Genomic DNA, 121,896 nt, shown 5'->3' on the forward strand with positions numbered 1-121,896 from the left:
TAACGGTGAAGGTAAACATCGTGAGGAAACCTGCATGCCTGAAAGTTCTCTATAATGTTCTTAAAGGTGTGTGAAGTCTACCAATCCGCACCATTCTCATTCTGAGAGGAGACCCGTGTTCATTAGTGAGCCGGCGACAGGTTAATCATGGTAATACTAAGCTTAATACAATTATTTTCGTAATAACGCTATCAGACTCTCAATCGGAAGTGGTGAAATACCGCTAACCGATATCCGAGCTTAACCTGAAAACACACGTGTGGCAAATTTATTGAGCATGTATAAATTAATGTCTAATCGTAGTCACGTCGGATCACATTCAATCATCTCCATTAGCTTTGACAAGCGTTGATGTGGTTCATGCTTGCGAGCATAGAGCGTAGACCGAAGCGATCATTCTTTACAATGGGGCCATCAGCCGATTGTAATAGGCTTAATGATTTTTATAAACCTAGATACAAGTTAGCCCTTGACTGCAATCTCACCTGGTGGTAAGTGATGATGCAGTCTAAGATGGAAGCAGGCTAACCTGGAAGGGGTATGACAGTTTTTATTAAACCCATGCCCGTTTGGTTTCTACACGCCATCGCACCGGAACGCTAAATCACTTGGCAGCACGGCTTTTGCCGGTAGGGTGGTAACTAGCCACGGCCAAGGCCTCCCAGCAGAAATTGGGGTCGGGCCTCCTTGTAACTTATACGTAAGAATCAGAACTTTCTGCCGTTGATGGGCTTTAACGCCCATCTCAACATTAGGAGGAGTCAGTAATTAGATCGATGAATGTTTATGTTGAGTGTTGACTGATAGATGACTAGATACGCACACTGTTCTGCGTATTGCATCCTTGCGACACATAATTTTCCTCTTAGTGACTTAAATTTTGGTAGTTTTTGTAAGCCACAAGCGCACGATTGTGAGATCATCTTCAGGCTGGTTGAGTCGCTACATTGGTGCTTAAAGCTGCAAAGCATAGAAGCGTAACGATTCTCGATACGCTCGCTGATCGTACTGTCATGGAGCCAATAGGTACTTCTATAGTCTAAGAGTTGGTGGGAAATTGTGAAAAGATATTTACTTGATCCTCTAACATGCGGTGATGGCCTAGTGGTTAAGATTTCAGCCTCCAGATTTCGATTCCTAGGCGTCTAACTGGTCGAAGTTACATAATATGTGCATTTCAAGCAATTCAACTTACTTTAACGGTGAACAAATAATATATCTCGAGGAAACTTGCATGCCTGAGAGTTCTTCATAAGTTTGTAAAAGTCGGCCAATCGCCATCTGGTCAGTTTGGATTATGGCCTGAATTCTTCTTATTCTGAGAGGAGACGTACCTACTTACCTTCTTAGTCGTGGGCCGGCGATGAGTTGAGATGATGACTAATCGATTCCCTATATGCTCCATCTATGTATGAAGACATATTTTTCATATATGATAAAAGCGCTACGGGTATGTTGTTTGGTAGATGTAAGTGTAAAATTTTAGTATGTACCTACATGTACATAGCTAGGAAGATAGCAAACGTAGAACTGCTACCTCGAAATTTCTGATCAGCTCGCATTTATTTATACATACCTAATACATAGGTACTATAATAAGATACGTATGTAGATACTACCTATAAAACGAAAGTCGTCGTCGAAATGTTATGAGGAAAAGAGAATAGAAAAAAAAACAAAGCCATAACTCGTTCTATTATGGCGTACGTTCGTATGTCTATTCGTTCCTATAATGGCGTGATCTTAGCGCTTATTTCGCCGAACTGTCTAAGCAATCGGTTTTATTGTTGTCTAAAGTCTAAGCAATCGGTCAATGCCATTTATATACGAACGGGGTACCTATCTATCTTCTAGAAAAAATGCTTTTAAAATGGTCTGCTTTTCTGCAGAGAACGGTATGAAGACGAAATGAAAGAGATGATTCTACTTTGAACGACAAGACGTGCTATGACGAACGAGGATACATCTTATGAAGTACTAGATGATTCGTCCGCGTGGAGTTAGGTTTTTGAAATCCCGTGGGAACTCTTCAACTTTCCGGGATAAAAAGTAGCCTATGGCCTTCCCCGGGATATAAGCTAACTCTGTACCAAATTTCATCAAAATCGGTTGAAGGGTTGGGCCGTGAAAAGCTAGCAGACAGACAGACAGACAGACACACTTTCGCATTTATAATATTAGTATGGATGTGACCAGCTTAGATTTGTATGTCGAGAAGAAACGAGTGTTTCATGCAGAATGCATACCTAGTCTTTAATAATTTACTAATAATTATATTAGAATGGATTTTATAGCACAAGGGCTCAGAGCCGGATTTTACAGGAGTTGAAAGCAAGTGCCAAGGGCTACCAAGGACGGAAATCACGTCTTGGCCCAGCTTTTTTGAAAACACTAACGAGTCAAAAGCACGATACACAGAACTAGCAAGTGATATTTAATTGCTTACAACATGCTTACAACCAATGACTTCTAGGTATACTACACTGTAGTATATATGAAAAGTTAGAGGTGCGTGACTGGAAGCGAACCCCCGACCTCCCGAATTTGACGAAATCCGCTTAGTAGTTATTTATATACATAGATGCCTGTGGTAAGCTGTTACTAATAATTTTCTATCGCTGTCTCTTTATAGCTGTATCAAAGCCTTCAAAGCATTCAATTGATGCACTTTTTGCAGCAAAACAAACGTCTGCCGCTCGAACTTACTTCTCATTTCTATCTAGTCTGGTTCGATGCTGACTTTTATTCTACCAAAGCCAAGGTCACACACGACACGTGACGTCAGCGTCATGCGTTTGCAGCGGCTCAACTTTGCACTGATTCTGTGCGTTGCTAGTTGAAAGTTGGTGATCATCACGCATTGAGCTGCAGTCTCAGTTCTTGTGATTGTCTGAACTTATACTTAGCGTAGTCTTGCTACAACTATACATTTTCTCAAATAGCGGAAGAATGCAAGCAAATCAGTGGTACCTAATTGTGAGCGTCACACTGCTGCCATTAAACTAGGGCAATCGGTCCGCTGTAGTTGTAGTTCGGTGCGTCATAGATTCAGAATTATATTATTAAAGTGTCCTACAAATTTCCCGCTATGCATCGCTGGTATCTCAAGGGTGTCATACGTTATCTTGCGATTGACGTCACACGTTTTATCTGACCAAGGCCTAACTATTGCTCGTAGTTGTTGATTTTATTATTTTTTTAAAGATTTTTCTCTGATAAATTTATATAATTTGAAACGCTTTTTATTTCGTTTCTTTAGGTAGCTAAAGCTAAACTAACTACTTACGCCAAGTCGTTACGTTATCGCGTTAACTTGGCTTCGACCTTTTGATAAATTAATTACTTTATTTTATTAAAGTAGGTAGTACCTACTAACTACCATTTTAGATTCTTGGACGAGTTTTTATGACGTATTTCAATATAAATTGGCCTTGTTGTTGGTATGGATATGTGTATTGAACTATTGATATCAGAGAATTCTCAATCTTTATGCAATATATGAGTTCTTAAAAAATTAAAAAGATAAGTCCTGGTCCTGATCACTTAATGACTCATTAACGCTCAGCGCAAGCCCTTGGACCTAGATAGCTGAAATGTAGACCAGGAATAAGGCTAGATTTTTCGAAATCCTGAGAGGAACGAAGCCACGGCGGTTTGCCCATTTGAATTGTAAGTATACATAAAAGAATAAACTGACTGAATACCGATAGACCGTATAACATCGCACAGCTCAAACTGCTGGTTTCTAACATCCTTATCCTGGTTTCTGTGGTAAGTAACAATATAGGTAATCATATTGTTTTAATATTATGTAAAACTGTTTATACCTACCTGTTTATTTTGATATCGAGCGTGATTGTCCCATTGTAGTGTATAATTTGTATGCAACGTGTAAAGGAACACGCATTTCCCATTATTCTTGCTTAGTTCCATAACTTCCAAGAACAACACCGCTGTCTTAGACTAGAGGTAAAAGTTAGATTGTTATAATTTTATTTGGGACTAAAATAGAGAAGCCGATTTCAATAAAAGAAGCCAAAAATACTCCCTCTCTTATTTATACGCTATCGACACGCTTCTTTAGCAGAGTGAAAACACCCTAGGTCAACTTACCTATAGTGCGCGACAGGTTAAGATGGCAAACTAACTTCTAACTTCTAAACTGATTGTATGATGTTGGATATGGCGAAGCATCAAAGGCAACACACGTTCGGAAGTTCAGATTGTTGTTGACGACGGAACGCGGTTGGTCCTGAAAGACTTGATTATTATTACTATAGTTAGGCCATTATGAACGTGCGCACTGCATCATAAATCATTACGATCATAGGGGTTGTGAGAATGTCGCAAAAGTCGTTATCGATAAAGGGATGCCGTTCGGATACAGGTAGCTGGTAACAAATTTTGTACTGTTTCACCTCGCTCTTTTTGATCTGTTATCGACTATCGACAAATTATTTTTTTACTGTTACCCACAACACCAGAGCATCATGTTCCAGTTCTATAAGGCCTGTAAGTGCGAGCGAAAGGTCTGATACAAATGATTTATAACCAAGTCCGCACGTTCGTAATGGCCCAACTATATGTAGATTATTATGTTTGCTTATGAGGGTTCTCTCTATCTCTTTCATATACTCTATGACTGGTGCCAACGAACTGCAATAGATTTTAAAGATACGAAGTTTCCAAGCAAAGCAAAGCAATTCAATTCTATTATACTGTTACACAAACTGCTCGTAGCTAAACATATTGTCTGTTAATAATAATGACCTGTCCACGAATATTCCGCCATAAGTGTGCGCGAGCTTTCATGCGCTAACTTTGATAACTTCCCTACGACTTTACGCACTACACGTTCACCGGGTTGAAATGGCTTTTACGCGAAAAGAATTTACATAAGTATATTAAAGAATAAACTAACTAACTAGTATATCGACATAATATAGCTAAATGGCTGGGTCTAGACACTTGAACTTTTGCATGTAGATTTTTCTGTAAGTATTTTAGAAATTTTAAGCTAGCGAAGCCGGGGCAAGTCAGCTGTATTATAAAGAGCGACGAGCGGCAGTGGCGCGACGCCGCAAGCGATAGAGAGAACCACGTAATGATGAAAACCACACTGCTGCCGCCCTGTCGCTCTTAAATTCGTGGGCAGCCCATATTTAATTCCTACGCGCCGCGCCGCCTCGCATGCCGCTCCGTTTGTCGCACCGCTAAATGTCGTGGACACTGGATAGGCGGTAACAGTAAAGCCTTCAGTCTAGACCTCTAGGCTCTGTCTCGAAGTGTCGTAAGTCGTAACAGATTCGTGATCAATTAGACACGGCTGATCGCTTCAAAGACGCTAGTTGTTCCCCTTCCGTTTTTGTCTCCGAAGTCAACAAAAAAATAAATGACAAAAATTTAAATAAATATTCTCTTTACTCAGTACCGTACGTAAAATTACTTACCTTAAGATTTCTCCTGCTATTTTTGTGACTCTTAATAGTCGTGAGTGTAAACGCCCAACATGACCCAGCGTGTAAAGGAGCCAATGCGAAACGACACGGTCACGATTTAGAAAGATGTATACCTACCTAAGAAATTTACATCTGTTCTCTATAATCTCTAGGTAAAAACGTCTGTAAAACTGCAAAAGTTTGACCAATCAACTGCATTTTGATCAATATACCTACCCAACTTTACAATTAATACGGAATACCATACTGTTTGTATTTTACTTAGGTACTTAGGCATTTGTTGTTAGTGTTTCGAGTATTGTTGTAGATACATGAATATGCAATAGACTTAAATTTTAATCAGTATAATATGAAAGCAATGACCACTTGGTTATTTATTTGATTTCATAACATTTTGGATAAAATAGTTTCCGTATGATTTCCTTACCGATTGTACGAAAGCAAGACTAGCTCTTTAGGCAGCCCGTGAGGGCCAGACCTTCGTTATTTTATAAAAGCTGAAGGTCTCTACTTTCTATGCGCATAGTTCCCAACACAGGCAGGAATGATCAGCGTCTATGAAGTTTGAATAACAGGTATATTTACGTCAAAGTATAAAGTCTAATTTTTTATGTTTTCTTTGGAGTAGGTAGTACCTTCCTATTAGAAATCACGCCATGCATCGCTAGACACTTTAGTTTCGTTGCAACCTCAGCGATGCTCTCTTGGCGGTCAAAACAATGACGGATATTTACCTACTCGCTCATAGCCCAACAACAAAACTATCCCAACCACACATTCGCTTCTCGTTGCTCGCCAACATTTTTTCTAGTTTTTAACTCAACTCGTTTCTTGCTAATCGTCGGCGGTCGCACAACTGCCTATAGGTAGACCAGAATATCATGAAATGAAATTCCAAATTTAGCGACACTGTACTCCGCGAACACCCCATGTACATAGTACTCTGTGGTGAATATTAATAATCACCACAATATTCACCACAGTGCACTATGTACACAGGATACTCGCAGAGTACAGCGCTGCTAACTCCGGAATCCCACTTCAATATTTTTCATGAAACTCTGGTCCACCTGGATACCTAAAGTGAAATCTCGATGATGAATAGTGTGTATCGCCATTGACATTTATCGGTGTTAATAAGCCAGTAGCCAAGCCACCCATGGAGTGACGGAACAAAGCCTAATTTGTCACTATTTGTGGCAACTAGCAACACAATGCTCTCCGATTTATTTCAGTAATTCTTAACTTTAATTCCTTATCATTAAAGTTTAATTTCAATTGATTGTCACGTAACATGATCCGATGATTTCGGCTATCGTGAGAATCGTGTAGGTAAGTAGCTAATACACAAGTAGTAACGTCAAATTCGTGGCAGGAAACTTGATCTTTGACACTGAAAAGTTATTAAATACCAATGCATAATACATAGTTCCGAATTAATTCAATACAATCATATATTATACCTAGGGCGTCTAATAAGACGTATAGAGAAAGAAAGAAAAACTAATGTATTGGGTTTAAGCACCAAAATCAAAATAAGTATGAACTTATTTGGAAAAGTGTGGTCACATAAAAAGAACAAAGTTAAACAAAGAAAAGAAAAGTTTTGCCTGCATTTACCCAAACAATTAGCGATACATATCTATTACCTACATACTGGATTACTGTAACAACTTGCACTACTTCAGAGCTTATCACAAGGAAAAGTTTTTAGGGTAACCATTATTAGGTACTTAAACTTACACTAGCTTGCTGCTTCGTCGACATCCAAGTAATTGGAATTTTTTTAAATACTTTCTAAGTCGTTATAGAAACAACCGTGACGCGACGACGTGCAATATTATAGATCCTCCGGTTTTAGGCTATATATCTTGCTGATATCCACTGTGTGTCAGTCAGTCAGTCACGGTAATGTTTTACATGTATATGCACCTAGGTCACCGTACGCAACGGAGACCGTAGGTAGTAGGTAGGTATTCCACATTTTGCTTTTGAATTTTCTTATCTGCGGTGAAGGCACGCGGTCAATTACCCTAATTAAGTATGATTTTGTAAATGGACCTTTCTTTTGGCACTAAGTGACATTTAAAATAATGACCTTACATTGTATAACAGCCGTGATAAATCATTAAATGTACCTAGGTACTGTATAATATGTAAGATCATTGTATGGATAAAAGTATATATATATTTTTTTTTATTGATCACGTAAATTTCAATAATACATTTTAAAATAAACAGTTCGCCATCCTCCAGAAACTGTTAAAGTTTATGTGAGTATGAAACGATCGAAATCGAAACATTCACTTTTCTCGATTGACGCAACTCCACTCGTACTTACCTAAGACTTAACTTTACCTAATAAAATAAAGGTTACGGTTTTACTGAAAATTATTATTATTAACTTACACCTTTTTGTATTTAAAAGTGAGTAAACAAAATTTTTTAACTGTGCAGCAGTAAGTTTTCTTTTACAAACGCTTTTCACGTAAAATCACATTTATAAAATTGCAAAAAAGAACACACTTAAATATACTTAAAAGTTATTTCTACTGTGACGTATTAATAAAATATTAATATTCACTAATATAATCAAACGACACCGGAAAGCGCAGCGTTGTTAAACTTTCCACTAGGTGGGCAGATGACATCAAACAAGTCGCAGTCGCCCTTGGAGTGTACTGATGCGGTTCAAGACCACGTAGTGCAGAGGTCTCTACAAGAGAAACACCAATTGTCTAGCAGTGGACGTCTATCGGTTGGTGATAACGACGAATATTGATTGTAAGTTAAGTCAGAGAATATGTAAAACCTAAATGCTCTACCTCAAAATAAGCAGTGCTGTATTGCGTATACTCCATATAATTTTACTGCTAGAGCATGCTTTAGGATTTTGCTCCATTTCACGTGAGCAGTGCCCAATATGATAAATGTTGTGCCGAAGCCTGATTGATTTCACAACACAGTCGAAACATATTTACCTACTTAGTAGTAGTTCACTTTATAAGACCGAAGTCTGACAATTCAGTGATTATGAATTCATAATAAGTAGGTACAGTACGCGGCCAAAAGTGATGAACATCGATCTTTAGACGGAGATAGCACATTTGTAGAGTACTGTCTCGGTCGTCGAGACCGACAAAACGTCATATGGGTATGAGTGACAGAGACAACGCTCTACAAACCTGAAATGTCATTCTTAAGGCCGATGTTCATCACTTTCGGCCGCGTACTGTAAGTCATACTAATGCTATAAAGTACATACCCGTGATAGCCTAATGATCAAGAGTTAAGATGTCCGCCTCTTATTCGGATCGGGTTTCCTATCCCGGGCACGCACCTCTAACTTTTCAGAGTTATGTGCGTTTTATGCAATTAAATATTAGCCTAATAAAATTAGCTTAAGTTTGTTACTATAAATTTCTCATTAAGTGAAATTTGTATATCTGATTTCTTTTGAGAATAAATTCTTTAACCACAAAATCATCTTTAACGGTGAAGGAAATCGTGAGGAAACCTGCATGCCTGAAAGTTCTCCATAATGTTCTCAAAGGCGTGTGAAGTCTGCCAATCCGCACTTACGTACCTATACTAAGGGGCATGGGTTTATTAAAAACTGCCATACCCCTTCCAGGTTAGCCCGCATCCATCTTAGACTGCAGTTACCACCAGGTGAGATTGCAGTCAAGGGCTAACTTGTATCTGAATATATTTTTTTTAAAAACTCGGCCAGCGTAGACTATGGCCAAAACCTGGCCAAAACCTTCTTATTCTGAGAGGAGACTTGTGCGCAAGAGTGGGCCAGTGATGGGTTTATTATGATGACTTTATGGCTATATACAAAACCCAAAAAGCCTAACAAGTAAGTCCTCTTATTCTAAAAAAGCTTGCGGAAAAATATGTGCCATCAGGCATCAGCATCAAAATCAATTGAGCAAAGTTCCACGGCTATAGGTTAAACGCATGGTTAAACGGTAATAAACGATAAATTACTAAGTATACAAAATGTTTCAAATCTACATAAACTTACTCGTAAGGCTCTGTCAAATCTGTCTAAAGAAGTATAAGCCATAAAGGGCTGCAAAATCGTAATCATTCTCGTTAGCGGTGGATACCTGTCCACATAAAATTGCTACATATTACATAAATAGTTCTACATTTTCATAGGTTAGGTAGGTTTCTGCTTAGCACCGGTTCACCGGGACACCGGTTCTTGAACTATAATTTATCTAACAACATTTCTAATATAGTACCTACTTACCTAAAAAGAGTAGGTAAAAGAGAAATATTCTTCAGCGCAGTTTTTTAAAGTTAACTAATTGTAATACCATTATAATGTAAAATGTTGTTGCTTGTGTTAATCTAATATGGCTACCGAAAAAGAGTAAAAGAGAAAGATTTTTCATCGCAGTTTTTTAAAGTTATCTAATTGCTTATTTATTGTGATATCATTAGGTAGTTAAATACCATGATAATGTAAAATGTTGTTGCTTGTGTTAAAAACGATCAATGAGAAATTAAAGATTTTTTATTTAAACAAATACAAGTACTTTTTAATCGTCAAATGAACTTACCACTGGTTTGGAAGCCCTTCCTACTGAAAAGAAACACCAAGAAACTCGGCGATTGCTCTTTTCAAATGTTCATTGAAAATTTCAAAATAACAAGCAATTGTTTATGCTTGCAACAGCTATAAATGGCTTACGTATCTATAATAATATTAGCATTTTATGTGATTGATACCCGCTGTGAAATAAATGCTTTAAAGCGATATCAATTACCTGAATTTATCACAACGAAGTCCATGAACGAAACTTAAAAAAAATATTTTCAATCGGGTAATCAACTTCTGGTAGCAGATATCAACTACGTAATGTCACAGCCTTGATAGTATTTCGTTAAACAGTGGTAAAGTTATTCCAGCAGAACATTAAAAAAAAACATTTTTCTATTGATTGAAGCCAGCTTACTGTGATTAGTAGCGTGTCTAACAACGGTCTAGTGGAGTGGTAATAGACTAGTCATCGTCGTTTTGCTCAGTTATATAATTAGATGATATTTTGTTCTGTTGAACATTAAAATGTTTTTGCTCGATAGGTGCTTGGTAGCGATAGGCGATTTTTGCAAAAAAAACAATCTAACAAGCGAATGATTGGACAACCGATTGTCGATTTATTCGTGTTTATAAAAAGCAATGGAATAAAACCGGCCAAGTGCGAATCATTCTCGCGCGACGAGGGTTCCATACCTACATACATAATTCACGGTTTTCAGATTTTTCCGTGAATGTCTGCTATAAGACCTACCTACCTTCCAAATTTCATGATTCTAGGTCAACGGGCAGTACCCTGTAAGTTTCTTGACAGACCGTCAGACAGACAGACAGACAACAAAGTGATCCTATAAGGGTTCCGTTTTTCTTTTTGAGGTAAGGAACCCTAAAAAATCGACAATCGATTATTCAATTGTTCGATTGTAAGATTAATTAGATTGTTTTTAAACACTTTTCGTTACAATTTTGCAAAGCGCACGGCCTGGAACAAATATTAATCGAAATTCTAAATCAATCGCGCAATTGCATTCAACGTTCGATTCATTCGTCTCAGACCCATTTCATCCATAGTAATAATTGAACAATAAAAACATTCGATTATTTTTCGATTGTTCAGTTGTATGTGAAGTCGGTAGATGAGGAAGGTGGAGGACCGTGTGTGTTTGCGTTTTCTTGGGAAGGCTTAAGTCCAGCAGTGGTGGTAGTAAACAGGCTGATTTATCAGTTGTTATTCGATTGTTATCAAATAATAACAACAATAATTCATATAATTCGATTGTTTTTCGCAGTAATCGCCCATCGCTAGTGCTTTGTCACTGGCTCTCAAACTCGCGGCGTGTCTAGCGGCGGTCTAGTCGGCCGAGTCATTGGCAGCCCCACGGAACAGAAAAAACAGTTCTTTCTGTTCCGTGGGCAGCCCACTTTCTCAGTCTGAATAGCATCATGTAATGTTTTCGGCCAAATAACTGGACAGTTAAATTGTGATTGTAGGGTACAGCCACTTCAATTATTATTTACTTGTTGTAGATAGGTAATTTATCTTAGAATTAGTATACCGTGTAATGTACCGCTTGGTAGTTATATTTTATTTATTATGTAGTCCATGTTACAAATCAAAGCTAGGTTGTAATTTTCTATTAGACAATAGGTACAATTGGTACGAGCGAAAAGAAAGCTTTTGTTTTAATTAATTTTTAGCAACGATTCGCCAGTGGCGATTCGACTTGAAAAGTTTGTTAATTTTTCGCTAAACAATAAAATTTAACCTCTTTAATCAATTTTTATAAGCATTTACATTAAAAAATTTATAGTCAGACCTTTATAGTCAGACTAAAACTGTTAATCCTTAGTGCTAATGAGACTAGCGATGCCATAGCCAGCCTATTCTTACGTAACGAGAAACCTCGCCTTAAGAACTGGGTGTGTAGAAAAGAGGTCAAAAGTTTTTAGTGATCCGGCACTGAAACTGTTAAGTAGGCTTCCTTAGTTTTTGTAATTAGAGACTAAAGTGTGTAGAAACATGAAACCTAGATACTATTAAAGACCTGGACTCAATCGAAACCCCATTTGGGCTCTTCTAATTGCTAGGTGAACGGACTTCGATACCTGTTCGTATTTAGAAATCAAGAACATTAATTTACTATAATTAGCATGTTGTAGTAGGAATATGTGTGGCTATGTGAATATTTTGCGACTAATAGGTCAATAAATAAGTCGCTTAAATTAAAAAGTTAAGTGACTTCACCCCTTGGGGAAGAGGTGTTACGGCAAATTCTCGTCTGCCAAAGAGCCTGACCACACGGTCGAAAAGCTTATGTGTTGTCATCTAACGGCCTATATTAATGTCGAAGTTCCTTATCAAAAATTGTATGATGCGCATCCAAATTCTTTGACAAAGCGTTTGAGATAGGACTTGCCATATTTGCTCTATGTGTCAACCGTCATGTCAAAAGTAGAGTTTACCCGGAGCTCAGAATAAGGACTGTTAGAAGTAGCCCTATTGAGACACTTACTGTTAGAGCGAGATAGGCATTTAGCTCTTGTTAGAACGTGACAAAATGATTATGTTTTGTCCTTATCACCGTGGCCACTTTTTTTGTTTGTCAAAATGTATTTCTACGTGAGTATTTTATAAACAACGTGAAGTGTAGAAGGAATAATATTTCACAAGTAAGAAAATCTGCTTGAGCGAGAGGGACTGAGGGGGCCACGCTAGTTGCAAATCTGGACATATCTGTGACTCGGAGATTAAGGATTAAAATCGTACTTTTGACATAATAGTTGACACATTGAGTAAATATGCTTTCTCAAAAATTATGCACTATATTATGGTCTGTTTGACAAAATAGCTACATTGCTAATTGTCAGGTTTTGGGGTAGAGACATAGATTGCAACGTGGTACTGTTTCGGAAACTGAGTATACCGATGCCCCGATGCCACAGTTCCCGACAGTTGGAAAACTTCTAACAAAACGTCGAGGCGAGACATTACTGGCAGGTAGCCCTAATGAAGCTCTATTTTTGTATGATTTCACTCACAATAGCCTAATATTTGACATATTATTGATACATACTTACATAATATTGATTGAGGATTAAACCGAGTTCCCTCACTCTAGTTCACTCTACGGATACTGCGTGGCTGCCCCACGACAAATCATGATAAGGTCCTGTGTTACTTAATGGTTTAATATACGCAGGATACAGGTTAGAAATTGTTCTTGAGTTTTAAGTTGGTTTAACTTGATAACTGTAATTACAGTTCACGATCGCGCGGTAATTTCCTCTTCGCCCGCAGTGGTTGGGCGGTGCTGGATATCAGGTGATGGTACGTAGTCATTATGCAAATTTCTTGCTCGTACTCGTAAATGAGACGGTATTGATTTTGTTCACAATCACTCTAGTTGAAGTGAATGAAGACGGGTGCCGTTTGAATTTGATTCGTGATTTACGTGTATATTGGTTTTAAAAACTGCTGATTTTACTTGTATTACAAAACATTGCATACTTAACTAAGTATTTATTGTAAAAACCTTTGTATTGCAATGTATTGTAAAAGCCTTTGATTCAATCTATGTATAATAATTCTCGTCCTCCTGACCGAATAACGGCCACGTCGCGGCCATATAATCATAATCGCAATTCTACCGAAAAAATATGACTGCAAATAATTATAAATATAAATTATAACAAGTTTCGATATAATATCTGTAGATGTGGTAAAGACAGCGTCCGGTCATTACCAGATCCACAGTTTTTAAACATTTTATTCGATAGATAGATATTAGGTATCTTTTATATTAGGTAATTTAACTTTGTTGTTGTAATAGATATACCTAAGTACCTGTCTATTGTTTCTATTTCTCTAGCGCAATTATTGGTGGTTGGTTTCTATCCTGTAATTTATTTACAATATGTTACTGATAGTACAATTATTATTGCTCTTGCACTCGTTTTTATTCAACAACAGCATAATATCCTGTTCGTTGATAACGTAATTAATTAATATTAATTAGTAACAGAAATACGGTACCACACTATACTTTTATGACCACATTGTTTACGATACTTATATTTTTATAATAGGTAGTGATTTAGTTCATGCCTCAGTTCTAAAGTTTCACACACAGCACAGACATTAAACTTTTACACCTCTTTTTTGGGTCAGTCGGGGGTTAAAAAAACAGAATTAGGTACAAATACGAGCAAGAGCCGTTTATTTTGAGCGGTGTCTAGTGTAAGGATGCACTCAAGGACCTGTCTCGGCGGAACACTAATAATTGTGTCCTGACGGCAAGGTCGGTCTAACTGTATAATACGAAGATTGTGATGCGGGCAGGAGCGACTGGGGAAAAAGTGTGCCCACAACTTTTGCAAGCTTCATTTACCTAATAAAACTGTTTGCAGAAAAATATGACCTTCTTTGAGATGCTAAGAGTGAAATTGCTTTGTGCTTTCAGATCAGATTAAATTTCGCTGTGATTGCCTTAACGGTATGACGGTTGAGATTATATTAAAATGCGGGCGGTTGGAGGGTTTGGAGAAAAAGTACTTACCAGTGCAACGAATTTAAAAGAAGTTTTAAGGACCTTATAATATTTGTTAGCTTAGCAAAAATATTAAGGCTTTTTTTTCAATTTCTATACTTTCGCTTGGCTGCAAAAGACCAGCTGGCAAGTGATGATGCAGCTAAGACGGAGCGCGATTCCTAGAAGATGCTTATTTACTCTTGACTTGAAGGTAGTTTTTATCAAAAGTGGAAGGGGATGATGCCAGAAGGGCGTTCCATATCTAGTCTAAGATATGTAGTGTCCACCTAGAATGCTCAATGAAGCAATAATTGGTAATGTCAAAACCACAGACCAACAGAACGGCAAAATGTTAGGCAGGACTATGTCTCACCTTTTATGTCAACAGTACGTGTACAATGTATACAGAAAGGCCGGCCATATTTCGGTTCGCGAATGAAGATTGATTGAGGCTCGGATTATTTTGTCTGCATAACAAACAGACTCCCAGGTGACGATGCATTGTTGCCAGGACTTCCTTATTCTGATTACTTGCGGTGTCATTCATTCGGTTACCAAGGTCGTCGGTAGCTGGAAGTTGGAACGTAAAAAAACTGGCTGATTGTATTTTTTGTGTTTCTGGTATATATTTACTTAATAATATCAGCTATTGTATTACCTATGATATCATAATTTTATACCATAATTTTATACAATACTAACTTATGCTCGCGACTTCATCCGCGTGGACTACTCTAATTTTAAACCCCTATTTGACCCTCTTAGATGTTTGATTTTCAAAAATCCTTTCTTAGCGGATGTTTAAGTCATAATAGCTATCTGCATGCAAAATTTGAGGCCGATCCGCCCAGTAGTTTGATCTGTGCGTTGATAGATCAGTCAGTCAGTCAGCTTTTCCTTTCATAAATATTGATTCGAAGATTTATGCATTCAGAAATAGTGTAGATACATAGTTAAATGGCGGTTACGAACTCATCCGATCTGAGTCCGTGAAAATACGTTCCTTTTGTTATGTATGGGAGTTTATGACATAATTATGTCGTAGATAATCGCTGGTATTCTCACGGATGACGGAGAGAACTCGGAAGTGCAGTGCATAATCGCCGTAAGACTGCTCATTTTAATTTTATGATCCGAAAAAATAATTGCTCCGCCGTGTTTTGAGTGCAATCAAATAAATATTCACTGTTTTCTATTCATATTAGAAAAACTTTAGATGTGGTTTAAACGGACGCAGAACCTATCAAAACTACATATACAAAACAAACGAGTTTAACGTCAGTTTATATAAGCTACACCTTTAGTTTTTTGTAATAAGACACTATTTTTTTAAATAAAGGTAAGTCTAAGTACGTTATATGTACGGCTTAAATAAAGAAGGTCATTAGTGTCTACGGAAAAGTTTTAAAAAATATTCAAATCTTGACACAAAAAAGTAATTGCTTTGTTTAACAACAACATGGAAATGTTACGGCCTGAGATCCAGGTCCTAATCGTCTAGTCATTATTTAGACTCTGGTAATTGCACACGAGAGCGTTTTCGTGAGTCAGTGTCAAGCAAAAAAGACATTGAAATTATAATCCAGACTCGACAACGTATCTGATAAATTATGTAATTTTTTGAGGTTCCATAGTAAAACAAGGACCCCTTAGCTTCGTTCAGTTCATCTGTCGGTCTGCCTGTCTGTTCTTCTGTGGTGGTGTGATCCTATAGATAGTTGGTACCTACCGCTGACCGCACAGTTACATAAACGTACTTAAATTTTTTTTTAGAGTACATTCTTAACATGAAAAGTGGGAGACCTATTAATTATAAGGCAGGTTGCACAATATGGAGTCTCATCTTAACCGTAGTGCCAACTAAGACCAGCTTGCTGACTGGCTTCCCTAGATAGATCCCAAAAAGTGAGAGTAATTTTTTTTAGCTTAGGTAGGTACCTACTGTCTTGAGCGGTACCTCGTTGAAAAGGTATTTTAAAATCATAAAGAGATTTAAAAAAAATACAGTTTATTAAATAAGCAACCAAAGAAGCAGCATTAGAGTCCCAAGTAGTCTTACCACCACAGTCTTATCACCATACTGAAACTACCATAAAATCGGAAAAATTCTTCAATGTTAAAAAATAGTATGAAGTCACAAACAAAATAATTTATCACGACTACAATGAGACCAATAATAAGTAATTAACTGTAATAGCTATAGTTGACTGAGGTTATATTATGTAGATAGATAGATAGATAGAAATACTTTATTGCACACAAAAAATATTACATAACATGACAAAAACAAAGAAACTAAAACTAAAAAATAATTGTATGCAAAGGCGGCCTTATTGCTCACAGCAATCTTTACCAGACAACCTTAGAATGGAACTTGGACAGTAAGAAAAAAATTTAACCCAAAAAATATGTTTGTGACTAATTATTCTAGATTTTGGTTTACGGTAAAACATTTTTATAAGCATAACTATGGAACTCTACCTTATATGTGTTTGTGGCATATACTTGAACAATTATTTAACTATACTAAGTAGCCTGCGGGTCACTATAAACCCCAAATTATTCTAACTTGTGTACTACTTCGCAATCCTTAATAGGCACTCTAAACATAGACTGTGGTGAGCCAAAGGATTTTTTTTTCAACAGTAGGTACTTAATCGCGCTGTGAAAAAATGTTTTGATTCTAAAACAAGCAAGGACTAAGTCAAACAATGAAATATAGGAAAAATAAGATTAAAAAAACAAAGCAGACAGTAAGAAATCAAGTGAGTAAAAGTTTTAAAAATGACGTCTTATAATAAGCATATCCCCAAATCGTACAGCACATGCATTCATTCATTGAAAAGATTCATTGCTTCCCGGATTATAAGATGAATCAGTTCACCGAATGCTTATGTCCCAAATGGCTCCCAAGTATTATAAGGCAAATAAAATTTAAATAGGGTCGCTACTCTAGCTAACACTAATAAAGTTCATTATTTGTAATACCAGTGATTCTGTAGTATCTGTTAAAACTATAAACTACGTATTGTTTATTTTATAGACCTTATCGTATACAATAATGAAACAAGTTTAAATGCAATTTTCTTTTAAAGGTCATGGCAACCCATGCGCCCTTTGGCAAAGGCCTTCTCCAAACTCTTCCACTCTTCTCTTTTTGTTGCTTGTCTTGTCTAAGTTCTCCTGCTATGGCTGCAATTTCATGTGCTCACATATTGATCAGTCATCCTTTTTCCTCTTTTTTCCTTGGTGTATCACACACTGATTGTCTTGCTCCATTTATCCTCCTCCCATATGGTATAGTCAGCCCATTGCCATTTGAAAGGATTTAGTTTTAAAATTACATCTTGAGTTCGAGTGGCATTCCTAATATTAACATGAGTTGTTTTGTCCAATTTGCGCTTCCAAACTACACATAATATTATGATGATCCCGATGATCCAAATCTTGACGTTTACGACTGAATGTTGACGACCGAACGTCCGTATCTTCCCGCGGTCAAGGTTCACATTAACACTGGATAACCTTGGAGGTCAATGTGAATGGTCTAGATTGATATTAAACGTGTGAAAGTGTCATCGAGTTTTTTTTGTGGCGTGAGAATGCTAGAATTTGCATATTATGTAATTTATAGATTACAGATCTCAACCAATTTATGTTGTAACAAAACAGATATTCTATAGTCATAATTTTTTTGTTATCTTAATATTTGATATATTTTATACCTACGTTTGCTTTTGGCGATGTTTTTACTTGTAATTGTTGATGATAAAGTGGTTTGGCAGTTTATAAAATCTCTGGCCTCCCTCGTCAGCTCACGTGAAAGAACTAGAAACAAGAACTACTTACACGGGCTGATGCCTAGATCAGACCTTAGGAAATAAAAATACACAATAATGTATATTCTTAAGAAATATTTGATGCTACAGCCCGCAAAAATATCGAATTGTATCAACGATAGAAAAAACAGTACGCGGCAGAAAGTAATGTACATCGACCTTTAGTTAGCAAGTTTGTAAAGCGTTGTCTATGTCGTTGAGACCGACAAAACGTTATAAAATAACGATGGTCTGGTACGCGCTGGCTCTCTCACTTTTAGATGTACACGATCGGTGGGTTGAACCGCTATATTAATAATTTAAAAGTTTTGTGACAATAGAACGCGATTATCTAATTGAAGTTAAAACTTGTTGCTTCGAGCTATTACGTTTAACGAGAATGTACGTGCTTAATGATATAATTGAAACGGGGGGAAACAAAATGCTTTATTTACTATTGTTAATTTTCTTCTCATTGAGACAAATGACCGTGGAACGAAACCTTTTTAGAAAGATTAATCAAAATCTTTGTCGGTATAATATAAGTTGATATAATATCTACTCAGTTTGGTTTGTCTTCTGTTAGATCAATTACTTTGTTTTTATCATCATCTCTTAATATGATCATCAAGTTTTAGTTTAGTAAATATCCTACACAATCTCTATCAATCTCTATTCTATAGATAACTCTCTATTGTTATTGTTACTTGTTGTATCGTTGCAGAGGTTATGCAATTCGTGGATTGAAAACTTTAAGTACTGTTATATTTTTCATTAGGTATTGTCATTAATTTAGATAATTTCCATCCTATTCCTATCCTGTAATTAAATTCCCGAGTGCTAGATATCAAAGGATTTAAACCTAAAGTTAATCTAAATTACCCACTCTACTAATTAAATAAACCTTCGGCATGTTGTGCGGGTATAAGATTTTATAAGTATAAATACTGTAGTAAAAGACTAAGACTAAGGGTGAGATCTATAGAGCGCACTTTGACTTAGCTTAGACTGAGTTAAAACGAGACAGAGGTATATCTCTCACATAAATCTGTCTGGTTTCAACTCAATCTTAAGTCTGAACAAAGTCCAAGTGCGCTCTATAGATCTCAGCCTTAGTTCTTAGCTCTACTACGGTCGGACAATGGAGATTTACCGCGAGACACGATTCCCACGATTATTTAATCAAACAATTTGGTAAGGACTTCCCGCCAATTATTCAAATGGTCCTCGAAACAGTTTGAACAGTTCTAAACTCACTTTAGATGTATGTATTAAGCTTTTATACAGAGTGCTTTAGACTGATTTCAGATTGGCAAACAAAAGTTTGTCAAAGGTCAATTTAAGCTGCCGTTACACAATTAGGTACTGCGTTGTAGTGTGCCATGAATCGTGATGCGACAAAAAGTGACCGGACTCGTCATTTTCAAAATGAAAAACCGCCCGCTTGGTCTGTTTTTCATTTTGAAAATGAGTTTGCGAGTCAGACTTGCCGCACCGAGGGTTCCGTACTCATGTATTATTTTTCGACATTTTGCGCAATTAATCAAGTATTAGGTAATTAGGTATGCATAAAAATAAATAAAAATCTGTTTTAGAAAGTACAGATAAAGCCCTTTCATATGGTACCCCACTTATCTTGCTTTGAAAATACTAATTATTTGCTCATGAACTTCTTTTAAATTTTTTTAGTGACGTAACCACAAATTCACGGTTTTTAGATTTTACCTTTACTTGTGCTATAAAACCTACCTACTTAACTGCCAAATTTTATAATTCTAAGTCTACGGGAAGTACCCTATAGGTTTTCTTGACAGACACGACAGACAGATGGACAAACGGACAAAAAAGTGATCTTATAAGGGTTCCGTTTTTCTTTTTGAGGAACGGAACCCTAAAAAGTGTTCAAAAAGTTAGATGAGACACTAGATAGTCGTCGTCTAATCCTACCGATATTATAAACGTGAATGTTTGGATGTTTGTTACTCACTCACGCAAAAACGGCTGAACGGATTTGGATGAAATTTAGAATGGAGATATATTATATCCTGGATTAACACATGGCTACTTTTTATCCCGGAAAATCAAAGTGTTCCCGCGGTATTTTGAAAAATGTAAATCCACGCGGACGAAGTCGCGGGCATCAGCTAGTAATGTAATAAAATTAAGTAAGTATATTTATTTTGAAAGTAATATAATTACTTAAAAAACACAGCAACCAGCATTCACTATTGCGCCAGTGAGGTCATCAAACAATTTGGTGTTTAATTGTTGTTATTATAATATTATGTCTTACTTATATACCTTTAAGCTAATGATTGTATATTTGGTATTGAGTATAAAATCTATGCAATATGTATTACTTAGATATAGAATATTAAATTCCAGATATAACTCATCTTCTCAACTTTCTAATGCTTATTTCTAGTAAATGAATAATAGTGAAATCGAATACCGCCACCTAATATGGAAGGACAAATGTACCGCCCTCTCTCCGAGTCAGGTACAATCAATATCGTTGGTACCTACCTATACATAGGTACTCATAATATTACTTTATTGTTTTGTCTATCAAGTGAAATATTGCTTTTGCTGGCTTCTTATGTATAATCAATATTTAAAGTTAGAACTAATCCAGTGGACATACAACATACCTTGAATGGGAAGCTGGAAGAAATCTCTGTTTAGAGATAAGCATTTCCGATGTAACTTAATTTATTATTACTTTGTAACTACAATTTTTGGTACATGAATAATAAAAATAAATAAATAAATAGCTAACGAAAGATTGATACAGTTCTTGCAATTTACGATGGCGAGTGAACTTTACTTGTGGTAACGTCGTTAACATTGGCATTGCGTAAGTGTGCATGCATGCATAATCATGTGGTTACTGTTAAAGCAAGTGATAGGTATTTAATTGTTTAAAACGGACATAATTCAGAAAAATTTGAGGTGAAGAACCCTTGATCTCCTGAATAGGAGGCGGACGTCTTAAACTAGGCTATCACGGCTCAGATCGTCAGAAATAAAAAATAAATAAACCTAACCTATAAAACACAAAAATGTAATCCGTGAAGATTTCTTACGGTGCAGGCTTCCGTCTTAACTTCGTCGGGTAGGTAATACCCAATGCAATTAGAAATGCTGGAGGACACCCATAACGGGAAATCGTATAGGATACTGACTGGTAGTAAATCAACGGATGTCGGCAACAACAAATACTTTGTACCTCGTGAACGTGGGCGACTAGCATTTTAATAGGGCTGCCACATTTTAACAATTTTTTTTCAAGTCACTTTACAATACAGTCACCTCTATTGACAGCTAAGAAAATGGAGGCGCAAGCGGAGGCAACAAAATAAATAGATAAATAAGAATCTTATGCCCCTACATCCTCATAACAAAGTTTGACAGCTATAATTTACAATCGCTATCATTCTAATTGAATACTTACTTAATTTAGCTAATAGAACGATTGTGATAATCATCAATTTCATGCTAACCTAAGGATTTCGTGATGTCGAAAATCTAAGAAACTCTCTTCGTGCGGATAGCCATGGTTATTAGCAGGCATTATGTATTTATTGTATGGGATACTAAAAACATTTATTCAGGCTTAGCAGATATTTTTTCTCATTTTAAATGCTCTGATTCAAATATGTACAATTTATGCCAACTACCAAACGATTCAATAGGTAAACCTTATCGGTAAAAAAAATAATTCAATGTATTCTGTAGCTTTAATGCCACTATAATGTACCTACCTACATCATAAGAGTATAAATAATTGCATGTTTTTTTATATTAATCCTCATTTCCTTGTAAGTATTTACATTATTTTGGTTTTATTATAATTTTATTCGAATTGTTCATAAATATTGATGTGTTTGCATTGTTAATCTTGAGATTAAACAACTACGCCACTATTACAATGTATGTAGATATTATAATTTAAACTATGACGATAAATATGCAAAAAGTTTTATGTATTCGTTACAAGAAGTGTGCGCATCATTTACTTACTCAATAAATCGAAACACGTTTACCTACTTCATTTATTTTTTCTTGCCATTAACTCCGGTTCGATGTCTCACTATTGAAGCAGGTGGTTTTATTTATGGTCTGTAATCTCGAATGATGCAGTGGTACTATACGCAAGATAGATCGTGGGAAAAGGGAGGAGGGATTACTTATTTAGATTCTTTATCCTATTCTGCTTCTACACTTTTCTCCATAATATCAAAATGTCTTTGCAGGCCTTGGTAGTTTTAGCGCACTTCAACTAGACTACATTTCAAGTTTTTAGTCCGTATAGTAGGCAGTAACCTCTATATCATCTTACAAATCCAACGACTGACAATTAAAATGTGTACGATAATGCTTAGTTCGAATAAATGATTTGACTTTGAACCCCAATGGAGTTGGATATGTCCAAAACATTGATGTATTCATAAGGATTTTCCCCTCCCCAAGATCTAAACATCTTTGGTCACTCCTTTTTTCAACCTTGGCAGTTTTAGCCTTTTAGCACACTTCAACTGAGACTGCATTATTATTTACTTTTTATAAAAAGCATCGTCTCACTGATTTTGCTTGGGCTGTAGGGCTTGCAGGTTTGTCGTCAAGCGATATGTTTAAAGAAATCTAGAAACAGTCATATTATAACCCAATTTATTCTCATTCTCAATTTGAACTTAGGTCCTTGGTGTTCGTTGGTGGACAAGTATAAAATACTATTGGCATTCTTATTCTATTGGTATGACTATTGTAGGTAATAGCTATATCTCGATAAAATTGCGCTTCTCATATTGATTTACCCGTCTGATCATTAATTTATCACTTAGTTAATCTTACCGAACGTTTGCGATATTTGATCTGCAGTCACTTAACGCCTTGTCCTTGTCATAAATCAACCTTTTAATTTAAATCATTTGTCGAATGATTGATGGCGATGCAAGCAAATTAAGACAACCTACTGAGAATCAAGATATTTTTAAATGGTGTCCAATTTCAATTGAATGACAACTTTGCAGTTATTTATCAACTAATTTTATTATAATAAATAGAATTAGACGATGAACATCAGTACCCTTATTATAAATGCGAAAGTGTGTTTGTTTGTTGGTTTGTTGGTTTGTCCTTCAATCACGTCGCAACGGAGCAACGGATTGACGTGATTTTTTGCATGGGTATATTCAAAGACCTGGAGAGTGGCATAGGCTACTTTTTATCCCGGAAAATCAACGAGTTCCCACGGGATTTTTAAAAACCTAAATCCACGCGAACGAAGTCGTGGGCATCAGCTAGTAAACTATTATATGTACAATTTTCAGAAGTCTTTCCTACACACAAACTCATACATAATATTACGGCGTTTAGTCATTGAATATTTGCGACAGCCCTATTTTAACTTAATACTATGGTCTATGACAACTGAACCTCATGAACAATTCACGCACCAGAATCCTATAACTTGTTGTGTTGGTCGTAAATTATGCGAGCTCCTGTGGGCGGACTGGCGAACCAGACTACACAGCCTACAGTTAACAGTAGGCTAAATTCATAGACCAAGTGTCTTAATTCTTATGCTAATTTATACGACCGCAAGACACTCAAGAGTAAAACCCGCAAGCTCCGAATGAGGCAGAACAGCGGCAAGAGTAACTGAAAATGCGTGCTGAAAACTTTTCCATATTTGGCGATATTGGGTGTAATAAAGAAATAACCATGACGGCAGTAGGTAGAGGTAAGCAATAAGGCTGAAATCTTTAGAGCGAACTTTGACTTTGCTCAGAATTAAGACACTCCCAAAACGAGATACCTATCGTTATTACGCAAACATAAATCTGTCTCGTTTTTACTGAAACTTACGTCTGAGCAAAGTCAAAGTACACTGTATTATAGATTTCAGCCTAACTAGCCTCTATATTGCGGTAGACCTGTGGCCCTACCGCGGTTGTTTGACAGCTACAATGTCACGATCGCGATCATCTCTGATTGGTTAATGCTCGCTCACTATTGGCTACAATGCATTGTTGCAACAAGAATCGCACAAATTCAGCCAATCAGAACAATTGAGATTGTAATAATGATTGATGCAGGTTTTAGACAATCGCCCTACTTATGCTGCTAGCACCATACATTTGCGCCTCTGATCTCGCCAGTTGCATGACAAACGGCTAAGGTCTGTCTCGATTACCGTTAATCTTTGATCGCCATTAAAAAGCAGAGTGGATTGCACTAGAGTATCCATGATTAATTATCATCATCATCATCATCATCATCATCAACCAATAGACGTCCACTGCTTGACGTTGCCACTTCAGCTTCGCAACCCGTTGAGCTATGTCGGTTACTCTAGTTCTCCTACGGAATACGGATCTCCTGATTTCTGATTTGATCACGTAAAGAATCCATGATTAATAAAAAGGTAATTTTTTTATCCAAAGTTAATAACGCCTAACTTGGCAACCCATTTTCGTTTTTTTGATGACCAAAGTTTAACAGTAACAGCAATGCAACTTTAAACAATGCAATAAATGGCTAATGCTAAATAGCGAGCTGGAATTTCTGAATTTGACCTAGGCATTACATCAACAAAGACGTTCTAATATTAGGATTGTGTTTAAATTGTGTTAAAATTAATAATTTATGAAATTTGAATCGAGAACGAAATGATATTAGCGACAAGGAGAGATTATTCATGTTTTTAAATAATACTTTATTTATTTTTGTTTTAGTACACAAAATATACCTTACCTTCATCAACGAGCCTAAAAAATTAAGAAAATCAGAGGAAAATGCATGAATAATCGTAAAGCTAACTTTATTATTTGAAATCACTTTTCAGTAGGTATTTTTCACAACAGAGCATGACCCAACGCTTTTTGGTGGCTTCAACAAACGTCAGCTATGAAAAGTTCAATGCTTCATCTAATTAGTATTAGTAGATACGTATTGCAAACACTTACCTACATCTTATATTCCATTATTCTAGTGTGTGTACAGACTTATTACGCCTACCTAGGCACTAAGTGTACGCCAGCTGGTTTAAACCAATTAAGCAGATTTTGTTAATATTCTGCAGTATTATAATATGTCGCCGGTGGTGACACAATATATCGTTGTATAATCTAGTTAACTTTTTAATTTTATAATTGAGTTCAGCTGAGCGTATATAATAATTACCTATATACTACAGACTAATTTTTTAAGACTCCTAAGGTTCATTATCGTCATCATCATCATCATCAAACGATAGACGTCCACAGTTGGACATAGGTCTCTTAGGGACTTCCTCACGCCACGGTCTTGCGCTTCCTGAATCCAGCGGCTCCCTGCGACTCGTCAGATGTCGTCCGTCCACCTAGTGGGGGGGGTCTTCCAACACTACATCTTCCGGTGCGAGGTCGCCATTTCAGCACCTTGGGACCCCAACGTCTATCGGTTTTACGACTGCTACGGTTAACGAATGGTAAATGATGATGCAGTCTTCCTTTGCAGTAAGAAACACAAACGTTTCTCAACGAAATATCATTTTCCTAAAATTCTTTAACAGTTGGCGAAATATAGCCCCTGAAGTCGTAGTTTAGAATTGGACTATTAGGCTGGCCACATATTATAATCAGAAATTGTCTGCGAATAACAAAAACGTATGTACGTCCGATCCGGTAAAATTCTGACGCGAGATCTAGAGTATAAAATATGTACAAAATATGTTTAAGGCGGGTTATTTCAAGCAGAGGGGCTTCAGCAGGAGCCGTCCATCAGATTGTTTTTTGACAGACAATTTCCTTTTGACAGGCCTTAGCATCCTAACCTCTACTTGCTATGTAGGATAGGAAAATAAGCCATGTTCAAAATGGCTAAATATTTAAAAATATATATTGAAAAATGAATTTAGTCTGAAATAGAAATGTACAGCTTCCCTAAGACAATTCGCACTAGTAATATTTATTATCGTTGCCAAGAAATCAGTGCCCTTTGTGCCTTTCACTTACTTCTTCCAGTATAACCCGTTTGTGTTGCACATGTCTATCAATAATGCACATACGCTTGTAACCCTCGATAGTGAAAACTTGTTTCAGTACCTAGGCTTGCGTACGTAAAAGGGTGTGGAACTATTAGAAATGTCTACGAAAAAGTAAGTTCTTAATTTTTATCTGATATACGAGAACATGAAACTAAGTAACATATAATGTCTTGTTAGTAAATATAAGCGCTTTAATAACGTTAATCATCCGTAATCATCCGACTAAAAACGGATTGTTGATTCTCATATTTTTGTTTCTCATGTGATTGAATGAAATAAAATTTTACAGGAGTAGCAATCACTGGATGAAATCTTTACTACAAAACCATTTTGGACTCAACTTTAGCACATTTTAGGTTGCTCTGCTTGGAAATGAGTTCAAGTTTGTATACAGTGATCAAAACCATGAACTTAGGACTCTTGAAAATGAATTCAGATAATTGTGTTCACCATCCATGTATAAACATCCAGATTAAAGAAAAAGAACGTATTTTGATCATAAGTGTTACACTTCTGATCACAATACTTTTGATCAGAAATTGAGGAACTGGCGAACTAAAAGTTTTACCATTTAGTTTCTATTTTTTTATCAATATATTATATTTAATTACTATTATCATCGTGTTACAATTATAATAATAAGTCAAAAAGGTTGATTAAAATCTAATCGGCTTCAAGTTTGAACTTCAGTCGTTGGATTAATATCTTACTAATAGGCTAGTTGACACTTTTTTTAAGTAGGTCTTAAATGGTTAATATTTGTCCTATTAGATCAAAAAAATTAACACTATATTTTTTTGCGCCCTAAAAACCGTAAAACTTTAATTTAAAAATATATTTTTCTTAGACAGGTGAAAACACTGTCGGCCATGTTTGGCCGATAGATTATCTGTGCTCTGACGTCATGCATTTGTAAACAACAGCATAACCTCTCAAAGTTTAATAAACATGACTTCTATACTAGTTTACATGAAAAATATAGTAATTATCGTTATTGTATCATCCGAGAATGTAAAAACGCATCGATAAAGACCACAGGAAAGTTGTGGATTAGAATGCCCAGTGAAATAAATATGCGTAACACGCGAAGACTTGCTTAAAGGGATCCTATATGACTAACGACTGCAACCCAAATTTATTTTTGCAAAGATCACTTTGTTGTAAGTCTTACTTAATAACTTATTCAATCAAACGATAATTTTTTACGTTTACTAGGAGTTTTTAGAAATATATAAAAACTAGCTTATGCTCGTGACTTCGCCCGCGTGGACATCATAAATTTCAAACCCCCATTTAACCCACTCAGGGGTGGAATTTCAAAAAATCCTTTCCTAGTGGATACCTTTTCTTTACCTACAAAGAACACACCCACCAAATTTCATGTATCTAGGACTAGCTGTTTAGATGTTTAGGCTGTGCGTTGATATATAAGTTAGTCAGGACTTTAAATTTTATATATATGGATACTACGTTAGTCCACGCGTGACATAGGGATGACATTTCTTTGTTTACATATTTAATGACGTCACATCATGGCTGACAGCGTTTTCTGCGTTTCAAATAAAAATAAAAACTGTATTTTTTAAAATTGGATTTATATATCCATCCTGCGTTTTTAATAATTGTTATTGATATAGTTCGTTGTCTTAAACAAAATACTATAGTAAATTATCATTTATTGGACGAAATTAGATATGAGTCAAGTAGCCTATTAGCCCATTCGGATTTCGTCTGGCCAGTTTTTGTTTTCAACTCTTTGCCAATTTATTGACGTGCTATAATTGAATATCCTCGAATTCATTTTTTAGGTATTTGTTCGCTTTATTTAGTTTATATTACGTTGCAGCAAAAATCGATTAGGTAGGTAGTTGATTGTTTCACTTGATACCAAGCTCTATTTAAGTGTGTAAGTACGTACTTCGCCGAAAACCAGTTCTGTAATTGAAACTACTTGAACTAGGTTTGCATCTTGTGGTTGTATAGGTGTCTTGTACAGTTCGATACAGTCTTTGTGGCTAGATGTATAATATAGTCCGCGACAGGTTGAGATGGCAATCGGGGTTTGAGGCGAGGGATTCCCCGCACACGCAGACGTCACCTGCGCTCACTCGCACCGGGTAAGCGTGGGGGCTGTGCGGGTATGCAGGGCGTTCCCTCTCATATCGCCATCTCGATCTGTCGCGTACTATAGGTAACAGCCATTGGCTAGTGAAATTGTCTGGCTATTTTTTTTTACTTACTCAATAGGTATTTGGTATAGGTATTTGCAATATTTTTATAATTTAAGGAACAAGAGAACAAAATTTAATACAAGTTATTTGAAATATCTGATTCATGTAGTACATTACCCAACACCCCTATATTCCTTAATACAATTATAATCTGGACAAACACACATCACATCACGTCACGTAAAGTAGAATTCTACAACAGCTTTCTGCCATAAAATGATACTAAATGCAAAAGAGAAAAGATAAAATCATGAGACACGATTTCTTATTACTTAATGAGCTTCTAATATAGTCTACTCTTCTAACAGCGAGAGCGTTGTTTTATATTTCAACTTCTACACCTCGCCGGGTAATTGATACTAGGTTTGCCACTTACGGCTAACAACCGCTGTATATCTTGTCTGGTTGGGATACGGTTCATGCAATTTACATGCTTTGCGTCCAACTATAACGGAAGTGCGGTGTAATAAAATTGTTTTGCTGTTTTATCTTTAACCTATTCGTGTTTTGATTATTCGTATCTTAATAAAAAATATGTAAAAGGGAAAGGTGATTGACTGACCGACTGATCTATCAACGCACAGCTCAAACTACTGAACGAGCCGGGCTGAACTTTGGCACGCAGATAGCTATTATAACGTAGGCATCCACTAAGAAGGATTTTTGAAAATTTAACCTCTGAGGGGGTGAAATAGGGGTTAGAAATTTGTGTAGTCCACGCGGACGAAGTCGCGAGCATAAGGTAGTATCTTAATAAATTATTAGTACTTAATGGAAAGAATATTTCCCCTACCATCATTGGCTTTAATTACTTTACTTTTAATTTAATTATCCTTGAAATACGATTACTGCATTGCTGCGCGTGGGTCCACAGAAGGGTGAAATATACCGACGCACAATCTAATTAGTTTGGTTGAAGTGGCAATGGGCGGGACACATATTTCGAAGAACCGAATAGATGTTGGAGTCCTAAGGTACTGGATTGGCAACCTCGCACCGAAAACCGCACTGTTGGCAGAGTTAGCAGACCCCCCACTAGATGGACAGACGACGTCTTCGTTGAAATCAGAAGACAGCGGCCTGCGTGTGGAAGACTATCTATATCTAGTAGTGGACGTCTATCGGTTGATCAGGTGGTCCATCGATAACGAAATTTTTTAATAGTAGAATATTGCAATAAGTTGATATGTTTAAAATGCTCGATCCGATTAAGTACTTAATGCTTGACTTTCGATGTCCTAGAGATATTTAAAACAAAAAGAAATGTTGGATTATAAGCCGTTATTCTTCACAAAGACTCTCCGGAGTCCGGACCTTGAGTATATGATAGGTCAAGTATTCTCTCGTATAACTGAGTTAAGGGCACTCGATATCCGCGTCGGGTTTAATAAAAGAATGGTAGAATTTATAAAAGAATTTAAAGAGCTGTTAAATAAAGACATGAGACCACTTTTACTCATCTATGGTGGAGAATAAGTAAGTTTTAAGGGGAGGCAACTATTAGCGAATTGCGACTAGATGTCAGTGACAAAATTTTCACACAAATGCACGAAATCTGAACTGACCTACCAATAGAACTCAACCCCTTGAATATTTTGGACATAAGAGATCAGGAATTTGAGATAATCCTACGGGAAAGACAAATAATTGTTGCAGATATTAACGTTGATCCAATTATAACATAATCTATGCATATTCTATATCTATATTTCATACTAATGTTATAACTGCGAATGTGTGTCTGTCTGTGTGATACATTTTCACGGTCCATGCGCTTAACTGACTTTCTCGAAGTTTGGTATAAGTAGAGATAGATTGCAATCTGGAGGCAGAAATCATCACTTTAAATCCCAGAAAAACAAAGATTTCCCACGGAATACTACTCATATTTATAATAAGTCAATAACTGCTACATAGTACCAAATAATATAATATACCGATTATTAGAACCTAACCTAACCTAAATGTAATGCAAAATTAAGCCATTTTGCTCATAATCACTATCATTTTATGGTAATAAAATAAGGTAAAATCACGACGTAATTGTAAAGGCAATTTTTTTCTTAACATGGTGTTGACGTCAGAAATGATTATGACTCAGGACAGAAAAAACCCCAATTTATACAATTTTGTTTAGTAGAATAGAAAAAAAATCCATAGCAAGTAAGACCATATTGCTTTAAATTTTTCAAAGAGTTATTTATAAAGGTGATAAAGTACATAAAAATAGCATGTACCTACCAATATCATTGAAAATGCCGTCTTATGAGAAAATAAAGTATGTTATTAGTAATTAACTACCGCAAGGAGATTAAGTTGGTATATAAGTATTATTGAACGTGTCTATAACGGATTTTGGGTGGCAGATGCTAAGGACCAATTTGGGTCGATAAGCCATTAAATACAGTTACTAATTAAATCAGTATAGGTAACTCGGCAGATAACATTATCTGCTACCCATAGCAAAAGACAGATAATAATTATTTATTTACCGAGCCATAAGCGTTTAATTTTATTACGTTACGCGGAGAGATCAAAGCTATAAAGAGAATATTTATTTTATTAACGTGTTTACAGTCGAGTGAATGTTGTATTTGGGGCGAAAGAATGTATTATGTGCTTCTACTACTGTACAGGCTGCCAAATAAAAGTTATAGAACTTACTGTGCCTTACTTTACGGATGAAAATGCGTACAATAAATATGCCAAAAATTAGTAAGCTGATGCACACTGTACATTATTTGATTAAATGAATGGGGAAAATGACTTTGATGTACGAGTATATTTTTCTGAAAGTGTTGATTGTGTTAGTAGAATATTTTGTTTTGCCTGAAGCGTTTGACAGTCATACAAAATGCGAAAAAGTAAAGAAAATGTTTGAATAAACACGATTACTTTAAAGACACTAGTTTTATTTAAGACTCCAGCACGATGGACCGACGATATAAAAAGGCTAGCGGGAAGATGCTTGGTGAGGAAAGCTGAGGACCGGATGTGGTGGCGCTCTTTAGGGAAGGTCTAAAGAGGCTCTTTAGGGGGGACCAACAAATTCCTAAAAGGCCGGCAACGCATCGGCGCGGCGGTTCCTCTGGTGCTGCAAATGTTCATGGGCGGCGGTAATCACTTAACATCAGGTGACCCGCCTGCCCGTTTGCGCGCTATATTTATTAAAAAAAAGGCCTATGTCCAACAGTGGACATCCACAGGCTAATAAGGATGATGATGCTTGTAGACTCGAATACACTCACTTATCGTGCAAATTGTAATCTAAAACCGCACAATTGTCTCGACAAAGTTGTGTAACGGAAACGGCATCCTCTCGGAAGTCAGTGTAATTTTGACCGCGGTTGAAGGTCGAACATAACACACGTAACTGTAGCTCAAAGAGTAAGACACCAAAATCGTCCATTTCCCTTTACGGACTAAGAGCCAGCGCGTGCCAGACCTTCGTTATTTTATAAAAGCTGAAAGTTTATCTGTTTATTATCCCCAACATAGGGAGGAATAATCAGCGACTATGAAGTTCGGATAATGGTAACTTTGGAAGATAACAGTGCAACGTGGCAACCTATTTCCAGACACCTTTGAAAGGAGACTGCCCACCACTGGTATCGCTATAGATATAGCTGTACACCGAAATGGTGAAATTAGTAATTCCTGTTTTTAATTTTAAAAAACATTTAAAATGTTACGAAATAAAAAAACAGCCGTATAATTAGAAACTGACCGAAATAAAAGTAGTTGTTTTGTTCATTTTCCTGACATTAGCAAAACATGTAGTGACGCGAATCAAGGAATCGATAAGCTTAGGTCGATTATGATGACGTCTTGCTTCGACTTCCGATTATTACTTTCATGCATCAATCCTTATTACAATCGCAATAATTGTTGTGATTGGCTGAATTTTTGGTATTCTTGTTGCAACAATGCAAATGCATTATAGGCAACAGTAAGCACGCCTCAACCAATCAGAAGTGATTGAGATCGTTACATTGTAGCGGACATTAATTAACAAAATCGAGCCCCTGTCGTCATTACAATAGCAATAGAATTATTACAATAGTTCTGATTGGTTGAATTTATGGTATAGTCCGCGACAGGTTGAGATGGCAATCGGGGTATGAGGTGAGGGGACGCCCCGCACACCCACCCGCATTCGCACGCACCGATTAAACACGGGGGGGTGTTAGTGCGTTCCCTTCCCGATTGTCATTTCAACCTGTCGCGTAGGTACCTACTATATTCATATTGCAATGCATTGTAGCAAATAGTGAGCGTCAACAAATAGGTGATTGCGATCGCGACATTGTAGCTGTAATTTCACCGTAATCGAGAGGTTGTCGAATGTCAAATCTAAATGGTGAATCTTCAAAAAAAAGATCGATTTTTAGATCGATTCGAATCTAAATCTGAGGAACGGATTAAAAAAAATCGAGGTCTGGAATATTTATTTCGCAAAAATAAATCTTTGATTTTTTTCGATACCTATATTTTAATTAAAAATCAAATTAGTTAGTACCAGTTATGAAAAAATACCTGATAGGGTATACATATTATATTGATATTCTTCCCAACACTTCTCGGTATCTGAATTTGATCAACTATAGTCGAATTTTTAATTTTGGACGTTTTTATGAAAAATAAATAGTGCAGGGGGCAAAAAGATATCAATGGTATGAATGACCAACTAACTTGGTACAGTAGCTACGGGTAACTTTAAAACGTGTCAAACATTGTGAGTCAATAGTTCAATGGAATTAAATGTAGAACATGCTGTAAATTGTTTAATAACATCAAATAATTACTCAATAAAAAACATATTTATGTACATAAATCATATTCTAAAACCCTTTTTTAAAATAATATTATACCAATGTTACCCATATATATATGTACTTATTTTATTTTAGTAGTTATTTACTAGTTTTATATTGCTTCTTTTTTACTCTGTTTGCGTGAACTCAATCTAAAATAAAGAAGCAAAAATCGGAATGTAGATCGATTTTCTTGTCACAAAAATAGATTCTTTGAAAATCGATATCGGATCGATATGACATCCCTAGTGTCAAATAAATTGTTTGTTTTTAATTCGTTCTCTGTGGTTGTTCAGCTAAAGCACAGAACACTATTACTGCTGTTTAATTTTTTGTTTAATCACTATTTAATAATTAGACAAAGTGATCTAGGAATCTACAGACGCCTAGTTAGTTGTAGACATAGATAATACACATATTATGTTATGGAAAATCCATCATGTCGGTGTGGTAATTTGTTCCTTCCGGGACTCTCCACTGCGACTTCTGGAATCTGGATCTTGGAATTCACCTGCACCAGTAGGTAAGTAATAAATAAATAATTATTTGGTTTATAAGAGTGTTAGGGCAGAGTGAACTAAAGTGAGGAAACTCTCGGCTTGATTCTGAATCGACGATATGTCAAATAATAGGTTAAGGTTATTCTTTTTAAAAAAAGAAGAAAGAAAGAAAAGAAAGGTGACGTGAAAACGGTAAAATCATGGAAAATAGGGCTACATTAGAGCTATTTGCGTGATGTCGAAGCCTCGACGTTTTATTAGAAGTAACCTAACTGTCGTGAAATGTGGTTAGAACACCTTTTGAGAACATTACGGAGAACTCTCAAGCGTACAGGTTTCCTCACGATGTTTTCCTTCACCGTTAAAGAAATTGATATTTAATTGCTTAAAACGCACATAACTAACAGTTGAGTTGTGTCTTTTGTTTGTGTTGATTGTGTGAGTTGTTGTATCTTATCATTATTCACTTAATTAACTGATTAAAAACAATTAACTGATCAAAGAAGAATTGCAAATGCTTTTGAAATTATCTAATATTGTAAATATATGATTTGACAGATTTCACATGAACATGTCATTTGCATGGAGTGTTTTGGTTCATCACAAAAAGCTCTCCGAGCCGGGCTAGCACCTGCTGCTTTATTTGGACACAGAGTGCGAGTTATGCATGTGGCATATCTCTACGTCCTCGCACAGCCTTCAGACTCTGAGGAAAGAAATATTATTCTGCGTTGGATTTCTGCACACTTGGTATGTATAATAATGAAAAGTACTACTTACCCATTAGACAGCCTATACAGATGAAGTGGCATATGCAGATATGTTACCCGCTTAAATACCTGTATTTTACCAGTCATAGTACCTATACTATGTACATTCAATCTGTACCTACTGTATGAACTATTATCTGTACATGTTGCAATGTTTAACATATAGTTATGTATTCTGTATGTGTTATTTCGATTTGTAACTAGTAATTACTTAATCATCATCATGATCAACCCATCACCGGCTCGCTACAGACCATGGGTCTCCTTACAGAGTGAGAAGGGCCATAGTCTCCCATGCTGGCCAAGTGGATTGATTGGCATACTTCACACATCTTTCAGGACAGTATAGTGAATGCATGCAGGTTTCCTCACGATGTTTTACTTCACCTTTATAGAAAGTGATATTTAATTGCTTAAAACACACATAACTTACACAAGTTAGAGGTGTGTATACCTATCTTATCATCATTTAATTCACTTAATAACTGATTAAAAGCAATGTTTAACATATAGTTATGTATTCTGTATAGGTGACGCCTCGCTGTGGCATGACGCCGCGTGCATCGCTGCGGGCTTAGGTGTTCCACGTGAGCGCGAGACCTTCTACACATCACGGCTAGACGCGGTGCCTATATGTGTGCTACCAATGCCAGAGCGCAGCTAGCGGATACCCATAGTATGCGACAGGTCAAGATGGCAATCGGGGTATGAGGCTGGGGACGCTCCGCACAGCCGCACGTCACCCCGATTGTCATCTTGACCTGTCGCGTTCTATAGAATGCTGCCGCATCATTGCCGACGTAGGACGAAAGCGTCAAGCTTGTGCCACCTGAGTAGGTACGACAGTAGTGCGACAGGTGGGGTTTGAACCGGCGACCCTTCGGATTTCAGTCCACACCTTTAACTGTTGAGCTATTGAGGCTTCTATAATATAGATTTCTTTAGAAATATATTTAATAAAGCGAAATATTTCAGTAAAACGTAAGTTAGCAGCGAATTAACAGTTTCGAAAATTCTAATTTCGGAGGTCGTTCTTCACCATATTTCTGCGGAATCCGGAGGTTTAGATTTTTTTTAAATGTGTAATTAAATGTAATAAAACTATCCTAAAAATTAAGCTCTATTTTATTAGTGGACAACTTATTTGGTAGCGATACTGAGTCCCATAGTCACTTGGGCAATGACCTTTAAAAATTTATTAAGGTTTATGGGTGTCAAGGCAGGTGGTTGCTACGTCACTTAGTCTGGCAATGCATGACGTGATTTTTAATACTATTCCGAATAAAATAAAATAAATTAGACTTTATACATTAACGTGAGATTTTATACGTCTTTGTTACCTATTATCTGCCAAATCCACCATGATTCAAACTTCATAGTCGCAGATCATAGTGGGGACAATAAACAGATAAACTTTCAGCTTTTATAAAATAACGAAGGTCTGGCACGTGCTGGCTCTCTCTCAATCTCTCTCTATTACTAGTGCTCGTGTGATAAATACAAATGAAACGCAAAACGCAGTTTCTTTGTCGTTTCGATTAAAAATTGTGAATCTATATATATAAAATTCAAAGTCCTGACTGACTGATTGACTGACATATATAACAACGCACAGCCTAAACCGCTGGTCCTAAATACATGAAATTTGGAGGGTCTATTCTATGTAAAGAGTAGGTATCCACTAAGAAAGGATTTTTCGAAATTCCATCCCTAAGTGGGTTAAATGGGGGATTGAAGTTTGTATGAAAGTCCGTCATTTTTCAAGTTATTTGCACGAAAATTGGTATTTGGGTTTTCGGTCACAAATGAAGAAATACGTTTTTCAGGATTTTTGGAAAATTCGCCCATAAGGGTGGTAAAATAGGGGATGAAAATTTGTATGGGAAAGTTTTATCATTGTTAATTAACTTGTGGAAAGTAGGTTCTTTATAAGACTTAGGTGTCAGCTAAGAAACGGTTTTCAGAAAATCCTTCCCTAAGCGGTTGGAATGGGGGTGGGAGGTAATTTGGAAGTTCTATGTTTTTAAAGTAACAGACGTGAAATCAACATATTTTAGGTCGACAGCTTTATATAATAAAATCTTTCGAAAATTTTACGAAAATCTTACGGGTCTAAAGGGGTAAAATGAGGGTTAAAAGGTTATAAGAAAGTCCTATGTTTTATTGTTTCCTGTAAGCCACGCGGGCGAAGCCGCGAGCAGAAGCTAGTTTAGATATAATGCTCATTTTATTTTGTCGAGCATTACTTTTTTACTTCTACACATTCTTAATTAGTTTACTCGGCCAAGGTTTTTAACTAGGTGATGATTAAGTACCTACCTATTTAAAAAAAATACGTTCATTACTAAACACATTAGAATATTTTTACGTGTTTATTGCTTTGTTTTATTTCTTTTTTTTAAAATGTAATAATGTTATATGTATTTTAGTAACTTTTAGTTTCTTTATATGGTTTTTAATAAAGTGAACGGATATTATGTTCGTGTCGAAACTGTGCAATTGTTAAATTAATGTTCTAGCTTTTAAATTTTTGGCATGACTTTATATTATTAAAATACATATATCTTTAAGAGTTAATAATAATAAATATTTCTTTGATTCTCTTCTTCTTGCAAATGTGACAGTTTGATTAAGGTAAGTGTATTTATCAATTATTATTTCTAAGCTATTGTATTTTTTATGGGAATTTCCAAAATGTCTGTACTTTTCGTTTTAGATAATATATTCATTGATGTTCTATTCAATCACCTTACGGCTTATCTGATGGTAATCCTGCAAGAGATTGTAGATCAGCTGGTCGGTTACATAAAAGTTGCATCAATCATTGCTACAATCTTAATTGTTATGATTGGCTGAATTTATGGTATTCCTTTTTCGACAATGGACTTTGACCAATAGCAAAAGAGTTTTGGCCAATCAGAGGTGTTTGCCACCATTACATTGTAGCTGACATTTCAGAGTAATCGCCCTACAGCTTGTGATATAATAGTTGTTTAAAAAGTAAATAAATGCCGTTTATCAGCTACTGCTGAACCTATATGTCTACGCATACTCAATTAGTGAAGTAGGCCATGTTCGACGCTAACAAAGTATCTTATAGATTAGCCTTTTCCAGCCGTTTCCATTATCTTGCAAAAGCGGCAATTGTCTTCGTTATCGCCCGACGACACGCTGCTCAAGCACTTATTGTGTCCACGATTACTCAGGTTACGTTAACTTTCCTCCGGTGACATCCATTAGGCGTAATTAGTCGGCTGAGTTATTTTAACAACGTAGGTATTTACTAACGTTAAACTTATAAGTGAGGGTCTGCATATGGAATATAAGAAGTGCAAGACAGCTGTAATATTTACATTTGATAAAACTGCATCGATCTGAATGTGCAATCATATGCACAACCAATTTCAAATTTTGGCTAAATTAGGGCCTTCGAGATACTATCGAAACTTTCGACAATATACCCAGTATTTTTTTTCTTGTTAATGAGTGCCAATGAGCTATTCAATTGAATTACGATCTAGCCAAATTCTTGACTAATTAAGTACTTCAAAAGGAAAAAAAGAACCCATTTTGACATTTTGTTGTCTGTCTGTCTGTCTGTCTGCCAAGAAACCTATAAGGTACTTGCCGTTGACCTAGAATCATGAAATTTGGCAGGTCAAGGTCAATCACAACAAAGTGATCCTTTTAAGGGTTCCTTTTTTCCTTTTGAGGTACGGAACCCATAAAATTAAAGATTTGTGTTCCTGACTTAATAATATTAGATTACTAAATCACATCATAATGGCGCTTGCAAATTGTGAAGGTACCTACTGTTTTGAGATTTCTTGTAAGATGGTGCGCAACCCTTCGTGTGCGTGTTCGACTCGCACTTGACCAGTTTTTTTAAATGTTTTAGTGTTGATTCATCATTTTACTTGGATGTCGGCGTGCCTTAATGTACATCGACCTTTAGAATGACATTTCGGCTTTGTAGAGCGTTGTCTCTGTCACTTATATCTATATGACATTTTGTCGGTCTCAATGACAGAGACAATGCTCTACAAATCAGCTATCTCCTTCTAAAGGTCGATGTACATTATTTTCTGCCGCGTACTGTATTTCAGTTCAGATAACGGTAAGTGGCTCAAAAATGATTATCAAGATTTCATTACAGATAGACGAATATACAAATGCTAATTATAAGCTTATAAAAGACTTCTTTTGTATGACTGTATAAAGGCTATGTACGCAAAACTGTAATGATTATGATGATCAAACAAAACGCGGCGAGAAAGTGGGACATGAAAACAAATAAACAGCTTATAATTTTAATAGATATTGTAACGGTTGTATTTATAGACAGAGATTATTATCTTTCTGCAGAGTTAACTTTTGAATACTAAATATCCTCGGCACATTTCTGGCAAACTACTCACCATGGGTCTCCTCTCAGAATGAGAAGTTTTTTTTTAATATTATAGACCAGCGTTTGGCTGCAATCAGACGGCAAGTGGTGATGCAGCCTAAGATGGAGCGCGCTTGCCTAGAAGATGCTTATCCCCTCTTGACTTGAAGGTACCCATATTTATTGGACGTTGTTCGGAAGTTATGCGCGTACATAAATATAGATTCATATAAAATATAAATACAGGTACCAATCTATTCATTTAAATATTACAAATTATTAAACTAAGAAACACAAATAATATTAATTTACAAACAGGTTAACTTGGAAATAATTATTATTAATTGAAAACATCACTCAATTTTCACTTTAAATGCTGGCAACGTGAAATTCGACGTAACTTTACGTCGATGAAATTGGAGCGAATCATTGCTTGCGAGGACTTTACTTCATTCCTATAATTATGTAAATTGGAAATATACCTACATACCTACATTTTTTTTTGGATTTAGTTTGTTTGAAATTAACTATTTAGAGTATAACTACTACTTTATAACTACTTAATCATTATATTTTATTATTATCTTTACTCTCAATGATCATTGGACCTTATTGCCTTAATTACCACTAGTATTAGATTTAGAATAAGATATAGGTACTTATTCTAAATCTAAAACTATGAAGTAACCAAGAAGAGCTACTTACCTATCATATTATATTAAGTATATATGTACTTATATAACTATTTATTGAATATTCAAATCTGCAACAGGTGTCTACTGTTTAAAAACCTGTCGATAAACAGTTACAATAGGTATGCCCAATATCACGTCCGTGATAGTGTTAGGTTGGTCGGTACAATAAGTAATAACCACTAACCAAACATGTTTTTATAACATAAGAGAATAAGAATAGATGTAAGGATGAAAATAACAATATCTGTAACCGAACCACAGAATGACTAAAAATAAACGAGCGAGGAGAAATAATTAAAAAGCAATGATAGTAGAACGAATATAAAAGAAAAGAATTTAAAACTCACGCAAAACGTTAGTAACCGAGAGCGAGCTGAGAATAAAAGGGGGGAATAGGAATGGAAATGGTTCGATTGTCGTATGATGCTAAACCACTGTGTTGTCTTCAGTATTTCAGCTAAGTGTTATATTTTGGTCCTAGTGTTATATTTTTTGAGGTCACAACTCAACACAATACAATGTTCTGAGCTGGCAGCTGGTTAACGTAGATATCCAACTTAAAACCAAAACCAGATCAAGTTACTTTCATTTCTCATGGTGCGATTTGCTGAATGTAATTTTATTGTTTGATGTATATCTGAGGCATGTCTGAGGCAGTGGTTTAATTTCTTTAATTTTAACCTTTTTTAATTCCAAAATATAATTCGATGACAGTAGATACCAAACTATCTCAAGCATTTATGAGTTTAAATACTTTAAATACAGATTAAAATACTTCAACACGCAAACCAGTCTCCTCATTAACACATCCTGCGCATTTACGCTTTTTGTCGAGTAAAAAGAATGTCAAACATTTGGAGTCCTTCTGGTGGGACGAGTCTAAAGTTTTGGAACAAACTTAGCAACTTATGGCTATAGAAGTACAGATTGTATCTACTGTCTAGTCGAAATGCAATGGTGGCTAGTGCAGTTCGAGATCGAGTTGTATCGCAACGGGTAGCGTCAGCGTGTCAAGTCGGCAGTCGGCAGTCCGCAACGAACCACGAAGTAGAGAGCGCGCCACGTGCAGTAGCCGCACCGACGTGGCGTGATGTCCACAGAATAAAAAAGCCGGCCGTGCACCAATTGAAAAGTGACAGTGCGTCAGTGAGAAGAATTTGTGCTCGGGATTTTATTCAGGACTCATAACTTCATATCGACTCAACGACTTCGCCTCCATTTTCATTAAGTTTTTTTATTTGCACAACATTTTTAGGTGAGTTTTTCACAGTTTTATTTTATATACATCTACATAAATGTATAAAGTTACAAATAAAAATGTGCATCTGTGTTAGTGCATCTTCGAATATAGGAATACTGATTTTTTTTAACAAGTGCAATGAATTATGTCGCTGTTATATGAAAATAATTTTGAATAATGTAATGATTCAAAGTTAACTACCGATTCAACGAAAGACGAGTTTTCAAGGTTCACAATAATTTAATATTTGAGTTAGTGGCAGGCATATTTTTGAATAGGAAGGTAGCTAGCTATGCTTCTTTAATTACCTACCATAAATTTTTTTGCTAGTTCATCGTAATTTGAAAGGACCATAAAGATTATTTTTCTCAATAAAGTTCGTTTATGTGTTTTTTCTTTAACTGAATAACGTGCATGTTAAATTATATTATTATATAGTATATTTTGTTCTATAAAATAAGGGTATCGTATTGATAATGATTTTTGATAAAACTCATTCGAGTCGAATGTCGAATTATCGATAAAATCAATGTAAAACTAGGTCAATATAATTTACCAAGTAGATAATTCAAGAAAAATATAAAGGATAGATACCTATATCACTTAAGCATAATATCTTTGTTACAAATTAGGTGCATCCATTAATTAATATTTAGTGGAATTAAATATGAATCAATCAATACGGATGAAAAATTAATTAATACTACATAATAATACATTGATAACAGTCATCATTTATCTACATTAAGAAATTAAATTGTGTATTACATACCTACCTTTCGATAATTATATAAGTATGTAATTATGTAAAAATACATAGGTTACGAAGGGAGTAATGGGAAATATAGAAACCTAACCTAGTTAGAGAGGGTATATAAATATTAAGATGGTTTTACCATAGTACAAAATATAGTTCTACACTACAATAATTCATTATAATATATTAACCAGACTACCTATTAAATGCTATAATTTACAGAATTTTTATCATAGGGGCATTACCAAATATTTTTAATCTTCACAATTTATCTACTTGCTTATTTTTCTCCGCTGTGGTTCTTGTTCAAATAGGTTGTAGGCTTTTCACAAAAGTTTTCCAAAATTCATAATGCAAATGGGGTAAGGTAAAATTTAATTTATTTTAGGTAGGTAGGTATTTAGTTTAGGTGTAATTTAACAGTCACGTAAAATCTTTGTTTGTTAAATTAATTACAGACGACAATATTAGTATCAACGTAATTAAATAAATATAATTTTTATGTTTACAATAGGTATAGGTATTATGTACCTATTAAGATAAGATGTTGTGGTTAAACAGTAAGTAGGTACGAGTGGATGTACATTGTACGTATTTCTCCGAAACTATTAATAGGAATAATAACTCGTTAATTGCCTACTTAACTATTCCATTAAAATAATTAAGTAGGTAATTTGATTTAACATTAATTCTAAATTAAATAGGTACCTAGGGTATAATAGGACGATCTAGGATACATTTGAGATTGAGCTAGATGCTAATTAAATAGGTATCAGGATCAAATTTTTATTTTAAGGGCTGCGAGTTTCATTAATTTGGGTTCCTTGTAAAAAAAGTACAAAAAGAAGAAGAATTAAAATATTTTCTATAATTTCGTTCATTTATACGTTACAACCATTTCTTTTTGCTTTCTTCGGCTGTTCATGTTTCAGATTATGTACTTTCATTTTCAGTAAAATAGCTTAAAACACCGTCCTTAACAACTTTATCGTATTGAAAAGTCTATATTATACCTACAATCTACATACACCATTGCCTCTTATTTTAAGTTTTATTTCTTGTTCCAAGGCTAGACTTGCAAGGCATTGGCCGTTGCGAGACTGCTTGGAGTCTGCAGCTTGCCATCATTACCGTAATAATAGTGTCGATTAGAGCACGATTCGATTAACCCTTCGATTGCGAACGTAAAACTTAAATGGAACATTATTATTTTTTAACTAATTTTTTTGCAACCTTTTCGAATAAGTATGTTTTATTTTATTTTAGTGACACCATAGTTACACTAAACAATTTTTAATGGTTAATTCATCGTGATAATCCTTCGATTGTACTAACGACGACGTAAACTTTAATGGAACATTATTTTTTGCAACATTTTCAAATATTTTTAAATTTATTTTAGTTACACCGAATAATTTTAATGGATAATAATTATTAAACATTATACCTACTGGCGAAGTGCGTTGGTAAACGCTATTCTACGAAACAAAAAGCAGAAGTGCAATGGTTTAGAGTTTACGTTATATATTTAAAAAATATTTTCTGTATAGTTAGGTTGGCTCTAAAATATGTATAATAATTAAATATTTTTGAATAGTTACTTAATGTGAGATTTTACGATAGAATTAATTTTACGTAAAGATTTTTTGCATTGAGGATATGAAATGAGGTTTGAGAGATTTATCTAAACAAATAATCTTTATTTGAAACGTCAACAATAGACTACAAGTTTTATAGTAAGCAGGTACATATCTATACATTGTAGAAAACTTGTACCAAAAGTGAAATCTTTTTACTAAGTAGATAGTTATCAGTAATTAATACTGCTTTCATTCAATAAATAGATAGGCAAATACTATAAATAAATCTCTATAAAATTATCACTTGGTAACGGTGACTTTAAATACATTATCCGATTCGACTTAGTCGTGACTCGTGAGCTAGGATCACGCCACTTCTTGCCAACAAGTGATCTCTGCACATTGTTCGTTACTTGGGTTTGTGTAATTTGCCACAGTCGTGACAACCATATTTTGTGAATAGTACCTACATGTTAAATTAGAAATGATAATCATCACAAAGTTGATGTAATATCTGAAACATCTTTGGTACAATCATTGCGAATTTACGAAGAAGAAAGTCATGGTGTTTAACATTTCAAATTTTATTACATACCTAAGCAGGTATTTTACATGTTGTTAATTGTTTACTAACGTTCATTAATTAACATTTGCGATAATGAAAATTTCTTCAAAACGCATTTGTTAACTCTTTAATGAAAAATAGGTCAAAAAAGTTACCTATATATTATTTAATAATTATTATTACTGACACTAAAATTTCAATTGAAAAACCCTCAGTGATAAAATGCGGTAACTGGTAAGTAGGCAAAGGTGTAAATGACATGGATGCTCTTTAACCTGACCATAAACATTAACTTTAAATAGGTTATCTGTTTTTAGCTAGTAAGTAGAAGGTAAACTGACTTTATCTTTCGTAATATTATTGCAACTTTGTGTAAATTTACAATAATATTATTTTATGTTCGTAACTATTAAAAAGCACGGACTCTGATAAACGGCTATTGGCACCATTGGCACAGAAAAAATTAATGATAATAATAATTGTTGCTATAAAAGTAATTTCTTTATAATTTTTTCTTATTATAATTTATTATTCACATTTTTTATTTTTAAGTCGGTTAGACTTCAAGAAAAGGATTTAGGTTATTTTTGAATAAGTTTATACTGACTAATTTTAAATTTTAATTAAGAAAGAGTTACTTACATGAATAAATAAATTATTGGTTATTTAGATAGTATGTACTAGATATTATCAACATGTAGACAGAGGAATAAAAAATAAGCCGCAAGGAACAATTTGAAAATATGTTCATTATATAGAACACTTTGTAATTATTACGAATGCATGTATGTAAAGTAGACTATCTAGGCCATGGCGAATTCGAGTCTTAAAGAATACGGACATAAGCTAATTATCGGGTACCGTTTTTCTAATTGAGTACAAATGGTTTTGGACTTAGGTTATTTATCAAGTTCTAGATAGCAAGTCCCAACATTCAAATATTCGCTTAGTAAGATGATTGATCGTAACAAATCAACGCGATAGGAATAGGATTGCTTAATAAGACATTTTAATGTGCTCTTACCGTTAATATTTTTAAATAAAGAATGCTTAAATATCAAATGCAAAGAAATTTAACGGTGAGATAATTTTTCAATTTTGGGTAATGGATAAAGAAAATAATATGTCTGGGACATTATTTTCGTTTTGGATATCGTAGAGAGATCTTTAATCACAGCTATTTACCGTATTTCTACTAATGGATATTAACGGATCTTCTGCTTTCAAATAGCTTAGGTTACGGAAAATGTTGCTATTTATTTTGCATATGAAGTAGGATCATTCGTTTGACCTCTGAGTTATAAAGGTTAAGAGTAGATTTCAGACATTTCAATAAATTGGTACCATTGATTAGCACTGATGAGGTAACGGGCACATGTGAATATTATTTACTGCTTTCGCGTAATAAATTGACGTATAATTTAACTGTTCGGTGCTTACGAGCTCAATAGTTATATAACCGGTAACTGCATGGTTTTCTTAAACATACATAATATTATATAACAAATTCTTATTTAATGAGAACCAGAGGGCAGGGTCTCATTTATATCTAAATTGTAATCTTAATATTCTTAATCAACAGATAAAGATTATAATTTAATTACATGACACCAGTGTGATTTTTTGCTTTATAATAATACAAAATGTGTGAAGTTTTAGTTTGTAGTGGTTTTTATATCTTATTTATCATTATGATAGGAATTATTTACCTATGAATTTAAAATATACTGTGAATTTTATAAATAATAGAGCCTCAATAGCTCAACCGGTTAAGGAGTGGACTGAAAACCGAAATGTCGACGGTTCAAACCCCGCCCGTTGCAGTATTGTCGTACCTACTCCTAGTACAAGCCTGACGCTTAGTTGGAGAGGAAAGGGGAATATTAGTCATTTAACATAGCTAATATTCTTTAAAAAAAAAAAAAAAAGAATGCATTTATTGAAAAAGTCGTGATAGTAACATTATTTGAAATGAATGGACCATTAACTGTTATAATAAAAACAAATAATAATTTATGATAATGTAATTTATTGTACAATAATTGTAGACAAGAGTGATGACCGAGTATATTATAATGTTTCTGAAGTTAGATGATAACAGTTGTATTAAATAACATAATCAAGATTTTGTACTCGTAAGTTGTAGATTATATCAATAAATACTTAATATTTGTATACGATAAACGAGAGCGTTCACGTTCATACATCCATTATTCAAACAATCATTCACAGTACAAGTAAACAGTATTATATCTTGTAAACATGTAGATAATAATCTCTTCAGTGGCGTCATTAATTATATAATCAGCTGTTTGTAATAACCTGCTCTTGAAGTACACTATTTTATAAAGTTTTTTGATTGAAATGCGCACTATATGTAATAATTTTTTAAAAATATATATTAATTATAATCAATTATTTCATTTAGGTTATCATTATTTTTAATTAATTAATAATATTTTGTTATCGTGTGTGTGTTTGTGTAACAAAATTTAGTTCCTTGAACGTTAGGAGGGTTAACCTGAATATTAATTTCTATCTAACATTACTAACATTAAAAAATATTTTCGTGAGAAAGTTCGGAATGGTTTTTGCATAGAAAATGAAAAAGACAAAGTTTAAAAATGTAGGTGGAGGTGGGCAGCTAACTAATGAAAAGAGCGCGGCTTACCTCTTTGAAACTTTTGGAGGTCATTTCGTTATTTTGAAAACTATGAAATCGTTTCATCTGAAAAGAGCTGAGCTTATACATGGCTTTCATGCAAAGAGAAAGTCAACTTGAATTAATTAGTACGTTGAACTGTATCAACTTTGCGCTTGCAAAAAGTATGCCTTTGGGTCTGTCCTGATTTTTAAATTGAGATTTGCGTCGAGACACAATTCACAAAAGCAAAAAGATAAATGGCATCATAACATTACGTGAAAATAATTAGTTAAATATTTTTTTCAGTTCATTAACACTCTATTCACTGATAACGATAAACTGTGTAAACTACGCAAATTCTAGTATGAAATAATTTTCCTTTGAATTTTTTGATCTTTTTTGTACGTGTAGCGGGTTATATTACTATAGGCTAATATCATACTTATTCCCGTAGTATAGAAGTAGTTATTCTGTACAAAAACTACAAGCTCTCAGTAGCAATATGTCATCAGTGGATAAATAATTCTAATGCTGTTCAGGTTTTCATTACCGGGATGTTACAGGGTTTTTTCAGTTTAAGTATCTAATGCTTTTAGAGGTAAAAGATCTTCGTTTATACATAATAGGTAACACTAAGAAGGGAAGTGTAATAATGAAGAAGTGTCAGGTTTCCCATCAAACTCGGGTCATTGCGGGGCTAGGTGGCTAGGTGTAGCTTTCAGCTTTCTCCTGGTGCTGGCTGCTTCACACTTATCTGATGCAAATACATTCATCGTACGACGCTAATTAGGAGTGTTTTGTACTAAGATACTATCACTTTTTCTTCCTTTACCACTGCCAATTTCACACGATCTTTTCTTCGTTTTCTCAGGTGATTTGCTTATTGCAGTATTAAATAACACTTACTGGTATGAAAATAAGGATCGTAAATTCCATTATTTAGTTTTTTAATACAACTTTTAGTTCCATTATGCTTTAGAAGGGTTAAAAAATAAAAGTAAGCACATATTCGTATAAAGCTTTGGATACCCATTTGTACTATCCATTGTGATCAACCCATCGCCGGCTCACTTCAGAGCACAGGTCTCCCCTCATAGTGTGAAAGGTTTTGGCCATAGTCTACCACGCTGGCCAAGTGCGAATTGGCAGACTACACACCTGCATACCTGAGAACTCTCAGGTATGTAGGTTTCCTCGCGATTTCACCGTTAAAGCAAGTGATATTTTAATTAAGTACTTAAAACGCACATATGACTTGGAAAAGCTAGAAGTGTGTGCCCGGGATCGAATCCCCGACTTCCCTAAAACAAGGCGGACGTTTTTACCACTAGGCTAGCACTGCTTAGTATTTGTATATTAGCTAGTAATAGTAAGCGATGATAGTAAACGAAGTGGACAACCCATTAAACAACGAGAGGCATATCAATAACGCTAGGTAGCCGAGCGTAAACAATAACCACGTAATCAGGTCACCTGAAAGGTGTGGAGGGATACGGGTCAGGCATTATGCGCCGATTGAGCCAGAAGCATTGTAATTGTACCTATTGTGTTAGGACAATAATTTTACTATTATACCCAGCGCGCTTTGGCAAGGGCTGTCCAAGCCTTGAGTGCTAGTTTTCAAGTAAACAAACGTGTGGTGTTGGCATTCCGTGGGTCGCCGCCTAAGCGTTTGATGCTCGCTACGGACGGGCTGTGGCTGACGCGACAATACTAAAAAGCCTATGAAAATGTATGACGCCCATGGTGCCCATGGCGCCGCGTCAGACGCGCGTGGCCATCACGCGATAAATTTTCATAGTGTATTTAGTATACCTAGCTGCATCAGCCGCTGCGCGTGAGTCGCACGCATCTGTCGCTTCAGCCGCGACCCACAGAAATCTTTATGGACTAAGAGAAGAAAATATAAAAAATTAGACTTGGTACTTTGACATAAGATTTTTTACACCTTTATTACCTTGTTATCTTCCAAAGCTACCATGATCCAAACAAAGATCCAAGCAAATGTTCCTTTCCGTGTTGGGGACAATACGCAGAGAAACTTTCAGCTTTTATAAAATACTAGCTGATCCCCGCGGCTTCGCCCGCGTAGATTTAGGTTTTAAAAGATCCCGTATAGCCTATGTCACTCAGGAATAATGTAGCTTTCTACTGGTGGAAGAATTTTTAAAATCGATTCAGTAGTTCCAAAGATTACCCCCTACAAACAAACTTAACGACATTACCTTTTTATATAATAGTATAGAAGTATAGACAAGCATAACGCTTAACTGAGTTGCTGAGTCTGCTCAGATTTGGCCTTGTTCAGGGGATTTTGCGACTTTTCAAATTTTTTGGAAATTAGCAAAAGGTAGTAACCCTAACCGAGTGCATCGCACCATATCTGGTCTCCTAGAACAAAAATTTATTGCCTATTGTTTGTTAATAGATTTCTGAAAATCATAATGACTTTTGTTGTAGTATATTTAAATAGGGTTGCATGTTGGCTGGTTTAAACTTGTTTCAAGTTAATCTAGCAAATTGAACACTAGGAAAGATAATAACTTTCAAGTACGTATCAGTAGCTTCAGTAAAAACGTATCGCCGTCATGTATTGTGTCTTCAAATACCTATACCGCAGTTTATCATTTGCGGTCAAGGACTCGAGAGTCGAATTGGGTGTGCGTGTAGTAATTAGTTAATTACCTATCAAATTATAAAATATCTATCCTGTTATTACTAGGCACGATAATGGCGATCGAGACCATCAGTGTGGAAGTCCAGTAGGGCGATTGTCTAAAACCTGCATCAATCATTATTACAATCTCAATTGGTCTGATTGGCTGAATTTGTGCGATTCTTGTTGCAACAATGCATTGTGGCCAATAGTGAGCGAGCATTAACCAATCAGAGATGATTGCGATCGTGACATTGTAGCTGTCAAACAACCGCGGTAGAGCCACAGCGCGGCGCGTGTTGATAGGTATGCGATCAACTTTATAATGCTTTGGATAATATAGAATATTCATTGAGGATCTGTGCGAAACAATATTGTAAGTAGATAATTAATTAGGTACATTTTCTGATTAAAATACATACTTTTTTTTCTTTAATCCGGACGTAGGTACCTACCTATTGGCCATCTGAAACTTATTTCTGAAATTGAGTACAAAGTTCATGATTTCAAGCTCTGAATAGACAAACTTGAACTCATTTTCAAGAAAAACTGCCTTACATGTGTTAAAATTAGACCAAAGTGATAATTTCGACCAAAATGGTAGGTAGTACAATTAGATAAGTAGGTACTTACAGTAAAATTTCAAGAGCTTTCATTCAGTTTTTTGCTCATCCTGTAAAATTTTATTTCGTGCAATTACTAACTGATGTCCGCGACTTCGTCCGCGTGGATTTACATTTTTGAAAATCCCGCGGGAACTCTTTGATTATCCGGGATAAAAAGTACCCTATGTGTTAATCCAGGGTATAATCTATTTCCATTCCAAATTTCATCCAAATCCGTTCAGCCGTTTTTGCGTGATTGAGTAACAAAAATCCAAACATCCACACATTCACATTTATAATATTAAGTAGGATTATTAATCTTCGACCTAATGATATAAGTACAAGGGCGTTGATACATTGAGTAATTGCGTATAGATTAAATGGATAATATCGTTGCCAGAGCCACCTTTGATAACATTATCACTATCAGTAATGTAACGATTAGTGCCACGCATCGACAAGCGCACTGTTAAAATAGGTAGGTATAATATTATGTAGGTATGCTGCTGCGATGAAGCTGCGATAGCCTAGTGGTTCGGACGTCCGCCTTCTAATCGAAGGTCGGGGGTTCAACCCCGGGCACGCAACTCTAACTTTTCGGAGTTATGTGCGTTTTAAGTAATTAAATATCACTTGCTTCAACGGTGAAGGAAAGACATCGTGAGGAAACCTGCATGCCTGAGAGTTCTCCATAATGTTCTCAAAGGTGTGTAAAGTCTACCAATCCGCACATGGCCAGCGTGGTAGACTATGGCCAAACCCTTCTCACTGAGAGGAGACCCGTGCTCTGTAGTGAGCCGGCGACGCGATGCGTTGATCATGATGATGATTATGTATAGTACGCGATAGGTCGAGATGGCTATCAGGGTGCGGACGTGCCACCTGCACAGCCCCCGCATTAACCCGGTGCGGGCGAGCGCGAGTGGCATGCGGGTGTGCGGGGCGTCCCCCTGCCTCATACACCGATTGCCATCTCAACCTGTCGTGAATTATAGATAGGTCTTAGGTATCTACCTACCATTTACTAGAAGTACTGGCATCCTAATTACAATGTTTCTAATGGAAAAAGATATCACTGCCAAATTAGTCGCGAGAATTATATTATAATTAACTATCTGACCCACCCCTGCTTTGCTCGTATCGCATTCTGAAACATGTACTGCCTTATTTTAAATCAAAAGCCCGCAAATAACAATTTTCACAGATAGAATTTGAAAATTACGCTTTTTAATACAAACTTTCGTCCCATATTTCGAAATTGGGGATGAAACTACCTACTTGAAAAATAACATAATCCGAAAGAAAAAATCTTTTTTCTATTCGTAGTTAAAACACAGATACTGAACGTGAAGTTGTAAATTAACTTTGTCTCTAAAATATGTAAATAGCTGTTGAACTAATAGCTTCGTATCTTGTACCATTGGGTAACCATCAAAACTTTCCCATGGCTTTAAACAATGGCACCTTTGACAACGAGCACAGTCTTACAAAAAGTTTAAACAACTTGTATTTTATTTGAAGGTTCAATATTTTTTTATGTTTGTACCTAATTAAGTCTTGTGAGAGACACATCACGTAAGCATGCACGCAATGTAGATAGTTATAATACTTACCTATTACATATTTTTATGTGATAACTGATAAAGCTATTTTCTAGATACTATAGGCAATAGGCATAACAGGCGTTGATCCGGTGTAAGTTAGACGGAATTGTTGTATTTTAGGTTCAAGTTAATAGGTCTACATTTTCTTCCAAGTACTAGTTACCAAATAAATCTGTTCTTATTCATCAGTACAAAAAAACTTGGGTCTTTTAGATTTGGTGCGGATATGTATCGATTAGTCATTAAAAGGTTTAGTTTGAAAATCAATTAGTCTCACTTAAAGTTTTAGTCACTATTAGGCATGTATTCTTGTTTGTGATGACATATTTTTAAAATAGGTACGTAATAAATTATTATTGACTTGTACGACTGTCAAGTTACAACACACGGAAGACTTCTCCATAAATTGTTTAGTTTCATATGAGGGACACGACACAGCTCATACATATGTCATAAGTCACAATGCCATGTCTTCAAGAACTTTACAATATTGTTGATTACTGGTTCAAACTCTCTTTCCTAATATAGTTCTAAAGTTTTTTCTAAATAACAAAAAAATATGTTCAAGCGGACGTCTTTCAAAAAAATACTATTAGATAGGTATTCTACTGCATCTTTGTTCTCAACATGTCAAATGTTAGTCTTACAGCTTCTGTATAATGTGTACCAAATGCCTAATTTTAGTGATTTTTTTTACGTATAGATTTACCTTTCTGAGGGAAATAAATAGAAGAGAAAAAGTATATTTTTAAAAACGCCCGAGCGGTCAAGGCATTTCAGTCTGTTGTCTCGTCAGTTTGAATACCTAATTATTGGATAAGTTTTAAAGTTTTAGGCATAAAAATTAATTTTTAAGAGTATAATTATATACACTTAAATTTATCATTTAAATAATTTAATTAACTTTAATGAGATTTAATTAATCAAAGCTACACACTCCATACAAATCACCGGTTTCTAATAGATATAATTAAAAAGGCAGTGCTACAAGCTAATTTACCATATTTTATCGAGCCTATTAAGAACTTTTTTATGCGACATCTAATAAGTACCGTTCACTATTACCATATTTTATTTACAACCTAAATTGGCAAAGCGGGATTTCTTGTAAGAATAGAATGCGGGCGAATTCAATAATCGCATTTCTGACAATTCAATAATAAGGAACTAAATAATAGACAACATTATTATTGGCAGATTTAATAGAGGCATTATTTTTATTTACGCATGTGTACGTAACAAGGTATTTACCTAAGGGATGCGCCCTTGTTTGAAGAAAATACATAATATAATTTTATCTTTGTTTGATGTGATTATTATAAGAAAAGTACCTACATAATTTTACTATCCTAAGATCTGCAAAGTACTTACACTATGCCTAGGCCTATTGCTTGCTGAACAGGGTCGTCAAACGGGCATAACCTAAGTCTAGCCTAACAATAAATTATAAGATAAATAAACATGGAGGTTACGTAAAATTTTATAGCCCGGAAGATGGAGAGGATTGGCGGTTTTATCACAGAGTTGAGAATTTATTATATCCAATTAGTTGAGTCTATCACAATATCAGTCTAATAGCTATATATTCATCATCATGATCATGATCAACCTATCGCCAGCCCACTACTGAACACAGGTCTCCTTTCGGAATGAGAAGGGTTTTAACTTTTAGCCATAGCCAATCCGCAATTGAGGCCAAGTGAGGATTGGCAGAATTCACACACCTTTGAGAATAGTATTGGGAACTCCCAAGCGTGCAGGTTTCTTCAAGATGTTTTCCTTGATATTTAATTGCTAAAACGAACTAAACTCTGGAAAGTTAGAGGTGCGTGCACGGGATCGAATCTCTGACGTCCTGAATAGGATGCGGACGTCTTTAGCACCAGGCTATCATGACACATCATGTATCTAAAACCTTATGTTTCCTAATAATTAAGGATACTATACCGTGTATCTTATACATTACAAGAATTGTATATTACAGCTACTTGCAGGATGACTTTATCAGTTTCCGTACGGGCGTAGCGTAGGTACCTACAACCTACTACTTTCGTGTGCTCTTCCTATCATGGAGTATAGTACTTACCAATATACTATTATATTGTTAAGAGATAAATACCACACTATCGAGTAACATACAACGAACAAACCAAACTGTATCCGGCAAACAAATTGACGGTAAAATATAAAGAAATTGTAGCTCGATAGATAAGGTTGATTCGTAGTTAAAAATAGGGAAGATCCTTGTGTACCTTGTAATGATAAATCTAATAATTTCCTCATAATTATCTTTTCATAAAAACACGATATTCTTTTCTTTTAACGAGATATAATTTTATTGCTAACTTTAGTTTTCCTTTGTTTACTTAAAAGGCAAGTAACTTCTCGCTGAAATGCGTTAGAGACGCACTTTGCGAACATACTACGAAACTGACATTGAAATCATGACACGAGGAAAACCTAACTCCAGAACGTCAGCGTCAGGAAAATCGCGACGCTTACGCGTGTCTCCAAAAAGGTTTCTGCGATTTGTTTATCTTATAAGCAAACTAAGGAAAAACGGACTACAGTTTTGAGATAAAATTTAAATAACCTGCGTTTTTGTATTGCATGTAAAATTTAATTCAATGCCACAGACTATATTAAGCTCAATCTCGTTATGCCCACGACAATTCCTACGCTTAGTTGGTATTGTTGTCAAGTCATCAAACCAGATGTTATTGTACATTTGCAACCCTACGTAAAAGTAGGGCCTAAAGGAAAAGCGGTTGCGGAGCATGCAGCGTGCTGGTAGAACAATTAGTATGCAATCTATGGATGCTACTGTCTCTCTAGTACTTAGGCGTTGATGCATTTACCTTCAAGGATGTGCAGGTATGCGTAGTGAAGGATGATTGTTAAACCCACCAAGAGGAAAGCTTTTCTTTATAGTATAGTAATTCACCTTAGCTTTGGTGGAGTAAGGTTTAATGATCCATTCCCATTCCTCGCATATCTCGGTGCAAAGACTATCTTGATCACCCACTCTAGTCAAATCATTGGCAGCGCCGAGCTTGCAGAGTTCGTTTCAAGCTGATTGCACATTAACAGACCAAAGACCAGCTACGCGTCGCTATCAATGCATATTTCAGCACTGAAAATGCGAATACCGTCATCTACACACGTTATAATCTTATCGCACACGCCAAATAAATGCCACGCAAACAGCACGCAAATTAAAATTACGTTAGTGGTAATATTCATATTTATTTAGGTGATATTTATAGCTCATGACGTCATTCATATTTTCAGTAGGTATCTACTGAAAATGCATTGTTCACGTCAATTTACGTTAGAATAAAATGTGGCCTCCTGAATGCTTTCAATTGGTGTCTAGACAGCGCACGCTTTCTTACCAATCTGACTGCACGCTAAACGCTACGCTTATCGCTTGTCACTTATGGCTTAGGCTATAACTATTTCGCCCACGCAGCTCACAAATAGGCTTTCCCATTCCACCGCCAGGAAATTCAAGAGCAATAAACCGATCGCATTATAAAGTGTCCCTTCGAACACAATTTGCGATACTAACTCCACTTTGACGTTTTTAGATAATAGTTTACTGTTTTAGAAAGTGCTCGTAAAATGTAATGGTTTATTTTAGTATATTTCTTCAAGGGGAGCCAATTTGAGATTTCAGTATACAAATTATATTTGAGTTACCTGTCCCCTATAGGTACGAAAGTAAAGATGTTTGAGGATTCGTGAAGTTGTACTTATTAGGAATCTATAGGTACTTTTATAAATATGATCAAACCTGGAATAGGTGTCTATGTAATTTTCATTAATTTTAATAAACTATTAAGTAAAATTTATTTTTGGACAAGCAACAAAAAGAGAAAAGTGGAAAAGTTTGGAGGAGGCCTTTGCCAAAGATGTGCTCTTTGATTGGATTAATATTTAACCGTTTGTGTTAAAAATCCGATAAGGCATTTATATAAAATAATACATATTTCTAAGCATTTACCCTCTGAAAACATACAGTCTATTAAATACTAAGCACTACAAACTACAACTAGCGAAATCCAATAAATAGACCAACTATCTTATCTTTCCTAAAATACATTTTTGTATTTCGAAATTTGCTATGATTTATGAATAAATAATTAAATGGCACATGTTGAAGAATGAAAATTATTCCTTGCCTTTATTATCTACTTTTGTGATCTCCGCGTGCTTTCAATAATAATCTATAATTTCCAAACCTGTAAAACCTGATAGCAAAATTTCAAATGTCATTGACACAAAATATATCTACTACATTCTCGGACACCTGGCAACAAAAACCATTGACCCCTATTTAAATTTTATCTTATTCGCAATAAATGTCATTTTCACGAATATAGTTGACTCGTTTCAAGCTTATTTCACACTACGGGATGTAAATTATTTATAGTCCGGTCAATATTGACCGGCTCTTGAAATTGGTACGAATGTTGGGATCGCCAATATTGACCGGACTAGAATAATATTATAAATATCCCGTAGTTTAAAATAAGCTTTAACCCTATTGCATAATGCATTGCATAAAATTGAATATGACACAAATATCATCTGAGTGGTCCTGGTCCCCTATAGAAGTCCTACTTTTTGTCCTAGTTTTGACTACTAATTCCAGTGTTTGTTACAATAATAGCACTTCTACACCATACACGTAATAGGTACCTACTGTTATCAAGTGGTCTAGATTGCATTGATGTCTTTGAATTTAGAATACTGGTTATTCATCCGGTGTTTACCTACACCGGAACATTCTTAATTCAGCAAGCCAATGATAAAGATTAAGAAAGTTTTAGCGATAAAAACAATAAATAAGGAAAAGTCATTCAGAAGTCAGTTAAGTCACGAATTAACATACCTAGTGCTTTTATTTATCAGAAAGTCGTATAAGAATTAAAGAAGCACTATAATCGTTTTATTCCTTAAATGTAAAATTCGGTAGGTACGTAAACGCACTTAAAAACTAATTAGGAAGTCAAACAAACCGCCGCGGTAAAGACCGATTGGATTCTTACACTTAACTTATGGCTGTAATAAGCCAGATACTGTTTAGGTTTTCTCAGCCAATTCCTTGCAAACCTTCCAGGTCCATAAAATCGCTATTAAAGCTTGGATAAATGTAACACGTGACGAAATTTTTATCGTTTCAAGGTAGTCAAACGAGCCACCGTAAAGACGGATTCGATTTATTACATTCAACTTATGATTGAAGTGGCGTTATGGTATTTCAGTGCTCGAATTCTGTGAACGTTGAGGAGTGTAAAATCTTACTAACCCTACTGTATGAAAACGTTCATAATGCGGAGCTCGCCGCTCTGTTGTCATTACACTGTTGCTGTCGCACTCTGCAGTGTTTGCTGGTAGACTTTAGCCGTGGCTAGTTACCATCCTACTGTCAAAATCGTGCTGCCAAGCGATTTAGCGTTCCGGTACGATGCCGTGTAGAAATCAATCAGGGGTATGGGTTCAATGAAACTGCCATACCCATTCCAAGTTAGCCCGCTTCCATCTTAGACTGCATCATCACATACCATCAGTTGAGATTGCAGTTAAGGGCTAACTAGTATCAGAATAAATAAATGAATGTAACGTGCTTCATACTATTTCTTGTGTTACAAAAACCATACACACGTTCAATGTGATTTCTTGTCGTGATTTGTCGTTAACGTACTTAGCGCGCGTTGTATTTGCCCAAGCCTTAACTCTTCTTAGCCATTACCTTGCTGTAGCTTCCAGAACCATAAAATCGCTATTAATGTAGTCTAGATTGCTTGTCTCCCGTAAATGGTAGGAAGTATGTTTTATATAGTTTGCAAGGAATGCTGATATGCCTTAGGCCGTGATAATGACTCTGAGCAAGTGCAGTAGGAAAGTATAGACTTGTGGCTATTATATATTCTGTGCTTGTGGCGAGGTGGTAATACTACATAAGCACTCGCAACAATTTCCCAGGAAAATCTGCATTGCCGGTGCAACCTGTTTTTGCAGATGCTCCTTTACTTCTACCTTACCAACTTACCTACTTATTTTTAACTACAACTAATATGTGTTAGCTTAACTTGTTTAGAATCTCATATTTTACGCCGCAACGGATCGACGTGATTTTCTGCTTGGGTCACCACAAACGTGTGTGCCGGTAGGTAGCTTCCTTTTTTATCTCGACAAAAGTACAAGTACAAGTACACGAGTAAAAGTAAGTTTTGGTATTTAAAAAACTTAAATCTGTGCAGACGAAGTCACGGCTGGAAGCTAGTAGTATAGCAGCTACTATTATAGTTATTGCGCTTGTGTAAATATGCGTACTTATACGAAAGTGCAATATTTGTACGTGTTTATCAAAAACCAATGTTAAACACGATATTGATTTTTCGAGATAAGTTTTCCATTCACAGTCAAGACCATATGCACCTTTGCAATTTAATCTAAACGTACGAACGTATCTCGCACATAAATTATTTACATTATTGTTTACCAGGGTGGTTTCGTACGTGAATGACATACTCACAACACAAATTGCGTCTCAATTGATTAGTGTAGCTTGTTTTGGTTAACGTATTCGTAAAGATGATGTCAATCATTTAATTCACAGTTACCTTTGGGTAATGATAATATAAATGTATTGAATGTTGGATCAAAGGACACAATAATTATACTACCTACGTACCTAGTACCTACGCGACAGGTCAGCCTCAGCCTAAGAATTCTCCATAATGATAATATTCTCAAATTAGACATTAGATGCATTGTAGACTATGGCCTAATCCTGTCTCATTTTGAGAATAGTTTCAGCTAACACCTCGTTTTCTGGTGCGGGACGAAAATATCGCTGTTTTGAGCTAGATTTGTTGAGTGGGGTATCTAGGTCTTAAACCTTGGTTAGCTTCTTGGTTCATTGGGTTGAATCTTTTTATTTATTTTGAATTTTGTTCTCGTAGTATAAGGTAGGTATGCCTCGGACTCCTAGAGTCCGTTGTAAATAACTTTTTTAATAAAAGCTAAAAGGTAGTAGGTATTGTGTTTGTAGCAAACTTGATTTACCAGTGGGTCCCATCATGAGAAAAAAACTACTGGATCCCATCATTGCTCCCAGTGCAAACTAAATACATTTCAGCTAGTTAGAATTTTAACAAGCAATCAAACAAAAATAGTCATATCACAAATCACAATAAAACAAGGAATAATAGAGAAATAAACATGTAGGTATACTGGATAGGTAACATATTATTTTGTAAAGAATCGAACGAAGTTCAAAAATTATTATTCGTTCAACGTGATAAATATTTAGATTTAGAAGATGAATATGAATAGGGTTGACCCGTCTGGTACTAAATACATTCAGGGACCACTAAGGGCACGTAACGTTAACATGGTAAAGCATTGTCCCGATTGGGCCCCTTTTTATCAGTGTGTGTTTTTGTAACCCTTGTCCTTCAAACGAGTATTATAGCTCAAGAGTTTTTAATTTTTGTGAATTCATATTCACACATCTATTTTATTAGATTACAGATCTAGCTTTAAACAATTGAGCATACAATAAAGTCCCATTTTCCATGTTTTTTTTAACACAAACGTAGGGTTATTGTTACCGTATATTTTATATTTTAGATAGGAATGTTAGAAAAGTAACACGATCGAACATTGTACCTACTATCTAGTGACTAGAGTCAAATAACGGTTTATTTTAATAATTATTAAACTTGTTTCTTTGTATATTTATCTTTATATAAAATCAGTAATAAATAAAACTGTCATTAAAAATATAGACAAATTAGTGTCAAAGTATCTTTTGCATACTTAAAACACTCATTAAAGGTGAGATAAAAATGCCTTAAAACAGAATAATATGCAAATATGTAACATAAAAATTATGCTAGTATCTAAAACCTATCTAAAAACTATCAAAAGAAAAGAAGGAAGCCTTATGTCTGTCAAAAAATCTATAGGTAAATATATCTATATAAAAATATATATATTTACCTAGAATCATAAAATTTGGCAAAACAAGTAAAGGAGTAAATCCGCGAACCGTGAATTTGAGGTTACATCACAAAAAAATATGTTCATGACACTCGCACTTGGCCGGTTTTTTCTTACCTACATCAGTTATACCTAAAGGCCACGTTATGGCAATACGTTATAGGTACACATAACGGAGTCACGTATGCTGGCTGTAAGGTCGTCCTTATTTGTGCAAACAGACTTGGAGATAGCAACGTTTGCGCTCAAATGTACCCAAGAACACAGAGATAATATCAAATGCGAGTAATGTGAACTCACCGCTAGACATTCCTACCTGAACCCCGTCTCTCTGACGCCCGCTTCTAAATCACGATCAACAAAAAACCGTTTCCTTCGCATTCTGTTTACAAGACCTCCGACACTGAGTTCCCTATTCCCTTTGTACTCCCTTCCGTCCATTGCAGCCTAGCGACCTTTTTTTTATCCGCGTGTTTGTCCAAAAGCTCTTCGGTTTGCGCGTTTAAACTAATTAGGCATAATCTCCGTTACAGTATTAAGAGTATTTTAATGACCATTAACTTTTTGCTTTGTGACCGAAATTTGGATACACACAAAGTTTGGTATATCTGTAAAATTTGAAGCCACTTTTAAATATTATTCGTTAATTGAATACCTACAAGCTTGCACACATAAAAATCATATCCAGCTGACCTGCATTTGAAAAAAAATATGAAATCTATATAATCTGATGCTCTTGACCTGATGCTGCCTGATGAAGGCTAGTACAGCAAAGAATGTCATAATTATGAACAGTAGACAACTAGACATGTTTTAATGACAATGGCTTTGTTTCATGACCTTGACCTTACATTCAAGTTAGGAAGGAAATTTTCTACAGATTTTTATAAAAAATTGTTTTACGTAGGTAAATATTGTTTTCACTATCATTAAGATTCTAGTACATTTCATGGGGAACGGTTAATAATTGTAAAACATTATTTAATTGTAATAATTAAGCCCACCCATGCGAAGCCTTTACAAAATCAGCTAAGTAGTAAGTAGTAGGTAGTTACGTAAATCTGAAGTCATTTAGGTACCAACTTATTTGCATGTATGATATCACGTTGGGACATATCAGACGGTAAGCCTTTCCTTAGCGAATCACGATTTTCAAGGAAACTATAGCATAAACAAGATATGAGCTGTCACCAACTTCTGTAGGCAGAGCGTGTGATATACCTACCTACGTTACTGAAGCAAACACGATGAATCAATCCGCCCACTAGCATTTGAAAGGTGTCTCTGACACGCTATTCTATTCCAGTAAAGTGTTGTTTTGATATTTTTAACCCCCGACGTAAATAGAGAGGTGTTATAAGTTTGACCCTTTTGTCTGTCTATCTATGACATATTATAGGTAGACCAGAATCTTATGAAATAAAATTCTAAATTTAACAACACTGTACTCCGCGAACACCCCATGTACATAGTACTTAGTGGTGAATATTAATAATTCACCACAATATTCTCCACAGTGCACTATGTACACATACACAGGATACCTACTCACAGAGTACAGCGCTGCTAACTGCGGAATCCCACTTCAATATTTTTCATGAGATTCTGGTCCACCCATAGAAAACAATGGGTCCACCTATAGTAGCTCTCAGACAGATTGGGCGATTCGAAAGCGAATCATATATATTTGTTGAAAATCCGTTCAACAGTTTAAAAATACATTATTTTCCTAGTCGGTGCAGTAGAGATTTTAGTCATAATAATATTATACTTAATAGGTGTTTATTTGACTTCCACTCATCTATACTATTCACTTATTTATTTATTTGTTTGTTATTTATAATCACTATGGATGGTTTGATTCTTCCGTTTTTACTGACCGCTCGTCATATTTACAACATTTTTATTGATGTTTGTATTGGATATCATAATTTAATACTTTCCAAGAGATAGTAGTAGGCCGGAGAAGCAATAGTAACTATGTACACTGTCCATTAAGTCAACATAGTTGCCGAGTGCCGACGTCCTTCTTGACCTTGTCGATGCAAACAATTTTATCAGCGAAGGCTCGGTGGTACTTTTATAATTTATTTAGTTATGAACTGCAAAAACAATGTGAGTAGGTATATAAAAGTCCAAATTATAATTAGATAAATCAACGTGAGGCCGAATTTTTCTACGTTTGTCTGTTTTAGAGTGTACATGTAAACCCCTTTCATATGATACCCCACTTGGTATAGTTATCTTACTTTGAAATTGAAACTACCTACCAAATTTCATGATTCTAGGTCAACGGGAAGTACCCTATAGGTTTTCTTGACAGACACGAAAGACAGACAGACAGACAAACAGACAAAAAGAGTTCATATAAGGGTTTCTGTTTTCTTTTTGAGGAACGGAACCCTAAAAAGTATGATGATGATAACTAGCATATAAATTCCAGAGCACTTTTGTAATACTTTTGGACTATAGTCCAAAATCATTACATCATTACATTATTAGTTAATCAATTGAATAGGTTTGAATATACGTAGCTCTGATGACGTAAACAGTAATTGATAAGAAAGGATTAGTGAATTAGTATATTATAATAATTCAATGGTGAAATGTCAGAAAATAATTCTCCGTTGCCGAAAAGGTGAGAAACAGCTTGCGAACAAAATACTTATAACTACTCAGTAGTAGTACTAAGTACTTATTACTTGCCTCAGTAGGCAGAACATCAATCAAACAGTCATAATATTTTGATAATAGAAAAGCAATTAAAATATAATTATTTAAAATAATATAAGTAATTAAAATATCACTTCCTTTAACGGTGAAGGAAACCATCGTGAGGAAACCTGCATGCCTGAGAGTTCTCCATAATGTTCTCAAAGGTGTGTGAAGTCTGCCAATCCGCACTTGGCCAGCGTGGTATACTATGGCCAAAAACCTTCTCACTCTGAGAGGAGACCTGTGCTCTGTAGTGAGCCGGTGATGGGTTGATCATGATGATGATGAATAGAAAAGCAAAATATAAATTTTCCCTATTAGTTTCACATCAATATTATCACTGTCGTAATGTACCTACCTAGTTTATCATAAATTCGGTAGTGAACATGCTCATTATTTTTTACCCATTAATTATGATAGGGGACAAAAATACATGTAGTCAAAATAAGCATATTTGAATTATCGCTGGTAACCTTTCCAGTAATCTTTCCAGGTTTTTTACACAAATGTGTTATTTTTTTTATTAAGTATATTCACAAAACATCTGCGTCAGATTGCAAATTAATACATTGGTTGAAAACTGGGTGGAACAATAAATATATTGTACCTACCTACTATTTTATTGAAAAAAGTTTACGCTTGGTAACAATCTTCTGCAAAGAGATTATGTGGTTTAAAGGTTGACTCATAAATATGTATTATGTATCATTTTATTGATTACACTTAGCAACAAAATAAAAGTAGTAAATATGTGTCAATAGGTACATAAGAATTATGTAGAAAGGGAAAACCTTTATCCATATAAACTAATATATTTTTCTAAAGATGCCTTGAAAAACTGATACATTGGGCTACTGTATGATTTATTTTACTTATACTACTACGTCTTTGATCAGAAGAACAACCATAATAGGTACATGACTTATTAGGAGTTTTTTTGTTATTAAGTTGTTTCGTAAATTGGGAGTCAAAATATTTATTCAATCAATGTTTCTACTGCTGACAGGTTTCCCACGATAGCTTGAAAAGATACTGCGTGTTAAGTAATAAATGTTGCCAGATGAGATTACATCTGCTTGCATGCAATTTACGCACTAATGCGTAACTACAGGCAACCGCAAATCTTTCCGATTTGCACGATTCGTATCTCCTGGAACGATGTGTTGCAATATTTGTTACGTACATGTAATCATGCAGTTTATTTACTTAATGTTCAGCAAATTTACCTTACCGACTTTCTGTGCAAAATGCAATTTGTTAAGTAAGTATACTATTAATGCTTACTTGCAAGTGATTTCTCGTGGATAGTGTTCAACTATGCTCGTATACTGTATAGTTTATAGAGTTTGTGCGTGTATGCAAAAAAAGTGTCTACGATATAAAAAAATAACTTGCAAAACAATTGCCCTGTTCTAATTTAACTTGGATTTTTACACACATATCGGTCTGAGTCCACGTGCCTTGCACTTCATTATGACGTATTTTACGACACCTACCGTGTTATGAAATAATAGACGTGTGTTAGTATATTTGTAATGGTCGTTAACGTCATGTCAACGTAATAAATCTAACTAATACTGTATTCACGTATAAGTTTTACGACATCTTTATGGCTTATATAGAAGAAACTTGTTGCCATGAAGTTTAAATAAATCTGCTTTTATTTGAGTACTTTTAGATAAAATCATAAATCAAATAATTCAAAATAATTAACTAATACAAATAGTTCATGACATATAATACATAATATGTTATGAAATGGCAGCATGAGTTTAAAATAATAGTAGGTAATTATAATATCGATGTGTTCGATATACGCAATAGTATTGTTAACCCGGTTTGATTAAACTATTGACAAATAGTAGTTTGCAACAATTAGGTTATACTTATTAGTAGGGCTATTTAAATTGAAAGCTATAATAATAATCTAAGAAATATGTCGATAGTTGTATGAGTATTTACTTATAACTTGTTACCTATAAGCTTGTAAATGTTGCCAGACAAGTAAACTTTAGAAAAATGTTAAATAACGATACTGATATAGAGCTAATGTATTAATTTTTCAATCGTTAGTTGTAACTTGGATCGAACCTGGTAGTACCAAAATATATGAAAGTCTACTAATAAACGCCCAAAATATTATGTTTATTAAATCAAAATTTAATTATTTTATGTCTGTGTTTAGTTTAGGACTGCTAAGTAGTGTTTCTTATACTACGTCTGTGACAGTTAGGAATGCAAATCCTACCGAGTCTTAGCCAGCAAGAAACTTGGCAGTTGCTCTTTTCAAATCATAGGTACAATTTGTAACAATACACTACAGTAGTGTAGTGATTAAACCGTCTTAGGGGCAACAGAATCAATCGGTTGCTTTTACGCAATTTTGTCACTATTATAATAATCGGGTTTCCTTCATCATCTCTATCAAGATAGTCTTAGATGGAGTGAGCAATATTCAGTAGTCAATGGAGTGATCATTATGACATCTGTGTGATTCGTTTTGCACAATAAATTGCAAGGACCACCCACTTCTACGTAGTCTACTTTCACTCCAGGCTTTGATAAAGCTGCTGACTATCTTATCTGTAACGATTGTCTGTTAATGAACTGTGTCAAACGTGAGGGTCCGAGATCTTATCTATTCATACTTTCTGTCTTCTGAGTCACATTTTTCTTATCAACTTTAAAAAGTTGCAGTTTATAAGCATTGGTAAAGTGACCCACTGTTCTTCTTTGTGAACGTGCAAAGTTATTTCTTTCATTATGCTACGTCGTACTTTATTGCGCTTTATTAGAATTTATTTACCATTTATCAACAGTTCAACTTCGTACTTGCCTTTACTTAATGTTATGTAATGTAAAAAAGGAAAACTGTCTACGGTTTTATTTAATTTTCGTTGGAAATATCAGACGTATTTTTAAATGCTGTCATTCACGACTATGCAATCTGCATCAGCTGGTTACCATATACTTTAACACGATCCGTGTGAATCACCCTTGCCTTTTGTGGTAACAGCTGACTTTTTAGAGCAAGGTCAACGTGATTCGTATCTACTAAAATGTCTGCCTACTTAATCATTTTGAAATACACCCGATTTTTAAGTATTAAGATTACGGAGAACTGAAGAATCTAGGTCATTGCACAATGCGTTAGAAGCAACTACAAAAAAAAATGTTTTACTCAAAGTTGCTCCAGCGTCATTATTTCAAGATTTCCCATTTAAAAGAACTTTTCTTTTCTTCTCGTCGCGTCTTGTAAATTACCAAGTATTTATCTCTATAACTTGAATATTATTTAAGTCAGTCCTGTCAGTTTATTATAACATATGTATTTATCATTTGAATATATTATTATTATGTTTATTATATTATATATTCACATTCTTATTTTCAACGTTCGTATTTTTATGTTAGTTTATTAATTAGTATAGGTACTTCTTTTTCTCTTTTCCATGCAATCTATTCCTATCATATAGAGTGCCTGGAAGAGAACACCAAGTGATAACATCGCCTTTACACCCTAATTTGTAAATATTCTGTTTTACTTACTGATATTTCAGTTCTCTGTACGTGTTCTTTAATTTTATAACTGTAAAAAAAATCTTGTAGGTCAGAAAAGCGCAGATGACTATCTTTATGCCTTTGAAGCATTGCATTTGCATGGGAGCGAATCTTAGAATTGCTTTGTCCAAAATTGGCATTAAGACCGGTGCAGTTCCATGCCATTTTTGGTTTACATCTCGTACGGTATTTGCAGCGGTTTGCGTTTACCGTTACATTAACTACCGCATTGCTTGATCTTGTAACTACATATATTTTACGATCTGATTGTGCTTAATTGGTTTGTTTCATATACATTTCTCTTGGAATCACTTTTAGTGTTTATTGTGTACACAATAAACACTGCTTTAATTTTTCTTTCATTTTTATAAACTCTTACTTTGGTTCATTTAGTAGGTACTAGGTAGGTAGTTATAAGCTTACTTTACTATCTATCTATTTCATTTAAAATGGGATGGAATATTATTAATTACTAGCTGGTGCCCGCGATTTTGTACGCGTGGATTTAGGTTTTTACAAATTCCGCGGGATCTCTGTGATTTTCCGGGATAAAAAGTAGTCTGTGTCACTTAAACTATTTAAGACCTGGAGACCATGCAAAAAATCACATCGATCTGTTGCTCTGTTGTGTCGTGATTGAAGGACAAACCAACAAATCAATAAACCAACAAACAAACACACTTTTGCCTTATAATATGGGTAGGTAGTAGTAATCCCATCATCAGCCCATAGCAAACCTTTCCCCTCTTATGGACCATGAGTCACTTCAGTGTAAATCATAACACAGTTTAAATCTTGGTATCTTGAAACCTTGTGCTTATTGCTGATGAATAAATACGACGTCAAGACTTGCTTCGCCATTTACGTCAGACAAACAAACTCTAAATACATGCATGCGGATTTCTATTCATATTTTTATTTTCGGAATAACGCGAGAATTGGTCTTTTATTATTATATTTTACTAGAAAATACCCGCGACTTCGTCGGCGTGGATTTAAGTTTTTGAAATCCCGTGGGAACTCTTTGATTTTCCGGGATAAACAGTAGCCTATGTCCTTTCCCGGGACGCAAGCTATCTCTGTACTAAATTTCGTTACAATCGGTTAAAAGGATGGGCTGCGAAAAGCTAGCAGACAGACATACAGACAGACACACTTTCGCATTTATAATATTAGTATGGACTAGTATACATTATTATTATTAGAATGCTAGACGTAATAATAATAGTTAGAATTATTTATTTATCTAATCATCTTTTTGAAATATCAAACCCAGAAGTATTTGGAATATGTATTCCGACATAAACGTGAATTATGATAACATTATCTCCATCACCTATTGCACTTTGATGGTGCTGTATCAGATACCTTTCTACAAGTCCCAACAACAATAATTGTACAAAGTCTCATCGCAATTGGATGAATGGTATGGGAATGCTTATAGGAGACAAATAAACAAAGATAGGTACATTAATTTTATATCGACTCGTAAGTACATCTATCAGTTTGTTTTACTTGAGTCGAGATTGCAAGCAATAAAACTGCAATCTCTTCGATAACCTATGTACCAATATTGAGGATAAAATGGAGACCACGACTGGAGTTTATATTTAATAATAAATAATAATGTCCCTGTAATTTTATCAGATGGTTTACAAGGGTAATCATTGCTACTTTGGTGTCTTCAATAAATTACTGTTGGTAGTCATGTGACTAAAATATTGAATAAAGAATAACTTTACGTGTTTATTCAAACAACAAACTAAAAGTGAAGTGAAAACTAAAAGTAAAGTATCCTACATACTTTACTTTTAGATGCGTTAAATTTTAACCAACAAACGTTAATTTTGTAATAAAAAATTGATGTAGTGATAAAATGTATCATACTTTGACAGTCAAAGTTAAAGAAAGTAAACATGATTCACATCTCAATTCGTTCTAGGGAAGTTCGCAATCTGTAAAGAAGGTTTGAGAATTTAATTTTCAAGAAAATATTAAGGAAATAAAAAAATTAAGGATTTCATCACAAGTTCCTGTTTGTAGATACGAAATTTATTATTAAATTTGAAAAATAGCAGCAATTTTTGATTGCGCAACTATAATTTGAACTCCAAATTCCAATTGGCAAGATGTTTCAAAATTATAGGTAGGTACGGTTTTATACCTGCTCAACATTATACTAACACCCTGCGAACATCTGTTCTGGATCTGATCATTGTACTTTATAATACGGGAGTTATTTTCAATTCATCAATTCGTATAAGATCATTGAAGCAATTTTTTTATCGTGTTTTTGACATGCGCAGCTGCGATGGTAAATAATAATATTGAAGGAAAGGGCGGTACAAAATTCCAGAGCGTGCCTGCTTGCCTGTATTTATGGATAAAATTTATAGTTATCTAACTTATGGCCGCAAATGTAGATTTTTGTTTCTAAAAAATTTCGAGGTAGCTCTGATGTTTCCGGATAAAAAGTGTCTTATGCCTATCTTTAAGATGTTCAAGATCAGTTGAGCCATAAAACGCCAATAGATGGTAACAGACACACTTACGTATTCATAATATTAGTATAGAAGTATGGATCTACTTAGATACTGCTGGGTTAAGTATAAGAAGAAGTATGAGTGAGATAAGTTCCCTTAACGGCTACTATATATCGGCTAAGGTCCCCACTTGCTGGAAGGACGACATCAATTAGTGAGTTGCAGAGAATAGCTAGGTCCAGGCGGCAAGACCGCAGCTTGTGCAAGTTTTGCAAGAGACGATCTGTAGAGTGTAGACGTCTATCAGTTAACGACGATAACACGTCGCATGTATCGGTTATCGATGGTAAAACTATATCTACGAGTATATACATATATAAAAGGAAAAGAGACTGACTGACCGACTGATTGATCTATCAACGCACAGCTCAAACTACTGGACGTATCGGGCTGAATTTTGGCATGCAGGCTATTATGACGTAGACATTCGCTAATAAAGGATTTTTGAAAATTCAATCCCTAAAGGGGTAAAACAGGGGTTTGAAATTTGTGTGGTCCACGCGGATATAGTTGCGGGAATAAGCTAGTTGAAGATATTTCTGATTATTCTTAAGTAAAATGAAACAATCAATAGCACAGTATCATTATATTTGAACTACTATTTGAGCTACTACTGAATACTTGATTGATAAAATCAAACATGTATCTATTAATTTTATCATAGTGAAGTTACCTACTTACTATAAAGATTTTTCTACCATCTATATTCTAATAGTGACTACAGAAATTATTTGCGAAACATGTAATCATTTACTTTTCTAATTGTTTCAGAAGTGCTAGAAGTGGAATGTCGTGACGGCTGAAGCTTATTTTTTATTGGTAAATATTACAACTTCCTTTATTAGTTTTCTTACGTTTCACTTTGTATAAAAATGCAGTAGCTTTCCTGTCCTTGATAAGTTACTTTGCATAAAATATGATCAAGATTGCAATCTTTTTGATCTGATTTTGATCGGACGTCAATTTATTTTGCAAGTTGCAACCCATGAAATGAACGTTGCATTCTCCATCAATATGGAGAAATATGAAATATAATCTTATCAATATAAGATTATATTTCATACTTAAAAATACGATCGATATATTTTGTTTCTATTGATTGTTTATAATTTAGAAAGCTGAGCACTATTAATTATCTCCCTTGAATTTTTGTTGGTAGTCAGGATGGTCTGAAATTTTTCTTTCGGTTTAAAATAAATCTTTACCATAAAACATTTGCCAAATATTTTGCCTACTTATTGCTTATATGGTTTTATCCAATATACCTACTTACTTTGTTTAAATTGAATAGGCTCTAAACTTCTATTCACCTATGTACGAGTATAATACAGATTTGTAGGGAAATCTACTACAGTATACGTAGGTACGTACAGTCAGAAACAAAGCTAGGTTTGCACCCGTCTATTGTTGCTTGTACTTCCGGGTGCCTAGCTTTATTGCTGACTGTACGTACAACTCAAGTAGTGAATATAAACAACGGCATTTATTCCAAGTTAACAAATAAGTTTCTATGTTTTTTCCAAATAAGTATATAACCGATGATGTTTCTTGTCTCTTGTAATATTTTAAAACATTATCACTACATAATGTCGAAGGTATTTGCAAAAACATCATCAATATCATTGAAAAGTACAGCGTACCTAATCTGTACTTACGCACATATTCTATTGTCACGCGTGACGTCCACTCATCAATTAACAAGTCTCACCTGAGTCATATTTAAATAAGTTTATCGTTTTCTGTTACTGCCATAATAATTATAATGATTACTTTACCAACAAATAGGTTCAATAGGTAGGTACCATAGTTTTATTAAGCTACAGTATCATTAGCATATTTTTCTTATTTTGACTCCCTACTTTATTATGAGTTAATCTTATTTTGTTTTTCTCCTGAATACTCTGAATGATTTTCTAACGAATTATTATGAATCTCATAGACAGACTTACATTTCCATATTTGGATTAGTGCATGCGTAGATAGCCATGTGCTTAGATAAAAATTATACCTACCTACTGCACGATGGACCTAAAAACATTCATTCGCGTATGACAATCATAATGATACAAAGTCTATCATAGTTATGAATCAACAAGTCCACACTTCAATGTCTGACGTTCATTTTGTTATGACTTCATTATTACAGTACAATGCACAATAATTTATACTATAATCTGTTTTTTCTTAACTAACTTAACTTACTTAAAAGGTAATCAAGTAGCCTCTATTTGACACGCGTATGAGACGGCCTATAGGGTATTTGCCTGTGTCAAAAATAAATTATTTATTAAATAGAGAGTCTTCCACAATAGGTATGTAAAACCCACGCCCTTTATTAGTTTTAAGTTTTACAACCATTTTAAATTATCGATTAAAATAAAAAAAGCACGTCAAATGATTGTGACGTCATATTTTAATATTTCATAGTAGGTAGCTCGCATACAAAGTGTGCGTTTTGACGTTTGAAAAAAGTTACTGATTTGACTAGTTGTCAAATACCGAATTGCGCAGCTTATAATATGACCTTGTTCAAGCTCCAGAAGGTCTAAAGCGAAATGTCGTCGCTTGTACGCGTTTTATCTTTTAAAGTATACCTTACAGGTTTACAAAAATACTTTGATTTCGAACTAACTTATCTTTATTAGCTAAAATACGCTAGGAACACGAATCAGCTTCTGGTGTTTGAGATAATGATCTTGGAGATAACAGTATGACATAATATTAGCCAATATTGGCGATAACAATTCTAAAGAGTGATAATCGAAAAAAAAATGGAAAATTAAAATAACTAAAAACACGTAGACCACGAGTTACAAAATATTATTATTCCGGTTTATATAGTATATAGTAATAATGGAGAACACTAGGAAAGTATTACATTAAAAATATCTGATATCAATGCATAATAATAATATATTGCAGTACAGTAGTTTTTATTTCACTTCACTACATGCAGTATTAGGTACCTACTGAGTATTACACAAGTTAGAACTGTTAGAGATTTTTACACTTTTTTAAATTTGCGCGTCGGGATTGAGAGTTGAGTGAGACGTGTTTAGCATTGGCTTCGTGGTTTCTATTTCTAATTATTTATTTAGCTTTTAAAATAACTAATGGTATTTTAGAATAAAAGAGCAAGTAATACGACGCCGTTTGTTCGTACGATGTCACCACCCGTGTGCGAATCTGACAAAAACTTAAAGCGGAAAATTGAACTTTAATCTCCATTATCTTAATCATTTTAAAAGATATTAAAAAATACACGTGTAAATCAAAAGTTTAAATCACCAATGGATCGACTTTACTATACCTACCTAAATATTAGGTACAAATTGTAGTCGGGATCGAGTTAAGGCAAGTGCAAGTAATATCTTTTGAGATCCCTACACCGGCTAACAAAACAGGTCAATAACAACAATGAAAATGATAATCCTGAAATTGAAAAGATTTTCATCAAACATAGCTAACAACCATCTCGATTGAATACACTTTTAAATAAAAGAAACCGCATTCAAATTGGTCCATCCGTTTGAACACACCACAGACACATAGATACACGGATACACACCTACACACAGCTACACAGACGTTAAACTTATATCGTCCCTGTGTGGAGGTATACACAATTTTTTCTCGTAATTTTTTTCTAGATTAGGTACTTTGACACTTCTAAATTGATGGTCGGACCCATAACACAGTTTTTGAGTGACAACCACTTGCTGGCATCAATGCCATCTCAAAAAAACTCCCCGTCTGGTAGTTACTTAGCAAAAACTTGCTTGGATCAAATAACCACTTTAATACTTGTGTGATCTAATAAATTAACTTCTATGTTTTGTATCTGGGAAAATACTAGATGGGTCCAATGAAATGTCGGGGAGAATAACTAAAAGGGCGTTTAATTGAAAAAGCAATTGATTTTAATTGAACTGCACACGTCGATCGATGATCTATTATTTATTAGCTACTAGTACTAATAGTTCAATTTAGAGATACTTCATACAGTCGGTCGACGGAGTCGTCTAGACTTTAAACAGAGCAAGCCTTTGGGACAGCGACATGATGGCGCGATTATACCGAATACCTAGCAGAGCCGGCAAAACAAACCTTAATAATTATTTTGCTTAGTAATGGATCAGTCATTCGGGTATGTAAGTGCTACGACTTTTAGTAAGATCTTTAGTATTTGACTTTGCTCAGACTTAAGTTTCAGTTAAAATGAGACAGATTTATGGCAGCGATCTTACGGAGCCTCATTTCAACAGTGTCTTTAGTCTGAGCAAGTAAAAGTACGCCCTATAAATTTCAGCCTAAGCTAGCTCGTCCGTAAATATGAAGGGTATCGTCTTCTGTCATTGAACTATTAAAACTATTAGATTATAAGTATACGCTATGTAAATAGATTAAAATGGCACTTACATCGCTTTTGTTTCATCTAAAATATTTTACCATCATTATGATCATTATATTACTTAATTTCATATCTATTTAAAATCATGTAGGTACCTAATGGTCACTTATTACGTAACCATTTATCTAAATTACGTTTTTGACATTGAAAAATCTAATATTAGGATAATCAGTGTAATCATTTATTATTTTGTTGCGAAAAATCACGATGAAGATTGCCTAGGTACCTACTTACTATACAACAAAATAATAATATTTAAGGTATTGTGAAAAGACCCAGTTCTAAAAACTTTCGTATTTTCTCTATCTTAAAAAAAAGTTCTTGACATGCAGAAAAATGCTGGGTTTATAAGTTCTTAGTGCTTTAACCACAGATACACCCAACTTCCACATAACAGGATATTTGTAGTGTAGTGTAACCCTGACGTCATGTAGATTAACGAATCTTATCTTTTAGATAACATTAGCAACACCAAGCGATATCCAATATTGACTTCTGCTAATCCGTTACTCAGAATTCTCATAGCCCACATGTGAATCATAAAAAAGGATCCTAAATTAGGGTTCAATACTTCAAAAGGGAAAAAGGAACTCTTAGGCCGTGTCCCCATTAGGCAAACATTGGGGCCGATTCTCTTGTACACAATCTCTAAACTAAACTAAATTAATAGGTCTAAATCTAGTGCTATCCTTTTCCGCAAGCAAATTATGAAAGGGATTTTAGTTTAGTTTATAGATTGTGTACAACGAAATTAGCCACAATGAGCGGCTAACTGTTTGCTTCCAGTTTGCCTTCCTATAATTTTTAAGTGTGTCCATACAGCGCGTAATGTACGCAGTTTGCGGCATTTCACTTGCCAACTCATTCAGTGAGCGACTGATCTAACCGTTTGCCTTTCCTCCCAAGAATTCGCCAGATTACCGCTGACTCGACAGAGTTACGAGTAGCGACCGAGAGTCAGCCAGCCGTCAGTCAGCCGTTCACTGTTCGCCTTGGTTGATGGTTCGCCTAATGGGGGCGCGGCCTTATAGGAGCACTTCGTTGACCTCTCTCTGTCTGTTTGTCTGTCAAGATCCTTTTTCTCAGGAACGTAAGTAAGGTATGGCCCCTTGTGGTTGTAAATAAATCAAGCTTTTCGGTCAATGCAATCGTAAAATAAATTCAATCGCTCGTATGTATATTTTGCCACTTGCAAATAAATCGAAACCAAGTAAATAGGGTACTTCCTGTTGACCTAGAATCATAAAGTTTGGCAAGTAGTAAGGTCAAGCACAGCACAAGTAAAGGAACAAATTGGAAAATTATCAATTTTCATTACATCACACATTTTTTTGAGATTAAAATCTTAGGTAGGAGATAAATTAATTACACGTGTCTTTCCAAGGTACAGAATCCTTAGTAAGCGAGTCTGACTCACACTTGACCGCTGTGTAACTTGCGCGACTTGCGCGAATGTGTAAATCTTTAGATGGCTTCCAATTATAAAAAGCAAAAACAAAAAATTCTGACGCTGGCTGTTTACCTTGAAAAGGTCGAAGTTGAAAAGCATTTGCATTTATGACATTGTTATTGTTTTGATATTTATTTAGTGTCGTACTCTTGAAATAATGTATTTGTCTTTGTAGGTATTAGACTCTAGCTATTCCGATATATAAGCCATGATAGCCTAATGGTAAGGACGTCCGCCTCCTAATCCGAGGTCGGAAGTTCAATCCCGGGCACGCATCTAACTTTTCGGAGTTATGTGGTTTTTTAAGTAATTAAAATATCACTTGCTTTAACGGTGAAGGAAAACATCGTGAGGAGCCCTGCATGCCTGGGAGTTCTCTATAATGTTCTCAATGGTGTGTGAAGTCTACCAATCCGCACTTGGCCAGCGTGGTTGACTATGACCAAAACCTATCCCACTCTGAGAGGAGACCCGTGCTCTGTAGTGAGCTAGCGATGGGTTGGGCATGATGATGATGATGACGATGATGATGATGATTCCGATTTGTAAAGATTTGTTTATCTTATAGACCTTAATTTATATTTTATTACTAGTAGGTAGGTACCTACATAAGTAAAATTTGTGTGGTAGTAAATTCTATCTATATAATATTTTTATCTATCTTAATGATCAATGAGTCAATTATTTATAATGAACAGCAGTAATGATTTACGTTTTAATGTAGATACAAAAAAGGCCTCAGATGTCACTAAGATTGCCCTGCATAATATAACTCTTGAATCAGATTAATTTCCATTTAATCAAATGATCGTGGTTTTATGTCTGACAGATAGAGGTTATTGACAAAATTATCATTTGAGGTCAGTCGTTCAAGTTAATAAAGATATGGCTTTTTTCTTTACTACAAATAATAATTGAGGTTAAGTATTTATATATAAATAATTTATGAAATAATAAATGTAAATCCTAAGAAAATCCGAATAACAGTTTCTTTTTGTAAAAAAATCTGTAATTTTTTTTGTTTCTTTATAGCTTCTATAAGACTAATTCAATGATAGTGCACTAGACTGGTTATTCCGACCAAAAATAGTGTTCTATGAACAATCATAACTCAAAATTGATATGACACTGGCCATCAACACAACCTATAGACGCCTAATAGCCGGACAACTTAAATCGCCCCACGCCCGTTCGGTACCTTCATTACGCACATTGTTTTGATTACGTGAATTTTGAGTCCACCAATCACAACAAAGCATTCTCCCCTGTCCCCTGTCAACATTTTATGATTTTGTTTTCATACAAAACCTTGTATAATGCGTACTCTTGAGGTTGAATTCTCTGTGGTTCTTAATAAGCAAAAGCGAGTTCCAGCCCGCTAATTTTTTTGGTTCGGATAGACCGATCAACACAGAGGTCATTAACATAATCAGAAATCTAAATTATTAAATGCAATAAAGCCTTGCACAAGGCCAATTCACATTGAAGATTAAGCTTTTATAAAATGACCGGGTCACCAGTGACAGTAACCCTTATGGAACTTGATAAACGCTCTATTAATTGTTTAGAGACATCGTAATTTTCCTAGGTTTTTAATCTAGTGGAAATTTCTTATAAATCCAATACCGGTTTTACTGTACTAATTGAATCATTTAAAATATACGAGCATTTTACTTATATAATTACTAATATCATTGAAAATATCACAGTAGTTCACCTTTTGCTTATATTTGTTAGATTGAATGGGATCAAAGTACGTGGATAATAAAATATTAACAAATCAATTCACAGTAATACGTGACTGTGACTATATTACTTCACATATCTGTTAATTATAATAGAACTAGCTGACCCGCCCCAGCTTTGCTCGGGTGGAGCTTATAGGATATCGAGGTTGGGGTTGAATTTCCAAAAATCCTGAAACACGTTTTTCTTCATTTGTGACCGAAAACCCAAATACCAATTTTCAAGCAAATAACTTGAAAAATAAATACTTTGACACAAACTTTCACCCCCTATTTAACCCTCTGGGTAGTAGAATTTTAAAAAAATTGTGAAACACGTATTTTTTTATTTTAATCGAAAGCTTAAATGATTCTCATTTTCAAAAGACTTGAAAAAATCAGGCTAAGTATTACAATGCCACGCTTCGCATTTTAAAATACATTTAGGTAGCGATGTAAAATATGTATGTAGTAATAATTTTTAATCTATATCATTTTCTTATCTTGTATTTTACATATTATGTTAAAATATTATCTGCTCTGGTATCAGGAAGTACCGGGAAAATAATCCAAGTATGTATTATTTTGTATTATCTTGCCCAGAAAGGTATGGACTGTGGAGTACGGACTCATTACCTGCTCTAGTCATGTGCTTCTAATCCTGTTAGGTACCTTCGTTAATCTAACGTATCGATTTTTCCGTTTGTTCATATTTGTGACATTATCACGGGTGCAAGTTTATGGACTAGAATAACCCAATTTAACTCGTATCATTTGGTCTATTTCGGCAACCGTCTCTACTCTCTAGCAATTAATTTCATTATCTTTATTAGGTCCCATTTTCATTTTTTCGTCTCGCAAACTATATAAAACCTTGATTTCAATATTTCGTGAACTCCTGTTTCTTATATATATATTTATTTGTATACTTACTTAATTAATTTACATTTTTTGTTAAATAAATCTTAAAAGCCTTTAACCACTGTCTATGATGATTAAACGTGGACAGGCACACTGATAAACGGTCTTGTCGACAAATTCAAAGTCGTTCAGCGAGCTGTGGAGAGAGCTATGTTAGGAGTTTCCCTGAAGGATAAATAAGGAGATCTGCAGGAGCCGAAACCATTAGCAAGTTGAAATGGCACTGGGCAGGCCATGCCTGTCGTAGAGGCACTGGCAGGCTTAGCGTGGGTGTCCTCCAGCACGATGGACTGTTGATATAAATAGAGGCGATGAGGAAAGCTGAGGGCCAGGTGTGGTGGCGCTCATTAGGTAGGGAAGACCTATGTTCAACAGTGGAAGTCCACAGGCTGATAATGATGATGCTCATGACATGACAAAAGTTTTGATTCAATTTGTTAGTTGGCATGTAAAATGTTATGCGCGCACCTAAACTCAAGCCGTCATTTTTAGAGAAAAAGAAAAAAGTAACCCTTATAGGATCACTTCGTTGTCTGTCCGGCTGTCTGTATGTCGTGTCTGTTAAGAAACCTTTGTGAAGTTCTCGTTATAGAATCATGTTTGGCAGGTAGGTAGGTCTTATAGCACAAATAAAGGAAATAATCCGAAAACAAAAATATATTAATTAAAAAGTGTTCATGAACAAATTATTTAGTAAACCACATCATAGACGGCACTGTCCGGTCATTAACTTGCACGAGGTCACTAGTGTACGGTAGGCTATGTGTGGGATTATAAAGTGTTATTTCTTGTACGATGGTACGGAACCCTTGGTGTGCGAGTCCGCCTTGCACTTGCCCGGTTTTTTATCCTCGTAGCTATTGTAATTTGCACCTACTGAATTCTGATTAGTATTTCTATCGCAGGCGTCACCTCGTCTCTAGGTTCCTGTCTAGATTTTGGCAGGCATCCAAGGAAATGAATTTTTTTTGTTTTCATCATTAGTATGTTACTGTGTCTCTGGGCCGTGTCTTGATTTTTGTAGCTTATTATTAGCTCTCTATTTTCATGATCATCCTATTTTTGTGCCCTAAAAAATATTTAGCTACTAGCTTATGCTCGCTACTTCGTCCGCGTGGACTTCACAAATTTTAACTCCTATTTTACTCCCTTAGGGCTTGAATTTTCAAAAATCCTTTCTCAACGGATATCTACGTCATAATAGCTTTAGCTGCATGACAAATTTCAGCCCGATCCGCCCAGTAGTTTGCGTGCGTTGACAGACCAGTCAGTCAGCTATTCCTTATATAGTATATATGCATAATATATTATTATACTTTCCCGACTATTATAATCTGAAAATTTCTTCGTTTTGCTAAGTCTAAAGATCATTACATCACGGCTAGCTCTTATACTAAGTGGCTAAATGAGATTGAATGATATTAGATTAAAATGCAAGGTGGTTGTTCGGCTTCCTCAGTGTAACATTGAACCTGATATACTACATCTGACGTAGCATTCAGTAATAACTCTGAAGATATCACGGTCATGGGCTATGGCTAATCAAATCACAGTCAAGAAGAGTTGTTGACATCATTAATAAAACTTTGCTGTTCTTCAAAATAATTATGTACTAATAAATTACTAACTTCGTCCGCGTGGATTTTGGGTTTTGAAATTCCGTGGGAACCCTTCGATCTTCTGGCATAAAACGTAGCCTATGTCAGTCTCCAGGATGCAAGAGATCTATGTACCAAATATCAAAATCGGTTAAACGGATGGACCGTGCAAACTTAGCAGATAGACAGACAGGGACACTTCCGCATATACGAGTATAATATTAGTATGGATAAGTTATCAAAAATATTTTATTCACACCACTCGATTTTCGCACACAAAACACAAAATTTTCGATCACCAACAAGATTAATCTGTATTTTTTTTGTTTTTTACATTCAAATAGCATACAAGTGAGACTGATTAAACGAGTAAAGGTTAAATTATCGAATAATAATAACACGCTGCTTTTAAAAATAGCTCGAGTATAGAAAATTTTACGCCAAAAAACTTAACAATATACTTAAAGCGCTGATCAGAACTAATAAAATGTTCGAGAAAAAATGCTCAAAATTACTCAAATAGTAGCTCTGATCTAAGCTTCAACTCCGGTTCGGTTCCTCCTTGGTTTCTTAATTCTTATACAAAAGCACGATTTTTTACAATGAACCATTCGATAATGAGCATAAATTAAATAGCTTTTTGTTATGTTTTAGTAATGAATCGTTCGGATTTCGATTAGGCACGTTTTGTGTTGTTCTTATTTATGAAAAATCATTTCTGTAGCTTTGTATCACATCTTAGAATGTCACCTATTTTGTTCCTAAGTTTTACAAAATATCGAATTAAACAAAATTACGTACTAGTTACGTCTAATTTGTCTGCTGACAGCAAAATAATGTAATTATATTAATAAATTATACCCTAAAGTACTTATGATTATAGTGTGTGATGTTGGTAAAAAAATAACAATTGTTATGCTGAGTTTAGTTTGCAAAAACGTATGACGTCAATTGACGTAGCTTTTCGCAACGTTATTGTGAATAGTTATATATGTAAAGTTCAATGGTACTTACTTTGCAACGTTTTTTGTGCATAAATAAAATATTTTAAAATGCTTTACCAATTTTGTTCCAACTTCCGATACCGTAAACTATCAGCTTGATTAGTATTTCGCTAAACTGTACGGGTACGGCATTTCATATTATGAAAGTAGCTTACTGATTCCGGATTTGCGTGAAAGTGTGATTCTATAGACTAAATGTGAATAATATGTTACCATAATATCTAAATATATAAAAGGAACAGGTGACTGACTGACTGACTGACTGACTGATCTATCAACGCACAGCTCAAACTACTGGACGGATCGGGCTGAAATTTAGCATGCAGATAGCTATTATGACGTAGGCATCCGCTAAGAAAGGATTTTTGAAAATTCAACCCCTAAAGGGGTGAAATAGGGGTTTGAAATATGTGTAGTCCACGCGAACGAAGTTGCGAGCATAAGCTAGTGTAGGTATAAATAAACGGCAACAAATTACGAAATCCACTGATTTAAAAAATCATAAACAAGCGCGAATAAAGAAACTAACGCGGAGTGAGGCTTTTTTATTTTGTTTTATGCCTACTACATTTTTAAGAGTTGAAAGAAAGAAGTTTAAGAGCCTTTAAGAGTTGAAAATATCTTATTGACAGAGGCAAGAATATCTCCACGGAAACATCATGTGAAATTAAATTTGTAGAAACCTCGACTCTCGTTACACTATAATTAGTTAGACTAAAATAGTCTGCCTGTAGTTGTTAATATTCGAGTTGCATTAAAGCTTGCGCATATTTTGTGGTTGCTAGTCGTAATTAGAATTTAAGGATAAACTTCTTACACACTTCTCCATACAAACGTATTACGCCTATTTTATTTTATTTAACTATTTTATTTGTGATTTTTTTGTAGTAGGTACTTTTTTTTAATGAAAATATTACAATAAAAAAATTTGAACTATTTTATTTGTAGTTAAAACTAAAAATAATCGCCTTATCTTTAGATCCGACTTATCTCTCCATTACTATGCTTATTTATGGTGGTTTAAAAAGCCTATCTAGCTTAAAAGTGGAATATAATCTAGTCGTTATGACGTCGGCTAACGGCTTCCTATTCAGGAGCCCTCCTATTCAGGGCTCGATCTCGAAGTTCTTGGAGCTAAACATGTGTGTTATATGGAATTAAATGTCACTTACTTTATCAGTGAAGGAGAACATCTTGCGGAAGATATTATAGATAACTTTCAAACAGTTCTTTATAATGTTCTCAAAGGTGTATGAAGTCTACCAATTCGCAGTTGGCCAGCCTGGGTGGGTGGTGGGCCATAAACTAGAACCAGGAGGAGATCCGTTTTTAGTAGTGGGCCGGCGGCAATAGCTTGTGATAGTGATGATAATGAAGAGTCATTTAACATAATCAAAAGTGTAAGAAACAAACAGTAGCACTTATCATTTTGAAGTAGACAAAATACGCGCAAGCAAATTGCAATTCTCAAACAATGAGTGACATGTGAAAGTCAAAATAACTTCATGAATGCTGTTTCCTTTTCAAAACCGTTGAACTTGGAAGCGTTCCAGAAAGACAATGATGTCCTCACCTTGAGTGAGACCGAGTGTCAAATGCGAAAGCTTATGTACGTTACCATTGACCGATAATGCAAATGATACCATACAAAATGACGATACGATGAAGTAAGTCATATTTCTTACGAGGGAGAGAGAGATAAAAGTTATAAAGGTTAAGCGATAGAAAGAGAGACGTTTATTAAATTTTAAGCCACAGCGATGTGCGAGCTGCATTGCATTTCATTGCGTCGTAACAAGGAGCTATTTATTTAAACGTCTTTGAAAAGAAGAAAAAAAGAAAAACGTTCTTCTATTTCTCTACGTCTATTTCTTAAAATGTGCCTCACATTACATCTTATAACACTAAGAGTTGTTATTCCGGCGCTTCCCAAGCGTCAAGCAGAGGAAGCGCCGGAACAAACTGTGTCATGACTTTGCGAATTGATGCTTTTGTACCTTGAAGTAGACTTACTGTTAAGACGTATCCTGTGATAATATTATAGAATCCGTATATTTCAGATCTGTTCTAATTTATAAACAAACTATAAGCCATGACGTGATCGCATTCTCGCTATCCTCTTTATTATTAAAAACATCGAACGAAAACTCAATTTTCAACAGAAACCCGAGTAGTTGTTTGGAAATGCTGCGTTTGTTTGAATTGAGTGTTTGTAGTTACAGGTATATATTCTCTTTGTTAGTCTGAAGATACCTGTTACTTGGAGTGTGTATTGTTTGTTTTCTTATTATTTTCCACTAACAGATTCTGCATTAGTTTTGATCTGGTTCTCCTTATTTTAGTTTCTGGTCTGTAATTTAGAGCCTCAATAGCTCAACCGGTAAAGGAGTGGACTGAAAACCGAAAGGTCGAACGGTTCAAACCCCGCCCGTTGCACTATTGTCGTACCTATTCCTAGCACAAGCCTGATGCTTAGTTGAAGAGAAAAGGGGAATATTAGTCATTTAACATGGCTAATATTCTTTAAAAAAAATATTAGGTAGTAAGTCCTATATTTAGTCTATCTCTATGGCTTCCGTATATTGAACCTAATTATTCCCTCAGTTATTTCGTTCTGGTTAATTAAGAAGCAATTTATGACTATGAACATCTTTTTTATCTTCCATCTGATTTTTATTGTGAATTGTGATTGGGTATAATAATCGGAAAAAGCTTCTAATAATTTTTTATCGGCTGTGCATGTTACCTATTCTACTTAAAAATCCAAATGTCAACCTTTATATTAGCAACAAAAGTGCATAATATTATGAACATCCAATAACTCTAGTTATAAAATATACACGCATACTACGGCATACGGAATACCGGATACGTGATAATCACGTCAGTGTTTTAATGAACCTAATTATATAAACCTAAGCGACAATGACCTGACCCTTACTTTGAAATTATAGCTATTATGCCGTAAGATAAATATGTGTTGTCGTTTTATCTTTAGTTATTATGTCTAAGAGCAAATATAAAAATTAATGTGTCTCTGTCTGTACGTTACCTTGGCGTTTGCGCATATTTCATCCAATTGAATTTAAACTTTGTAAAGTTTTTGAGGACATTTCCATGAAGGTTCCTGAAATCGAGGAGGGATTGCCCCGCACCTCATACCCCGATCGCCAAGCGTCTACCTGTTTCCGTCATCAATATCGAGGAAAAACGAGCAAAAAATTTTTTTTTTTTTTTTTTTTAGTATTTGTTGTTATGGCGTCAACAGAAATACATCATCTGTGAAAATTTCAACTGTCTAACTGTCACGGTTCATGAGATACAGCCCGGAGACAGACAGACAGACAGACGGACGGAGAGCGGAGTCTTAGTAATAGGGTCCCGTTTTGCCCTTTGGGTACGGAACTCTAAAAAGTGAAAACCGTTGATAATATAACCCGCAGTCTATAAATCTATTTTTACTAATGCACATTTAGCTACGGAAGTACGAATTTCGCACTCCCAGATGCTTTGACTAGAATTTATGACCCGTTCAGCCCACGCATGATCTGCACTTCTAACACCAAGTTCAAGTGTGTGCGATAAATAATCTTACATACGTAATTACCCAGATAACACATCTTTATAAAAACAAACACGGAAACAATATATAATTGATTTTTTTAATTGTTTTGTTTCATGGGTCATTAGAAGAATAATTTAATGATACATAGTTAATATTATGCAAAAAGTTAGTACTTAAGTACTATGGTTAGTACCTACTTTATAGTTTGATGGTTGGTTATATTTAAATCCTTCCTTTCTTTCTTATAGAACATAATAAGTAAGAACAGAGTACAAGAATAAAAATCCCTCACAAAAATATTCGTATAATTGAGTTGTTTTTGGTTCCAATTAAAAACCTAAGAAAAAGGCCATAATTGTATTTAATTTTGTTATTTTTTTATTTACCTATATTTTATATAGCATCCTGCTTCATGGTAAATGCTTTACCTTTTTCTTTCAATCTTTTTAATTTAAATTTGAACTGTGCGGGTCCTAGTATTTCCACAAATGCTTCTTTTAAAATAGAATATAAATATTGTTCTTCACATAAAATTTTACAAATATGTACCTACTTTTGAATCATCAAATACATCTATTTTGTCTACCACTGGTTTGGAATGCCTTTCCCACAGAAAAAAACCAGTAAGAAACTCGGCCGTTGCCCTTTTCTAGGTAGTTACATAGGTAGTTACAGTTACACTCAAGTCGCGCCTAAATAAGTTTTTCTTCATAAATATTTTTAAATCCAGTATTCAGCCTTGCTTAATTAAGTGCCATAATTAAAAAAAAGTATTTTATTTAAATGTTAAAAAAACAAGGTGGCCGTTACGAGATACTTCCTCAATCACTATGTCAAAAGAACCTTAACCTACTCCTGAATTGGTAAAAGATCTTATAAAATTATACTGTTGTATTAAAGCTGTGATATATCAAGACACCTGGCCCTTCATTGTCGATCTTTATTTAGCTGTAGGGAGGACAATTTAATAAGAGTATGGTTTCATAACATTATTGCGTCCCTTGAAGTACAAAATTTATGTTTATAGCAGACCAAAAAAAGTTATAACAAAATATTTTTTTACTTTGTAGTGTTTTTGAAATCGGTTTTTTTATATGTGTTACTTTTAGAAATTATTATATTATTATATAAATATTTACGGCAATCTTTCATTCAGGAGGCAACGTTATTTACTATTGTTAATTATTTATAACAGAGTTAATGTTAAAAGCATTGATGTTGGAATCCCCCTCTGTTACACGTGGGCTCGTAATCTGTCTTTTCTATAAAGTGTAGCAATATTTATGTCCAATTGGCAGAATTAGTGACATGAGTAGGTAGGTAGGCTGACTACCTTTACATTGATATGTTATGCACAGCGAGCCAAAGTAAATAATTGAAACAGTAAAAATCTATTTCAATCAAGAAAAAAATAACGGCCGCGGCCGGGGCGGTATGATCAGACATTTAATTGTTTTCTCGTAGCAAATCTACGAGAAAACAATTAAATGTCTGATCATACCGCCATTCTATTGATGTAATGATGTAATTTCTATCTTGTAAAGGTTGTTAACATGCAAATTCGAAATAAAAGTAAAACTTCAGTTGGAATTAGTTCCATTGTTGCTGCCAAATGGACTTGAAAACGATTAATTACCCGTTTTATGGCGACCGCGACCAGTTAATCTAATTTAGGATTGTGGGTTAATTCGTCATCATTCTCCTTCTTTCATGGTTAATGACTTTCAGATTTGCAACTTTAGAACGTTCTTTATCAATGTCACGCAGAACGAAGCAGATTAGATGATGAGTGAAAAGGTACTATTTCTTTGTATATTATGTATTTTTGACCTTAGTGTATTTTTCGGAGGGTCCGAGTTTGATCTTGGGCACGCACCTGCAACTATTCGGAATTATTCGTGCGTTTAAACAAAGGTTTTAAGCAGTTAAATATCACTTGCTTTAACGGTAAAGAAAAATATAGTGAGGAAACCTGAATGCCTGAGAGTTTTCCATAATATAGTATGTCAATCCGCACTTGGCCAACATGGTGGATCTAAGTCCTTCTGGTTCTGAGAGGAGACCTGTTTGACCTGTGTGAGCCGGTGTTGGCTTATTATTTTTGTCATTGACTTTCAGAGTTCGTGGGTCAATGAAAAATAATAATTATCACGGATATAGTTATCCCATAGGTAACCCATAATTTCATATTGGTCTCTGGATAGACGTAACAGACAAAATGTACATATTTGCGACCTGCGATTATGGCGTTGATTAGTAGGTACTTCAGCGGAATCCTTTGGTAGTGTAGATCAAGTTCACTTCGACTCAATAGTAGGTAGTTATGTTACTGCCACGCCGCATCAATACAAATTGCGTAAGAAAATTGGTTTCACGATGTGATTATCTTCCTAGTTCGCGATATCTAGTTCCCTTTAGTGTTAGAGTAAAATAGACTGATATCTAGTTCCCAAGTTTGCAGTTGAGTGGGTTCGTGTATAGAATCTCGTTCCAGGGTCCAGTTACATTGCAAATGGAAATGTCAAATAGAGCGTTGTATTCGAGATTTCACTTTATAAGGAAATGGCTTGGGTATTGCGCTAATGAAAAGCTTTACATATATTATGTTAACGTTTCGATTAATTAATTTAAGCTTATTTGGTGGTTTAACGACATATTTTAATGTAGATAACGGGTACATACTTTTTTACTTTATTAATTTTGATTAATTTGATGTTTTTATTTGTCGATATTTCAACCCGATTGCACGGATCGTGGACACGACGGGACTGCGGTGCTACGAGAGATGAAGTGAGTGAGCAAAAAGAACAAGAAAGAGAGTAGTTCGCTACTGCCTTTGACAGCTCGAACTTCATCTCTCGTATGTTAAACTATGTGAATACGTGATTATCGTATGTAAATATGTTCCGGTTATCTCATAATTTGGCTATTTTCTAGGAGAAGATGAAGATGATGTCCTGGTGAAGTTCAGCTTAGGCATTGAAAGAATGCACTATTTAATTGTATGGTTAAGAAATCAAAAAGATCTCTCTTCATTTTGTAAGGAGATAATATGTTGATGTTTTCATGTGATAAGAAAGGCTTGATTTTTAAAATCAAAGTAGAATATTTTACTCATCATCATCGTCAACCGATTCATTGTCCACCGCTGGACACAGGTCCTTGTAGGGACATTCACACGCCACGGTCTTGCGTCGCCGCCGCCGCCTGAAGCCAGCGGTTTCCTGCAATTCGGTATGGGCCTCATAAGAAAGCTCAGTTTCACTCAGCGGGCAATGCACACGAACAGGGCTACTTGTACGAGTTTCTCTACGTGATCAAATCAGAAATGGGTGGGAGAACAAGAGCAACCGACATAATCTCAACGGATTGCAAAGCTGAAGTGGCAATGGGCATGGCACATACTCGTAGTTCGAAAATATTTTACTTATATATATTAAAAACTTCGACTCATTTCCCGTTGCTCTGTCTGGTCTATTCAAACACTGCTGTTTTTCAAACGAATTATATAATAATAATACTAATTTTGTCACAGCTAAGCTTGTGAGAATTACCTATGTAACAAAAAAGGTCAATTGACGTCAAGGTACAGCCTTCAATTCAGTTGGTGGTGTAACAATTTAGTGGAAATGACGCACAGGTAAATCCAACGTGACCAGATGAAAAATGATATCGGTTACATTTTCCGGTTTCCACATTTCCATAACACGTTCTAACTCCACCGTAACTTTAAAAATGCCTAATATAGACTCCGTTTCTTCATGGCATGTTTCCAGTGGTTTACTAGGGTCTGCTTAGTTAAAACGTAAAATAATGTTTTTTATACAAGATTTTTGCAATCTGATTTTCGTAAGTGATTTAGAATAATTTCTATGATTATAACGCTATCGCAACTACGCTACTCCGTTTGTACGTTAATTATTTTACTTTCGAAGACTCAAATGCGTAGTAAAAAGTGAGCTATAATTATTACTATAAACTATACTTGACTATTAAGGGCTGCAAATGTTCATGGGTGGTTGTAATCACTGAACATCAAGTGACCCATCTGCTCATTTGCTCGCTATATACATATAAAAACATTTATGGTGGTTATAAAAATTATTCTAATTAAGATACTGGTTAACAACAAGTTTTCATCTCAAGATGATAATATTCGGGCGTCAGATAGTCTGGGTCTAGTGACCTTTTGAGATGGAACCATGTACAACCCAGCTATTATCCGGCTATTAGCAATTTGCATAATATTTCGCGATACAATCTGGTCGGTAATACGGTTTGTTTAAAGAGTTCTACCTACTTTACAAAATTCTGTGGGTTCTTAACCAAATCTTACTGCATTGATATAGGTGGGTCTGATAAAAAAATATTCGTCCATTTTATTGAGGACTTTTTCCCGGGTCTTCTTCAAATATCCAAAAAGCACTCGGAAATATTGTAGCTATATATATCACTGAAAGAATTTCCAGAATCGGATCATTTGTACCGGAGATTACTCTCTTAATTCAAACTTATAAACTTTGCATGTTCCTCTTATTTTCTTGTTTGGTGGCTTCTTGAAATGCCAGACCAGCACAATGAACTTTGCCAGTGTCAAGTAGCTAACTTTATCTCTTCAAATAATATTAGTTTTAGATCTATTTTTTGCCCAAAGCTAGCTCTAACTAAACTAATAAATAGTAGATTCGGAAATTAAATTTACTTTGTAGAAAGATAATTAAAAAATTCGTGACCTAGTTAACAATTAAAGAGGCTTTGAGCATTAACCAAATTATTATACAATTAAATGTACTTAACATTGTTAAAGGTGTTACAATGGGCTACTTGACTCATATCTAATTTCGTCCAATAAATCATTATTTATTATAGTATTTTGCTTAAGACAACGAAATATATCAATAACAATTATTAAAAACGCAGGATGGATATATAAATCCAATTTTAAAAAATACAGTTTTTATTTTTATTTGAAACGCAGAAAACGCTGTCAGCCATGATGTGAAGTCATTAAATATGTAAACAAAGAAATGTCATCCCTATGTCACGCGGGGACTAACGTAGTATCCATATATATAAAATTTAGAGTCCTGACTAACTTATATATCAACGCACAGCCTAAACATCTAAACAGCTGGTCCTAGATACATGAAATTTGGTGGGTGTGTTCTTTGTAGGTAAAGAGAAGGTATCCACTAGGAAAGGATTTTTTGAAATTCCACCCCTGAGTGGGTTAAATGGAGGTTTGAAATTTATGAAGTCCACGCGGGCGAAGTCACGAGCATAAGCTAGTTTTTATATATTTCTAAAAACTCATAGTAAACGTAAAAAAATATCGTTTTCTCTTTATAAATTGAATAAGTTATTACAACAAAGTGATCTTTGCAAAAATAAATTTGGGTTGAAGTCGTTAGTCATATAGGATCCCTTTAAGCAAGTCTTCGCGTGTTACGTATATTTATTTCACTGGGCAGTCTAATCCACAACTTTCCTGTGGTCTTTATCGATGCGTTTTTTACATTCTCGGATGATACAATAACGAAAATTACTATATTTTTCATGTACACTAGTATAGAAGTCATGTTTATTAAACTTTGGGAGGTTATGCTGTTGTTTACAAATGCATGACGTCAGAGCACAGATAATCTATCGGCCAAACATGGCCGACAGTGTTTTCACCTGTCTAAGAAAAAAATATTTTTAAATGAAAGTTTTACGGTTTTTAGGGCGCAAAAAATATAGTGTTAATTTTTTTGATATAATAGCACAAATATTAACCATTTAAGACCAACTTTAAAAAAGTGTCAAGTAGCCTATTGAGGAGATTTTGGTGAACAAAAGGCTTAATTCATTACACTACTGATCAAAATACTTGTTTGTTAAAAACTTTTTGGCCCACTGAATACAAATCTGAACTCATTTCCAAAAAAATAACATAAACGCTAAAATTGAATTTTAAGTTCCTAATTTCGATTTTCAACGATTGAATATGTAGGTACAAGCAAATCGGCCTAAAAGTCAAAACTGTACTAAAATTTCGTCTAAAGTTTGTGATTTTAATCAAAACGGTACAATTACAGTAAACTTTCAATTCAGTTTTTTGCTCCTCGTGTAAAATTTAATTTCATGTAATTACCCAGTTTTGTACAGCACTAATTGCTAACCTAATTTACCACAGTTTACATTAAATTACATTAGATTTTTAAATACTATGCTTTTATGCTAATTAATTTGAGTTGTATTTAATTAATCTATTGATTAATTTAACACCAGTAATAGTACACGTACACATGGTAAACTTAAATGTCTCTAGTAAACTTATCTATAGTACGCGACAGGTCGAGATGGCAATCGGGATATGAGGTAGGAGGACGCCCATACACCCGCACGTCACCCGCGCTATTCCACACCGGGTTAGCGCGGGGGCTGTGCGGGACTGTGCAGGGCGTCCCCGCCCCGATTGCCATGTCGACCTGTCGCGTACTATACCTGGTACTTCGTACCTATCTAGCACTGCAGTGCTAGTTAAGTACTAGTAGTTAAAACCATTAGGAAGTGATTTATTTGGTTTGAAGCTAAGTGACTTTTACTTTTGTGCAACCTAATGAATAAATGCGACATAAGAAATATCCGTTTTACTTTTAAACGACCATATTATATTTCATTGGACAAATTAATTATATTGACAGCGCAACCACCTCATGTTTGCTTCCGCTCAAACTTGTAAAATAGATAGATGCTATACAGTATAAGTACTCCATGTTTGACCGGATTATCTTTTTTTTTATTTTCTTTATAGGGTTTACCAACAGCCTATAACATTTAGGTACATAAATAACAATTTTAATTTTACAAAATACTCTCGCAAAATTATAAGCTAATTAAAGGTAAATACAGCATGCTTATGGAGTGACAAGACGATTATCCTACATTCCCTACAACTAAGTAACAAAATTAAATTAAATTACTTATTAAATACAGATTAATTAAATACTAGGCACCTTTGTCATAACTAGAAACGAAGTGGCAAAAATGCACTCTTTAAAATAAGTAAGCTTAAAAATATAATACATATCCGATATCATAACAATAATATTATGATCTGTATAGAGAGAGAGCCAGCGCGTGCCAGACCTTCGTGATTTAGTTAAGAGAAATTTATTCGTAGTATACAGCCTAGCCTTCCCCGGGTTGCAAGCTACCTCTGTACCAAATTTCGTCAAAATCGGTTGAACGGTTGAGCCGTGAAAAGCTAGCAGACAGAAAGACAGACAGACACACTTTCGCATTTATAATATTAGTATGGATTACCTACTATGGCTCAATTTCAGTGTCCACGGCCATCCGGTGAAGTTAGCATATCCGTTGCATCGACCTTTAGTGAGTCATAATTTCATCATTATCAACATAGCCTTTCAGTATCGATATTTATTACACTGTAAATATTAAGTTTGGAGGCCACTTATTTAATACGTGCGTGTTTAATAGTAAGTTACTATTCCCTGTAATTTTTATACCTATCATAATAAATAGTATTATTTTTTAATCTTATCTATATCTATACTATTATATAAAGAGGTAATGTCGGTAAGTTTGTTTGTAGGGGGTAATCTTTGGAACTACTGAACCGATTTTAAAAAATCTTTCGCCAGTAGAAAGCTACATTATTCCTGAGTGACATAGGCTATACGGGATCTTTAAAAACCTAAATCTACGCGGGCGGATCCGCGGGGATCAGCTAGTTAGTTATATTTTTAAATTAATAAATCACAAGCACAGAATATATTATAGCCACAAGTAGGTACAGTTCTCGCAATTCATGAAGGCTAGTGAACTTTACTTGTGGTAACTTTACGAGTTTACGTTTACATGGTCATTGCGAAAGTGTGCATGCATGTCGGAGCAATCAGTCGCGAGTAAGCGCTGTCAGCATTTAGTGTACTTTACGTATACCGATACCAACTTAAACACAAGCATGAGTCAGTGGCCTTCGTGAAATGCAAGAACTATACTGGTATTTGTTTTGTACACTTTATATTTTATTACTTGCTAGCACAGGTCTCGTTTCGAAATGAAAAGGTTTAGGCCATTTCAATCATTTAGAGCATAATAATGTAGTTATGGAGAACTCTCAGGCAAGCAGGTTTCCTCACAATGTTTTCCTTAACCGTTTGTTACCCACAACTTTAAATAAAAGTATTGAAGCCAGATAAATTAGATATTACGTATCTTTTAATTTAATTTAATTTATTTAATTTATTTTATTTTATAGAGACAAATAGTTACAATTAGTTAACTAGATAGTATATATATATAAACACTTAAACCAAAGCAGTCTCCAATGAGAAATTAACACTTATAATAAAGAATTATGTCCACAGCACACGGGCATAGTATGCGTATGAAAAACTAGGCACAGAGTATTTAAAACTAACTAGGTAGGTAAACTTATGGAACACAGAACTGAAATCGACTAAAGTATAAACTATAACTAGGCAGAATTTGATATAACATCCTTTCTGTCTAAAAGCAGTTACAAGGTCAGTAGAAGAGGTATAAACTATAAACTGCAGGCGGAAGAGTCTAATACAACCCACTTGATGAGTTTGCCGCGGTATATATGAACAAATTGCTCCAATAATGTGCCTGTTACATATTTATTAATCCTAATAATGCAAAGCTATTCTCTCATTGCACTTGTGAGATTTTATGGTAAAAGAAGAGAGAAGTTAACACAGTGGGCTTTAATAGTGATGATAAATTAAATCCAATGATTACTAATGAAAGTTATCATTTATCAATTATTTGTCAGGTAAGGCCAAATACTAAGTAATTAAAGATCAAGCAAAGCATCTGCCGTATTATTTCAATGTAAGAATCCTAATCATCTAAACAGGCTTCTATAATAATTAGAAGCTAACAACCTAGTGTTTACTTTTATCTCAATGTATAAAATAAATAGCACAAGAGGGTAGGTGATAAATACAGAAGTAAAACCAACCAAGTCCAATAATAATTGAATTGTATTGTTCAGCATTGATCTATTTATATTAAAATGAATCTACCACCCATTTCGCTAAGGTGTTTAGTCATGGAGAAGAAAGGGCAAAGAAACTCCATAACACACATCTTTTAAAACATTAGAACGTTGAGTAAAGTAGTAGGTACATATTTGGTACACAGTTACAACAGGTAACCTATAAAAGGCAAATGATTACATTACATTATAATAAAATATAAGAATACTTAACTTCAGTAAGGTCCGCTGTGTTTGCTCTGGGCTGTCGATACAAGACTGTTCCCTCTCTGTCGAGGTAGGGTACTTTTATAACACTGCCCTCGCAAACCAGGCGGATGTCGACTATCACATGATCTTAATATTAATCATTATTTATTTTAGGTTTGTTGACAAAAGGTATGTTGACACACCCAATTTACAATAATAAAATCAGTGACATTGATGGTCTACGTATTAATAATTTACAATAATAATAAGCGACTTAAATTGTCAGTTTACACAACATTATTATTTCACATAATAGCTATTGCCAACTGTATGTTGACAATAGCTTAGTATAATGTCACTCTTAGTGCATTGACAGTATTTAATTTACAATGAATAATTAGTTACCAGTATTGACAATTCACATAATATTATTTATCGTATTGTCACATTCCTAAATATTAAATTAAACAACATACAAGAAAAGATACTATTCAAATCATACCCTTTCCGTACATTGACAGTATTTAATTTACAATTTTACAATGAATAATTAGTTACCAGTATTGACAATTCACATAATATTATTTATCGTATTGTCACATTCCTAAATATTAAATTAAACAACATACAAGAAAAGATACTAATTAAATCATACTCTTTCCGTACATTGATATTGAATTCGGAAACGGAATTACGATTCTGTTTTAAATATCACAACAAACATTTACTTCAGACTTCCAAGTTTATGATTAGATGAATTTTAGCATAATAATTATGTATCCAATTTTATCGTAATATAACACGGCCATACTGACAAGTACTTCGTTCCCGAAGTACATAGGGAAATTAGAAAGAAAAGAAAAAAAATCTAGCTAAGAGCTAAATAAAAAAAATTACTGTAAGCTAAAAAGATCTATAAGCTAAGGAAGATCTATAAGCTAAAATGATCTATAAGCTACAGCTACCTAGTTTAACTGTCCCTAACTGGCTGCGCCCCATAATTTAATGTTTAATTATTTTTTTTTGTATAATATGTATAGTTTTTGTTTTATTATTATTAGTTTTATAAAGCAAGGGGTCTTGTACTAGACTCTTGCCCAGTAGAGGTCATTACTAGACCTCGCTACTTACTGGCACCGTCCGAACAAGCCGTCTAACATTACCAACCAATATTTTTTAACTTTTTTTATTTTTTTATTGGTACTAGTAATGATTAGTGCCGGCAGCCCTAACTAACTGGCCTAACCGCTGCCCCCCCATAAATGGGTCTTGTACTAGACTCTTGCCCAGTAGAGGTCATTACTACACCTCGCTACTTACTGGCACCGTCCGAACAAGCCGTCTAACATTACTAACCAATATTTTTTAACTCTTTTTTTTTTTATTGGTACTAGTAATGATTAGTGCCGGGCAGCCTAACTAACTGGCCTAACCGCTGCCTCCCCATAAATGGGTCTTGTACTAGACTCTTGCCCAGTAGAGGTTATTACTAGACCTCGCTACTTACTGGCACCGTCCGAACAAGCCGTCTAACATTACTAACCAATATTTTTTAACTCTTTTTTTTTTTTTTTTTTTTTATTGGTACTAGTAATGATTAGTGCCAGGCAGCCTAACTAACTGGCCTAACCGCTGCCGCCCCATAAATGGGTCTTGTACTAGACTCTTGCCCAGTAGAGGTTATTACTAGACCTCGCTACTTACTGGCACCGTCCGAACAAGCCGTCTAACATTACTAACCAATATTTTTTAACTCTTTTTTTTTTTTTTTTATTGGTACTAGTAATGATTAGTGCCGGGCAGCCTAACTACCTAGCTAACTGTCTGCCGCCCCCATAAATGGGTCTCGTACCAGGACATTACTGAATTATCACCAATAAGATGTATCACACCAATGGTGTAATACCAGCACTGTCAAGTCGAGCCGTCTAACATTACCCGACCAATGAAAAGGGCAATGATTAGTGCCAGGCAGACCTAACTAACCTAACTCCCTTTGTTTTATATGTTTGAATAATAAAAATTGTCCCCTTTGGGAATAATAACATCCGTTTCATACGGGAATAAAAAATTGTCCCCTTTGGGAATAATAACATCCGTTCCATACGGGAATAATAACATTTGTCCCATTCGGGGATAATCATTGGATTTTTTTTTTGTTTTTTTTTTTTTTGTTTTTTTTTTTGTTGGTTGCTACATTCGGGAGTCTTAACATTTTGTCACATTGTGAGTCTTAACATTTTGTATCCATTGAGCATATTTTTTTTTTTCTTCCTCTGTTCTGTCATTTAGCATAAATTATTAGTATGTTTTATTACCATTCGGCCATCTTGATAAGTACTTCGTTCCCGAAGTACATAGAAAAATAGAAAAATGCAGCCAGTGAACTTAAATGAACAGCGGCAACAAAAGTACCGACATAAAAAAAAAAATAAGATTGCTCCATTCACAAAACGATATTCAATGATTCAATGTCAATGTTACTGTCATAAAAACCAGGATAGCCAGACGTCAGACCGAAATCAGAGTAGAATAGAATATGTTTTCTTTGTTGTTACCAAACAATGTTCCCCAATGTTAATATGTATACGGTTACTACTATTACGGTTAAAGAACTTTATTCTCACTATGAAATAAATTCACTTACATGAGAAATTTAACAAATAAACAGTAGGTATCTTATCCACACATCCACTGCGATTTTATACAAAATAAAGTGGGTAGAAATAGAATTGGCAAAACACGGATTACTAGAAACGGCTTGGTAGTAGTATAATAGTAATAATATCTGTACCTATGTGTATGTATTACATATGTATTATAGTAAGTATAGGGTTTATAGTATATACAAATGTATACATATATCGCACCGACGACACACTGTCGCAACCCAAAACATGTCAAATTTGAGTGACTGACTAACTGTCGTGATACCCTAACCAATATTGCATCATCTTTAGTTACATCTAAATTCGACGAAGAAGGACGTGACAGTTTACTGTTTAGACCGCATTAATTCAAATTGGAACGATATTGTTGAATCAGGTATGTAAAAGTTCAACTATGAATTCGAGTTAATACAATATAGCTGATTTAAACCTAAATAGATATTTCTAGTGTGTAGGTGTATTTCTAGTTATTACACTATTATCGATTCACAGAAATGAAATTTAAAATAGTATTTTCACTTAAGACACCCTTATTGGTTTAGTAAGTCATTTTAATGTGAATTAAATTGTGACCAGTGGGGTAGTAATTTTAATGTGAAGCTGGAAACCAAACGTTATTTTTCTGTTGCTTTGACACCAGCATAAACAATTAAACAAAAATATTAAAAGACGAAAGAACTGCTCGACAAAATATGATTCCCAGGACCTATTATGAATCTTACTTGCGAAGTTTGACTGGTTGATTTTAAGTACTTAAATAAAAAATATTGCTGTCATTTTGATGCTAATTATTAGAAACAGACTGATGTAAAACTAGTTTAAGTATACTATTATTATAGAAATACTATTATTTAATTTTGCCTAGCTCCAATTTAGTGACTACGTACAATTACTGTGCAGTTACAACAATAGCTGATTATTTAAGTTAAAACAAAATATTTTGATTGGCTCTGTTTTTTTTTTTGTATTCAAGACAAATTTTGTTTATTGTTTTGGAAGGTTTTTTTTTTTGTTGAAAAAGGCAGAAATTGTTGAAATTAAATTATTACTTTTTATAAATAAAAACTGATTATCTGATTGAATTTTCTTGATTATCTGGTTTTATTTATCAATGTCCAAACCTGAATGTGCAAATTATTTTTTGGAGGGAACTATAAAACTTAAAACTAAATTAAATAATTGTTGTAACTACAAAATTATACTCAAAACCATAAGGAAAAAGTCAAACATTATTTATAGTAACTCAAAAATTTTCAGCAATAACTATACAACTAAAAATAATTACTCTTTCTAAAAACTTTTTGTTTGAGCAATACAGTCTTAACTCAAAAATTGCGAATGTAAATGATAATTGCGTTAATATTATTTATAAACCTTATAAAGTAAGCACTTTTTTATAATCTATAACAGGAAGTGAATAATCAGTTTTTCGTCGATTCTGAAAAAGTCATTCTCTGAGTCACGACAGCACTGCATCACTAGTGCGACACGTATATTTAAAAATGTTTATATGTTTGTATTTTATTTTTATTTTTATAGTCATGTATGTGAATTTAGTATGAAAATATATTGTAGTTATATTTATATGTAACTATTTAATGTAGCATATGGTTTTTTTTTTGAGGTATTAATTGTAAGTAGGTTATATTATTGAAACCATTTATTGAGTAGTATTAAGTCGTTTTGTGCATCTGTGATGATTGTGTGTATTGAGTTGCCATAGTAAAATAAACATGTATCATCAGCGTACAACAGTATGTTTCCTTTTACCTATTTCATTTATACTATCAATATAGATCAGGAATAACAAAGGCCCTAATATTGATCCCTGAGGAACGCCAAATGTACAAACAGGTTTTGGTTTACTCCTATGATCTCCAGTTTTTTTTTATTACCGCTTGAATAAATATGTTCTTTATTTGATTTGTATGTATATCAAACAAACTCAAAACAGGAATAAATTAATAACACGTTGTAACGTAGGTATTTCCTAAAATAAAATGTAGGACGTATTATTATTTTTAGTAGGATGACCAATAAAAAAAAAAAATAGGTTCCTATTTACTTGATTGGTTTGTCAAAATAATAAGATAAAATAAAATCAGGTTCAACCTAACCTCAAAGTTTATTGCTGATATGTGGGAACAATAAGAATATTTTATTAAAAAGAAAATACTTTTGAAATGAGATATTTCGACAAAAGAAGATTAAATAAAACAAACTATATTTAAGGGGAATTATTCTTAAGCGAAGTTATAATAATATTATAGAGTTAAGAATAAAATTAATGTAAGAAATCTCAAAGAATTTGTAGTTGTATTATTATTATTATTATTTTGTATGTGGAAACAGTTTGGTAATCTTAATCCTTATTTATTAAAAAAAATGTTAAATGTTATAATAACGTCACTGAGTAGAAAAAAAATACTTGAGTAGGCAATCTGCTTTGCGTTGTTTTAAGAAAAGGAAATTAGTTGAACGACAAAATTGTTCGAATGGATAATCTCTTGTGTTGTTTTAAGAAAAGACAAATAGTTGAATTATTTTAAGAAGCAAAATAAATAAATATAGTTTATGTTTAAGTTTAATTAATCAGAATAAGTTAATTTCTTCAAGTTTTGAGCTGTAAGTACGGTGCGATTTCTTAAAAGCAAACCTTTTTGTTTCGGTATATCATAACGTTCTAAATGATTTCACATCTACATATACTTTATCAAAAACCGTTCGGCCAATCTGACCTCTAACTAGACTTATTCTTATCCAAATAAATTATACCACAACACGTGGTTTATCTAACTAATTAAAATCTTTTATGATTACCCTCACAAAAACTTTTTCATAGAAACAATACCACAAACGTGGTTTTAAGATCACTTTAAAGCAGCACATAATTACACTTCACTTATCTTTCACAATTGGAGCGACGCGACGTTTCGATCAGCGGTGTCACACCAGCACCAAGTGCCGCTGACAACAGCGTTGCCCATCGCTTTGTGATCATCGGGCACCAATACCAAGTGCTGCCGATGACAGGCAGTAGCCTGTTGCTTCGAGGAGAAGCCGCATCCACGATTGCTAAAAGCATTTGAAAAGTATTAGTATTGCGACAAGAAAAGAATTATCGTATCCCACTTCTGATGTGAGATTTTATGGTAAAAGAAGAGAGAAGTTAACACAGTGGGCTTTAATAGTGATGATAAATTAAATCCAATGATTACTAATGAAAGTTATCATTTATCAATTATTTGTCAGGTAAGGCCAAATACTAAGTAATTAAAGATCAAGCAAAGCATCTGCCGTATTATTTCAATGTAAGAATCCTAATCATCTAAACAGGCTTCTATAATAATTAGAAGCTAACAACCTAGTGTTTACTTTTATCTCAATGTATAAAATAAATAGCACAAGAGGGTAGGTGATAAATACAGAAGTAAAACCAACCAAGTCCAATAATAATTGAATTGTATTGTTCAGCATTGATCTATTTATATTAAAATGAATCTACCACCCATTTCGCTAAGGTGTTTAGTCATGGAGAAGAAAGGGCAAAGAAACTCCATAACACACATCTTTTAAAACATTAGAACGTTGAGTAAAGTAGTAGGTACATATTTGGTACACAGTTACAACAGGTAACCTATAAAAGGCAAATGATTACATTACATTATAATAAAATATAAGAATACTTAACTTCAGTAAGGTCCGCTGTGTTTGCTCTGGGCTGTCGATACAAGACTGTTCCCTCTCTGTCGAGGTAGGGTACTTTTATAACACTGCCCTCGCAAACCAGGCGGATGTCGACTATCACATGATCTTAATATTAATCATTATTTATTTTAGGTTTGTTGACAAAAGGTATGTTGACACACCCAATTTACAATAATAAAATCAGTGACATTGATGGTCTACGTATTAATAATTTACAATAATAATAAGCGACTTAAATTGTCAGTTTACACAACATTATTATTTCACATAATAGCTATTGCCAACTGTATGTTGACAATAGCTTAGTATAATGTCACTCTTAGTGCATTGACAGTATTTAATTTACAATGAATAATTAGTTACCAGTATTGACAATTCACATAATATTATTTATCGTATTGTCACATTCCTAAATATTAAATTAAACAACATACAAGAAAAGATACTATTCAAATCATACCCTTTCCGTACATTGACAGTATTTAATTTACAATTTTACAATGAATAATTAGTTACCAGTATTGACAATTCACATAATATTATTTATCGTATTGTCACATTCCTAAATATTAAATTAAACAACATACAAGAAAAGATACTAATTAAATCATACTCTTTCCGTACATTGATATTGAATTCGGAAACGGAATTACGATTCTGTTTTAAATATCACAACAAACATTTACTTCAGACTTCCAAGTTTATGATTAGATGAATTTTAGCATAATAATTATGTATCCAATTTTATCGTAATATAACACACTCATTCAATATTTGAAGAGTTATTCCTGAGCATACTTTTCCTGTACGTACATTAGGTACCTACGTACTATCGCATTGGAAAAATTCGTTTGCGCAGAAAAGCGCAACCTATAACGCCTACTAAACTAAATGTATAGTTCTATACTAAGTTATATTATAAAAGGTAAAGTTATATTATAAAGTTTGGATGTAGGAGGTAATCTTCGATTCTGTCTTCTATTTTATAGTCTTACTAGCTCATGCTCGCGACTTCGTCCGCGTGGACTACACAAATTTCAAACTCCTATTTCCCCCCCTTAGGGGTTGAATTTTCAAAAATCCTTTCTTAGCGGATGCTTACGTCATAATAGCTATCTGCATGCCAATTTTCAGCCCGATCCGTCCCGTAGTTTCAGCTGTGCGTCGATAGATCAGTCAGTCAGTCAGTCACCTTTTCCTATTTAGAAATAGGACTAGCTTATGTCCACGAGTTCGTCCGCGTGGACTACATAAATTTCAAACTCTTATTTTACCCCCTTAGGGGTTTAATTTTCGAAAATCCGTTCTTAGCAGATGTTTACGTCATAATAGTTTATCTGCATCGCAAATTTGAGACCGATCCGGCCAGTAATTAATTGAGCTGTGCGTTGATAGATCAGTCAGTCAGTCACCTTTTCTATTATTCTAAATTCCGAGCTGACAAATCATCATCGTCAACCGATAGACGTCCACTGCTGGACCTAGGTCTCTTGTAGGGACTTCCACACGCAACGGTCTTGCACCATCTGAATCCAGCGGCTCCCTGCCATTCGTCTGATGTCGTCCGTCCACCTAGTAGACAAATAGGATAAAAATGTTCCTGGGGCAATAAACCTACATAATATTTTACTGAATACCGTCGAAACCATAATTTAATATTAAAGATACATAAGTACATACGCACTTGCTTGGATTGCGTCAGTAATCCAAAGCTTTCGGCTTCTCGACAGCCTCTCAAAGTAATGCCACAGTTATCGTAAAGCTGTGGTAATACCACTATCCACGACGCCATAATCGCGCCATATTAATATCACCTCGTCCTCGTGATGACGATGAGTGACGTTAATCGTGCCATTGATGTTTTGATAGGGTTGTCAATCCATACTAATATTATAAATGCGAAAGTGTGTCTGTCTGTCTGTCTGCTAGCTTTTCACGGCTCAACCGTTCAACCGATTTTGACGAAATTTGGTACAGAGATAGCTTGCATCCCGGGGAAGGACATAGGCTACTTTTTATCCCGGAAAATCAAAGAGCTCCCACGGGATTTTAAAAATCTAATTCCACGCGGACGAAGTCGCGGGCATTAGCTAGTTTTATATAATTACTAGCTGATGCCCGCGACTTCGTACGCGTGGATTTAGGTTTTTAAAAATCCTGTGGGAACTCTCAAATTTTCCGGGATAAAAAGTAGCCTATGTCCTTCCCCGGGTTGCAAACTACCTCTGTACTAAATTTCGTCAAAATCGGTTGAACGGTTGAGCCGGGAAAAGCTAGCAGACAGACAGACAGACAGACACACTTTCGCATTTATAATATTAGTATGGATTATATTTTTAAACCATATAAAATGAGTTATTTACGAACTTTCTTATTTAACCTAAGTATATTATGTCTTGACCTTAAGGTATTTCGTATCTGGGTGCGATCAAGACGAAACAGATGTAGGCTGTTTAGTGTTTTTGATTGCAGGCTTTTTCGTTCTCCTACCACTCGTGCGGGATCAGGTACAGTCACCGACCTTGTTGTGCTGCACTGCTTCACGGTGCTCCAAGTCAGGGATTTATTGGGATTGTTAAATTAAAGGCGGAGGAGCTGCAAAACACGTCCGTTTATTTTCAAGTGAGGTGAAGAGAGAGCGAGAGGGGAGATTTACAGATTAAATACAATCTTGTAGACACAGATAACATAATACAACAATTTAGTTATTTTTAGAATGGTACTAAACATAGGCTCAGTAGATAAATATGAAATAACATGGAAATAACCTAAAAATAGGTAGGTAATTACATCGTATCAAATGAACAAACTTGTAATCATGATAATTAAAACAAACAACGTGCAAACCAATGCGCATTTCACAGGTTCGCGTAGGTAGGTATGTTTAATTACTTTAACACGAATTCTCGTCAAATTACTTAATCCATCATTTTATTGGCACTGCGTAATCATGTAAACTTCGCTTACTCGTTTTATACCTACGTAGGTACCTACTGATATTATTAACAAACAAGTCACCTGTATTTTTTTAAATCCATAAATCAAATCAACAAATCCAAATTAGGTACAACGCACACTGGCAGAGTTGATCCACGGCGTCTTTCTGGATAGCGACTCAAACTAATCTTTATTAGGCATATTATTACTTTGGCATTATACAGTTATGGGCGGCGCAAGGCAAACCGCGCATGGGCAATCCCAGGAGTGCCCATGCGCGGGACACGTCCTCCTAGGCATATTATTACTTTGGCATAATACAGTTATGGGCGGCGCAAGGAAAACCGCGCATGGGCAATCCCAGGAGTGCCCATGCGCGGGACACGTCCTCCGCGTTTTGTTTTCATAGCATTCTTGCTGGTTTATCTTGGTATGAAAGTCGAGTTTTAGCTTTATTCCACTCCGTCTGTATGCGCTTCTCTCGATGTCTAACATAATAATATATGTAGTTATAAACCTATATATTTTGTGTAAAATATAACTACCTACGTGTACTACGAAAAAAAGAATAAGTAAATATACTTACACTTTTATATTAATAGGGGTAAAGTTTGCAAGTTTGTTTCTAGGCGGTAATCTCTGGAACTACAGAACTGATTTTAAAAATTCTTTCACCACTAGAAAGCTACATTATTCTTAAGTGAGATAGGCTATAAGATTTTATTTTCAAAAAATTAGAGATCCCTACAAAAATTGATGGGGCGGGTCGCTAATAAATAAATAAAATGTGCTTTTTGTTAGTTAGGTAGGTAGGTAGGTGCTAAAATTATTGGTAGTTGCATTGCATCTGACCTAGTTTCACAATAGCTATATAATATACCTAAATCAAATGATTGCACCGGTCAACTATTATAGACTCTGAATACAGTGTGAAATAGTATAATAGCGTCATGTGCTACAAAGGCAGGTCATACCTATAAGTCAAACTAATATTATTTTGTAATTTTTTTCTCGTCTTTATCACAGCCACGAATAATAATTTTGAATCATCTAGTTTTATTATATTAGTGATTGCCCGCGACTTCCCCCGTGTGTATTTAAAATCCCGTGGAAACTCGTTGAATTTCCGGTATAGTCAAATCATTTGTTCAAATTAGGTACTATTGTACTCTTATTGATAGTCAGTTGTTGGATTTGTAGGATGATATAGTTGTGATCATAGATTAATTAGGTTTTGGTCTCGCTCCGGATCTAATTAATCACTTATGTACCTAAACTTAAACCTGGAACTCTCGTATTAACTATCGTAGGTGAACTAGAGTTACCGACCAACAAGGGTTGCGAAGCTAAAGTGGCAGGACACATAATTCGAAAAACCGATGGACGTTGGGGTCCCAACATGCTAGAATAGCGACCTCGCACCGGAAAGCGCAGCGTTAGGAGACCCCGAACTAGGTTGACAGATGACATCAAAATATGAGTCGCAGAGAGCCGCTGGATTCAGGCGGCGCAAGACCGTGGTGTGGGAAAGCCCCTAAAAGAGACCTATGTCCAGCAGTGAACGTCTATCGGTTGATGATGATGATTACACTATGTTTTACATATTCAAGAGTTGACAGTCAAAATTTTTACAGTGTTACCTATTTTGACTTTGACCTTATTATGTCCTATGCACCTAGGCAGAAACGGACAATTTTTTAGAGATTGCAAAATATTAGCAAAATTATTTTATTTTAGGACTCCCGTAAATTAATAATGTATCCTGTAGGTACGCTTAGTACGAGATTTTATGTCACACCAACTTTCATAGTATTCGAGTGTCGACACACTTCCACGTTATAACTGAATCTTAACCGCCTTGTTTTAAAGTTCAAGTTTGTCTACACATCTACAGCCAACACTCCAAGCGGACACGTTGCGAAATTAAAATCAGTGGCATTGAATTTTTGACTACAATTCAAGGCACTTTAGGTCCATACTTTGACATTGGTACTGATTCTGAGCACAACCTAATTTTAGAGTATTCGCATCCTCTCCTTACTAATGTAATATGAAAAGGACAGACGCAGTTTGACAGTTTTAAATTTAATTTTTAGATGATAAAACCCATGATTTTAGCGCACAGTCGCGAGCCTACTGTTTAAATTTGTAGCGTGCACTAAAAAGAGTCTTTAAAATATGTAAAGTTCATGTTCTGTCCCTTTTCAGCATTGTTAACAAGAAAAGGATGCAGATACTCTAAATTTAGTTTAGAGAAACATAACGAAATCGGTGCCATTATTGTGTTTCGGCTCTCGAATTCTAGCAACGTTGGTGAGACGTAAAATCTTATACTAAGCGTACTGTTGTGTTGCGCAATACTCCACTTACGGTCAAGCACTCCGTCCCCCGCGAAGACGGTGCGACGGTATTCGCACAAACGGTTAACAACCATCTTCCTGTTGCTAACATTGAACTACTTCTGGTGGCGAGCGCCGGCCAAGTGCACCGAGGATGTTATTATGTAGCTACAAATAGAAACTGATTTGAAATTGAGCTTCACCCACGTTCAGTGCAATTTCATGCCAGCTGTTAAGAGTAATATCGCGTTGGAGTAAATTATTGACGGGTCCCATTTTAATACCTATGAATTTTGTATCTATTTACGAAGGTTTAAGAAAAGAAAGATTATTATCGACATGCAGTCTAAACCGATAATCTTTCTTTTCTTAAAGCTTACTTACCGAGCGTTTGCTTACCACATTTCATTGTTACACTGTAGAGAAACTCTTGTTTTGTCCCACATCTAAATTAGCACATAGCTTATAATAATATTAAATTTATTATTTTACCATTTACCATAGTTTAAATACCATAATACCAGAAGATTTACCAACAAAAATTTTGCGGTTGTAATTTAATATTGAATGTCATCGTTAATAACTAGATGGAACAAATTACTCTAACGTGAATAGCCTACAGCAAAGAATTGAGATACCTAGCCATCTTATTGAATCGTATACTCGCATAAGTCATAGTAATAAGTAATAGAAGTAAGAATTTGATCTTGGTATTATATAACCGATTTACTAAAATGACTTTTTTTCCTTCTTTCAGGTCATCAGTAACGACCAAGATGGCGTGGCTTCCTGCGTTTACCTGTCTTCTTGCTGCATCAATTCTGCTGGCACCAACGCTGGCTGCCGTCTGTCCCGAAAGCTGTGTTTGCAGCACTACACGCGACGGGCTTCACCGTGTCACCTGCAGCAATCTTCTAGAACTCTACAAATACACACTTCGACAGAAGCATCATAACATTAATATACTCGATCTTTCACATAACAACATCACCAAAATCACGCATGAATTGGAAAGGCTAACCGAAGTGGTAACACTAGATCTCTCTACTAATGGCCTTATGGAAATAAACAAATTTTTGCACAACATGAAAAAATTAGTTCATCTGAATCTCGCTCATAATCGATTACAAAGGATTTCATTAACATATCTGCCAGTGAGTGTCAGCTCTTTGGATTTAACTGGAAATCGCTTAACCGACGTGCCATCTGATTTAGCACATTTATCAAGTTTAGAACACTTAGAGTTGGAAGGAAATCCACTTGACTGTTCATGTAACAATATTGTTAGCAGAAATAGGTTATTAGCAGCAAATGTGTACATTGATGATGTTAAATGTCGTACCCCAGCCCATTTAAAAGGTCGATCTTGGCTAGAATTGAAAACAAAGGACATTTGTAAAGTCTCTAAGCCAGACTTTATGGATATGATGATGGGAGATGAACCGATTGATGCTGTGCGAATAGGTAAAGAAAGTACTGCCTTAAAATCCATGCCTTTGGTAGCTGGTAGTGATTTAGAAGATGGTAAAGTAGTTCATGGTGCTGATTTAGGAGAGGATGATGATAGTTTACAATTTATGAAAGTCGGACACTTATTATCATCCTCGCCGAATGAAATAGAAGGATCAGGTGAAGTCGAAAATGATAAAATACATGAAAGTAGTTTCGAAAGATCTGTCCCGAATGTTAACACAAACGATGATTTAATCGAAGGTTCAGGCGAAGGATCTGGTTTCTCTGGCTCTCTTAATCTCGATTTCAAAGATCAAACAGAAAGTAATCTAGAGACAACTACTTCCTTGATCGACGAACCAAGCAACGAGTCAGTTTATAAAATGTTACATACTGAAGAATTATTAGCTGCGCACAATATAAATATTCACTCTCATGATGATGCAACAGAAGGCTCTGGTGAAGAAGGGTCTGGTTTCTTTCCTCTTGATTATGACGATCATACGCAAAATGTTATAGAAACGACTACTGCTATAGTCGAAGATTTAAGCCCTGATCCAGTCCATAGAATATTTAAAGACGATGAAGAGACTAAGTCCACAGAATTTGAGTTTCCAGTGCCGGAACCTCCTTCTGTATATAAAGGTGGACCAAATTGGCATAGCAAACCAGACCCAGAAGTAGTAACAGAAATCGCATCCCCTGCATCCGTAACTAGAGATACTACAGTCTCCGAACAAATACGAGTTACTCAGGCCTCTGAAGTTCTTGGTCAAGCTCCACCCGGTGAAGAAAATGTAGTTACGCATAAAACCGGTACATATGTGTGCATCGCTTTGATAGTTGTTTTACTAGTGGGATTAATTGGATTTGCAATTACAAAAGGGCAGATGAGAAAGAGAAGGGATCGAAGACTCCTAAGGCAGCAAAAACGAGATGTGGAAAAGGCTTCAAAAGAGATGGTAGATATGAACAAATCTTTATTAGGCAAACCGGCTGCTGTAGAAAATTCTGTGGAAAGAAAAGTGAATGGAAAATATGAACTTGTCCCTACACATGAGTCCCTTCAGAAAAAAGGAGAAAATGGTGACGTTGCAAAGGGCACAAAACATGAAGCAGAGAGAACTGATAGTCCGCATGATACAAATCAAAACAAAAGCAGTTCAGTAGATAATAATTTAGCACATCAAAACCAAGTGCCACAGCAAGAAACTTCATTTGATTCTGAACCGGGTATTACTAGTTCTCGCAAAGATAACAACTCTTTGTCGAGTGAAGATATTTTTGTCCCTGCAAATGATGATGAAAATCTTAGACCAAATAGTAACTTAGATTTAGATGTATCTCAACCACTAATAAATGGAGATCCTATTGTCGATTCAGATTACTTGTCGCCATCCCATGAATATGTACCTGTATATTCCCCCGATATGGGTCGAGTTCGAATTAAAATGACAGAAACACCTAAACCGAAAACACCAGTGCTAGTCACCAGAAGTAGGTCTAATGCTGGAGACATAATTATTACGCCAGCAACAGATGCAAATGCGTCAAAGTCAACTACTTGAAATTTAGTTTTATTAAACAGACTAAGAACAATTTTTGTCTATCAGTGTCACTAATAAGCAAGCACTTCACAATTGGCGAAATTCTGTGATTATTCAGAGTTGAAATTGTGTGGGAAGTGGGATACATACAAGTAGAAGTGAGGACTCTGTATACGAGTTGTGTGAAGATATTGACTGTATTAAGTACTGCCAAAGTGTGTTTGTAGTCGAGAGTGCCTTTATTGTAACTGTTTAGTGGTTTAGATATACATATTTATGAGAGCATATTGCGCGATAAATAGAAATATTTTTATACATGTAAAATGTTGCCATGTTCATTATATTATATAGATGTAAAAACTGTTTTAATTATTACGAAAATCAACTTGTTGAATTAGTTTGTTGGTAACACAATTTGTACAATCTTGTATTGTATAACTTTCGGTTTCGGTACAATTCTTGAGTTGTCAATGGTTGTGTACTTACCTATTTTATCCTGAATGTTTTAACGGCAATGTTAAGCAACGAATGGTTTAGCTGGTTGTAGTCTATCATCTTATAATTTCCTATTTTAAGAGTATGAAATAATTTTCGTACTTTTTGCAGTATATGTTCCTTATGAGTAATTTTATTAAATTATTAGTTACATAAGATTGTGATACCATTTATTTTAAGTAACACATGCTATTAGGATTACATTATGTATGCAGGAAAATAGTTCATTCATTGTACATTTCTTTAGATAATTTTATTTGAAATTATTTTACCTAATAACTAAAAATGTTTAAATGCTGTATCTCTCTGCTTTAGCTGGCATGTTTTAATTATTTCTTTTTTTAATTTATCGACTTTGAAATTTTTATTTGAACCAAACTTCCTACACTAAAAAGTTATTAATGGATCAAAATAGAGAACAATAAAAGTATTTCAATGTAAAGAGATTTATAAATGATGTAATTTTATTTTGAATGATATAAAGCGTTAATTGAATCTATATGTAGTTTTTTTCTTGCCCATAATAATTATACATAATATATACTTCTAAGTTACCCTAAAGATTAAAATATACCTACCAGTTATCAACGTATTAACGACGCATCCTTAACTAAAAAGGTATGACTGTCTTTGCATAAGATTTCCTACATCACTTACTACTATATAAATAAATAAAACCTATTCCAAAAGGATCATTAATTTATTTTATGTTTGCCATAGTGGTAAACATTTCAAAAAGCTGTTTAGTGTTGTTAGATTAAGTTTTTTAACTGTAGTAGAAATCAAAATAAATAAGTAGACACGAGGTTACAGATATCTATCGTAAGCAACAGGTTGAGGTGACGATTGGAGTGGGGATGCCCCGCACACCCGCCCAACCCCCGCGCTAACCCGGTGTGGGTGACGTGCGGGTGTACGAGGCGTCCTACCAGCCTCATACCCCGATTTTCATCTCGACTTGTCGTGGACTATATCTTATTAAAAAACAGCTAAAATATACTGAAACGTATTTTAATGCTCATTATCGTTATTATGGGCTGATCATGGAATTAGGAAATACTTAGTACCTAATGGAGCTAATTTTATAATCATCATATTTTTGTCCATACAAAACATGTCAAAAAATGATCACTTAGCTCATAAATTAATTATTATTGATTAGCTTTTGGAACGCCTATAAGTACTAAAATTTGTTTAAAAAATACTTATTTTACAAAAAAAATGCTTTTACTAGGCATCAATATTATTTTTATGCAAAGCAGTGCCTCTTGAAATTATTATAGCAAAAGGTGGTTAAGAAGTCGATACACAATAATTAAAGTTAAACGTTTATGCTTATAAAGGAACTATTTCGAATACATCATATATACATAAAAATAATGTACAAACTACCAGTCCGCCTCAGCTTCGATCGGGTGGCATTCTCGAAATTCTTGCTTAACGGAGATCTGCGTTACAGAGGGAAACTACATGCAGCCACTCAGTTTTTCTTTATAAATATAAATACGTATATACTGCATACGTAGGTACAATATTTAGATTCGTACACGTCTAGATTATTACCGTATAGTTTGTAAAATATAATTTGTACGTGTGAGTATAACTTAATCATTATTTTAGAAAATTAGACATCATTAAAGGAATTAGTTAGCTACCTACTTACAATAGAATTAAATGTACCTTATTCAAAAGTCACTCTCTCTTGGGCGATTTTCATCAGAAAACCGTCGAACTCTCGGACGAAGCGGTCTTTCTAATTCGGCTTCAACTTCTATGACACTATCATCTTCTGTATTGTATTCCGAGAATCGCCGTCGTCTTGCCCCTGGGCTTTGTTCTAATTCGGCTATTTCATGACTACCATATCTTTGATATCTTCTTCGTCGTCTTTTATTTCTATCAGCAGTAGTTTCTGTTAGCTCTATGTCATCTTCATCTAACACAGGTATATCACCATTCCTTTCAGTTTCTTCTAATAAATCACCACTTGATTTGGTTTTTCTCTTGCCCCTTCTTCGCTTAGTTTTGCCAGTGCCGGTCTCATTCAAAGATTGACAAGAGGCATTCAGTTTAGGCATAGAGAGAGCTTCATCATATGATGGTGGTGCGATTAAATCTCTCGGATCTGGCGTGTTGCATAAAGCTTCCTGCTCTGCTCTCATTCTCAGTTGTCTCAATCGGTCTCTAGCTTCTTCAACTTGTCGCTCTCTGTCAGCTTGCATTGCTGCTAAACGACGATTCATAGATCTTCTAATGAAGTTAATAAGTATAATACACAACGCAAGTCCAACAATCATAACAATTATGAACCATATTAAATTATCAGCACTCCCCACTCTTTCACCGGGGTTCCATACAAAGTAGCAGGCTTCTAACCATGTTTGTCCTATAAGAGCTACAGGACTATTGCAAATCAGGTTATATGACTCTTCTTTTTTATTTGGCTCCAATGTAACATATTCATAAAAATCATTCATATCACTATCTGCGCAATCGCATCTCCACATATTGTCACTTAGATCCAGCCTATCCAAATAAGGATTAGAATCAAAATAAGTTCTACTCCATACATGAATAAATCTATTTCCGATTACGCTAAGCCCACTAAGACGAGGTAACATAAAAAAAGTGTAATTACTGATGGAACTTATTCTGTTGTAGTTCAAATTCAAATATTTTAAAGTGTTTGAAGAAATGCTGTCTGGAATGTGAGATAACAGATTGTGTGATAAATCTAGTTCCACAAGTGAAGGAAGTCCTTCAAATGAATCCTTTCCAATCGTACTAATTTCACACGTGCTCATGTCTATAATTGATAATGATGTCGATTTTAAATGACCAACTCTGCTGAGATAGTTTCTAGCAAGTTTGATTTGGGTCAGTGATGGCATTTCTAAAAGACTGTCTTCAGGTATGTGGGCTATTTCGTTCCAGGATAAATCTAAATATCTAATCATACTTAGTCCCCGAAAAGTGTCACTTTTGATGGATCCAATATTATTATTAGATAGATCTAAATATTCCAGTTTTGTATTATTTATAAATTCGTTGCTTCTCAAATATCGTATCATATTATGATTAATTATAACTTTTCTAAGATTTGGAAATCCAAACAGGTTAGGTTTGAAAACGTTACAGTAAGAAATATCCAAATATCGCAAAGAACTGGAGAATAAAGAATTAGCTGTAGAAGATAACTCTAATCGATAGTTATGTGACATTTTCAAGAATAATAAAGAAGGTAAGTACGATAGTTCATTGTGATTTATAAAGCTCAACTGACAATTGCTAACATAAAGACTTTTCAAAGTGGGTGATACAAGACTTTGAATCCTTAATAAAGGATTGTGGTTAATTTTTAAAACACTGATATTAATAAGACCACTTAGTGGCGATCGTCCATGAATGGAATCTATTTCGCAGTTATCTAAAATTAGTGTTTCTAATGAAGGACTTATAAATAGTTCTTGATTTGCCAAGTTTGCCATCGTCCTTAACTTGTTTCTTGATAAGTTCAATATTTTAAGATTGGTGGCTGGTTTTAATACTTCATTAGGATTGAGACTTATCCATGATTCAAAACGGTTTTTAGATAAGTTCAACATTTCCAGCGATGTAAGATTTTGCAATGCATTCTCTGGTAATTCTTTTAACTGGTTGCCACTTATGTCCAAAGATACAAGATTATTGAGCTTGTATATGTGTTCCGGAAACTTGGAGATGTCATTGTTTGAAATGTTTAATTTCGTCACCTGAAAATGAAATGTTAAAAGTCGAGATAACTATTATTTATAAAATACTTAAATTACAGATTTAATATGAAGTATTAAATATAAATTAAATAAAAGAACTGAATACATAAATGTGTTATAGCACGATAGAATATTATACTGAAAATGACTCCACTTATATAGGATTTTTATAGGAATTGTAAGAAGCGCAAAACTTTGGAGCACGAAGGCGAACGGCGCGCAACTTCTCGAGCAGAGTTCCAACTTCCAACATGCACTCTGCAGTATGAACGACTTCATACATTTCCTTGTATTATAAGTATAGCTCTAAAACCGCGTTGGGTGACTATCCAAACCTCAAGAGTGTATTTAATAGGTAAAAAAAAAATACCTTTGCATTAATGCCAATAGGAAGATCCGTCAATCCTCTGCGTGAACAGTCCACGCTAGTTCTCTCTGTGTTACACGAGCACAGATAGCAGATTTCATTTGAATGATCATCGAAATCCAGAAAATCCGCATTTGCCATAAATAGGAGCCATAGCAGCCCCGAAGTCCGTAGAAGAATCATTACGTCCGTCTATCATTACTACCTGTAAAGTAAAATCAGTAAACAATTACATTATCTCCTTAGATATAGTTGGCAATCCTACCGAGCTCAGGCTAGATTGAGACGGTTCATTACTTCTTTTGTTTTCAAAGCAACATCAACGCAGAAACGTTGCCGAAGGATCCCATCGCATTACTATGCGACTAATAGAAGGCATGACCCACAGCATTATGGAATATGATCCAATCGTCATTTATATTTTAATACTGCTGTCATTGTTGATTCTATTAAGACAGCCTGCTTATCATCATCATCATGATCAACCCATCACCGGCTCACTACAGAGCACGGGTCTCCTCTCAGAGTGAGAAGGGTTTTGGCCATAGTCTACCACGCTGGCCATGTGCGGATTGGTAGACTTCACACACCTTTGAGAACATTATGCAGAACTCTCAGGCATGCAGGTTTGCTCACGATGTTTTCCTTCACCGTTAAAGCAAGTGATAATTAATTAATTAAAACGCACATAACTCCGAAAAGAGGTGCGTGCCCGGGATCGAACCCCTGACTTCCGATTAGAAGGCGGACGTCTTAACCACTAGGCTACCACTGCTCATTCTTATGATGTGAATCATTATCTCAAATTTTCTTTAGATGTACCTACCTGCCGTCTGATTGCACCTTAACAGTTATGAATCATGATATCTGTACACCTGCACTAGGTTTCTTTTATTTAATTTTCTTGTCACGCGTATTACCACCCCAAAAAGGAGCATGGCCAACTAACAATAAGTTTAGGCTCAGAAAATAAATATCAACATTTGCGAGTACGTATATACATGTAACAATTTTATCTTTGTTATCAGAGATGATAAAGGAAACTCGTACTTAGTTTACTGAATTTAGGTCGTTATACTTACCTACATTAGGTACATTTACTGCTATTAGATCTGTAAACGTAAATTCTTCGTTTAAATTCCATGAAGTACTAAGCACATGTATCTTTTCTGTAACAAGTCAGAATTCAGATGATATAATCATTTTATTATTGTGACTAATATTCTGAAGAGAAACTGATAGTACATGTTTATCAGTGACTAGTCATCGAATACATATTTTAGATCAAGAGGTGGTTATAGAACACAAAGTACTTGATAAAGGGGTGCAAATACAAGAGTAATAGTATGCTAGGTAATTTGTTTAGTTTCATAAAGAGAATAAACTTTTTATTATTCACACTAAGCATTTATATAGGTAGTTAGTTACCTATACCACAGATCGCTTTTCTTTTATGTAAAGGCTATATTACCTAGATACTTGATAATTATATTATACATATAGGTTCGCTTTAATTTGTAGGTCTTTGATTTAAATATTTGCCACACAATTTCTAATAACTTATTGATTATCTGATTTAATAATACATACTTCTACACTAATATTATTAATGCGAAAGTGTGTATGTCTGTCTACTAGCTTTTCATGGCCCATCCGTTCGACTGATTTTAACGAAATTTGGTACAGAGATGGCTTGTATCCCGGGGAAGGACATGGGCTACTTTTTATCCCGGAAAATCACAAAATTCCCACGGGATTTTTAAAAACCTAAATCCACGCGGAAAAAGTCGCTCGCGGGCATCATCTAGTTTCATATAAAGTAAATCTTCTTACCTTTAATTAATCACATGATATGTTTGTTTAGTATCAGTTCCAACAAAAATCACTGATTGTAGAACCACTTATAAATTCACAAGAGATGACAAAATGTTTAATGATAATTATTTTTTCCACAAACTGTGATTCAAATGTCAAAAAGTTTCTAATTATTGGTCATAATAACTGTTTACGTGTGTCTTGGACCAGCAGATAACTTTGTATGAGCCGAATTAACGCATGATGTGTTATCAATGACAATGATAAGGACTATGGAGATTTGTAGGTGTGGTAATTACAGGTATTGATCATTATATTGCTATTGTTGATAGTATCAGTAGTCACTAAATTATAAAAACTCAGTTTAAAACCAGTTATATATCCTGGATGTGTATAAGAGTGGGTAGGTACCTACCTACATATAAAATGTTTTTATTTGATACAAATATCTCTATCATACTTTGTTGACTTGATAGTGGGTAATATTGAATTCATAATAGTGTTATCCGTTGCTACTGAGCTCACGGTTTTAAAAACTATTTCCAGGACAATGTACAGTACCACCAACTTATATTCAGGTGACAGCGTCGCTAGGAGAGTATTTGGTTTTGCTATTTAAGAAGTTCACCAAGAAAAAATAGAATCAAAATTCTTTCAAGATTCATATATTGCAACACTAGCTGATGCCCGCGACTTCGTCTGCGTGGATTTTGAAATGGCGGCTAACTCAACTCTAGTTCCATTTTTGCCCACCTGAACAGATAAGTTGGTGGCACTGTTAGCTAGCAGATGACTATCTATATTTTTATTTCAGTGCCATCTAGCAGCAAGAGCATTAACAACATAGCACCGGTTGGGCCGTGGTGTGCCTTGCATACAATGTTCAAAGCATGCCACTAGATGTCGGTAGGGGTAGCAAAATAAATTATTACGAAATAAATAATTTTGTTTTGGAAAACTGTTATTTATACAAAAATATTTTTAATATTTTTTAATTTAATTTTATTTCTTAAAACAATTAATGCTCTTAACTTAAACACTACGAACCAATCATTATCAATCGTATACAACACATTCTAAGTCCCATACCTGCTATAAATATAAATTATAATAATTATTACTTATAAAACACAAATTCAATCTATATTAATGTCTACTGCTCGTCTCACTGACCGTCTGTCATGGACCCTTGGTCTCGTTTCGGTCAAATCACCAATCGATCTAGACCTTCTATATCTTCTATTATTAGTATTATTTTCTTCTTCATCAACAAAATCTGGCAGTGAATGGAAAGAAGTGTTCAAGCAAGGCATTAGGAGGGCTTCGTCATAAGTCGGAGGCGATTCCTCTCGTAATGGCACTCTTACCTCCACTGAATCAGGTCGTCGTTGTGTTGCATTGCCATTCAAAGCAGTTGTCTCTGGTGTTATTCGTGGAGCAGGTGGGTTTAAAGCCATGATGCCTCGACATACGCACGAAGTAATAAGAGCTCCTATAAGCATCCCAAGGAATACAGCCATTATATTGAAAGCCGATGTAGCATTTCCATCGGCATGCCAAGTACGTATATACGCCTGCTGCCAACTCAATTGTGTCACATTCGAAGGGGAGTAACAGATCAAGGATCCCCTGTCATGAACTTTCGGCGGCTCCTTTGTCATGAACTCATAAGTGAGTAGCAGGTTGACTCTAAAACCTTCACAGCTCCAACGGTTTCCCTTTACACGAACTTCTCTCAAAAATGGGTTTGAGGCAAAGTGTGAAGTTGACCATACTTCCTTAAACTCATTACCCCTCAAATCTAAAACCGCTAAATGCGGTAATGCTGAAAAGGTGCGATCATTTATCGTCGATATCTCATTGTAACTCAAATCTAATTCTTGTAAGGAGGTCGAAGCTAGGTTATCAGGTATAGATTCAATTTGGTTCAGTGACAAATTTATTTCGAGCAGAGTGTTCATTTCAGTCAAGGAGTTCATGTCTATGTTCGTAATTTGGCAATTGCTTAAATGCAAATTTCTCAGAGAAGGCGATTGGAATTTTGGAACTTCTGTAAAATAGTTTCTGGATAAGATGAGCACTTCTAAACTTGTTGTTCTTGCAAAACTTGCGAGTTGGAGATTATTTATACGATTCTCCGATAAATCGAGATATGTCAGCCGGGACATTCTCACGAAAGCGTCTTCATCAATCCTATTTATCTTATTTTTTGATAGATCTAATTTTTGAATATTGAAAGTATTTTCGCTTCTTAGCCACGAGTCGTAGTTGTTATTTGATAAGTTAAGTGCATTCAATCTTTGCCAGCTGTGGATGTAGTCAGGTAACGGTCCCGATAAACGGTTTCCAGAGAGATCCAATATCTCAACTTGATTAAAATTCTGCATTTGTTCGGGAAATGTGGCGAAATTATTGTTGCCCAGTAGCAACACTTGAGCCTGAAAAACAAATTCTAAATAGTGCGACTCAGAAGAAAAATTTAATGATTTTTCTTTTGCTTTAACGGTGAAGGAAAATGTCGTGAGGAAACTTGGTGACTTGGTGAGCATGCTTGAGAGTTCTCCATAATCAAAGGTATGTGAAGTCTCTAAAATTCCAATCCACACTTGGCTAGCGGCGTAGCTGACTAAGGCCTAAACCCTTCCCATTCTGAGAAGATACCCGTGCTTAGTAGTGTGCCGGTGATAATGATGATGATGATGATGTTTCATGATTATGACATTAAGTACGAATATAATATGTTAGGTATACACAAACTTAATATTATGGACAGTATTTTATTTAAAACTAGCTTATGCTCGCGACTTCGTCCTCATGGACTATACTCAAGCCCCTATTTCACCCCCTTAGGGTTGAATTTTCAAAAATCCTTTCTTAGCGGATGCCAACGTCATCTAATAGCTATCTGCATGCCAAATTTCAGCCTGATCCGTCCAGTAGTTTGAGCTGTGCCTCAGTCAGTCAGTCAGTCACCTTTTCCTTTTATTTTTTTACTAGCGACCCGCCCCGGCTTCGTATGGGTGCAACGTAGATACTAATGTGGAGTCATTGAGGTGTCATTGCCTCGGAAACTCTCAAATGAAAGGAATTTTTTCCGACCTAATTTACATTACTTCAATTTCTCTAGGGATCTCTAATTTTTTGAGAATTAAACTATAGCTATGAAGTATGAACCTTCCTCTTGAATCACTCTATCTATTGGTGAAAACCGCATTAGAATCCGTTGCGTAGTTTAAAAGATCTACGCGTTCATACATACATACATACATACAGACGCGGGAAGCGACTTTATTTTATACTATGTAGAGATACTTTTAGATTGCTATTTAGATTTATTTTGTGATCATAAAAAAGGTGACGTAGAACATACATTATAAATCAAACCACCGGGCAACTGACTGAGCCCGCGATCAGCACAGTCTAAATAGATTAGATCTTCGTGAGTATAGGTTCTGCAAGGCTCTTCTTGCTCTTCCTCCATCTGCGGCAGGGGGCTCAACAGAACCGTCGCTGGCAGCAGCCATAACCACAGCGACAGAATTACGAAACCTGAAAACAAAATTTCAAAAATTTATTTTTGAAACTTGAAAAAAGCTGTGGTAGCCTAGTGGTTAGAACGTCCGCCTTCCAATCGGAGGTCGGAGGTTCGATCCCGGGCACGCATCTCTAACTTTTCGGAGTTATGTGCGTTTTTAAGTAATTAAAATACACTTGCTTTAACGGTGAAGGAAAACATCGTGAGGAAACCTGCATGCCTGAGAGTTCTCCATAATGTTCTCAAAGGTGTGTGAAGTCTGCCAATCCGCACTTGGCCAGCGTGGTAGACTATGGCCAAAACCCTTCTCACTCTGAGAGGAGACCCGTGCTCTGTAGTGAGCCGGCGATGGGTTGATCATGATTTTTGAAACAGAAATAGAAAAGTTTTTATTTGAGTAACCGTACATACTTCTTATTACAGTTATTAAAATACAAAGAAAATCCTCTGGAATCCTCAAGTGGATCTACCACTACTTAGCTTAGAATATTTTACTTTATTTTTTTATTCAGAGAGGTACAAGTTATGAAGTTAGCCTTTGACTGCAATCTCATCTTGTGGTAAGTGATGATGCAATCTAAGATGGAAGTGGGCTAACCTGGAAGAAGTATAGCAGCTAAACCCCCTTGATTTTCAGGTTTAGTGGTCTGTGGGTTTTCTACACGGCTTCGTACCGAAAAGCTAAATCGCTTCGCGGCACGGCTTCGTAGGGTGGTAACTATAGCCACGGCTGAAGCCTCCCTCCAGACCAAGGTAGAAGAAATTTAGAAATTATAGAATTCCAAATTTTCCCTGCCAAGAATCGAATCCGGGACATTCCGTTGATAAGATCACAGCGCTCACCAGAAGAACAAGCTAAAAACTTGGTACGTTTCAAAAATTTTGTACAGTACCCGGCAGGAAATATTGTTGATTAACAATAGAAAGAGATATTGGTTTCGTAGAGCGTTGTCTTTGTCGTTGAGACCGACAAAACATGAGATAGGTATGAGTGACAGCAGTGGCGTGCACAGGAGTTTAAGCCAGGGTATGCATTTAGGTATGAACTTATTTTACGGCAGGTTATACTGAAAATTAAGCATTGATTTATTATAATGAGGGTAAGCAGTGCGTTTATGCTTCTATGAGCTGCACGCCACTGAGTGACAGAGACAACGTTCTACAAATCCGAAATCTCTTAAGGTCGATGTACATATTTCTTGCAGGCTACTGTAGTGTCGTTCATTACTGGAGTGAGTCATAACCACGCTATTTTATCAGTTAAAATAATAATAATCTTTCCAAACTGATTTGCACTTTGTTGAATTATTATCTAGGTACTGAATAAAGCGATTTGCCTGCTGCAGTGATTGCTTCAACGAAATTGGTTCAAGGTAGTGGCATATTTAGCGATTCGTGCTAATTCACGTTTCTCCTCCGGCGCCGGCGTACAGTAGGTAGGTACATCACAGTTTTATAACTGTCTATAGTCTGATTTTTAATTCCGTGGAATTCTGACGTTTCTTAATGTTACCAGAGATAAAATAATTCCCACAAAGAAGAAAACTTTAAATATTGTACATAGGTAAATTCAAGTACATAAATCAATTGCCGCATGTATGTAAGATCATCACTTGAGAACAAATCAACCGATTTGGCCGATTTTTTGTTGTTTTCGTAAAGAACAAGGTTTTTGTGAAAGAATTTCTTTAAAAATCCTGAATCATAATCTAAGCGTGTACTTTTAGGTACATCAAGATAATTAAAAGGAACTAAAAATAAACTAAGAAATGGTCAACATTTATAAGTCAAGATTACATCCTCAAATCAACCGATCCCATTGCTGCCAGTTTCCACTCTCCACTGTTAAAGATTACACCCTATTTAAGTGCGAAGTCTTAGGGCTTTTTATTTTGATAGGGATTTAATGTAATTTGGGGTTAAAATCGAACTTCAGGTGGCGGTCACACTGTTTTTCATACAAATAACTCCCCTGATGTATAAAAATGACAACGTCAGAATTCCACTTAAATTCCGAATTAAAAATCAGAGTATAGGTACCTACTTGGTTAAATGAAAATTTGTGAATCCGCCATCTTTCAATTTGATAAGATTACGACATAAAAATAAATGCATGGAACTTTTAATCCGGACTAAAAATTATATAAGTATTATAAGATACCTAAATAAGTTTATCTTAGCACGTGACAAAATTTAAAATAATATGTCGAACCATAATTTTTAAAGCAATTAATCATGATAAACATAAACAATATTTTCTATTTTTCTTCGTTCCTTCATTCGATACATCTAATGTAAATAATTATAAATCTATGATTTCAGTGTAATTTGAAAAAATAGTGGACTTGTCTCTCTACATCTTTTAATAGTAAATACCTTCAGACTGTATGCTTGTGCTAGAATTGTTTGCTCATTATATTATTTTATACATAATATTTGATTAGGTATGACAAACTTATTATAAATTCACTAGCTTATGCTCGCCACTTCGTCCGCGTGGACTACATAAATATCAAACCCCTATTTCACCCCCTTACGGGTTGCAATTTCGAAAATCCTTTCTTAGCGGATGAATACGTCATAATATCTATCTGCATGCCAAATTGCAGCCCGATACGTCCAGTAGTTTGAGCAGTGCGTTGATAGATCAGTCAGTCAGTCACCTTTTCCTTTTATATATCTAGAAGATTCACTTTGAATAATTTTTTTATTGTTATAATTGGAACATTTTGAAGTAAATGAATTATCTGTTTATTGTTATTATTACAACATTAGTCACGCTTACCCATTAGTGCCGTTCCTTCCACTTCATGTTATGATAACGTGCACTTTTTCTTCACACTTGTAATATTCACTTCATTTGTGTCACTAATTCCCTTCAAACTTCCACTGCATTCACGTGCATTAATTGTTATATTCTCATGTTTTGTGATTCATTACCAAATTGGAAGGTATTGCAAGACTACATATTATCTACAAATGTCAACGGATGGGCACCACTAGCTGTGTCAGGCAGTACAAAATACAGGTTGCTCGTTTTGCGGTATGAATCCGATACGATAACACCTAAATATATAAAAGGAAAAGGTGACTGACTGACTGACTGATCTATCAAGGCACAGCTCAAACTATTAGACGGATCGGTCTGAAATTTGGCATGCAGATAGCTATTACCTATATGACGTAGGCATCTGCTAAGAAAGGATTTTTAAAAATTCAATCCCTAAGGTCGCAAGCATAAGCTAGTTGGAATATAAATAAGTGAAAAAGTTTTATTTTTATCTTTATTCGATTGCAAGTCAGCCCTTGGCTGTAATCTCGTCTGGTGGTAAATAATGAAGTAGGCTAACCCTGGAGGGGTATAGCAGTTTTTATTAAACTCCTTAATATCGATTTCTACACGGCATGAGGTGGGCATGGGTACCAGCTAACTTAGTGTCTAACACTGAATGATAGCCACCCAGTCAAATGATTGACATTGGTTGGCTCTACATTGCTGTGTCACTAAGTGACACTAAAATGGTTTTTCGTAGAAAACCTTCAATGGATTAAAAATAAATGTCAAATGAGCGCGGTGGCTATCAATCCGTATTAGACACTGAGTTAGGAAATCAGTAGCATGAACGCTAAATCGCTTGGCGGCACGGCTTTGCCGGTAGGGTGGTAACTAATCATGGCAGAAGCTTCCCACCAAAGCAGACCAGAGACAATTAAGAAATTATGAATTTCGAAATTACCAATATCGGGAATCAAAACCGGAATCTCTCACTGATAAGATCTCAGCGCTAACCACTGCGCCAGAGCGGTCGTCAAACACTTTTTCAAAATTTACAAAAACTACTAGTTTAATTATCTTGTTGAGGTATTTGACTTTATAAATATTTTATTTACTTAGTATACTTATTTAAAGCGAACAACCTGTACAATGTTATCTAAACTCTCTTATCACTGATTAGGCGCGTATTGACTTATCGTCGTACCTAAAGAAATAGTTTTGTTCAAATATAAATAACTTACAGCAAGGTTTTAAAACTAAATCTGTAACACATAAGTATTAAAATTAAATAAGAACAATAACTCTTATCGAGAATTACATTTTTGTTCCGTTTGCCGTTTAGACCCTGGGGCTATGGAGTCTTAGTGCTAAAAAAAATTACGAGACATTTCACCGCGATTAATACAGAACACAGGTGACAGAAGGGCTGGCTCGTTTTTTGCGCAACGGATCAACCTGGCTGTCCAGCGCGGAAATGCAGCACCATTCTACACGGGCATGATTTGTATAGTAATTAGTAAAGGCTAGCTTTAAGTTTTATTGTAATATTTTCAGAACAAGTCATAGATCAAAATAATTAGGTAGGTACTTACCTATTTATTCAAGGTGGGTAATTGCTTAGCTAAAATGGCATTGGGCAGGGTACATAGTACCCCACTAGGTGGACGGACGACATCAGACGAGTCGCAGGAGTCGCTTCCCTCAGTGGCGTGTCTTCCCTACAGACAATTATGTCCAGCAGGGGACGTCTATCGGTTGATAATGATGATGATGATGGTGGGTAATAACACTTACCACCCGTAAGTAAGTGGAGGTGGTGTAGTAGGTTGGCACCAGTTTCTCCTCGGTGGTTGGCACAGACCACCACCTATAGACGCCTAAAAGCCGGACACTCCCGATTGCCAAGCTTAGGCAGTTGCTTAGCATAAAAGTCGGCCCGCGCCCGTTCGGTACCCTCATTCCGTACATTGTTTTGATTACGTGACTTTTGAGTCCACCAATCACAACAAAGCACTCTCCCCTGTCCCCCGCCAACAATTTACCATTTTGTTTTCATGTAAAACCTTGTGTATGCGTACTCTTGAGGTTCAATTCTCTGTGTAAGTTGGTGTTATACTTATAACATAAGTAATAATCTAGTGGCTAACTTAACTATCTCGCGATCGATTGGGCCAAGAAAAAGTTATTGGTTTTTTAATTCGTAGCAGCCTGGAGTTGGCGACTGGTCTCCGGTCTTGTTGGATTGGATTCCGTTCCATATTGGACTATAAAAGTAACGGATTAGAGCAGTACAACTCTGAATGCAATAATATCTCTTGCGTCGTTACTCGTTGGC

The 121,896-nt window shown here is 35.0% G+C and overlaps 3 protein-coding genes and 1 long non-coding RNA gene across 7 annotated transcripts; 2 read left to right on the plus strand and 2 right to left on the minus strand.

Annotated features, from left to right (window-relative positions):
• The first annotated feature begins 33,718 nt into the window (after positions 1–33,718).
• On the plus strand, positions 33,719–35,822 carry LOC138404394 (uncharacterized). 2 transcript variants are annotated; one of them, XR_011238357.1, is made up of 3 exons: positions 33,719–33,958; positions 34,494–34,685; positions 35,236–35,822. It is a non-coding gene; the product is annotated as an uncharacterized lncRNA (long non-coding RNA). The 2 variants fall into 2 exon arrangements; XR_011238356.1 differs by lacking the exon at positions 33,719–33,958 and having other exon boundaries at positions 34,387–34,685.
• Positions 35,823–40,771: 4,949 nt separating this feature from the next.
• wdp (Leucine rich repeat protein windpipe) lies at positions 40,772–107,815 on the plus strand. The gene is made up of 3 exons (XM_034982876.2): positions 40,772–41,042; positions 69,045–69,092; positions 104,580–107,815. Exon 3 carries the CDS (start codon positions 104,599–104,601, stop codon positions 106,840–106,842), a length of 2,244 nt encoding a protein of 747 aa, XP_034838767.1. The 5' UTR covers positions 40,772–41,042; positions 69,045–69,092; positions 104,580–104,598; the 3' UTR covers positions 106,843–107,815.
• Positions 104,579–113,508, minus strand: LOC117989605 (insulin-like growth factor-binding protein complex acid labile subunit). 3 transcript variants are annotated; one of them, XM_069504349.1, is made up of 4 exons: positions 113,269–113,508; positions 112,518–112,604; positions 111,439–111,636; positions 104,579–111,068 (listed from the first exon to the last, which is right to left on the minus strand). In XM_069504349.1, exons 3-4 carry the CDS (start codon positions 111,616–111,618, stop codon positions 109,002–109,004), a joined length of 2,247 nt encoding a protein of 748 aa, XP_069360450.1. In that variant the 5' UTR covers positions 111,619–111,636; positions 112,518–112,604; positions 113,269–113,508; the 3' UTR covers positions 104,579–109,001. The 3 variants fall into 3 exon arrangements, with proteins under 3 accessions (XP_069360450.1, XP_034832868.1, XP_069360456.1); XM_034976977.2 differs by having other exon boundaries at positions 111,439–111,640; XM_069504355.1 differs by lacking the exons at positions 112,518–112,604; positions 113,269–113,508 and adding an exon at positions 112,258–112,281.
• Positions 113,509–114,226: 718 nt separating this feature from the next.
• Positions 114,227–119,809, minus strand: LOC117989618 (leucine-rich repeat-containing protein 15-like). Its single transcript, XM_034977000.2, has 3 exons — positions 119,571–119,809; positions 116,621–116,799; positions 114,227–115,688 (listed from the first exon to the last, which is right to left on the minus strand). Exons 1-3 carry the CDS (start codon positions 119,572–119,574, stop codon positions 114,387–114,389), a joined length of 1,485 nt encoding a protein of 494 aa, XP_034832891.1. The 5' UTR covers positions 119,575–119,809; the 3' UTR covers positions 114,227–114,386.
• Positions 119,810–121,896: the final 2,087 nt, after the last annotated feature.

This window comes from Maniola hyperantus, chromosome 2 (assembly GCF_902806685.2).
Source record: "Maniola hyperantus chromosome 2, iAphHyp1.2, whole genome shotgun sequence".
NCBI classification, from domain to species: Eukaryota; Metazoa; Arthropoda; class Insecta; order Lepidoptera; family Nymphalidae; genus Maniola; species Maniola hyperantus.

Excerpts from the sequence above, each read along its gene's own strand:
- wdp (XM_034982876.2), top strand. The coding sequence starts at position 104,599 with ATGGCGTGGCTTCCTGCGTTTACCTGTCTTCTTGCTGCATCAATTCTG.
- LOC117989605 (XM_069504349.1), bottom strand. The coding sequence starts at position 111,618 with ATGATTCTTCTACGGACTTCGGGGCTGCTATGGCTCCTATTTATGGCA. Across the intron at positions 111,069-111,438 it reads CTATTGGCATTAATGCAAAG|GTGACGAAATTAAACATTTC; the intron begins GTATTTTTTTTT and ends TTTCATTTTCAG.
- LOC117989618 (XM_034977000.2), bottom strand. Across the intron at positions 115,689-116,620 it reads CCGGTGGTTTGATTTATAAT|GCTCAAGTGTTGCTACTGGG; the intron begins GTATGTTCTACG and ends TTTGTTTTTCAG.